The sequence below is a fragment of the Hyperolius riggenbachi genome, chromosome 1 (genome assembly GCF_040937935.1).
Source record: "Hyperolius riggenbachi isolate aHypRig1 chromosome 1, aHypRig1.pri, whole genome shotgun sequence".
Lineage (NCBI taxonomy): Eukaryota > Metazoa > Chordata > Amphibia > Anura > Hyperoliidae > Hyperolius > Hyperolius riggenbachi.
In genome coordinates, this window is record NC_090646.1 from 467849709 (window position 1) to 467993887 (window position 144179).

Here is a 144179-nt window from a genome sequence, read left to right on the forward strand (position 1 = left end):
GCTGCAGTAGTGTCTGAATCGTACACCCAAAACAAGCATACACCTAATCCAGTCAGACTTCAGTCAGAGCACCTGATCTGTGTGCTTGTTTAGGATCTATGGCTGAAGGTATTAGAGACAGAGGCTTAGCAGGCAAACCAATCTGCATTGTTTAAAAGGAAATGCATAGGACAGTCGTCATATCCCTTTCAGTTCAGGTGTGCTTTAAGAATTAGAGGTGAGAAAAATTGACCTAGAACAGCTTCTACCAGACATAGAGGTGTTGTGAATATGTGCATGAATATGTTAAGCTAGCTAGCTGTGACATCAGTTACCACACCTGGGTGTACTGTTTGTAAGGTTACCTGCAAAACATGTACTGCTGCTGGGATTTGAACTCCGGTCTGAGAAACATATCTCTAGAATATAGGAGGTATTCAATAATCAGCTAAAGTATACCTATAAGGATAGAAATATGCAGTTTTTAGCGCTGAAAACACACACACACACACACACAATTTAACAGATGCCCTTATTGAGTTGCTTACTGAAAATATCTGCACACAGGAACTTTACATTTGCTTCTTAAAGCACTGGATGCAGCCTGCAGTCACTGGCCAGAGTTATGCATTGCTGTTATAATGTAGATGTGTATTTCATTGTGCAGCATACATTAGCTGAATAGAACAAATTGCTCATAATTGTACTTGGAAATACCAATCTGCAGCACAGTAGTGCTCACAGAGTTCAGTGAACTTTACTAATAAAAGAAAGAACCATCTCAAATGCTACTGGCTTTCCCCGAAAATAAGACAGTGTCTTATATTAATTTTTGCTCTAAAAGATGTGCTAGGGCTTATTTTCAGGGGATGTCTTATATTTATATTAGGAAGTGTCTCTCAGCAGAAGATTTACTGTTCCTTTGTAATGTCATGTTCATGGATTTGCAAGTATGCTACTGTACTGATCAGGCACCTGCCCTGTCATCCCTGCACACAACTGATAACCTTGCTCTGTGCTGGGATGACAGGACCGGTGCCCGATTGGCACTGCACCATTGTGTCCCCACTTACTGGCTGCCTCTTCCTCCTCTTTAACTTCCGCTAGGGCTTATTTTTGGGGTATGGCTTATATTTCCAACATGCTCAAAATTCCAGCTAGGGCTTATTTTCAGAGTAGGTCTTATTTTCAGGGAAATAGGGTATTTAGGATGCAGGAGAAGTGTGAACACTATGAAAGTGCCTCTTTTAAAGACACCAACTTTTGCAGTTATTTTCCTCGTTTCATCTTCAGAAACACTATACAGTGTGTATGTATGTATATAATATATATATATATATATATATATATATATATATATATATATATATATATATATATATATATATATATATATATATATATATATATATATATTTATTTAATATATGAAAAATTCAAAATGAAATTGCACATGCAGCACAACAGTGATTTTACTTGTGTGTATGTACCACAGATGTGTTCAGTTTTTCCCCAGTTATGAAAAAAAGTGGATTGAAAACTGAGAAAATTGCTTGAGTGTATATATTACAAAATGTACGATCTACAAAAATCCACCAGTCCCAATCAACTAATATCGAAGAGAAACATGATGTCCAATCGGATTTCTCGCTCGGATAAAAAAAAAAAAAGAAATTTTTTTTTTTGATTTTGCGGGACAACCTATCGTCTTTATCGAATTGCCATAAAATCGGATAATTGCATTTGTTGTAGCCACCTTTAGAGACACCTGCACCTAAGATTCAAATAACTAACCACAGGGTTCCCACTATCTAGAGACAGGAATGGCATAAGGACAGACTGCTGGGAATCCAGAGAAAAACAACAATGACGCAGATGAAAAACAGACGCCCATCGCTGCCATGAGTAATGTGGTTGTAAACAAAAAAAAATGATTAAAATGTTTGTTTGTTTTTAAACGCCTTTTGGATCTACTAACCAGTTGTCAGAGTAATTGTTTTCCTATGCTGCAATGGATTGACATTCACTGCAACATCAGACCCATAAAGTAGTGAAGCAAGAGTATGGTATGGATAACCGCCTCAGGACTTCACAGGAGTAATCGTAATGTTTATCTTCAGAAAGTTCCCGGACAAATGCACATTCCAAATGTTACTTCTGCCTGCCTGTAACAACTCGCGCAAGAAATGACAAACAATTCTAACTTGTAAACTGCCAAGAGATAAATGCTTTGCACTAATTCAATAATTCAGAGTAACAATAAGAGTTCTTAAAAAAGAAATTTATTAATATGTTACAAATATAGGCATCTGTATATAGATGTGCATCTTCTTCCTTGCTGGAGAGCGCTACATGAAGGGCCTGATTTACTAAAACATCTCCAGGGATCTCCAGTGAGGATATTACAAGAAATCCAGCAGACCTGGACTGGACACTTATTTACAAACCTTCTGGTATTCAGTGGTCAAAGTATTGCAACCCTCACATGCACCATACTGAGAACTAGCCAGGGATGCTGAAAGGCTGAATATTAGCAGTTGTGTGATTGCAGTCCCATTCAAGCTCCAAAAGAAACATTTATAAAAACAAAATCAAAAAACAAACCTATAAAAATGCAGGATGGAAAGAAATCCCAAAGCCACTAATTCACGAGAGACACTCTAGGTGTGATCTGATATGACCCTGAGGAGGGTGGCAAACAGGGCTGTGAGGTTGCAGTCATGGAGTTGGAAGCAATAATTATGTCCCTGTAGTCGCAATTGGCAAAAATTTAGTGACTCCAAAGTAAACCCCGAAAGTGAACATAAATTTATAAGATAAACAATGGTTTCTATCCTTCTGCTTCTAAAAATGACTTATCAGTTATGAATATGTTTAACACGCCACGTACACGTGGTTATCTCATGTCACCCCGGGTACACTTTAAACTTCACAAATACTGTAATGGTCATAGTAAAGTATTTCTCTGATGTAAGAATAAAGCGTAGGTATAGTTTTACCAGAGTGACATGCAGCTTAGATAATATGTAACCTGACATTCTTACATAATTCTAATCTAGATCATAGCACATTATAAAAACAGTTTTCACTTTATCTAAGCTGAAATATGTTTCAGTTCATCTGCGTGAAAACACGTGTAACTATCGTTAGGTGTAAGTCCAGCTCATTATGAGTTTCAAATTTACTTGGCTCATGAAGTATTATTAAGTAAATGTAATTCTCATTACATTTTGGCTTAAAGAGACACTAAAGTGAAAAAAAAATATGATATAATGATTTGTATGTGTAATACAGCTAAGTAATAAAACATTAGGAGCATTAGGAGCAGAGACAAAAGTCTAATATTGTTTCCAGTACAGGAAGAGTTAAGAAACTCCATTTGTTATCTATGCAAAAAACCATTGAGCTCCACAACAGAGAGCTCTGTCTTCTGAAGCTTATTATCTCAAGTGTCTGGCACTGTATGGTTTGTTTTTCTGCAGAGGACTGGTCAGAAGTTCACTGGCCTGCTCTGTAAAATCATTTAGAATGCTGAGTAGTGTGTAAACTGCAAATATTAGAGAATGATGCAATGTTATATAAAAAAAACTACATACTTGAAAATAAAAATATGATATTTTCTTTGCTACTAATGTTCTAGTAATTATCCATACTACACAACCAATTCATTATATCATAATTTTTTTCATTTCAGGGTCTCTTTAAGGTACGTACACACGTTATGCTAAACTTGGCTGAGGCGGCCATTCATGGTGTTCATGGTGTGTAGAGGGGTCCCCTGTGTTCGTTTAGAAGATCTGGAATTTTGGGAAACCGCTCCATTGTACACCACATGCTGTTGTCCCTCTTCTCCTGTCCACAGAAACAGAACGCATCACTCTGCTATAGTAGAGTGAGGCATCTGCACAGCACTGAGCCGTCACCCCCCAGCCCAATATCTGTGGCCAACAATTGTGCATGCGTTTGCACCTGAAGTGTTTCTATCATTTAATCAGAATTATACAGTACTTCTACTGTATGTCTTACACATACATTCCCTGCAGATGAGCCCACCTAGTATGTTGTGGAATGCAGAACTGTTACCTACCACCCACAAACCTGGCTTATATATGGTGTGAAGAATGAGTAATAGAGGAAGATTCCCCTCATTTCCCCCGCAAGATTAACTGCACATGGCAAAAAATGAGCATGCCTAGTAGTGTTGCTCCAATTTGCCTCGGGTTCAGTTTCGATTTGTAGTTTCTTTCAAAATAAAATAAAAACCATAGTGACATAGTGTTAGACCCCATCTTTAACAATATCCACGTTCACGTTGGCAGTGACTGGCTTGGACGGCCAACAGGACAGTGCATCAAGTTTTTGGCCAGTAGTTCTTTGGTTTGTTCCCAAAAGCAGAACCCATCTTCATAAAGACTTAAAATTGCTGAGCTTTGGCAGTAATGACACGCCTGGTATGTGGTTTTCTTCCTATCAATGTAGAAAATGAATTACGATACTAGAAACTGTGAAGTCAGAGTTGGAGTTGCAGGTCACGGTGCTACCATGGAGGCAAAGGGGGCTATTGCCTGTAGGGCCCCCAAGGAGTCCCCCTCTCCCCAACTCAACTGTCACTCAGATTTATTTTTTCCCAGGGGCCCCGTTGTTACTAGAACCGGCCCTGTCAGAGGTACCATAACGTAAGCAGTCTGAGTCAAAAGATTTATGCACCGACTCCCCAGCCCTGGTGGCAAATTCTAAGCACCAATTTTTAGTAAATCCGGTCCAGGTTTGCTGGATCCCTTGTAACATCCCCACTATGGCCACTAGGAACTCTATGGAGATACCTTAGTAAATGATGCCCTGTGTTTCATTGCTAATGAGAGAGAGGTTTGGGGTAGTGACCAGCACAGAAACATGAGGGAGATCTGATTGTCATCAGTGGGAGAATGCCCTTCATTGGGGTATAGAATATATATAGTCACAGGTCATATATTCTCGTATCACAAATCCACAATGAAACTTCTCCAACAAGTCAAAACCTATCCGATCACTTTATAGAGATAGCAATACAAGTTCCCATATCTACTGTTTAAAAATATATAATTATAGCTACTATGAAAATGTGCTGATTAATTTGTCTTGGAGAGAACACCTGCTGACCCCGTTCTTTCATCAGTAGACCCATGTAGCAACATGTTACATTGCAAGAACGCCACTGAAGGCATGTACCCATCACACCTCCCTGGCTGAGCATCCTTCTCACCAGCTCTCAGAGCAGGCTTTATATATTAATACTGACATGGTTGCATAGTCGTAGGAGTACTAGGTGGCAGCAGACATGCTCAGTTAACAGTGCTGGAGCGAGGACGGAGGTTTCCCTGTGCAGGCTGCAACTCCATGAGCTTCTTTCCTTGTGCCCTGGCATGTTCCTGGTACCATTCCTGGGGAAACAGAGGTGAAGACGAAAGAGATTCATTAAGCACTATAGTAGGGAGCAGAAAATACAATGGAGCAGATGTAATGAAAACAGGAGATAAAGTGCGATGGTTACTAAGAACAACAAATCACATGGCCCCTTTTGCTTTGTTTTTCTCTGCACCTGTCTGAAAAAACTAGGCTCAATCTAAACATATTTTCTGTTTCCATGACAAAGATGCCTATTGTAACTGAAGCAGACTAATGACCAGAGAGTGTGATCTAGACTGCTAAGTTTACAAAGCCCAGAACTGCAAAGCATATGGGGTTATAAATGACTCCTTAGAGAGGTCACATATGGTCCAATAAAAACCAGATTCAACAGTACAATAAGGCTGAACTGGGCTGAACACAGGAAGTGCTCATTACAATGGACACAAACCATTCAGCACTACATAAATCCTCATCCTTCTTCTTGAGAAAACGTATGAATGTATGTTTTGTAAGCCGAATCTGAAGTTGCAACCTGCTGGGTGTCCGCTTATTGTGAATAGTAAGATGTCTTGCCATCAGTCATTATTTGAGAGATATCTCATCATTATTTGATCCTCTGGCACCTGTACGCTATTCTTGCATTTATAATGCATAAACGTTTAAGGGTACTCTAGTTCATACGCAAATGTATGTATGTACAGGACCAAACACTAGATGAAATGGCACCACACAGATCAGTTCTATGAGGAGGGGATACCTTCTTACACAGCCTTTGCTCCTGTAAATCTGTGTCAGCAGAGACTCCCTAATTTATTTCTGAAGGGTGACAGCCAACCCCCCACTGCTAAAACACTTGGAACCATATTCTAGAGGTAGAAGGCAGTGCCGGAACAAGGTCCTCCACCACCCAAGGCTGAGACACACTGATTGCTATTAGACTAAGAAGCACCCCAGGGCCCACTACACCCCCCCCCCCCCCCACCCCAAAACCTTAATCTCTAGTTATCTGGCTTTCAGTCATGGCTATCCCCTTTCCTTATTTCTCTCTGCTTCAAACACAATAGTGGAATGATAGATAGCGGAGTGAGTTGTGCACCCCCTCCTACACTGCGCTCTGAGGCTGGAGCCTCTCTCGCCTTTGCCTCGGTCCGGCCCTGGCAGAAGACACACAGCACATGAATGGCTTCTGAACCAACCTGGCACAAAGAATCGCTTAGTTGTATGCAGATCAAGTCCATTTATGTGAGATGTGCTCTACTGCAGGAGCCAAGCTCGGAATGGTCCTTTAGTAAATCAGCAGGGGCAGCCATACATGCAGGCATAATCGTCAGGCTATAAGACTTTGTTTCTGGTGTAAGGAGAGAAAGAGGGTACAGCGTGGACACTTATAGGCTTGAGATAAATGAAAGCCACTTTCCAGCAGCCAGGCACCACTACTGCCATCTGGTTATACTGCACAGCTGTCATACTAATAAATGACAGAAAGAGGTTTCTACTTTAAAAATGGTCAGTCATGTTTCACCAGCCAAAAGGACATAGCTTCCCCGTTCCCCATCTCTGGCAGGCCGGCTGTAGCATCATGGAAAATGCATGGATCAAGCTACCAATCTCTCCCCTTCTTGTTCCATTGGGACACACTATACCAAAGTTTTTCTGAGCCTGAAACAAATATGCTCTGGTTGAACTCGATGGATCTGGTTGAACTCGATGGACGTGTGTCTTTTTCAACCCAAATAACTGTGTAACTATGTACAGAAAGAAAAGCCCCACCTGAATCTCTTCTTCATACATCTTCATGCTAAGATCACTTTTGGTTTGGGATCTTCTGCCCACAAAAACAACAGATGCAGCCTAAAAGATAACAAAAAAATGTATAGTGAAAAATTCCTAAATCACAATGATGGAGGGACTGAGGGGGAGGCGGTACAGCGTAGGAGTGATGTCACACAGTGGGCTTGATTCACTAAACCGTGATAAGTCATATCACAGCTGCGCTAGCGTTTTCGTTTGCAATTTCGCGTATGTTGTGATTTTCTGTGTGGAGATAGGTTTAGTGAATTGTAACTTGGGAAAGTGATCGGTAAAATCAGCTGTTTTGAGCATTACTGAATGCGGTAATGCTTTGTGAATAGAGACCATTGTCTCGTTCATGGAGTCCCTTCCCCACATATGCTACAAATCGGGATTAGCAAACGACCAGTTCTTTGCCAATGTTTTTGTAAAAAATGCAAACATGTTTAGACGCAAGTGTTTGTATTTTTGTTATATTTTGAATATTTACTGTTTTTTCCTTATTTTGATTTTTTTGTTTTTTGTTGTTGCAAATAACACTTTACTTATTCACGTAGGGAGTGATGGGTGGCTATCGGCTTGGTGCCCAATTAATGGTCCCAGCACAGAGCATATAAACCCTATTATGGTGGTTTTCTCTTGTGGTACCAGAGTGGTGATGAGCCGAGTACATATTTGTATTGGGCACTAGTGATTTGTAGGAAAAGGATGAAAGTCCCCCACCTGTCCCCTTAAAGAGAACCAGAGAGGAAGAGTATAACAGATTTATACATACCTGGGACTTCCTCTAGCCCCATCAGCCTGGATCACTTCCATGCCGCCTTTCTCCGCTGCCTCTGTCCGCCAGTACAGGGTCCCATCCTTTCGGCCAATCGACGCAAGTGCAGTGTGCTCCCTCCATACAGCGCAAGCGCATGCGTAAAGCAGGCGCCGGCGAAATGGAGGGAGCCCCTGTGGATGAGTCCACCTGCCCGCGTCCGGCAGAAGTTACAGGACCCGGTACCGGCGATAGAGGCAGCAGAGGACAGCGGCGTGGGAGTGATCCATGCTGATGGGGCTGGAGGAAGCCCCAGGTATGTATAAAATATTTTTTTTCATTTTTCAAGTGCCTTCGTCTCTGGTTCCCTTTAAGGATCACCACCAGTGACATGGCCTTGTTGGATTAGTTAGGGAAGGTGGTGAAAGGTTTGCCTGCTTTCCTCCTACTGATGACTAGATAGCTGAGTGCTGAGCTTGTTGGCATCTCTAAGGCATATTTTTATTTGATTACAAAACATATTAAATTTAAATAACAGCTGTAATGAGAGGGATATGGAGGCAGCCATATTTATTTCCTTTCTAAGCAACACCAGTTGCCCGGCTGTCCAGCTGATCCTTTGCTTCTAGTACTTTTAGCCATAGACCCTGAACAAGAATGCAGCAGATCAGGTGTTTGTGACATTACCGTCAGATCTAACAAGATTAGCTGCATGCTTGTTTCTGGTGTGATTCAGGCACTACTGCAGTCAAATATACCAGCAGGGCTGCCAGGCAACCGTTATTGTTTAAAAGGAAATAAATATGGCAGCCTCCATATCCCTCTCACTTCAGTTGTCAAGCAGTTCTGGTCTGTATAGAGTTGGGTAATGCTGAATAGTGCCACGTTATCAGTAGTATTTTTGCAAACCAGAAATGCAACTAAACTGAATTGTAACGTTTTTACACACAAAAAAAATATCAAAAGCAATGTTTTCATACCCAAATAAACGTTGCAAAAATATAAAATTAATCTCAATTTGTTAGATCTTATAAGTACAAAAAGAAACTTTTTAAGACTGTTAGCAAGAACACAAACATTTTCATACAAAGTGAAAAGGTATCTAAATGCGGTGCTTATTTGTAACAAAACTCAATTTCCACTTTAAACTGTGCCTCTGAGCCGCAAGCAATGACGGTGTTCCATATTAAGACCACAGAGCAGAATGAATGGAGATCAATAACCCACCTCGTTGGCTTGTAGGTGTGACAGCAGTTTTCTCAGCTGGGTTTTCTCATCGTTGCTTTGTGCATGTCTAAGAATAACTGTCAGCTCCTCTCTGCCCACCTCTTCCTCCAGAGTGATACCTTTCTCATCTTAAGTAGCAAAGAGAGAACAGAAATGAGCTGGGCTGCAGTTTATTACAGACGAGCTGAGCATCAGGGCACATACTACAATCTACATAGTGATCAAAACTATTTATCTCATTTACATTAATTTGCTTAAAGCGTAACTGTCGGGCATAAAAGCAATTCTTTATTTTTATCTGGTAAACAAGTAATAGGGATGATAACCAGGCCATCCAAAAGTTAAAAATCACTCTTATTTTTCTTCTCCATAAAATATCATTCCCCAGTTTCCCTGACTCATATTTGGTACATCTGCTGCACAAAGGAAGTTGCAGGGCATTCTGGGTTTTTCTTTTTCTTCTTTACTTTCCCCTCAGAGTGTAGGAAGAGGCTGATGGAAAACAGGTTGAGTCTTGCTTTTTAAACTTTTGCAAACATTAGGGATAATAGCTCTATCACAATGCCTTTTATACACACATCTTTGTTTGTTGTACATCAATTAATTCTCTAAAGCTCCCGCGGGGCCACTGACACCATTACCATCACTAACCTTCTGCATCTTTATTCTTTCTGCAGTAGTTCATTCGGAACACAAATGCATCCAAGATACAAGCGACTATGATAGTTATTACAACCTGTGAATAGATGGAGAAATGAGTGATGCTACAGGGAAGAGGAATAGACTGCTGACCTGAAAATATATGCACTCACCATAGTGACAATATAAAACACCATGAAGTAAAGGCGTGCCCAGTGTGATGTTTGAGAGGTCACCCCTTCCTGTGCAAAAGACAATTTATATATTATAGAGCTTTAGGATATAACCAAACTAGACATTTATCAAAACCAGCTGATGTTCTATGTAAACAAAAATACAATATTACAATAATCTTACAGACAATAAAAAAAAAGAGCCATAGATATGTGAGCTGAGCTCGGGCTATGCCGTGCAGGAGGATATCTCTGCCCCTGGTGGGGCGATTTGCCCCATTTAAAGTGCTGTGCGCGCAGCTAGCAATTGCGCTAGCCGCGCGCACAGCTTGATCGCCACCGCTCTGCGGCGATCGCCCGCACGCAGCGGCTGAAGAGGGCCCCCCAGCCAGAGCCCTGCGCTGCCCGGACCAATGAGTTCCAGGCAGCGCTATGGGCTGGATCGGAGGCGTCTGACGTCAGGACGTCGGCTGACGTCCATGACGTCATTCCGATCGTCGCCATGGCGACAGGAGAAGCCAAACAGGGGAACGCGTTATATACGCGTTCCCCTGTTTGCTATTGATGCCGGCGACGATCGCACTAGAGGGACACAAGCGCCCTCTAGTGGTGTTTCATGTAGCTACCACTCTGGTATCTTTACATGAAACAAAAAAAAAATTAAAAAAAATGGATTTCTGCCTATGTGGCAGAAAAAAATTAACCGCCAGGAGGGTTAAGACAATATAGCGTGTACTTTCATTGGAAGCCTAACATCATAAAGAATAGGATGGGGAAAGTGGACACTTCCTCTGGAGTAGTGATGGTCCTGTCTAGGAGAACTCATGGAGAAGCATGGGATTTGTTTGTTCAGCTGATAGATTTGCAAATCTCTGATTTGCTGTGATCACATCCTGCTTTAGCACATAATCATGACAAGGAAATCAGAGACTTTCATATATATTAACTGACCAAAATGATCACATTCTTTTCCATGAGTTCTCCTAGGCATGACCATCACTACTCTGGAGGAGAAGGTCCAAGAACTTCCTGGTCTGCAATAGGTGAATTCTGATGTCACTGCAAGAAAACTGAAGGCCATGCCCCATATTTAACCCATGGTGACAACTACAGTTACCTGGTGGAAGGCTGAGGTAGCCTCTACCTTTGTCAGTTCTCAAACACTGACAGCAGGCAGGCCCAGAATGTGAGCATAAACAAACAATGAAGCTCCATAGACAGCCACAACGTCTTTCCTCGACTGCCAGTCACTAAGACAGGAAGTGAATATTAATGTCTTCGAAGAGACCAAGGCAAGAACAAAAATCTAATAAAGGCTCTGATCCTTCCCCACCCTGTCCAAGACTAAAATAATATGGTGGCAGTAATGTTTAGCAATACTAACTAAATCTACCTTTGAACAGAAAAAGACTTTGCAAAAATGGAGATGGATTTTGAGGAATTAAACAACACTTTACAGATTAGGTTAGTTCCATGTAAATGTTGTGTTTGATGTGAATTCCAGTTACTTTAGAACTGAAATTTTCATTTTTGTTAAACTATTTCTTGGTAGGCAGGAGATCCACTTTCAGAACAGAGAGTAGCAAGAACTGTGTCTGCCTTTGAAGGGTACCTGAACTGTTAATAAAATTGCAATACCACGTATGCAACTTTCTTTTACTATCTATAGCTGAAGATCCCATAGCAGTTCTGGCCTATTTCAGGAGTATTTACATATTGAAGCTACTATGGAATTTTCAGTTATAAAAAGGGGGCCCACCTAAGGTACCCTCTCATACTCCTAAGTTGCATTGTATTTACTAGGAATCAGAATCATATTTATTTCGCCAAGTACAACGGGGGTTGTACCCGGAATTATTTTTGGCTCATACAGGGTCGGAGATGGTACAAATACAACACATGCATGCAATTCAACACATACAATCAGGTACAGTAGTACAAGTAAGCATATGCCTATGTGTACATATCGCACATAACTGAAGTGAAGGACGCGTGGGGAAATCAGGAGTGCTATGTGAGGGGAGCTGCCTGCCAACTATCGACGGCGCTCGCTCGCTCCACAGCAGTTCCAGATGCCCGCAGTGTGTCCTGGAAAAGAGTGGATAGAGAAAGAGAGAGAGAGAAAGAGAGAAGGGATAGCTAATAGAGACAAATAGAAGAACCAAGGTAAGAAGAGAGACACAGAGGCAGAGTCCTTTTAGGGCTGCAGATTAAAAAAAACTCCCCTGGGTCCGACAAACAGTCCCACTAACAGACACACTACAAATATCAATGTCTCCACCATAACTTTATTTCCAGGACACATTCTTCCAAAAAAGCAAAACAACCATGAAAGAAGACTGACTAAAGTGGCCAAATTCACTTAAAGTGAACCTCCAGACTAAAAATCTACTCAGCAGCTCTGAAAGGCTTGGTGTTTCTTTAACAATTTCACAGCATCGGAATTTTGTTCTTACTCAAGCCTCATTTTTAGCTGCACAGAAAAAAAATCCCCGGGCATTTTTCCCCTGATGCTGTGCAAAGCATGAAGAGATTTCTGATGTTGTTGTTCTCGTTCACTTGCTTTGGTGCACTTTTTTTTTTTTAATTTGAGATTTGATGCCTAGTGGACACAGCTGGGCGGAGTTATCAGGACACAGGACAGTTGGAACTGTGTCTCATGCTCCCTGTCACCTCCTTTCAACCAAAAAGATGGCTGCCCCCATGAAATCACAAACATTTGCCATATTACCTATCTATTTCAATTAACATAACTAATGTAACTTAATGACAGTATGTTTGTTGAGGCTGAAGTTCCCCTTTAATGTGCTGCATAAAGGTTCAGGGGTAACTAAATTAAACCACCGGAACTAGCAGAGTGCACAGGAGGTGAAGGATGGCTCAGTTTATAGAAAACTTTTCATAAAAGGGCTTTTACTTCGTGAGTCTCATTAAAGGACAACTATCAAAGTTAACTAAAATTGTAAATGCCACATATATTTCCAGTAATTACTAGCAAATAGAAATACAAAGGGCTTTTTTTCATCTTTTCATGTTTTATATAAAGAAATGACATTTACAGAGAACAGTTCTCACTGTGGGCATTACTATGGAAGACCGTGTCCAGCACGTCCAGCATACAGAAACAATCTTCACTGGCTTAAATACTGTGACTGGAATATAGCTTCAAATGTGTGTAAATAACCATCATCTGAAGCCCTGTGTTCCTGCCTGTGTGTCTCTCTCTGCCACGCAGTTTAAAGCCAGTTTACAGTGCAGCTCTGCCCCCCCCCCCCCCCTCATGTGGACACAAAATTGTTACTAAACAGCTGGAAAACAAGGCTTTTTTTCACACAGGCTGTTCTGAGGGCTCTTTCACACTAGGAGCTAATCCAAGCATTTTGACGGATTGCTCTTAGTGTGCGTTTAGAAAGGTAAAATGAAAGTCTATTTGACTTTCATGTTAACTTTCACATTAGACTATTCCAGAGTGTTACGTTACAATGCATCTGGGAGCTTCGTAATCCGTCTTCCCATTGGGTAGATTAGAACTACCACCGCTAATCAGCGTCCCACCGCAACTTCCCAATGTCACGCCGCAGGCCATTAATGCGTGCAGGAAATCGGCTCCTGCATGCGTTTGGTAATTTGAAAGAACCCTAAGAGACCTCTGAAAAGCATTTTAGTGTTGCTGGCTAAAAGTTCTATAGGTATGTGGGGTTTACAGAAAAATAGTTTCTTTGATAGTTGTCACTTACCATAATTATATACCAGTTATTCACCACCGTCAGCTCAAATAATGTCACTGCAAAGAGTATGAGAACATATATTATTACTGGGAGTTGAGTCAGGATGCAAGTGTCAAAAATGTATCCGTTTTTCTTCTGCTATTTGCAATTTCTTCATATTTCTCCACAATTAACAGAGCTTTTTTTTTTCTTCCAACAAGTTTGGTAACATTTTCCAGCAGTTTTGTTCTGCTGCAAGAAGCTGCAAGAAGCTGCAAGGTAACAGGCTACCTACATTTTCCATTTGCATTTTTGCAGTGCAGGTTTGTGTCAATTCCTTGACCAATTGCTGTGTACCTTGAAAAAGGTAATTTGTTAAATAAAGCCCTGTGCAGGCAGTAATAAAATGACAGCCAGTTAGTTATTATGAACTCGCGCTTTGAGTCTGACAGGAGAACAGCGCTATATAAATGTTCGTATTATTATTTATTATTATAACTCTGCATACCTGTACAGAATTAAACAGTTATGGTGTATTCACCTGCTTGTCATGTGTGGCGATAAAGCTTAAAACAAGGGTGACATCTCAAGTACACTGTATTAACCTTTTAGCAGCCACAAGGCTGCATTTTTCCTGCTGCTGGGGAAGTGCCTGGCTACTTATACTGGGGACACCTATAGACCTGGCTACCTAAACTGGGGACACCTATACACCTGGCTATGTAAACTGGGGATACCTATAGATGTGGCTAACTAAACTGGGGACACCTACCGACCTGGCTACCTATACTGAGGACACCTATAGACCTGGCTACCTAAACTGGGGACACCTACCTGGCTACCTATACTGGGGAAACCTATATCATGGCAGCTCTGATGACGCCGTTCACATTTCACACCTATATCTAACTACCTATGCAGGGGACACTTATAGCTGGCTACCTAATACTGATATATATTGGCACATTGCTACTTAATTCTGTTTTCTGGGGAACATGGCTACTTAATTTATGTATACGGGGCCAATTTGGCTACATCATTTTATTTTGACACACCATATTTATTTTGTTCATTGTAAGGCACCTGGCTACTTAATTATTTTATGGAGGTGTGTGACTACTTAAAGGGAACCTAAACTGAGAAGGATATGGATTTTTCCTTTTAAACAATACCAGTTGACTGCCAGTCTGGCTGCATGCTTGTTTCAGGTGTGGCTAAATCACACACCTGAAACAAGCATGCAGCCAATCCAGTCTGACTTCAGTCAGAGCACCTGATCTGCATGCTTCTTTAGGGGCTGTGGCTGTAAGTATTAGAGACACAGGATCAGCAGGAGAGACAGGCAACTGGTATTATTTTAAAAGGAAATGTCCATATTCTTCTCAGTTTAGGTTCCCTTTAATATTTTTACTACTTGATTATTTTATCTTACGTTTATCTGGTCAGAGCAACTCTCTGTCAATAGCACCGCTACTTATTTTGTGTATTTTTTTGTTATTTTGTATATTTTTGGATCTGCCAATGACCCATCATGACCACTCATGTTCCAGTGCATGGTGACACCCACTCTGTCCGTCTCCTTGAACTGTCCTCAGAAGTGCTCACAATCTATTCCCTGCCATAATCTAATGTCCTACCAAATGATGTATTTATATAGTGCAACATTTCTGGTGTACATGTGTATGTGAGTTCAAAAGGTGGGGGCGATCCCGCGCTGCAGGGGGGTGCGATCCCGTGCGGTGAGGGGGATCGGCCCCAGGCTGACACTTTTCTGGTGTCCCAGTCCGACTCTGCATGTGACCGGGATTCAGGTGACGGTGTCAGCATTACAGTGTCACTTGGTGGTGGAAGAGGGGTGATGGAAGAGTCTCCTTCACCACCCCTCTTCTACCACTGAGTGGCACTGTAACACTGACACCATCTCATAGATCCTGATCACTTTATATCATGTGATTGGGAACCAAAAGACAAGTCGGAAGTTCAGCGCCGCTGCTGTGGGTGCATGAGAAGCCGATCCAGTCGTCTAGACAGGTAACTATAACAGTTCACTGCCCGCTCTGCATGGCTGTGCCAGGCAGCTGAGTTTAGACGGCCCCTGCTGCCTTGGCACAAGTTGTCTTAAAAAAGACAACATGCACAGGGCTGTTAAAAGGTGAAGTAGAGTTAATAGATTTACAGGAAAGCAACCTATGCTGTTCTCCTACGCTTACCGAAACTGATGAGGATGTTGTCAAAGTTGTTTAAGTAGTAGTAACCTTCATCGATCTGGGAATGGTTGCCCACAGTATGGTTGAGAAAACGATAAGACTCTGCCACTGTGCTTGTACTGAGAGAAGATAATCAATAACAAAAAAATGAATAACAGCTGAAGTGGAAGTCTGGCCACACGCTGTACAATCTTTATGTAGCCAAGATGTGTAGTGTGAAAGTCTACAGTTTAAAGCAAAACCTTTGTGAAAATAAACTGATGAGATAAATTGTATCTATAGCCATAATCCTAATAGGACTTTCCTGGAGTACTATAGTTTTATTTTCGTATAAAAGGTTAAAGCGAACATGCAAGGTTATATACTTACCCACGTAGAGGGACCCCTATCCCCTCAACCCCGCTGCCACTGGCCAGGAACCCCTTTTTGTTTGTGGCCATAGTGCTCTCTATGTACGAGTGCGGCCATATTGTATAAGCACAAATACACCTGTACAGTGGAGCATGGCCACGGGAACATATCAGACAAGCTCTTATAGGATTATGTTTGGAAGGACCCGGCACAGCAGTGGTGGGCTCTAAGATAGATCAGAAAGACTATGGACCATCCAGAAACTTCCCTCTGCCTTTGTAAATATATAACTTTCTCTTTTTTTTTTTTCTTTTTTACTTACTTACACGTTTGCTTTAAAAATCGGCGTTTAAAATTTGTATTGCCTCTGGGGGAATTCTAATGTTTATTCAGCTCCCACACAGACAAATCTTGAACTAATGAACTTTTTATCTGTTTTTCAGCCACAGTTTGTTATTTTGTTTAAACTGCATAAACTTTATGTACTATTTTTTTTATATGGAAGTTTCAGCCAAAGGACACTTCAAGACATTCTATCCTCCTAAAGATTCTGTAAGAGGGTGTATTGGAAGCCCACTCTTGTGCCTAGGGTATTAAATGTTTCTGGTACTCTCTGATGTCGGTTCTTGAATACCAAGCTCTCTGTTTAGAGTGGGGTAAGCAAAACAAGGGTTTAGGATCAGTCTGCAGAGAATTTCATTGTACCAAGTTTATGTTCTTTGCAAGTCATGTTAAAAGAGAGCCCTGCTGGTCATTGGATTAGGTGTATGTCCTGCCACACCCCATAATTTCATACTCACTTGCAGCAGTTGGGGTACAGCACCCCCGAAAAGAACTCCATTCCAACAATGGAAAAGGAGTAGTAGAAAATAAGCAGCGTTAAGCCTAGACTGGACAAAAAAAAAAAAATACAGGATAATCAAAGAAAAGGCTAAAACCAAGATGATGAATTGTAAAGTATAAACACAGCATCCTGCAATGTGGGGACGCTGTGACAGCTTACCTGGCCATCCTCGGCAGCAATTCAAACATGGTATCCAGTACTGTTCTATAACGCTTCTTCAATTTGAAAAGCCTAAAGTAAATATAATTAGTATATGCTGAGTCATGTGCAACAAAAAGCCGGGTGCATATTAATTAAGCGCCGCTCAGTTCGGCTCGGTGAGAGCCGAATGACAGCTCTCACCACTGCCGCTAAACTCCGAGGTTGCGTTAAATACTATTCCCCCTCCGAGTTGTCGCAACTCGGAGGGAGATGTAATTCGGGGTCTGGCAGCCGCCACAGCCCCGAATTACCGCTACGCTCCCCGTGCAGCATAGCATTTCTGCTATGGGGCGCCCAGTTTCGGCGCTCGGCTCTCAGAGCCGCACGCCGAAATCAGCTGATTTGCAAAAAGCCTAAAGGAAATATAATTAGTATATGCTGAGTCTGAGTCATGTGCACAGAAAATCCGAAAGGAAGTATAATTGGTATTCGCTGAGTCATGTGTACTAAAAGCCTAAAAGAAGTAGAATTGGTATACGCTGAGTAATGTGCACTAAAAAGCCTAAAAAAAGTATAAAGATGAAAGACGTGCTGTGCTGTCTCACGTTTGCTGCCATCTTGCTGCCTGCACATTTTGAACCTTACAGTACGTATGTGTAGAACTGTTTTTGTGAAGGGAACTCACCACAACTTTTGTATGCAAAAGTGTTCCAGATCCATTTAAGGCCTTTTGCACACTAAATGCAATTCCGATTTTTTATACAATCCGATTTTTGATTCAGATTAAAAAAACGTAGTAGCATGCAGTACTTCAAAAATCGGATTGTATAAGAAAAAAAATTAGAATCACATGTAGAGTACAAGAGGCCTTAACCACTTCCCGACCGCCGTATGTACAATTGGACCTCGCAAGGATCGCCGCATGTACAAATGGAGGCGGTCCTTGTACGGGCATGGGCGGAGCGATCAAGTCATTCGTGACGCGATCCTCCGCCGGGGACTGGCTCTGCCCCCCTCGCGCTGTAACCCGCCAGCCGTTCGGAAGCGCCGGCGGGTTACTAGCACCCGGATCGCCGCATACAAAGTGTATAATACACTTTGTAATGTATACAAAGTGTATTATACAGGCTGCCTCCTGCCCTGGTGGTCCCAGTGTCCGAGGGACCACCAGGGCAGGCTGCAGCCACCCTAGTCTGCACCCAAGCACACTGATTTCCCCCCCTGCCCCCTGATCGCCCACAGCACCCCTCAGACCCCAACCCCCTGCCCACCCCCCAGACCACTGTTTGCACTCAATCACCCACCTAATCACCCATCAATCACTCCCTGTCACTGTCTGTAAACGCTATTTTTTTTTATTCCCTAACCTGCCCACTGCTCCCTCCTGATCACCCCCCCACCCCTCAGATTCTCCCCAACCCCCTCCCCCCCCCTGTGTACTGTATGCATCTATCCCCCTGATCACCTGCCAATCACCTGTCAATCACCCATCAATCACCCCCTGTCACTGCCACCCATCAATCAGCCCCTAACCTGCCCCTTGCGAGCAATCTGATCACCCACCCACACCAATAGATCGCCCGCAGATCCGACGTCAGATCACCTCCCAAGTGCAGTGTTTACATCTGTTCTCTACCCTAAACACCCACTAATTACCCATCAAATCACCCCCTATCCCCACCTGTCACTGTTACCCATCAGATCAGACCCTAATCTGCCCCTTGCGGGCACCCAATCACCCGCCTACACGCTCAGATTGCCCTCAGACCCCCCCTTATCAATTCGCCACTGCATTATTTACATCTGTTCTTCCCTGTAATAACCCACTGGTCACCTGTCAATCACCCCTGTCACTGCCACCCATCAATCAGCCCCTAACCTGCCTCTTGCGGGTAATCTGATCACCCACCCACACCAATAGATCGCCCGCAGATCCGACGTCAGATCACCTCCCAAGTGCAGTGTTTACATCTGTTCTCTACCCTAAACACCCACTAATTACCCATCACCCCCTGTCACTGCTACCCATCAGATTCGACCCCTATCTGCCCCTAGGGCACTCAATCACCCGTCCACACCCTCAGAACACCCTCAGACCCTAGCTCTGATCACCTCACCAGTGCATAGCTTTCATCTATTCCCCCCTCTAATCACACCTTGAGACACCCATCAAACACCTCCTGTCACCCCCTAGCACACCTACCCATCAGATCAGGCCCTAATTTGCCCCGTGTGGGCTCCTGATCACTCGGCCAAACCCTCAGATCCCCTCAGACCCCCTCCCGATCACCTCCCCAGTGCATTAATTGCATCTATTTTCCCCTCTAACCACCCTGAGACACCCATCAATCACCTCCTGTCACCCCCCTAGCACTCCTATCCATCAGATCAGGCCCAATACAACCTGTCATCTAAAAGGCCACCCTGCTTATGACCGGTTCCACAAAATTCGCCCCCTCATAGACCACCTGTCATCAAAATTTGCAGATGCTTATACCCCTGAACAGACATTTTGAGACATTTGGTTTCCAGACTACTCACGGTTTTGGGCCCGTAAAATGCCGAGGCGGTATAGGAACCTCACAAGTGACCCCATTTTAGAAAAAAGACACCCCAATGTATTCTGTTAGGTGTATGACGAGTTCATAGATTTTATTTTTTGTCAAAAGTTAGTGGAAATTGATTTTTATTGTTTTTTTTCACAAAGTGTCATTTTTCACTAACTTGTGACAAAAAATAAAATCTTCTATGAACTCGCCATACACCTAACGGAATACCTTGGGGTGTCTTCTTTCTAAAATGGGGTCACTTGTGGGGTTCCTATACTGCCCTGGCATTTTAGGGGCCCTAAACCGTGAGGAGTAGTCTAGAAAACAAATGCCTCAAAATGACCTGTGAATTGGACGTTGGGCCCCTTAGCGCACCTAGGCTGCAAAAAAGTGTCACATGTGGTATCGCCGTACTCAGGAGAAGTAGTATACTGTGTTTTGGGGTGTATTTTTACACATACCCATGCTGGGTGGGAGAAATATCTCTGTAAATGACAATTGTTTGATTTTTTTTTTTACACACAATTGTCCATTTACAGAGATATTTCTCCCACTCAGCATGGGTATGTGTGAAAATACACCCCAAAACACATTATACTACTTCTCCTGAGTACGGCGATACCACATGAGTGGCACTTTTTTGCACCCTAACTGCGCTAAGGGGCCCAAAGTCCAATGAGTTCCTTTAGGATTTCACAGGTCATTTTTGTTTCAAGACTACTCCTCACGGTTTAGGGCCCCTAAAATGCCAGGGCAGTATAGGAACCCCACTAATGACCCCATTTTAGAAAGAAGAAACCCCAAGGTATTCCGTTAGGAGTATGGTGAGTTCATAGAAGATTTTATTTTTTGTCACAAGTTAGCGGAAAATGACACTTTGTGAAAAAAAACATTTAAAATCAATTTCCGCTAACTTGTGACAAAAAATAAAATCTTCTATGAACTCACCATACTTCAGTGAATAATTTGGGATGTCTTCTTTCCAAAATGGGGTCATTTGGGGGGGTATTTATACTATCCTGGAATTCTAGCCCCTCATGAAACATGACAAGGGGTCAGAAAAGTCAGAGATGCTTGAAAATGGGAAAATTCACTTTTTGCACCATAGTTTGTAAACGCTATAACTTTTACCCAAACCAATAAATATAGGCTGAATGGGTTTTTTTTTTATCAAAAACATGTTTGTCCACATTTTTCATGCTGCATGTATACTGAAATTTTACTTTATTTGAAAAATGTCAGCACAGAAAGTTAAAAAAAATCATTTTTTTGCCAAAATTCATGTCTTTTTTGATGAATATAATAAAAAGTAAAAATCGCAGCAGCAATCAAATAGCACCAAAAGAAAGCTTTATTAGTGACAAGAAAAGGAGCCAAAATTCATTTAGGTGGTAGGTTGTATGAGCGAGCAATAAACCGTGAAAGCTGCAGTGGTCTGAATGGAAAAAAAGGGTCTGGTCCTTAAGGGGGGTAAAGCCCGCGGTCCTCAAGTGTACCCAGCGCCCCTGTACAAATTGTTCCTTTACCTCCCCCCCCCCCCCCCGGTGCATAATGTTCCTGACATTGGGACTTCTTTTTAAAATAGCAACAACACTGCTACCTTGTGGAGTTTTATTCTACCCCACAAATTCAGTAAATATTCAGTGCCTTCCACCCCTCTCTATCTATCCAAACAGTAACTAGCACTCCTCCACCTCTTCCCTGTACACTGTGGTTCTCTGAGCCCCACCCACTGTAACTAGAGCTTCCCATAGTGAGTACTGTAATTAGTTCTCTATTGACACCACTCCCCCCCCCCCCCCCCCCCCCCCATAATGAATGCTTCTGTTTCCCACCCCCAGAAGCTAGAACTCCTCTGTTCCACCTTTTTCTGTAGTTAGCGCTTCTGTTTCCTCTCAATCCATAGTTTGCCGTCCTCCGTTAATTACTGCTTCTCTATCTCCCTTTGCCCCAGGTGGTGCTTATTTATTCTTTCCCCTGTAATTGATGCTTTGACATTAATTCTTAGAATTAGGGCTCCCCATCTCCCATGTAATCAGCTCTCCCTCTGCTCTTCACCTTGTAGTGATTGTTGTCCCAGTACTTCTGTATGGTGTTTTGGCACTTATGCCCATTTGATTTCTGATCAGGAGGTTAAACATAATGATCTGCCCACCCAGGTGTACCCGGCCTTACACTACTGCCACCCTGTTTCTGCAGATGCTTGGTGTCCTGAAGCAGCTGGCTCCTCACATGGCAGGGGGGCCCTCTTTACCAGTAAAGAGAGACAGGCATGTTCATAAAGCTCTCATTGAAAATCACTGTACTGGGTGAATATATTGGATTCAGCTGGGAAACTTGCCTGAGCAGCTGCAGAGGTCTCAGCACCACAATGAAGTAGAAGGGCTTCATGTCGAAGGCCAGGGCCAGAAGTCCCAGCAATGCCAACAAAGTCACAGAGAAATCAAATCTACAGAGCAAAATACAAAATGATATGGTTTGTCAAGTACCAGAAAACTATTACAACACAAACAAAATAAAAATAGAGTTTGCAATCCTTAATACAGTCCTATCTACCATCCTGTGCCGTGTCAGCCAGTTTACAGGCTGGAGTATAATTAGATAAGTGGACAGGAGTATGGCAATGGTCATGGCGGTCGTACTTCAGTACCAGGTAGTTAGGATGCAGCAGGATGTGTCAGTGCTATCTTCAACTTTTTTTTCTGTAAACTGGGAATTGCTGAGAGGGTGAGAAGTTTGTATGGTGTGCAGTCTAAGGTCTGGGCACACTGCTGCACTGCTGATCTGATTTCAGCAACACATATCAGTGTGAGATACGCAAGGACATCAGACAGTACATAAACAGCACAGTCTGATGGGCACATTAATGCGCTGCGCAGCAGTATATTCTGACAACACACTTCTACATGCTACACGGAAAGTGTAGTCTCGTGTTATGATTAAGGACCTTAGTGTCTGAAAAATGTCAGCTACCTGGCTGTAATTCACTGTTGCTTTAGACATTGCCTCAATTCACTAAGCTTTATCAAACACTTTATCAAACGTTTGATAATTTACCTCATGGGTAAAATCTAATTTTGAATTCAATAAGGTGTTATATATTTATCGAATGCTTTATTGATAAAACGTTCAATAAATCTAATACACCTTTGTGAATTCAAAATTAGATTTTACCCATGAGGTAAATTATCAAATGTTTGATAAAGTGTTTGATAAAGCTTAGTGAATTGAGGCCAAAGTGTGTGGGACTTTATTCCTTCTTTTTTGTCTTAATGGATCCTATAGTTACATGGGATCCTTCAACATCCAATTTTCAGGTAAATGTGAACCGAGCCTATTACACTCTTTCCTTGTTATTTAAAACCAAAAATACAATACATTCCTGAAGTTATGTTTTGAGGACAACGGTGTCGGTTTGTAACTGCAAAACCTGACAGGTTGACTATAAATATATAAATAGTAATGGCAGCAAAATATATGGCTATGTGACCTGAACATATCACAACTAAGCACCTCCTGTTCTTTTCTACAAACTAGAACATCAATCCTACTTACAGGTTCCACCCAGATGTAAAGTATTCCAATGGGCCCAATCCAGTAGCCTTCAGGAGCACTTCCGTCCCATAAACTAAAACAGAGGGCAAAAATACACTATAATAAGTAAAGAGAACGGTGATGATAGGTTTCACACAATGTCAATGCATGCTTCATATCTGACTGTTTTTCAAACTCTTTTTCATAGATAAATCACACTATATCCCTCAATGACTTTATCCAGTTTCTTTGACTTTTTCCAGTTATTTCTTGAAACACCCCCAACATACTCAGCATATCACAGCAAGCTTTGGCATTACAGTAACACAATGAGCAGCAAAGTGGCCACATAAGCAGGCAATTAAAGAGACAAAGTTTGTATAAACAGTTCATCAGTAGCAATAACAACCAGGATGCAGCAACTGCGGCCACAGCCTAAAGCCCCATACACATGCTCAACAAAAGTCTTTTAAATGCACAATTATCAGCTCCGTGAAGCTGCCCCCCCCCCCCCCCCCCTACAATCAGCACAAATAAAAATTCCATCATGCTTGTTTAGTGCATGTGTGCCCATTTGTGCTGCAAAAATTAAGATGTGTGCTGCTTCCATTTTGAAGATAATAGCACTTATTATTTCCAAAACAATACCATCACCCAGCCCCTATCCAACAACTACAGTCATGAAACTGGTATGGGTGGGTAGTGCTGTGCAAGTGCTCATTTGTGCAGCAAAATCATCTTTCTATCTTTTATAGTTTTTGAGATATGCACATTTTTATAAAGGTCAAAAGTTCACACAGCCCCCTACAGCATTGCAAAGGCAGAGTGAACCTGAGTGAACTTTGGATTGATTTGAGCTGAGTCTTATCAGTTGTTTGAACAATAGCAAACAACTTTTTTTTTGGTTGTTTCAACAACAAAAGTTGTTTGATAATTGAAATTAATTTAAAAGACTTTTGTTGAGCGTGTGTATGGGGCGTGTAGAGAGGTCAAGAAATTGACAGCGTAGGGGGGAAAAGTGTTCCTATGCTTTGGTGGAGATCGTTCAAAACCTCCAGGCTGATGGGAAGTGACTGAAGAAATGGTAGCCTGGGTGTGAGGGGTCATAGGCAATCTTATTGCTCTGGAGCGCAGTCTGGAAGTCTGTCGCCTGCAGTGGAGCTGGTGTACCAGACCAGGATGGTTGAACAGACAGAATCAATGGTGGCGGAGCAGAAGTTAGAAGTTCCTTAGAACTTGTCTTTAGAAGTTCCTGAGCCATGCCAAACTTCCATGAAAGGTGGCCATTAACTATACAATTGTATTGGCGATCGATTCTCTGATTCGATCGCAATTCCATTTAAACTGATCGAATTGGATAGCAGCATTGCCTCTGTTCGCGGGCCCCAACAATTGATATTACGATTGAATCTGAGAAATTATCGTCCGAAGAATTGTATCGTTAATGACCACCTTAAAGGGAAGATCCGAGAAAAAAATAAGTTCTACTTACCCGGGGCTTCCTCCAGCCCCTGGCAGCCGATATGTCCCTCACCGCAGCTCCGGTGACCCCTCTGTTGCAGATGCCGACTTCGACAGGTCGGCATCTTCTGTGCCTGCATGAGCGCCACTCGTGATTGCTCTCATTGCTTGATTCAATGCTTTAAAGGAACGGTAATGTTTGAAAGTGACATTGAAATGAAAAGGGAGATATTTAAAATGTTGAATTACACAAATAATAATAACTTTATACCTGTGTATGATTGTACCGGGTATAAGCTGAAAAAGTGCTAATGGATTTAGTGTGTGGACTTAGTCACAGTGGACAGAGTATGAAGAATATGAGCTACAATTCGTCTTTATAGAACAGGAATTCTTCACTACCTATGACATAGGAATAGGCTCCTACGCACAAAATGCATCAGACTTCTGTCAAACTGTAGCTTTTATTCAGTTGTATAATACACAAACATTAACATTTGCAAAACCTGCTCGCTCACCATGCAGTGGCAAACCAGGCAGGGATTAAGCATAGGAACATGGGCTATAGTATTCCCTGTAAACTCTATTGACAACAAATTCTGGTAATAGGGCCATCGTTTGTAGAGACCGCAGACTCAGCAATTTAACCATATCCTAGTGATGACATACTCTGATAATATGACCATAGCTTCTAGAGACAGCAGTCTGATAACAGGATCATAGCTTCTAGAGACAGTAGGCTCTGGTAATATGATCATAGCTTCTAGAGACAGCACACTCTGGTAATTTGACCATAGCTTCTAGAGTCAGCAGACTCTGGTAATAGGATTTTAGCTTCTAGAGACAGCAGACTGATAATATGATCATAGCTTCCAGAGACAGCAGACTGATAATATGACCATAGTTTCTAGAGACAGCAGACTCTAATAATATAATCATAGCTTCTAGAGACAGCAGGCTCGGATAATATGACCATAGCTTCTAGAGACAGCAGACTCTGGTAATATGATCATAACTTCTAGAGACAGCAGACTCAGGTAATATGACCATAGTTTATAGAGACAGCAGACTGACAATATGACTATACAGTAGCTTCTAGAGACAGTTGACTTAGATAATATGACCATAGTTTCTAGAGACTGCAGACTGCACAAGACTTTCTGTACTCTAAGTAAATTTCCATTTCAGTTGCCTATCCGTCCTGGAATCTGTTATTTCTTTGAGGAGTACAGGCTGCCTAGAAACCCTTCATCATAGCTGAACAGAGGCTTGTTGTTATTCATTTGAAACCAATAAGTAGGCTACTTACTGGTAGCAAACTTAGGCATGTCCTTATCACAGTCCTTATAGGAACTCGGTGGAACAACTATGCTTTACATGTAGCGGAGATGCAGTTCGCCATTAATCTCTGCAATGTACAGAGCTTAAAGAGAACCTGTACTGAGTAAAATTATTTAAAATAAACACATGAGGTAACTTCAAATGAACATTACATAGTTACCTTGCCATCAGTTCCTCTCAGAAACTCACCATTTTCTGCTGACAGTGATCCCTTCCAGTTCTGACAACGTTTTGTCAGAACTGAAATATATCAGTTGCTGTCGGTTATATATCAGTTGCTGTCAGTTACAGCTGAGAGGAGAACTGATGTGTCCATGTTTCCCTATGGCTCAACTGGGTCATGTTACAGTTTAACTGTGTGCTGACCAGGAAACTGTTATGGGGTAACGGCCATTTTCCAAATGGAGGACGGAGAAATCCATTGATCACAGTGGACAAACAGGATGCAGGAGAGGAAAAAGAGATTGAGGAGTAGATTACACAGGAGGTAAGTATGACTTGTGTATGCTTATTTAGACTTTTAATTTTCAGTTCAGGTTTTCTTTAACAAAAGGACTTGTTTTTTTCTCAGCAATAGCGCCATTTCGTTTTAATAAGGGAAGAGGACTTGGGTGTATTTTCAAGTTTGTGAGTACCGGTATCTGTTATCACTGATCCAGGGGCTAGAATGAAAAAATAATGGCTTACTTGTAAGGAAAACAATATAGCTCCATGGAACGCCTTCAGGAAATAAGCTACCACCTAAAAATAGAAAAAAGTATAAAAAAGGCACAAGTCATATGCTACATATATGATCCATCCAAATAGCGCAACAAAATTAAAAGAATTTTTATTCTGTGAAGACAGGTACCTGAAGAATATTTTAAACCTACCTTTTACCATGAAAGTTTCAATTAAAATCCACACTCCATTTATGGCAACTACAACATCTGAAGAGAGAAGATAAACAGAGAGTGATAATGTGATAATGCATGACAGGCATCTTAAAGAGGAACTCCAGTGAAAATAATGTAATAAAAAAGAGCTCAATTTTTACAATAATAATGTATAAATGATTTAGTCAGTGTTTGCTCATTGTAAAATATTCCCCCCCCCTAATTTACATTATGACATTTATCACATGGTGACATTTTTACTGCTGGCAAGGAAATGCTGCTTGCTTTTTTAGCAGTTGTAAACCGCTGTTATTTCCTACAATGCAACAAAGCTCTCACAGGTGATATCAGTAACTCAGTGCTGTGAGGCACTGACATCATTTGTGGGAGGGGTTTCACCACAGAATCAGCCATACAGAGCCCCCTGATGATCCATCTGAGAAAAGGAATAGATTTCTCATGTAAAAGGGGGTATCAGCTACTCATTGGGATGAAGTTCAATTCTTGGTTACGGTTTCTCTTTAAGATGCGTACACACCTTTCACTGATGTTGCCCGTCGGAGATCAGGACACCATCCCCTTGGGCAACATTGCTGGGCTGGCCTGTACAGAGGTGTAAAAACAACTTAATCCACTGCATGGTAATGTTCTACATTTTTAACAGTCCACTAGTTCACTTTCATACAAGTTCAATATACACCAACAGCGCTTCCACTATTTGGATAAACAGATGACAATCTCAACTACGCTGCATGCAGCCCTTATGCTGGGAATCTATATTCGGCAAATAGATGGCTCAACAGATAATTTCCGACAAGTTCGATATGATGTTAATCGTTTTTCTGATCAATTTTCTCATAGAAGTGAATGGAAATCAATCAGAAAAACGATCGGAAAATCTATTGGAGACTAAATCTGGTGTATTCCAGCATTAGTCACCATCAGTCCGTCACCAACATATAAACAGACCGAACTCACCAGATAGACAGACTCTTATTACAGGACAGGAGTCCACCAAAGCCTTGAGTGACTATGGCACCCCTCCTACCTCTCTGGCTCCTCCATCTCTCAGCTCATGCAGTATAACCCAGCACCAGGCAAACTATGGGCCATGGGCTGCATCCGTGCTGTTCATCTGGCCCGCCGATAGGTGGCCAGATTCCTCACTCGATTAGCGTGGGTTAATACTTAAGCCTCGTTCACATCATACACGCTTCCATGCAGATATGGAAGCGCGTATGTTGTGCTGAAACGCAGGAACGGCAGAAGGGCATAGACTGCCCTTCCGTTCATATCTACTGCGCTGCGCAGCAGTACGATGCGCTGGGAAGCGCTTGCGTACTGCTGCCTGCATTTTGCCCACACCGCAGAGCTGATCCCATCACTGTCAATGGATGGAATCAGCAGTGCAGATGGCGTGCGATCGGATGCGCTGCGTTCCGATCGCACAGCTATCTGCGTTGGCTAGATGTGAACGAGCCCTTAATTATCTGATTTTGAACCCGAGCTTCGGCTCGGATTCCCTTTAAGCCATGTACACAGGCCAGAGGCAGCCAATAACGAACACCTCTGCTGAGAATCTAGCGTGGGTACGAGCAATCTACCTGATGCATCAACTCAGCCAAGCACTGGCTGAGGACACTGTTCTCCCAACTCCGTGATGTTCCTTGTGCACCATTTCATTGGACCTCCTCCCCCAAGCCCAGCAACAGAACGTGTCCCTAGCAATGCATCTGTACAGTTTCGGCCTGGCACTGCCACCAGAGGGATTGAGTCCTGATCTGTCTATGCGCTGTCAGATGTCCCTGAGTATTGCACACTAATACACATCACTGAATGTGCCAAAGTGATCAGGTCCTGAGTCTTAATGAAAAGGTTGCAGCCAACACCACAGGTAATCAGCAGTGCAGGAAGTGAACAAGGCTTACCAATGAGCTTCAACACAGATATAAACAAGCTCAGCAACTGAGAGCCATCACCTACATGCCTGAACTGAAGCTTTAAGGTAAGCCATGAGCAGGCTAACTGTGTTTTGTTATACAAATAATCTATTCTAACTGAAAATTCAACTGGGAGAATTGAGAGAATGAACATTGCACTATATTGCATCATTTGTTCTTGATCAGATTAGCTGATAATCGTTCTGCTATGGCTGTCAATCGAGCTTCTATCAGTCATGATTCTTATTGATTAACATGTTGCAGAGACACCCGCAAATATAGTACTAGATTCTCTGCCAAGATGGCCCTGACCGGCCCCGCTGCCAAGTTCTGTGTAGCTAGTGTACGAGGCTTTAGCCTCCCTCCTATTCCCCAGCAGATCATAAATCCAATTATGCACTAAACTGAGAATACTGCCAGCAAAATAAATGCATAAGAATTCACTCAGCACTACTTGTCATAGTAGTACATTGATAGCCATACTAAATAACCCATATAGGGCCTGATGCAGGAAATGTGCACAGACATCGAACGACAATATTACCCTTACTAACAGCACCGTCTATCACATATCATGCTAATGGCATAATTTGCGGTACACAATTTGGGTGTTAGTGGGAGTAATATTGTTGTGCGATGTCTGTGCATGCCAATATTAATGTGGTTTCCTGCATCAAACCCATAGCCAGTCATTATGCAAAAACATAAAAATATATGGTACAAAAGCAAATGTATACTCACATACAGCATACTGGAATGCTCTTGAATTTGCCAACACATTAATACCTGTATGAGAAACAAAACAAGACACTAACTGTACTTCTGTGACATCACATGACATTGTGTAATGACATATATAATTTGATGTCCCCCTCCCCCCATCACTCTACAGAGTTTTACCTAAAAATCGCCTGTACAATCTATGTAGAAGACCAGACTGGATGTACGATAACTTGTATATATTGTTCAGGTTGTCTCTTAGGCCCAGTTTAAACTTGCGTTAAAAAACGGTCTGTTCCCAGATCAGAACGGATACTGTACAAAGGGAACGGATTTGAACGGATCCATTGTTAACCTATGGAACCGTTCACAGGCGTCCGTTTGAACAGATCCGTTCTGCACGATCCACAGAACTGACTGCAAGTTTCCACCTGCTGCTTTTCCCGGACCGCTGAGCCCAGCGGATAGGAAATGAAAGATGCAGCACTGCATTGGGGGCAATGAGAGAACGGACCGTTTCTTCACACTAGTGAAGTTAAGGGCAAAATCCACAGTGGGTGGGGGTCTGTGCAAACGCGAATCGGGCCGTACCTGAGGGGGCGGGTGGGTGAGGGAGGGTTAAAACTTACCCAGGTTTCTTCCAGGCTCCTATCTTCTTCCGCCTTAAATCCAGTAGGAGGAAGCGTGGTCACATGACACGATATGGGACGCAATACAAGGCGGAAGAAGACGGAAGCCTGGAAGAAACCCTCCCTACCACCTGACTGCAGTGAAGAAGACGGAAGCCTGGGTAAGTTTTAACCCTCCCTCATCCGCCCGGCTGCTGTGGCAATGGAGTGAAAAAGGATCTGATCAACCGGTGATCATATCGGTATCGGAACCAAGCCTTATGGATCCGGTGCAGCGGAAACCGGATCAATTTTCCTGGATCCGTTTAGCTGAAATCCCCAATGTGAACCGGGCCTTATACTATAGATAAGTATAATAAGAGTGGAAAATCTAAGGTTCTTGCCAAAGTCATACAAACACTGGTTATACTTGAAAGCTCAACTTATTTTAAGTTTGGATATTATTAAAAGAAGTTAGACACACCTTGGAGGCATCTGTTGCTGTCCCCAGCTGACCTCATTACGGTTTACTTTATGGGTACCTAGATTTCCTTTAGATGGGGGTTTATAACAATTGTGGATTTTAATTGTTATTTAGTAGACAACTTCGGCAGCACTTTACATGTTCACGTCACTAACTGTCCCTCAGAGGAGCTCACAATCTAATTCCTACCATATTCATATGTCCATTGTCGCCAATTTTTGGGAGGTAAGCCGTTTAACTTATCTGTATATTTTTGATATGTGGAAGGGAGCCGGAGTGCCGGAGGAAAAGCCACAGAGACACGGGGAGAACATACAGATAGTGCCCTGGCTGGGATTCCAACAGAGGACCCAGCGGTGCAAGGAGAGTGTGCCATCCACTGCGCTACCATGCTGCCCATAAGCTTCAACTTTCTTATGTACAGACAGGCTAACCTTAAAATTAGTAGCTAGGGGGAGAATTAGGTGTTATAAATAGACATGACGGTTAAGGGTTACCAATACAAATGCCGCACCGCCCTTTGCGCTCCCGCAGCCTGGAGCATTCTGCGCCTGTGCTGTAGTACTGAGCAGGTGCAGAAACCTCCTGGGCATGGGAGCGCGACAGAGGCATGAGTATGGCCAAGCCACACATGCGATGAAGACCTTGACTTGCAGTAACTGACCTTATTACCAGGAGAACAGAGGGAAAAGAGCGTGACGACAGCGAGGGACTCCAAGCAAGTATAAATTGGCCCACACACGCCATCTCAGGTACACTTTCACAAAGCTATTCACCTTTAAATATAATGAGCGCTGTAGGAGGAAGGTCATCAAACCAGTGTTCACGAATACGCTGTACCTGCAAAGAACAAAACTAATTCTAATACATCAATGGACAACAACCTGCGGTAGACACCTGGAACATAATGCTTTATAGGTCACATTTATGCAAAACTAAAGCAAACCTAAACTGAAGATAAACAATTGTATCCATCTTCCTACTCCTAAATAGGACCTTTCTTTTTGTGTTTAAAAGCTAAAAAAGCAGGGTTCAAGGTTTTTATTGTCTCAGCTGAATGGAACAGTCTTCTAGAATTCCAGAGCCACAATCTATAAATGATTGACTTTTTTTTTTTTAATAGATTCCCTGCTCTCAGAAATTGTTCTCTGCCAGGCCTGTAATTTGTTATCAGTAAGCGTTATGCTATAGTCCAACTAGACAGAAACGGTCATTTGCATACCTGAATTGATAATCATTACAAAAAGGAACAGAGCCTATATATACTGTATGTATGCTTAGCACTGTACATACACATGATTATACCACGTCACATATAAGTTTAGATACCCTTTAAAGCAAACCTGTAAGATTAAAAAAAAGAAGAAAACTACATACTTGCCTTAAGCCAAGTACCCACGTCGTGATTTTCCTGCTGATCAGTGATATTTTGAGCGTTGAGCGGTCGTCTCCGCCATATTGCAATGTGGGTACAGACGCACTACCACACGACGTCGCTTAGCATCGCAGTAACAACAGTTATGGCGGATCGGATTACTAAGATCCTCAACAACTCCTGCGCAAAGTACCGCGATCGTTTGAAGTCTCGTTCACTCCTGTTGTGTAGCGCCGCGTGACGTCTTGCGCACCCGCCGACAGGAAGAGGCGTCGCTGACTCATCAAGGGGACGTCGCAGGACCCTTCAGGCAGTGAGTATGCAGATTAAGAGGAGGGAAGATGCTGGTTGGTCCAGATCCCAATGATGCTGGCCAGGACCCTCTTCTTGTTTGTGGCAGAGCTCCCCTCGTGTACGAGCATGGCTGTACTCCGCATGTGTGAGTAAGCCTATGCTTGTACACGGAGCACGGCCGCACCTGCGCAGTAGCACTGTGCAGGCACAGCTGTACTAGCACATATGCAGTGTGGCTCTGCCCATACACAGAAGGAAGCATGGCCACAAGAACACATCTGGCAAGTTCTTGTTAGATATGTTCAGAAGGTCCCTGCACAGCAACGGTGGACTCGTGGATGGATCAGGAAGCTTTTGGACTATCCTAGTCTTTCCTCCATTTAGGTAAATATGTAACTTTTTGTTATTTGCTTTTTAAAGCATGGATTTACCGTAAATCAGGTAGACTATATAAATAACTCAGCAGTACAGCTGACAGAATGATATTTGATTTTCTGGGACTGAGCAGTATGGTTTAGATTTAATCCACTACCAATTACAAGAACTATAAACAGCACAATGGAATGCAACTTTTAACCTAATGTCCAAAACTGAAACGTCTAGGAATGTCTTGTATAGAGCTAACTTGTAAAAGGCAAGTTAAAACCAGATTATGTTTTTGTCAATTTAGCATAGATGTTTTTGTCAAATTAGTTACAACCTAAACTCGCCTTATAATTTTTTATATAAGACCGCATTTTAAATGTCAACTAAATGTTTTTCGGAATATTTTGAGCCTTCTATCTGCACAGTATCACCTTGTTTATCACAGGCATGCTTCTGTCCTGAATAAAAGACGTCAGGTTTGTTAAAACTCGATTTTTCAGTTGCAGAACTGCAGAGAGGAAGAGAATGAGTGGTATTCTCTGCAGTGTCATAAATCTCACAGCATACATCTTGGTAGGCAATATCTAGGCAACATGATCGTATGATCAGGAGCCCAACCATGGGAATTTTAGATTTTTTTTTTCACCACAACTGATAAGGGAATTGACTGTGGGGAAAAAGAAGCTGGGTAACCATTAGTGCGGCTGCCTGATGTGACATACATAAAGCTCCGACCTTAGGTTTGGCTACACTTGAAAACTATTATTTCAGATTTTTAACTCTGCATGGATTTCTAATTCTAAACACAAATGTTATGTTCTCAGTAGAAATGAATACACTTATGTGGTCACACACAGTCACTCACTCTGTATACGATACATAAATGAGTAGCATTTGGCAGGCAATCTTCAACCGCTAATCGCAGCATCTATGATTAAAAGACATTACACTAAAATACAAGACTAGAACGTGCACCTACCTTCCAATTTAAATCTACCACATCATAGAAAGGATAGAAGTCTTTTAACCTGCAAAACACATGCTGCATGAAACAAACCCAAGAACATACATCTAAAACAAAACTGTGACATACACAATTATAGGTTTGAGGATATATATCAGGATAGCAATATGTGACATCACAAAGCAATGAAAGTTGACGTAATTTGAATATCAACACTTTCTCACTGGCCAAACCACAGTCTGCTCATAAGGTTACCGGAGATTGTCTGCGTTGCTCTTCTTCAAGGCCCTGAAGCACAGGAATCGATCACGAGTGGACATTCGGGGCTTATAGTACCTCATCATGCCATCAAAGTGACGGAATGAGATTCCAGGGGGCCCCTACAAAAGCATGTATTATAACAAATGAAGATTGATTCCATAATTATCATACAGGAAAAAGTACATTAGTAAGTACCTAAAGGCATGAACTCATTATTTGCACCTATCGGTCTATGAAGAAGCCTAATGCCTGGTACACACCCTACAGTTTCCTGTCACATAGATAGGTCAAATAGATTATTTTCGACAGGTCCGATCTGCTTTCTGATCAATTTTGTATAGTGATTGGAAAAAAAAATCGATCAGAAAAAAAAATCGGAAATCAGATAGGACCTGTCAGAAATTATCTATTCAACCTGACGGGAAAATTGCATGGTGTGTTCCAGGCATTATAGGAACCTGTTGGAAATGCAGCAAAGGAGCAGCTAGTGCTGATTTCCGATCCCGTGTTGAACTATTTCCAACATTAGCACTTTCCAATACAGGCCCAATGTCAGACACAGTCTACACAGGAAAAATGACTCCTGGTAGGTGGGCTATAGCTGGATATAATTCACCACAGCGCCAGCCTCTTTAGATCAAAGTGTTGGAGTAAGTCCAACACTTTGATCGCCGCCAGCCCCATCCACTACTGTTGTGTCATGTATTGAGAATATTACATAGGTGCATTGAGGCTGCCCACAGCTTGTGCTGCTGTCATGTTGTTCCGTGCTTCCCCTTTGATAATGCTACCGCACATGAACAGCTAGGAGACCTATCCAGCAAGCACACAGTCCAGTTGTGCAATTTTACCATTTATCTAGAGTTCATTTCTTACATATACACAGAGGAAGCAGAATTATGTGACATTGCACCACATCTAGTCCAGCACATCATCAGGCTATGTGGATCAAAGTATCAGTATATCCTTCGGTACCATTTCGGACAGTTAGGGTCCTTTTACACTTAATCAGTTGCTCTCAGTTATAACTGAAAGAAAACTGATTTTCAAAGTAAAGCCCATGGTTTCCTATGGTACCTTTCATACTTAAAGGGAAGGTTCAGGGACAATAAAAAAAAAAAAAAAAAAAATCCAAATCCACTTACCTGGGGCTTCCTCCAGCCCGTGGCAGGCAGGAGGTGCCCTCGGGGGCAGAACTACTCAGCCTGCGCAGTACAGCCCGGAGGACGTCCGATGACGTCAGCGCGCCGGCGTGAAATGCATAATGGAGCGCAGAAGAAGCCCGACCTGGCCGCCGGCCTGGCCAGGTCGGGTCGGCCACCGGGAGCCTGCGGAGCGGCGCCGAGGGCACCTCCTGCCTGCCACAGGCTGGAGTTAGCCCCAGGTAAGTGGATTTGTATTTTTTTTTTTTTTTAATTGTCCCTGAATCTTCCCTTTAACGCGTTTTAACTGAAATCTTCTTCCCAATGCAATGCTATGGAAAAAAACGCTTACCAACGCGCACTAAAGCATACCAACTGATTAAGTGTAAACAGGGTCTTACGATTATGCATGCGCAATGGGGGACAGATATAAATGTATGTCTGGCCAGACATACACCACAAACAGCTTGCCCTTGGGTGTGTAGCAAGTGCCAACTTGACAGCATTTTCAAGCTACTCCAATACATTATTAACCCTAGGTTAATCTGGAGATGTCGGTTAGTGCCACAGACATGACATAGTGTAGAAATCTGGTTATATGACAATGGTTTTTATGCCTCACATTTAATCACACAGCAATTTTCCACTCAATGTATTGGCTGGGTAACTAAATGTGCAGGTTTTCATAGAGTAATGATTAATGAATACGGTACATTCTCATTGGCAAAGGTCATAACATAGCACTGCTACAGCTTTCATAAGTCTGTTTGTTATACCTGGGGGTTCACCAGTAGCTGGTAACTGTGCTGAGTAGCTGTGCGCTTGTGCAAAAGTAAAGACTTGAACTTCTTTTTCTCAATGTCATTGAATGTATCGAACACGACTGCCAAAAGCTGAGGATGACAAAATGAAAATGTGAGCAAACTGCTACCAATAACTTCTCACATACATGGAACAGATATGTTGTGGGCTCTCCAAAACTCACACTGGATGTCACACATACACTAAGGAAGTCCACGTGATGCTGTGAGGAAATAATGTCATCACGTAGCACAACACTGCTTAATATGGTTTAGGAATTAAAAACAGTAACTGTTGAATATAGTGTTTTTGTACCAAATACAGTCACTAGGAATAGAATCTGCAACGGCATTAATTTGCCTACAGCGGCATGCTATCCCATAATGCTCAGCATGACGTATGACTTGAAGTCAGCTGGCCAATAGAGATACAGTTTTCTGCGGTGACTGCGTTTCGTGAACCCACGTTCTCATCGAGATATACATTTAAAACAAACCTGCACAAAAGCTTCTTTCACTACTAATTGTTAAAACAGTTTGCTTCACTAAATTTCATCTCTGTCATGATCTACCTATCTAAACAGCAATGTTTCACTAATGCACACTGCAATCTACCCTAGTTGTCCCAAGCTCTAGAATGTATTGTCTGTGTGTCGTGGAGGCTGCCATCTTGCAGTCTGCAAATTAGGAAAATGACATCACTTGTATCTAAGAAAGTGACTTCAGGTTCATCAGTGAAAGTTTTCAGGGCTGTGGAGTCGGAGTTGGAGTCGAGGAGTCGGAGCAATTTTGGGCATCCGGAGTTGGAGTCGGAGTCATTGATTTCACAAACTGAGGAGTCGGAGTCGGATGATTTTTGTACAAAATCCACAGTCCTGTTAAGTATTAGACTAAGGAGTCGGAGTCGAGGAGTCGGAGTCAGGGCTATTTTGGGTACCCGGAGTTGGAGTCGTGGTTTCATAAACTGAGGAGTCGGAAGATTTTTGTACGACTCCACAGCCCTGGAAAGTTTCTCAAATACAAGTTATGATAATCAGCCACACATCTCCCTTAGTCAGGGGAAAAGGGAGAGTGTGAGTAGCACAGACAGCATTCCTCCTTCCAGTCAAGACAGCAGAAGGCAGGTCCTCTGCAATGACATAGTGGGCCGCCTCTAATAGACAAGAAAGCCCAGAGGTATCAGCATGAAGTCATTACTAGAACTTCCACCATTTAAATGAGGAAAACATAGGTGGGTCGCTGAGGAGGGAGGGTAGATGCCCAAAATAGGTTTAGTCAGGGGGTTGGGAGGGAGTGGGCCAAAGATACACACAGGCTTTACGATGTTCAGCACTGTTATCAGAACAGGCAGAAACACAATGGACTCTGGCATATCCTTTAATAGTCCTACTCTGAGGTGGGCACAAAACCAAAGGACTCACAAATGAAAAAAAATATTACTTAGCTGTAACAGAAACAAAACAAGTACTGGGTTTGAAGGAAACTATGAGATTTTTGCTCACCAAATTCATGATGAAATACAGCTCAATTGACAAGTAGACAATGAAAAAGATGCAGGACCATCGGTTGCGTGAATATGCTGGCATCATAACATCTGGAAAGCTACAACACAGAAGGTACATTGTTATCAGTGTGCGCTGCAATACTATGAGGTAACTACAGAAAGAGGAGTCTGGGATGCTTACTTAGCGGTTGTCAGGAGTACAAATAGGCTGACAAGACTGTTCTCCAGCGTGCTGAAAAACTGAAAGCAAATGGGACATTAATGGGAATGTTGCAAACATCGACACTGCTCTGGAATTTCATCAATTTTAGGTAAACACAAAAAGAAAAACAAATTAAATGTTCCTTATTCCAACCCCTGTAGAAATACAGCTTTACCCCTCTACTCCTTTATAGCCCTAGGCCAGGCTAAATCACTTTATTTGCTTTGGTAGCCTCTATCCTCCTATGTGGAGTGTACTGTTAGCCATGCATTATACAATTTTTTGCCCAATTAGACAAAATTAATTTGTAGTAGATTTTTGTGTTTGCAATCGTCAACACAATTGAAATACTGAACCGCAATGTTGGTTCTCAGTCAATGTCCATCGCAGTACAACATATAGTTGTATGGCCAGCTTAAAATGAACTGAACGCCATTTTTAGCACGCAGGGCATATCCGTGGCACATTAAAAATCCATGCTAACAATGTGGTTCTTTGCTTAAAAAAAAAAAAATTAAATCTATTCTACCTCTTCTTTTTACATTTAAAATGTTTGTTCCAGGCTTTTATTGTCCTATTTCCACTGGCCTGTCTTCTAAGACCATAAAGAACTGGCAGAAATGCTGTAATTAGCAGTAGCAATAGGCAAACAAAAGGACAATGTACTTCAAAAAGGTTTAGACAGTCACTCACACTTAATTAAATTCACACCTTCCCCTGGATAAATAAGGGCAGAGAGAAGGGGGGGGGGGGGGGACGGCAGCTCCTACAGCTATTAGAAGCCAGGACAAACTGCAGAAAAAGAAAGCTGATTGGATCCCTTTAAAGTGGACCTGAACTCTTGCCCAGGTCAGAAGGAAAACAGAGAAAGGCACCCTGTATGTATTTAGAGAGTTTAGCCTGTTTAATTCCCCCTCATTTGTGTCTAATCACAACTTGCAATTTGATCTCCTTCCTGTGTCACATGACTGCCACGGCAGATAAGCTCCTTTGAAAGCACTGGATGTTAACAATATGTCTGCTTCCATGAATCAGGAAGTAGAAACAGTGCATATTTATTTTAGGAATTGTATCAGTTGTAACAAAGAAATATTTTTCTTTAAAGGTTATTATGCTGTTGTGTATCTTTTAAAACAGAGAGAAAGTTCTGAGTTCATGTCCGCTTTAAGTCAAGCTGTGCTATGACCTCAATTCCCACCTCCCTATGATGCCTGCCTACCTGTTCATTCAGCTCTAATATATATATATAATATATATATATATATATATATATATATATATATATATATATATATATATATATCTCTACCTAGCACTCTAAATTACACAATGCAAGCAGACCACCTCGTAATGGTAGTGCTCATCACTGCTCACCACCACAGTGCTCACCAGTGCAAATAACCAAGTGATCTCAAATGGCAAGAAAGATATATGTGTGGAGAAAAGTACTTAAAGAGAAACTCCAACCAAAAATTGAACTTTATCCCAATCAGTAGCTGATACCCCCTTTTACATGAGAATTCTATTCCTTTTCACAAACAGACCATCAGGGGGCGCTTTATGGCTGATATTGTGGTGAAACCCCTCCCACAAGAAACTCTGAGAATGTACTCTTGACAGTTTCCTGTCTGTGAACCCTGTTGTATTGTGGGAAATAGCTGTTTACAGCTGTTTCCAACTGCCAAAAAAGCATGCAGCAGCTACATCACCTGCCAACAGTTCCACACAGCTTTCCTCACTGCGCTGTGTTGGCTTTTCCGTCAGCGATCAGACCGCAGAACAATAGAGAGCAATAATGAAAGAGGCATGAAGCCTTCCAGCCTGGAGGAGGGGAATTACAAGTGATTCTAGCAGCATACCAACTCTGCCTAATCACATTACAGGGAAGAGGACTTGCTGAGCACCAGCACAAGGTGATCCACCTCACACCCCCTGCTATGTACAGCGCTGTGCCCTGCAGCAATCTGCCCGCTATCATACAGCTTGTCTATAAAAGGGTCTCACCCCTAATCACAGCCCACCAGGGGAGAGCTTACCTAAGCGGGGATCAGCGGCTGCTGTCTATGGAGCGGAGATCAACTGCATTCAGTGTGCAGTACAGCCCCTCTATTCACATCTTACACAGACAAGTGCTGTGACTTCGGGACGGGCTACAATACTGCGCAGTGAGCAAAGCTGAATGGAACGGAGCAGCTGATCTGTGGTGAATCAGCTGCTCAAGAAGCACAGTGCACTAGTTTCCAGCCTGTCTAACTGCTGAGCCCGTTCTGCTAGACGGGATAATACACAAGTACCCTACAGACATTGGGCGACAGTGATCCACCTGTTGGATCACCGGAGGAGAGACCCCATAATGTTGGGGGCAGCTGTAGGCACTTCAGAGATTTTTGGGCCAAGACAAATCACAATTATTTTGGCTGAAGAAAACTGCATATCTGGGAAGGACTGATCTGCCAGCACAGCCTGCAGTTTCATCCTGGTCCTGCTTGTCCTGTCCACATTCTGTTCCCAGCTGATCCAGTAAGTAGTCAGCGTTCTAGGTCATGTCCTGCCCTCTCCACACTGCAAAGTCTGCCATCCTGTTCTTTATGTCACCGATTGAAAAAAACCCAGATGGCCGCAATCAGGTGCTCACTAGCAGCATAGTCCACTGACACTGAAGTCCTGGCTTATTTCAGCAACCTAACACTAAATAGCATTCTACATGCAATACAACAGCATGGCTTTATAACAGAAGAATCTCGGTGATAAACTTGGCCTGCATGCAAACCAGCCCTGTCACTAAATGACAACATCTGGTGCATTATGAAATGAAAAACATGACAAAGGAGAACCCAGAGCAGATGCAATTCTTTATCAGTCAAGAATGGGACAACATTTCCCTTTCAAAACTGCAACTGGTTTCCTGACTACCAAAACATTCACAGAAAGTCGTTAAAAGTGGAAATAATGCAACACAATGGTCAACATGCCCCGTCCCAAGTTTTCAGAAAAAAATTCTGCTGACGTCATATTTAAAATGAGAATTTAGTTTGGGAAAAAAACATTTGCCATGTTGTCTTTGTACTACTTTCAGTTAAATATGGGGCTTAAAGTGTACCTGAAATGGCAAAATCAAACCATTTTATAATCACCCGAGGCTTCCTCCAGCTCCATGAGCACCGACGCGTCCCTCGCCGTCCTCCCGAGTGCCTTCGTTTTCCCGCAATCAGCCCCAGTAATCTGGCTTAGTCGCGCCTGTCAGCTCTTCTGCGCATGCGCTGCCCCTTCGGCTTATAACAGAGGCACACGGGAGGAGGACGGTGGGGCTGGAGGAAGCCCCGGGTGAGTATAAAATATTTTGATTTCGCCATCTCAGGTTTTCTTTAAATAATTTCCAAATGATAACATTCTGGTTTACATTTTACATACTGACATAGATATTATGTTATATAGCTAGATTGTATAAAAAAAAAAAAAAAAAAAACATACGTCCAAGTCCAATGAGAAAAGAAAATCCCCAAAAGGTTGGAGGAAAAATGAGCAAAGAGAGTGTTAGAACACTCCTTTTCTATGTAAATTAACATACATTAAAGAATATTCTTAATCTGGTTATATCTTACCGGATCAGATGGGTTGGAAGAAAATAGGTAAAATCCTATAAAAGCCAAGAAAGGATATTAATCAGGAATTTCTGACAGGTAGTATACAGTCTCATCTTGTCCAGAGATCTCCCAGCTTGTTGGGCAACAGACAAAGAGCAAGCAGAGGTTGAACAAATTGCTACACAGCCAACTGAGCCCCTGTAGCCCTGAACTCCCTCAACACAGTAATTTTGATTTTTTAACACACAGAAAAATGCAAAAACAACTGACTGACTTGAATCATATGTGTGGCCATGCACTTTTGTGGTATTCTGCAAAAAGGTGCACGATTGTGCCAAATGTGTTCTTTGCCATAGTAATTGCTTTCTGTCAACTCACAAATTCCTCAAACAAAATAAACAGTTCCAAAGTAACACTCCTCTATGGAGGCAAAATTAATATCTTGTTATTGTATGGAAAACAAAAATAAACTAGTAAGTACTTAATGGACTTCTCTTAAAGAGAAACTCCGACCAAGAATTGAACTTTATCCCAATCAGGAGCTGATACCCCCTTTTACATGTGAAATCTATTCCTTTTCACAAACAGACCATCAGGGGCGCTGTATGCTTGATATTGTGGTGAAACCCCTCCCACAAGAAACTCGTACTGCTGGCAGTTTCCTGTCTGTGAACCTTGCTGCATTGTGGGAAATAGCTGTTGACAGCTGTTTCCAACTGCTAAAACATGCAGCAGCTACATCACCTGCCAACAGTAAAAATGTCACCATGTAATAAATGTCAGAATGTAAATCAGGGATTTAAAATAAAAAACACTTTTTTATTTCCTCTTTAAAATAGGTTGTGCGCTCCAATGATGGACAGTAATTGTGCTTTGTACAGCTCTGTGGAAAATATCATATGAATGAATGAATACAAAAACAAGAGCTCTTCTAGTCTAAATATCTTTCCTGTCATCTTTAGTAAAGTCATACAAAAAAAGATGTTATTTTGCTTTCTAGCATAAATTGATCTTTTTCACTGCTTACCAAGAATAGCAAAAATGACCATGAAAAATAAAAGCAGAAGAAGGATGTCAATAAATGGTGGAAGTGACTGGAAAATCTGTCGCAAGTTCCTGTAAGATAAAAACAAGAACTTCACTTTTCAAGCACAGGTTGCTGCTGGATACTGAATAAACAATTATACAAATCTATGAATAACACTTAAGGCTCATACACACATCAGACTATAGTCTTTGGAAAATGAAAGATCACAGACCAATCCTACCACCCTTCATGTAGTATGAGAGCCATACTCTACACAGTCTTTTCTATGGAGCTGAACTCCACATCAGAAAAAAATCTTTGCAAGATGCTGCACACACAGATGCTGTACAGACACAAAAGATCAGTATCTGCAAAAAATCTGTTCCTGCCAAAAATCCATTCCTGCAAATTGCAATGATAGTCTATAAGATCTGCAGATCATCATACACACATGATTTAACTGACATTCATCTACAGATCAAGCAATCATCTGCAGATCTGAAAATCCATCCTGGTGGATCTGATCTGCAGATGAATGTCAGTTAAATCATGTGTGTATGATGATCTGCAGATCTCATAGACTATCATTGCAATTTGCAGGAATGGATTTTTGGCAGGAACAGATTTTTTGCAGATACTGATCTTTTGAATGTTTACAGCATCTTTGTGTGCAGCATCTTGCAAAGATTTTTTTCTGATGGGGAGTTCAGCTCCATAGAAAAAACTGTGAAGGTATGGCTCTCATACTACATGGAAGGGGGTAAAATTGGTCTGTGATCTTTCATTTTCAAAAGACTATGGTCTGATGTGTGTATGTGGCCTTATACAAATCTACTATGCCATAGTAACTATGGTACCATGTAAATCAGCTTGGATTAATCCTGGGCACCATAATTTAACTTCCTTGCCGCTAATCGCGGCTTGTACTATTGCTACCTGTGGTGGCACTATTTTTATAGTCGTTCGTCCTGCGCCATTTTTATCTGCTCCCAGATTAAGGACTGCAGGCCACTAAAAAAAAAAAAAAAAAAAAAAAAAAAAAAAAAAAAAAAAATCACAAATGTCAGGATTTCTGGAGATTCTTAAATGATTTAAAAAATTAATGCTAGTGATTTGTACAGTGATTGCGACTTCCTTTTCTTTTTTGTGGTTCTGAGGAGTGAACACACTGCAAAATCACTTTGTGCAGCAACTGAAAAGCGATTGTGCAGCGATGCTACGCCTTGTATTGAAGCACAAATTGCTCTAAAAATGCTGCAGGACCTGCGCTTGTATTTGGGGAAATCACAATCTCTCGTGTGGAATACCCTCCATCAACTTTCATAAGCCCAACACTTTTGGAATGATGGGGACCCCGTGTGGTCCCAAAACGATTTTTGGCTTTAACAGCTGATGAATAAATTGACATTGCTGTGGACAGTTTGCACATATTTCAAGGGGCAACAAAGTGTACAATTTAAAATACATGTAAACAGACAAAGAAGAAGTGCATTTTTCCCATATTAAAATGAGACAAATTACTTTTCTACTATGTTGCTGTCACTTACAGTAGGTTGTAGAAATCTGACAGAACCGAGAGGTTTTATGCTGGGAATACACGGTACGTTTTTACTGTGTAATTGAGCCGCACGATAGATTACGGCGCATCCCCGCGGCCGCCCGGATCGATTCCCACTTGTCCCCGCGGGCGGCTTCTTATCTTCCGCTCGTTTATTATTTTGTTCTGCCCGCCAGTATCGAGCGTGAAATTGATCCGGCGGGGTATTTGACGCGTTGGAAATTATCAATCGAGCCATCAGCGGCTCGATTGATAAGACAAATCTAACGTGTATTCCCAGCATAAGACCAGCTTATCTTCTCATGGGGGGTTCTCAAGATTTACTTTATTTTCCAAAGCACTTAGTAAATGGCGGTTGCTCCATCCAACTGCCAAAAAACTGCAGCGAGCAGGGAGGCTGGCTAGGATATTTGTATAAATCCTTTTCAGGGAATGTCTTTATAAAGAAAAAGGCCATGCTGAGAATCCTCCATGAGAAGATGGGCTAATCCAAAACCTGTCAGTAATATCAGATTTGTACTACCTACTGTAAATGAGAGCAACATAGGAGAAAAGTAATTTATGTCTCATTTTACTCTGGATAAAATGTACTTCTTATTTGTATATGTGTACATGTACTTTAAATTTTACACTTTTGCCATAGTGCCCCTTTAACTGTTACAATAATAAAATAAACTTCAAATATCATACAACATAATATATTAAGGTGCCCACAGTTACTATGTGACATGAAGAACTCTCACCTTCTGACAGCTCCACAGTATCTGCAGTCCACCAAGAAAATAGGCCGTAGGGCTCTCGTTACACGCACATGGGAAGTCTGTCTAATCAGCACCACAATAGCTTCCACAAACTGGACTAGCAAGACGCAACTCTGAAGAGAAATACAGATGCAAAAACATGGAAGTTGGTAATCCAGTGTGAATGTTCAACGATACCATGGTTCGTATACCAGAAACTAACACTGACTACTGACCTTTAGCATTGTCCTGCGATGCCTCAGGAAAGTACGAAACCCAAGCCATCTCATCTTCAATCCAAGCTCAAACACTACAAAGGCCAAGATAAGCAATTCAAGTGTGGCATGGATCTGCAATATGGCCAAGGGAGAAACACATAAAAAAGACAAAGCAACACAGGCAATATTGATTTTACACATCTAGATTAGTCATTCTTTTAAGTTGGGGGCTAATCACATGCAACTGAGGGACAGAATATACCGTAATTGATCACAGAGCCACTAGTTATTACATGGCCTATGTTCTACAAACAGTGCAGGCCAAGGCAATGCCACTCAGTTTATGATTACACGGACTCCAACTCCTCTAATTTGTATATAATAATCTTGTTATTTTAAAGTATGTAACAAAAGGTATATCACTGCCAAAGTTTCGAATTTTAAAGCTATATTAAAAGTGAACCCGAGGTGAAAATAAATAATAGTATTTATCATCCTACTCATAAAAATGACGTAAGTATCCCAGGGTTTTCTTTTATATTTAAACATATACAAAGTAGGCTGTTTAACGGTCTCTAATCAGTGGCAGCCTATTAGGAACCCAGAGTTAGAAAAAGGTCAGTAGTTCATGTATTTTATCTCTGCCTGCTCTCAGTTGCATTCTGCCAGGAAAATATTTATGGCTGTAATTTGCTTATTAGTGATGTATACTATATTCCCGACAAAGACAAGACAGAAGCTGTCACTTCCATGCCTATAAATCAACTTTCATGCAGCAAAATGAAACAAGTAAAACAGCCTGGTTATTAATATGTTTTGTAAAACAAACAAACAAACACAGAACATTTATATCGCGCTTTTCTCCTGGCGGACTCAAAGCGCCAGAGCTGCAGCCACTAGGACGCGCTCTATAGGCAGTAGCAGTGTTAGGGAGTCTTGCCCAAGGTCTCCTATTGAATAGGTGCTGGCTTACTGAACAGGCAGAGCCGAGATTCGAATCCTGGTCTCCCGTGTCAGAGGCAGAGCCCTTAACCATTACACTATCCAGCCACCTGTACATACACATGACTATCTCATCATGTCACCTCGGTTACACTTTAAGACTGCATCTGCTTTTAGGAACAAAAAGCTCCTGGCCAGGAAGCTGACCCTGTAACTTACTGTAAGCCATCCCAGTCTGTCATTGCCAACATTAATGCCTCCAGCATCTTGTTTGTATAATAAGCTTCACTGGAGCCCTATGTCAGCCGGTTTCCAGCGTGTAGCCCTGCCACCATGCAGAAAAAGGCCTCTACCTTTTCTACATATCTGATATAGAAAAGGCCAGGGGCATTTCCTGCAGGGTGGCAGATCTGTGCATAGGAACCCAGCTGATACAGGGTTCCAGGGAATCTTCTTAAACAGAAACAAAAGAACATCGATCGGGCCATAGGCAATCTAATTGTGGGTGCATCTAAGAGTGATGTGCAGGTACATGCACAATCTAAACCAGGTTTATGGGTGACAGACAATACCACTCTGTTCGGTGTGAACAACATTCTCAGTACATTCGCAACCGGTCTGCGGGGAGTGCATACATAGAGTGCCGCCCCCTCCTCCATAGCTCCCTCTGGTGGTCAGTGCCCCCCGTAAACATCACTACAATCAGCAGCAATCGTAGTGATCATGTGATCAGTAGACAATCGCCATGGCTCCTGATCTGTGTAGGAAGATTTCAGCTGTCAAATGACAGCTGCATCTCTTCCGTCGGATGCACGTGATCGAGGCAGAATTGCGAAAATCGGGTGGCGTAGATTCTACGCCGCATCAGAGTTAGGGAGTCGCAAGAGTGTCATAGAATCTTACTTACGTGGTCCTGAGCTGGTTAGGGATCATTAAAGAGTACCTCCAGTATAAAAAAAAAAGACAGACCCTGTCAAATCAAGCTCTGTCTTAAAGGGAAGGTTCAGGGAGGGTGGAGGAAAAATAAAAATCAATTTCCACTTACCTGGGGTTTCCTCCAGCCCGTGGCAGGCAGGAGGTGCCCTCGCCGCCGCTCCGCAGGCTCCCGGTGGTCTCCGGTGGCCGACCCGACCTGGCCAGGCCGGCTGCCAGGTCAGGATCTTCTGCGCTCCAAGTCCTGGTACTTCTGCGTCCCACGCCGGCGCTCTGACGTCATCGGACGTCCGCTGTGCTGTACTGCGCATGCGCAGAACTACTGCGCATGCGCAGTACTGCCCGGCGGACGTCCGATGACGTCAGAGCGCCGGCGTGGGACGCAGAAGTACCAGGACTTGGAGCGCAGAAGAGCCCGACCTGGCAGCCGGCCTGGCCAGGTCGGGTCGGCCACCGGGAGCCTGCGGAGCGGCGGCGAGGGCACCTCCTGCCTGCCACGGGCTGGAGGAAGCCCCAGGTAAGTGGAAATTGATTTTTATTTTTCCTCCACCCTCCCTGAACCTTTCCTTTAATGATGCAACAATTTGGGGGGGGGGGGGGGGGGGGGGGGTCTCATGGGTCACTTACCTGACTGGCCATAATTCATTCAGTCAGGTGAGCACTCGGGCCTCTCGGCAATGCGGACTTGGCAGTTTTTCTTTCAAAGCTCTGCTGAGGCTCTGGCCACGCCATTTGCAACCTGCCCCCAGGTCAGCAGCTGCGGCCTAAGTGGTGGGTGCCGCTGAGGGCAAGTCATGGCAATGCAGGCAGAGGGTTCTGGAGAGCATAGAAAGACCTCAGAAACATGGCTGAGACTGTATTGCCGAGGAGGATATATCAGTAATACATGGGATGCAAATAATTCTGACTCACTTGCACATGTAATGCAGCTTGGAACTTGGCCAATCAAATGCATTTCCTGACATTTTTCATTGGCCCAATTTTAAGCTGCATACTGTTTGCGATAAACCTGCATGCAAGTCAGAATTATTTGCATATCATTGACCATCTCTAATCACCCACTACTAAGGTGGGCTAGGAAGTGTTGTCCCTAGGTGGGGTCCAAAATTTCCATCTGCAGCCCCGGCATACCCAGATGTCATGATAATAATAATAGTATGAGTAACTAGCAAGAAAATTCTTGGCTTGTGCTGATCCTGAAAGCGAATACAGCAAGCTGCCTCACCAGACAGGGGTCCCAAGTGGAACTCAAAGGTATTATGCAATTGATAACTTGAAAGCTGAATTCATAAACTCCTATTTTTAGCCAGTGTAATATAAAGACAGATCAGCATGTACCGGTACGTGAGTGTACTAATACTAGAGCATATTCAGCTGGTGTGCAGTACTGGGACACATACAAGGCACTGTTAGAACACAAAACAGGGAAGCAGGTGTAGATAAATTGTGCCTCTAGAATTTCTGACTACACAAGAATCTAGTAAGTATGTGAAAGTATGTGTGTGAATTCAGCAAAAGGGTGTGGCTGTATAGCACTAACTCCAGGCCAAACTGTTATAATGCAGTCAATCTCCTCAGAGACATGCGAGCTATGTCCAATAATACCGTGTAACATAATTACGTATTTTGTAATTCATATACATTATTTCTCAGTGCTGCTTTCTGTGTTATTTTCCTACTAGCATTTAAGTGATCCCGGGGTGACGTGATGAGATAGACATGTGAATGTACAGTGCCTAGCACACAAATAATTAGGTGTTCCTTTTCTGCCTGAAAGAGTTAAAAGATCTGAGATGAAAAACTAACTATAACAAGTAACTTGTCTATATATCTTATCTGAAGTTTAGATAGTTTACACAGCAAATCTAGCTGCAAACAGCTTTAATAGAATATGATTATTTCTTCCTGTGATACAATGAGAGCAGCCATGTTGTTTGTAAACATTACACAGAGGCAGGCTTATCTGCATCTTGAGCAACAACAAAAAAACTACCCCCCCCCCCACTTCCTCCTCCCCTCTGCCTCTGAAATCTTTGGCTAGTAATACCTCCCCTTCCTCCTGCCCAGACTGAGCTCCCATGAGCCCTTGCTACTGTCTGAAAGTGCCTTGGCTCTCTGAAAACCTGTGGGCGTGGCTTGTTTAGTTTATAGGGAATTAGACTATTAAAACAAAAACAAAAGTATTTGGCTTGAGGAATTTCCTATAAACAATATGAAAGAAACACAATTATGCAATGAGTAAAAGTTTATCTCGGATCCACTTTAAACATCAGGCATGCAAGTGACAGTTTCTGACTATAGGGACAACCTCACTGATAAGGAATTACAGTCAAAACTCTTTCCTGGAAAAGAACAGCTTCTGTGTGCAGGGTAGCAATATAAAAAAAGGTCAAGGATTTATATTTTTTAGCTGACACAGAAAATAAAACTGTGGGGTTCTTAAAAAATGTAATTTGTAGGACCAGGAGGAAAGACTGTGCTAAACACTCTGAATATTTTAATGCAAAAACAAATTAAATTCAGCAACCCTATTTCAGGCACAGTTATTTTTAAAGAGACTCTGTACTCTATGTAGTAAGAATATTACACATACATAAACATCAAGGCGGAGGAAGGGGACAGCCGGGGCCTCACAGAGTGAAAGCAGCAGCAGCAGAAGCCCGGTGCTAAATTCCAGCACGTAGAACAAGTGGTTGTGAGCAAAGAGGTAAGCCGTAAGGGCCTCCGAGTCCCGAGGATGCGTGTCAAACTTGTCATTATTCTTTCCCTCCTGAAAGGAATAACAAAGAACATTATATTGGCCAGTTCTGTGTCAGATATTACACTACAACAAAGTTCTTTAGTTGCTTTGGTGTTTGTTGAATAATAAAAGGATCACAATACAATAACAAAAATATTCAGTACATCATTACAAAATGCATTCCGTTCTTAAAGGATACCCGAAGGGACATGTGACATGATGAGATAGAAGTGTATGTACGGTGCCTAGCTCACAAATAAAAATGCTGTGTTCCTTTCTCTCTCTGCCTGAAAGAGTTAAATATCAGGTATGTAAGTGGCTGACTCAGTCCTGACTCAGAAAGGAAGTGACTACAGTGTGACCCTTACTGATAAGAAATTCCCCTTTTTATCTCTTTCCTTCTCTCAGAAGCCATTTTTTGTTTATAGTTGGAATTTCTTATCAGTGAGGGTCACACTGTAGTCACTTCCTTTCTGAGTCAGGACTGAGTCAGCCACTTACATACCTGATATTTAACGCTTTCAGACAGAGAAAGAAAAAAAAAAAGAACACAGCATAGTTATTTGTGTGCTAGGCACTGTACATACAGTGGAGGAAATAATTATTTGACCCCTCACTGATTTTGTAAGTTTGTCCAATGACAAAGAAATGAAAAGTCTCAGAACAGTATCATTTCAATGGTAGATTTATTTTAACAGTGGCAGATAGCACATCAAAAGGAAAATCGAAAAAATAACCTTAAATAAAAGATAGCAACTGATTTGCATTTCATTGAGTGATATAAGTTTTTAAACCCTCTAACAATAAAAGACTTAATACTTAGTGGAAAAACCCTTGTTTGCAAGCACAGAGGTCAAACGTTTCTTGTAATTGATGACCAAGTTTGCACACATTTTAGGAGGAATGTTGGTTGGTCCACTCCTCTTTGCAGATCATCTCTATATTCCTAAGGTTTCGAGGCTGTCTCTGTGCAACTCTGAGCTTGAGCTCCCTCCATAGGTTTTCTATTGGATTAAGGTCCGGAGACTGACTAGGCCACTCCATGACCTTAATGTGCTTCTTCTTGAGCCACTCCTTTGTTGCCTTTGCTGTATGTTTTGGGTCATTGTCGTGCTGGAACACCCATCCACGACCCATTTTCAGTTTCCTGGCAGAGGGAAGGAGGTTGTCTTTCAGGATTTCACGATACATGGCTCCGTCCATTTTCCTGTTAATGCGATTAAGTTGTCCTGTGCCCTTAGCAGAAAAACACCCCCAAAGCAAAATGTTTCCACCCCCATGCTTGACGGTGGGGACGGTGTTTAGGGGGGTCATAGGTAGCATTTTTCTTCCTCCAAACACAGCGAGTTGAGTTAATGCCAAAGAGCTCTATTTTGGTCACAGCACCTTCTCCCAGTCACTCACAGAATCATTCAGGTGTTCATTGGCAAACTTTAGACGGGCCTGCACATGTGCCTTCTTGAGCAGGGGGACCTTGCGAGCCCTGCAGGATTTTAATCCATTGCGGTGTAATGTGTTTCCAATAGTTTTCTTGGTGACTGTGGTCCCTGCTAATTTGAGGTCATTCACTAACTCCTCCCGTGTAGTTCTAGGATGCTTTTTCACCTTTCTCAGAACCATTGACACCCCACGAGGTGAGATCTTGCGTGGAGCCCCAGAGCGAGGTCGATTGATGGTCATTTTGTGCTCCTTCCATTTTCGAACAATCGCACCAACAGTTGTCACCTTCTCTCCCAGCTTCTTGCTAATGGTTTTGTAGCCCATTCCAGCCTTGTGCAGGTCTACAATTTTGTCTCTGACATCCTTGGACAGCTCTTTCCCATGTTGGAGAGTTTGGAGTCTGCTTGATTGATTGATTCTGTGGACAGGTGTCTTTTATACAGGTGACTAGTTAAGACAGGTGTCCTTAATGAGGGTGACTAATTGAGTAGAAGTGTCTAACCACTCTGTGGGAGCCAGAATTCTTAATGGTTGGTAGGGGTTCAAAAACTTATTTCACTCAATGAAATGCAAATCAGTTGCTATCTTTTATTTAAGGTTATTTTTTCGATTTTCCTTTTGATGTGCTATCTGCCACTGTTAAAATAAACCTACCATTGAAATGATACTGTTCTGAGACTTTTCATTTCTTTGTCATTGGACAAACTTACAAAATCAGTGAGGGGTCAAATAATTATTTCCTCCACTGTACATATGTCTATCTCATCATGTCACATGTCACTTCGGGTATCCTTTAAAGTGCAATGTAGAAGGGGGACATTAAAGTCTAGAAGAAGAGAACAGGTATAGTGTACAGTTAATAACCAATTCCTAAGGTGTCAATTACTACATATGGGGACTAGTCAACTATCCCAAACACAAGAGAAGTTAGGAGGGCGGGCTCTAGGTTTATAAAAAGCAGATGTTTGAAGGGCAACATGGTTCTCGCTCAGGATTTCAGATCATTAGTGGAAGGACAGTGTAGAGATAACCATTGATAAGCTATACAATTTCTTTTAAGGGGTGCAATCCCACAGCAGGTGCAGGAAGGTGGGATTGTATAAAGAACATTCAGGATGTGTTAGATGCATAAGGATAAGTATTTAACAAGTTGGGAGTAAGGTAACTCTGATGCAGGACATATTGTGCGAGGCTGTCTCTGAGGCAAAGGGAAACTGAACGGGAAGTCAATAAACACTCTTACCATTCTTCTTCGTGTAACTGCACAACTAGGTTTGTCCATTTTTTATTGCACATTGCAAGAAAACTACTAAAAGTTTAATAAGACTAGTTTTCCAGAATATAGCAAAAAAGTAAAAATCTTTAAAGCGGACCTGAGCCCAGAACGTCCTCTCTGCTCTAAAAGATACACAGCAGCATAACAACCTTTAAACAAAAAACATTTCTTTGTTACAGCTGATACAAATCCTAAACTAAATCTGCACCATTTTTACTTCCTGATTCATGGAAGCAGACATATTGTAAACCTCCTGAACTTTCAAATGGCCTTATCTGCCATTGGCATTCATGTGACACAGGGAAGAGATCAGATTACAAATTGTGATTAGATACAAATGAGGGGGAATTAAACAGGCTAAACTCTCTAAATACATACAGGGTGCATTTCTTTATGTATTTCTTCAGTCCTGTGCAAGAGTTCAGGTCCACTTTAAACAACAGGGAGGGCCTAATGTTCAATAAAAGGAGCATAAATAAGGCCCATGTGGTGCTTCTTTAGTTGCCTTTGACGTTAAGGAGACCCTATGCTATGTCTAAAACAAGTAGCAAACATTAATCTTGTCAAGAATAATACATGCATTTTTTTTAATGTATGTATTATTCCCCCTCCTTCCCCTATCACTGTCGACCTATAGTCCACAGGCATTACAGCACAATGAAGAATTGTGACACTAAGTGGCGCATTTACTAAGTGGTGCTTTTTTCTTTGTTTTTAGCACATCAGCAACCTGTAACTATGACAACAGTCAACCCTAAAATATTACAAGGACTAAAATAAGAAAACAACATTTTTGCTAGTGTTGACCACATGCCAGTTTTTGGTAACGGTTTAGATGATAAAATATCAAAGGTACTTCTACAGTGAAATGTCAGAGAAAACTTTGCTAACGTCATTAAGTTAATTATTTGCTGAAAGAGATCATTATCCTTTCACTTAACTAAGCACTTTTATTTAAGAATTAACTTGGTATTCCTGGATTCTACACAAGAGAATCCTTAGTAATTTGTCTGAGAAATGTTATCAGAGCACTCCCAACGCTCGGTACACACGTTACGTTTTTTCGTGCGATAGATGGATCAGATAGATAAAATCCGTCATGGCCAATATTGCCACTGATCATTTCCGCGCTCGATTTCTCATAGAAGTGAATGAAAAAAGATAAGAAAAACGAATGAAGAGAATTGAGTGCGGAATCATGCCGCAAAAAACGATCGGGTGAGACAATCGCACTAAAAAAAACAACTTAATGTGTGTACCCAGCATTACAGCATGTACGATTTGCTGTCTCTCCACAAAAGCTCTATTGTTCTTTCATTGCAAACTTATAACAGATGGCTGGTAAGTACTGCACTAGCAGTAAATATTTACTGAAGATACAGAAGGGCAGCATGATGACGTAGTGCATAGCACTCTCGCCTTGAAGCATTGGGTCTCTGGGTTCGATCCCCGTAACATCTGCAAGCAGTTTGTATGTTCTCCCCGTGTCTGCGTCGGTTTCCTCCACCCACTCTGGTTTTCTCCCATAATTGGCTTCGCCCTAAAATTGGTACCAGACAACAACACATACATAGACATAGGACTATGGTAAGATTAGATTGTGAGCTAGTGGGTCTCTGAGGGACAGTTAAGAAACAAGACAATATAATAATAATGGCAGTATTTGTATAGCGCCTTTCTCCTGTCGGACTCAAAGCTCTTGCGAGGCAGCCACTAGAGCGCACTCAGTAGGCAGTAGCAGTGTTAGGGAGACTTGCCCAAGAAACTCCTTACTGAAATAGGTGCTGGCTTACTGAACAGGCAGCCGAGATTTGAACCCAGGTCTCCTGTGTCAGAGGCAGAGCCCTTAACCATTACACTATCCAGCCACTGCTACTCTTGTACAGCGCTGCGGAAGATGTTGGCGCTACATAAATACCAAAAAATAGTGGTCATCATTAAGCTGGCCATACACTGGCCCGATTTGCGCCCGTTTCGACAGCAGATTCGATCACTGGGATCGAATCTGCTGCCAATCGTTCACGCTACACGCCGAATTTCGATCCATTTCGTCCGATCCCGTCGATCGCGCCGTGCGGAAAAAACAGTCGATCGCCCGCGGGTAAAGAGCGCATCGCTAGCGGCGTTCGAGTGCCCGACGACCGACGCAATAGAGCCCGCATACATTACCTGCTCCGCCGGCGCGACTCCAGTCTCCCGGTCACTGCTGCTCTGTCTGCGCTCTGGTCTCCAGGTCCGGCATGCCTCACTTCTTCTAGCCCGGCAGGAAGTTTAAACAGTAGAGCGCCCTCTACTGTTTAAACTTCCTGCCGGGCTAGAAGAAGTGAGGCATGCCGGACCTGGAGACCAGAGCGCAGACAGAGCAGCGGTGACCGGGGGACTGGAGTCGCGCCGGCGGAGCAGGTAATGTATGCGGGCGGGCGGGGGCAGCAGCAGCACCACAACAGATTGTGAACGGTTTCAGGCTGAAATCGGTTCACAATCTGTTTGCTGTAAGGGTAGCCATACGATCCCTCTCTGATCAGATTCGATCAGATAGGGATCTGTCTGTTGGTCGAATCTGATGGCAAATCGACCAGTGTATGGCCACCTTTAATGTACCTGTAGTATAATATTGATTAATCAATGAGGGTCATACTCAGCTGACCTTGCCCATTCAAACTATTATCTGTTCCTGAAACACCTGAAGGACATTTCTGACATTAAACATGCTGCTAAGAGCTGGTCTGAGGCCCAACCAAAGGCTATAGGTATACAAGAGCATAAAGTATGATTTGCAGGGCTCGCTCCCCCCCCCCTAGCTTTTCAGGCATTAAAAATACATTACAAATAAATGTAATGTATCTGCCAGGAATATAGCAGCTAGTTATGCCAGGCTAGATTCATGGACTGTTCATGTGATTGTGTGTGTGTGTGTGTGTGTAGGTCAATAGACCTACATTTGCATTGAATTCCTCTGGAAGCAGGGGGCTGGGACATTAGCATACAGTTCCTCTGGACAGCCAGAAAACAGGTAATTAGGAAACACTTAATCAGACAGTTGCTTTGAAGCCTATACAGGTGGTCTGACCCTGTTGTCTGAATACTGTCGCAGAGGTGTATGGTGCTTGGAAGCAATTGTCACCTGGACTGGCTGCAGTATGCTTTGAAGCAGATCACACCAGCCTGAGCCAGGACTTTACACATGACATCCTGCTGCAATGTGAAAGCCTTAATCAATTGTCACCTTTAACCTGGGGAAATCGGATGTTAAGGAAGTCTTTTGTTGTGTGTGTGCTATAATACACTTTTCACATGTGGATGTTAGATCTCTGGGAATCCAATTATGTCTGAGGATGTAATTAAAAACTAGTTCCCCCTCGTCCAAACAGGCTTGCAGCCTCAAGGCAAATATTCCATTATAAAAGCAGGGGACAGAGACCTAAAATCAGTCTACTCCTGACGGTAGCTGGAGCCGGACTCCTGGTCTAAGCTAAGTTGGCTCCTGATCCAATCAGAACGGTGTCCGTCCACAGAACCAAGTCCAAGATTTGTCTATCTTGATCCCTGTTATTGGTAAGCAAATAGCCTTGTGTGTATTTTTGTAACTTTAATCTTGTAACTTTTTTACTTTGTTTTTGTACATCTTTTGTATATATTAAGTTCTGCACTGTTCCACGTTTTCCTGGAATATTAAATCGTTATTTAAATAAGTTTGACTTCTGCTGTACTAAACCAACACTCATAGCCTAGAAGCGACTGAAGTGCAACTGTGTATAAATCCATGCCTAATTGTACGTTTGAGTAACCCTACCGTATGAGATTGTAATTGCATTGTGTGTGGGGGCGTTTGTCATACGTTGGCCTAAAGCGCGCAGCTGACCCAACGTACAAAAACGCCAGTGCGAGTAGCTCGACAGCAGAGTAGCTAACAGTGTCAGGAACCGGCCCGCGGCACGCCTGCGTATACGGTTCCCGACTGCGGGTTTGACCAGAACGAGAGGGGAAGCAGCCTTAGTCAAAGCTAAAACAAGGCTGGGACCCCTCAGAACACCCCTCACTGCCACCACTAGCGGTTCGCTAGACACTTCCACTCTGCTGTCGAGTCCTCAGCGCGCACCCCGCATTTTCGTATTCGGGTCAACTTTGCGCTTAGGCCGAATACGGGAACGCCACGCACCCACACACACACAGTTGCAATCTTACACTGTAGTGAAGCAGAAAACCACTAACAGTCGTTCCGAATGATACTGTTAGCCACTCTGCTGTCGCTACTCGCACTGGCATTTTTCGTACGTTGGGTCAGCTGCGCGCTTTAGGCCAACGTATGACAAACGCCCCCACACACAATGCAATTACAATTTCATATGGTAGTGTTGCTCAAGCATACAAATAGGCATGGACTTATACACACTTCAATCTCTTCTAGGCTATGATTTTTAGTTTAGTACGGCAGAAGTCAAGCTTATTAAATAATAATTTAATATTCCAGGGAAAAAGGTGGAACAATGCAGAACAGAATATATACAAAAGATTACAAGACAAAGTGAAAAGTTACAAGGATAAAAGTACAAAAATAAGAGGTTACAAAGATAGATACCAAGCAAATTGCTTACCAAAATACAGGAATCCAGATAGAAGAACCTTGGACTTTTGTGGACGGACACAATTCTGGTTAGACCAGGAGTCCACTAGCTTGGGCCAGGAGACCAGCTGCCGCTACCATCAGGAGGGGACTGATTTGAGGTAGCTGTCCCCTGTTTTTTATAATGAAATATTTGCCTCGAGGCTGTAAGCCTGTGTGGGCGGGGGGGGGGGGGGGGGGGGGGGGGGGGGGGGGGGGGACGGGACCTAGATTTAATTACATCCTCAGTCATAATTGGATTTCCAGAGATCTAACATCCATATGGGAAAAATGTACTATAGCCCACATACATGAAAAGATTTCCCTAAGCTCCAATCTCCCCAGGTTACAGGTGACAATTGATAAAGGCTTTCACATTGCAGCAGGATGTCATGTGTGAAGTCCTGGCTCAGGCTGGTGTGAGCTGCTTCAAGGCATACTGCAGCCAGTCCAGGTGACAATTGCTTCCAAGCACCATACACCTCTGCTACAGTATTCAGACAACAGGGTCGGACCACCTGTATAGGCTTCAAAGCAACTGTCTGATGTAAATTCTAGAGTCTTTTGTTAGCCTTTGAAGTTCCCTGACTCTGTCCTGATTTGTATAATGGGACAATGGGGCTTCTAATTAGCTCCCTGCTCCCAGAGGAACTGAGGGTAATTGTATTCCACACTGTCATACAGACAAGTACAGCTTCCCCAAAGCCAGATGACCACCCATACATACGCATCTGAAGTACACAGGAAAATTAAAATATTATCCTTACATCATAAGCACCCCAGTATATTCCTGACAAACAGTATCGTTCGGAACGACTGTTAGTGGTTTTGCTTCACTACAGTGTAAGATTGCAACTGTGCGTGTGTGTGCGTGGCGTTCCCGTATTCAGCCTAAAGCGCAAAGCTGACCCGAATACGAAAACGTGGATTGCGTGTTGAGCACTCGACAGCCGAGTGGACGTGTCTAGCAAACCGCTAGTGGTGGCAGTAAGGAGCTTTTGAGGGGTCACAGCCGTGTTTGTAGCTCGAATAAGGCTGCTCCCCGCTTGATCTGGTCAAACCCGCAGTCGGGAACCGTATACGCAGGCGTGCCGCGGGCCGGTTCCTGACAGTATCCTTTTCTGAAAATCTACTTGCCTGTCACATCTCTGGTTGTGTAACACAACAGGTAAAGTACCTGCCAGAAGCAAAGTGTGTGAACCTTCACAGCTGGTCCTGTATTCTGTTAAGACAGTAAAAGAAGGTAGTGGCGGATGTAACTGCCTACTTTCACTTGTGAGGATAATAAAGCTTTGTCTGATCTACAGGCCACAGTCCAGGAGAGCCAGCAGTGTTACAGCATGACACATACCATGGACGTCTGCAGCACTAGCAGGCAAATACGTGGCATTAGTTAAATGTTACTAATATAAATAAAAGCATTCAGACTCCACTAAAGATAATGGGGTACTTACGTATTATCTGTCTGCAGAGTTTGGCAGCTTCTTGAATAAATTCTGTTTGCTCCCCTACCAAGATCTAATCATTTTTGGAAAGCCGAAAGTCCTGGCTTCCCATTGCATCCTGTTCTGAGTCAGTGAAATGCTCCATTCACAAGTTAGGGGGGTTTGAAAGAGGGGTGTCCCCTGCACTTGGCTGCAGAGAGCACATTGGAATCGAGTTTCCAGTCCCGGCCTGTAACACACGGAGAGATGAGGGGATATAGCTGGGCTACTTCTTTCTCTGTAATGAGACCCCTGCGTATGGAGAAGACGACCTCCCAGGTGTGCTGCTGATCATCAGTGTTGGCTTCATTCGGTACTTCTGTAATTATGCTTTCTCCAGCCAAGTGCAGGGGACACTCCTTTCAAAACCCTTTAACTTGGGAATGGAGTATTGCACCGACTCTGGACACGGTGCAAAGGAAAGCCAGGACTTTCAGCTCTCCAAACATGGTTAGATCTTGGTATGGGAGCAAATAGAACTTAAACAAAAAAAAAGCTGCCAAACTCTGCAGACTGGATAATACGCAAATATCGATAATGGATGTAAAAAGGAGTACAAATGTGCCAGGCTGTGCAGACAGCATATACTGTAAACCCTTAAGAATGCTTACTCAGGTTGTGAAGGGTTACTGCCCTTTCCACATGATTACTGCTCAATGGGAGAACAAGTTCAAGCCAAGCTGTAACAAAACTGGCCACTTATGTAGCACAAATCCAATTGCTTCTTATTGAGCAAAGGGTATGCAATGTGCTGTGTTTCTGCGACAGCTATAGTACATATCTCACGCTGCGCCTGCTTTCTACATCCTTCAGTGCAACAGAATGGATAAATCTCCCCAAGTATTCTCACATAAACAATAAACCACCTGCAAAAAAACTATTTAGGAATAAGGGCCTTTATTAAGCAACATTTATATGTTTAACTGCCGATTTCTCTCTGCGCTGCAGATTTTTTTGCCAGAAATTCCACTGTCACTCTGCCAATCTTACATCTCTAATGCTGGGAATACACAGGCGATTTTTTTTCCACTCGATTCTCTGCTCGATAGATTTTGCTGCTCGATTCTCCATTCCATTCTCTTATCTTCTGCTTGTTTTTCTTATCTTCTTCCATTCACCTCTATCAGGATTCGAGTGGCAAAACGATCAAACAGGAGATCAGACATGTCGGAAATTATCTATCTAACCATCTATCTGCCGCAAAAACGATCCGTGTATTTTCAGCATTACACGATACAAAGCATTCCACACTGAATAATGCTTTCAATACATTTGGCCAGAATGGTTTTTGTTGTAACACTTAGACAATGTGACCTGCTATTCAGTCTTCTATTCACTAAAGCTGGATACTGAAGTCTAATACACACAAGTTCATACTCAACTCTGATCCAGTTTCCAAGATTCAGCATTATCATGGAACAGACAGTAAGGCCTGGGGCCAAAAGGAGTTATTTCAGCTGCAGAATTGCAGACAACAGACAACACACAGAACATTTATATTGTGCTTTTCTTCTGCTGAACTCAAAGCGCAAGAGCTGCAGCCACTAGGGTGCGCTCAGTAGCAATATTAGGGAAGGTTGCCCAAGGTCTCCTTACTGAATAGGTGCTGTCTTACTAAACAGGAAGAGCCCGGGATTCAAAATCGAAGGGCTCTGCCTCTGACACAGGAGGTAACCAGTACACTATCCAGCAACTGTGGCAATTTCAAAAAGTGCTACGCTAGGGAAAGTGGATAGAGGTCAACTCACAGGAACGACTGTAATGAGGCTTGCTTTGAGGACTCAAAATTGCTTTTGAATGACTGTACAAGAGCGATTTGCAGTGATTTTATAAGCAAAGATCCTATTTTCAATAAAGTTTTCACTACCTGCTGGGTCTCTAATCCCTCCCCAAGCTCTGTATAGCTTCTGGCGTGTAGCCCCGCCTCCTTGCAAAAAAGATCATAGGCTCTTCTAAGGTTTGATGAACTTTTTCTGCAAGGTGGTGGCGCTACTCACCAGAAGCTCGGGGAGGGATTCAGAGACCCAGAAGGTGGTTATAACGAAATTAGCCCACTTCCCAGGAAAAAAAATAATAAAACACAAATCGCAGGTACTCTACAATCGCCAGCAGTTGATTGTACAGCTCTTCAAAATCATCCTAAAATCTGGGTACAAAGCACTAGTGCAAGCACCACTCACAGTGGGCCCCAGGTTAGCTATGGATTTGCCCACATTTATAAAGAACCAGAATATTAGAGAGGGAAGCAGCAAGAAAAAAAAAAGTTTCTATGTTTCTGACACTCCGCAGCAACAGCATTATACTGACCTGCAGGTAGATGGCCGCTTCTTGATATCGAGTCTCCCAGCTCAGTTCTGACTCCTCGGATGTTGGTAGCTGCTCCATAGAGACTGTGTGGCACTCATACTCATCACTGGCTGCAAGTGAAGTGTGAGAGATTATTCTGCGCTCAGCAACAAAACATCAAGCTTCAGTTTACTAATGAACCCAGGCAGTCTTGTTATTCATTAACAAAAAGACACCTAAAATAGAAGCATGCCAAGGAAAATGCTCACATTTCCAGTTACCTGACTTCAATGTGATCATTCAGACTAGCTGCCCTTTAAAAAAAAAAAAAAAAAACCTCCCAAGATATGCCAGATTAATGTTGCCTGGACCATCACACAGTGTTAAGCCATAAAAAAAAACGGTTTTATACATTGTAACCTTTACTGGTGATCTACATTTTTGCTTCAATACATTATTGTAAACAATGTGAAAATATAAAGATTTAACACAAAGTGTGTAACTATTAAATGGGAATATGTAAAGTACGACAGTGGCAAGAAATAAGTCTATTAAGCAAAATAGGGTTGCAAAAATAAAATGTTTCAGTGGTTAAGCCAAGTGTCAAAGAAAAAAAAAAAAGCAAAATTGGTAGCATAATAATAGTCCAAGTACCCTTAACCACTTAAGGACCAGGGCTTAAACCCCCTAGTGACCAGGTCATTTTTTTACAAAATAGGCCACTGCAGCTTAAAGGCCTCGCTGCAGGGCCGTACAACTCAGCACACAAGTGATTCTCTCCCCCCCCCCCCTTTTCTGCCCACCAACAGACCTCTCTGTTGGTGGGCTCTGATAGCTCACCCAGTGTTTATTTAATTTTTTTACAAATATTTTTGTTTTTATTTTCACAATATATTTCCCCTATTTAGTTATATTTTTTTCCCTACCCTCCCTCCCACACTCAGCCAATGACAGCGGACATGCTGCAAATCCCCGCCCCAGCACTTTACGCCGATCGGGATTAGGCGGTCCTGGGGCTGCCGCAGCGGTCCCGCCCATCGGTGATGCGGTCACCTAAAGGTTAAAGCAAACGTGAAGCGAACATAACCTTATGATATAATGAATTGCATGCGTAGTACGGATTATGAATAGAACATTAGTAGCACAGAAAAGAGTCTCATATTTTTATTTTCAGCTATATAGCTTATTTTTTATAACATTGCATCATACGGTCATAGTTGCAATTTTATAACCACACTGTTTTTTAGGTTATAAAACAAAGCAGAAATATTGACCCTTTGAACTTTCCTGCAGTAAAACCTTAGTCCGTTTCTCACGGTTTCTTGGCTATTAGGCTTGTCTAATGCTGGGCATACACGAGGCGACCCGGCAGCTCGATTAGCTGCCGGATCGACTCCCGCCACGTCCCCGCGGCCGCCTGCATCAATTCCCGCCCGTCCCCGCGGGTGCTTCCTTATCTTCCGCTCGATTCCCCGCTATTGTACGCCCGCGGGGATTCGATCCGGCGGCCCATCGGACCTGTCGATATTATCAATCGAGCCATCAGCGGCTCGATTGATAAGGAGAAAACAAACCGTCTATGCCCAGCATAATGCTGGGAATACACAATTAGGTTTTTTTTCGGCAGATTTACTGGCTAATTGTTTTTCTGATCGATTTCCATTCAGTTCTATGAGAAAATCGATCAGAAAAACGATCAGATCGGACCTATTGGACATTATGTATTGAGCCATTTATCTGCCAAAAAAACCAAAAACTCAGGGCTCAAACCCACTAGCAGCCTTTTCTAAGCGGTGGTGATTTGAAAAAGCTCTTGCTAATGCAATGCTATGGGTTTTTTTTATAAAATCACATCGCTCAAGTGGGATCTCACCCATAGCATTACATTAGCAAGAGCTTTTCAAGTCACAAAGTGCTCAGTTAACCACTTGAGGACCTAGGGCTTTCTACCCCTTAAGGACCGGCCACTTTTTTTCCATTCAGACCACTGCAGCTTTCACGGTTTATTGCTCGCTCATACAACCTACCACCTAAATGAATTTTGGCTCCTTTTCTTGTCACTAATAAAGCTTTCTTTTGGTGCTATTTGATTGCTCCTGCGATTTTTACTTTTTATTATATTCATCAAAAAAGACATGAATTTTGGCAAAAAAATGATTTTTTTAACTTTCTGTGCTGACATTTTTCAAATAAAGTAAAATTTCTGTATACATGCAGCGCGAAAAATGTAGACAAACATGTTTTGGATAAAAAAAAAAACCATTCAGTGTATATTTATTGGTTTGGGTAAAAGTTATAGCGTTTACAAACTATGGTGCAAAAAGTGAATTTTCCCATTTTCAAGCATCTATGACTTTTCTGACCCCCTGTCATGTTTCATGAGGGGCTAGAATTCCAGGATAGTATAAATACCCCCCAAATGACCCCATTTTGGAAAGAAGACATCCCAAAGTATTCACTGAGAGGCATAGTGAGTTCATAGAAGATATTATTTTTTGTCACAAGTAAGCGGAAAATGACACTTTGTGACCAAAAAAAAAAAAAAAAAAAAAAGTTTCCATTTCTTCTAACTTGCGACAAAAAAAAAAATTAAATCTGCCACGGACTCACCATGCCCCTCTCTGAATACCTTGAAGGGTCTACTTTCCAAAATGGGGTCATTTGTGGGGTGTATTTACTGTCCTGGCATTTTGGGGGGTTCAAAATTGTAAGCACCCCTGTAAAGCCTAAAGGGGCTCATTGGACGTTGGGCCCCTTAGCGCACCTAGGCTGCAAAAAGGGGTCACACATGTAGTATTGCCGTACTCAGGAGAAGTAGTATAATGTGTTTTGGGGTGTATTTTTAAACATACCCATGCTGGGTGGGAGAAATATCTCTGTAAATGACAATTTGTTAATTTTTTTTACACACAATTGTCCATTTACAGAGATCTTTCTCCCACTCAGCATGGGTATGTGTAAAAATACACCCCAAAACACATTGTACTACTTCTCCTGAGTACGGCGATACCACATGTGTGGCACTTTTTTGCACCCTTACTGCACTAAAGGGCCCAAAGTCCAATGAGTACCTTTAGGATTTCACAGGTCATTTTGAGAAATTTCGTTTCAAGACTACTCCTCGCGGTTTAGGGCCCCTAAAATGCCAGGACAGTATAGGAACCCCACAAATGACCCCATTTTAGAAAGAAGACACCCCAAGGTATTCCGTTAGTAGTACGGTGAGTTCATAGAAGATTTTATTTTTTGTCACAAGTTAGCGGAAAATGACACTTTGTGAAAAAAACCAATAAAAATCAATTTCCGCTAACTGATTTTTATTGGTTTTTTTCACAAAGTGTCATTTTCCGCTAACTTGTGACAAAAAATAAAATCTTCTATGAACTCACCGTACTACTAACAGAATACCTTGGGGTGTCTTCTTTCTAAAATGGAGTCATTTGTGGGGTTCCTATACTGTCCTGGCATTTTAGGGGCCCTAAACCGTGAGGAGTAGTCTTGAAACAAAATTTCTCAAAATGACCTGTGAAATCCTAAAGGTACTTATTGGACTTTGGGCCCCTTAGCGCAGTTAGGGTGCAAAAAAGTGCCACACATGTGGTATCGCCGTACTCGGGAGATGTAGTACAATGTGTTTTGGGGTGTATTTTTACACATACCCATGCTGGGTGGGAGAAATAACTCTGTAAATAGACAATTGTGTGTAAAAAAATCAAAAGATTGTCATTTACAGAGGTATTTCTCCCACCCAGCATGGGTATGTGTAAAAATACACCCCAAAACACATTATACTACATCTCCCGAGTACGGCGATACCACATGATTGGCACTTTTTTGCAGCCTAACTGCGCTAAGGGGCCCAAAGTCCAATGAGTACCTTTAGGATTTCACAGGTCATTTTTGTTTCAAGACTACTCCTCACGGTTTAGGGCCCCTAAAATGCCAGGGCAGTATAGGAACCCCACTAATGACCCCATTTTAGAAAGAAGACACCCCAAGGTATTCCGTTAGGAGTATGATGAGTTCATAGAAGTTTTTTTTTTTTTTGTCACAAGTTAGCGGAAATTGATTTTTATTGTTTTTTTTCACAAAGTGTCATTTTCCGCTAACTTGTGACAAAAAATAAAATCTTCTATGAACTCACCATACTCCTAACGGAATACGTTTGGGTGTCTTCTTTCTAGAATGGGGTCATTTGTGGGGTTCCTATACTGCCCTGGCATTTTAGGGGCCCTAAACCGTGAGGAGTAGTCTTGAAACAAAAATGACCTGTGAAATCCTAAAGGTACTCATTGGACTTTGGGCCCCTTAGCGCAGTTAGGCTGCAAAAAAGTGCCAATCATGTGGTATCGCCGTACTCGGAAGATGTAGTATAATGTGTTTTGGGGTGTATTTTTACACATACCCATGCTGGGTGGGAAAAATACCTCTGTAAATGACAATCTTTTGATTTTTTTACACACAATTGTCCATTTACAGAGTTATTTCTCCCACCCAGCATGGGTATGTGTAAAAATACACCCCAAAACACATTATACTACTTCTCCTTAGTACGGCGATACCACATGTGTGACACTTTTTTGCAGCCTAGGTGCGCTAAGGGGCCCAACGTCCTAATCACAGGTCATTTTGAGGCATTTGTTTTCTAGACTACTCCTCACGGTTTAGGGCCCCTAAAATGCCAGGGCAGTATAGGAACCCCACAAGTGACCCCATTTTAGAAAGAAGACACCCCAAGGTATTCCGTTAGGTGTATGGCGAGTTCATAGAAGATTTTATTTTTTGTCACAAGTTAGTGAAAAATGACACTTTGTGAAAAAAAACCAATAAAAATTAATTTCCGCTATCTTTTGACAAAAAATAAAATCTTCTATGAACTCGTCATACACCTAACAGAATACATTGGGGTGTCTTTTTTCTAAAATGGGGTCCGTTTCTGGGGTTCCTATACCGCCCTGGCATTTTACGGGCCCAAAACCGTGAGTAGTCTGGAAACCAAATGTGTCAAAATGACTGTTCAGGGGTATAAGCATCTGCAAATTTTGATGACAGGTGGTCTATGAGGGGGCGAATTTTGTGGAACCGGTCATATGCAGGGTGGCCTTTTAGATGACAAGTTGTGTTGGGCCTGATCTAATGGATAGGAGTGCTAGGGGGGTGACAGGAGGTGATTGATGGGTGTCTCAGGGGGTGGTTAGAGGGGAAAATAGATGCAATAAATGCACTGGGGAGGTGATCGGAAGGGGGTCTGAGGGGGATCTGAGGGTTTGGCCGAGTGATCAGGAGCCCACACGGGGCAAATTAGGGCCTGATCTGATGGGTAGGTGTGCTAGGGGGTGACAGGAGGTGATTGACGGGTGTCTCAAGGTGTGATTAGAGGGGGGAATAGATGCAAGCAATGCACTGGCGAGGTGATCAGGGCTGGGGCCTGAGGGCATTCTGAGGGTGTGGGCGGGTGATTGAGTGCCCTAGGGGCAGATAGGGGTCTAATCTGATAGGTAGCAGTGACAGGGGGTTATTGATGGGTAATTAGTGGGTGTTTAGGGTAGAGAACAGATATAAACACTGCCCTTGGGAGGTGATCTGACGTCGGATCTGCGGGCGAACTATTGGTGTGGGTGGGTGATCAGATTGCCCGCAAGGAGCAGGTTAGGGGCTGATTGATGGGTGGCAGTGCCAGGGGGTGATTGATGGGTGGCAGTGCCAGGGGGTGATTGATGGGTGGCAGTGCCAGGGGGTGATTGATGGGTGATTGACAGGTGATTGACAGGTGATCAGTGGGTTATTACAGGGAAGAACAGATGTAACTAATGCACTGGCGAATTGATAAGGGGGGGTCTGAGGGCAATCTGAGCGTGCAGGCGGGTGATTGGGTGCCCGCAAGGGGCAGATTAGGGTCTGATCTGATAGGTAACAGTGACAGGTGGTGATAGGGGGTGATTGATGGGTAATTAGTGGGTGTTTAGAGGAGAGAATAGATGTAAACACTGCGCTTGGGTGGTGATCTGATGTCGGATCTGCGGGCGATCTATTGGTGTGGGTGGGTGATCAGATTGCCCGCAAGGGGCAGGTTAGGGGCTGATTGATGGGTGGCAGTGACAGGGGGTGATTGATGGGTGATTGACAGGTGATTGACAGGTGATCAGTGGGTTATTACAGGGAAGGAGAGATGTAAATATTGCCCTGGCGAATTGATAAGGGGGGGTCTGAGGGCAATCTGAGCGTGTAGGCGGGTGATTGGGTGCCCGCAAGGGGCAGATTAGGGTCTGATCTGATGGGTAACAGTGACAGGTGGTGATAGGGGGTGATTGATGGGTAATTAGTGGGTGTTTAGAGGAGAGAATAGATGTAAACACTGCGCTTGGGTGGTGATCTGATGTCGGATCTGCGGGCGATCTATTGGTGTGGGTGGGTGATCAGATTGCCCGCAAGGGGCAGGTTAGGGGCTGATTGATGGGTGGCAGTGACAGGGGGTGATTGATGGGTGGCAGTGACAGGGGGTGATTGATGGGTGATTGACAGGTGATTGACAGGTGATCAGTGGGTTATTACAGGGAAGGAGAGATGTAAATATTGCCCTGGCGAATTGATAAGGGGGGGTCTGAGGGCAATCTGAGCGTGTAGGCGGGTGATTGGGTGCCCGCAAGGGGCAGATTAGGGTCTGATCTGATGGGTAACAGTGACAGGTGGTGATAGGGGGTGATTGATGGGTAATTAGTGGGTGTTTAGAGGAGAGAATAGATGTAAACACTGCACTTGGGAGGTGATCTGATGTCGGATCTGCGGGCGATCTATTGGTGTGGGTGGGTGATCAGATTGCCAGCAAGGGGCAGGTTAGGGGCTGATTGATGGGTGGCAGTGACAGGGGGTGATTGACGGGTGATTGACAGGTGATCAGGGGGGATAGATGCATACAGTACACAGGGGGGGGGGGTGATCAGGAGGGGGCAGTGGGCATGGGGGGAGATAAAAAAAAATAGCGTTGACAGATAGTGACAGGGAGTGATTGATGGGTGATTAGGGGGGGTGATTGGGTGCAAACAGGGGTCTGGGGGGTGGGCAGGGGGGGGGTCTGATGGGTGCTGTGGGCGATCTGGGGCAGGGGGGGGAGAAATCAGTGTGCTTGGGTGCAGACTAGGGTGGCTGCAGCCTGCCCTGGTGGTCCCTCGGACACTGGGACCACCAGGGCAGGAGGCAGCCTGTATAATACACTTTGTAAACATTACAAAGTGTATTATACACTTTGAATGCGGCGATCGCGGGGTTAACATCCCGCCGGCGCTTCTGTACAGCCGGCGGGATGTTGCGGCGGGCGAGCGGTGACAGGCGCCGGCGGAGGATCGCGTCACGGATGACGCGATCGCTCCGCCCATGCCCTTAAATGGACCGCCGCCTCTGTGGGTGAGCCGGTCCTTAAGGGCTCCACTTCCTGGCCGCCTCTGTGCGTTAGGCGGTCGGGAAGTGGTTAAAAGCGCCCCTAGTGGGTTCCAGGCCTCATGGTGTATTCCCAGCATAAGTGCTTCAGAATGCAGGGTTGTATTTGACCCAGTGTGTCGAATTGCTCAGAGAAGCTCTTTTGCATAGATAACAAATCAAACAAAGTTAAAAAACAACGTTTTTTAATTCTTCCTGTACTGGAAAACAATATGAGACTCTTTTCTTTGCTATGAATGGCTTATTTCTTAGCTGTACTGCACATCTAATTCATTATTGCACAAGTTTATTTTCACTTCACGTTTGCTTGAAGTTAACCATACAAACCCATTTACCACCGATGCGGCAAAATGATCGAACCTAAGAATTGGCCTAAGATTGATTGGAATTCGATAGATCACATAGTGGTGCAATAGATTCCCGGCAGATCTGATCAGAGAGATTAAATCACCCATGAATTGAACAAGAAAATCAACATATGTATGGTCTGCTTTGGAGGTAAGTCTCAATGAGAAGCAAGGCACTTTTTCTGTTCCTCAGGGGTATATTGAAGGGAAGAAGATGAAAAAAAAAAAGAAAGGAAAGAAGAGAAAGGGCTCGTTTCACTAGTGCGGCGTGCGTCTCGTAGACGCACGCCGGCACTGAGCGGGTGGGCGGGATCGCAGGCGATTCCCATCAGCCGTGCCATGCACGGCTATGGGAATCGCAGCCTCCGCCGCGAATTCTGTGGGGGTTTCCGGCCAAATCGCTACTGCAAGCGATTCGGCCGGCGGCGCCGTTGTCCCCTATGGCAGAGTTTCCCCGCGCGATTTGCCTGCGGGGAAACTCTGCGGATTCGCGGCCGTTTCCGCGAGAGTGGAAACGGGCCCATAGAAAGGGTATTGCTGTAGATATACAAATAGTAGCCACTTTAACCACTTAAGGACCGCAGTCTTTTCACCCCTTAAGGACCAGAGCCTTTTTTCCATTCAGACCACTGCAGCTTTATTGGTTTATTGCTCAGTCATACAAGCTACCATCTAAATGAATTTTACCTCCTTTTCTTGTCACTAATACAGCTTTCTTTTGGTGCTATTTGATTGCTGCTGCGATTTTTACTTTTTATTATATTCATCAAAAAAGACATGAATTTTGGCAAAAAAATTATTTTTTTAACTTTCTGTGCTGACATTTTTCAAATAAAGTAAAATTTCTGTATACATGCAGCGCGAAAAATGTGGACAAACATGTTTTTGATAAAAAAAAACCCATTCAGTGTATATTTATTGGTTTGGGTAAAAGTTATAGCGTTTACAAACTATGGTGCAAAAATTGAATTTTCCCATTTTGAAGCATCTCTCTCATTTCTGAGCACCTGTCAGGTTTCATGAGGTGCTAGAATTCCAGGATAGTATAAATACCCCCCAAATGACCCCATTTTGGAAAGAAGACACCCCAAAGTATTCACTAAGAGGCATGGTGAGTTCATAGAAGATTTTATCTTTTGTCACAAGTTAGCGGAAAATGACACTTTGTGACAAAAAAAATAAATAAAAAAAAGTTTCCATTTCTGCTAACTGGTGACAAAAAAAAATGAAATCTGCCATGGACTCACCATGCCCCTCTCTGAATACCTTGAAGTGTCTAGTTTCCAAAATGGGGTCATTTGTGGGGTGTGTTTACTGTCCTGGCATTTTGGGGGGTGCTAAATTGTAAGCACCCCTGTAAAGCCTAAAGGTGCTCATAGGACTTTGGGCCCCTTAGCGCACCTAGGCTGCAAAAGAAATGTCACACATGTGGTATCGCCTTACTCAGGAGAAATAGTATAAAGTGTTTTGGGGTGTATTTTTACACATACCCATGATGGGTGGGAGAAATATCTCTGTAAATGAGATTTCTTTTGATTTTTTTACACACAATTGTCCATTTACAGAGATATTTCTCCCACCCAGCATGGGTATGTGTAAAAATACACCCCAAAACACATTATACTACTTCTCCTGAGTACGGCGATACCACATGTGTGACACTTTTTTGCACCCTAACTGCGCTAAGGGGCCCAAAGTCCTATGAGTACCTTTAGGATTTCACAGGTCATTTTGAAGCATTTATTTTCTAGACTACTCCTCACGGTTTAGGGCCCCTAAAATGCCAGGACAGTATAGGAACCCTACAAGTGACCACATTTTAGAAAGAAGACCCCCCAAGGTATTCCGTTAGTAGTATGGGGAGTTCATAGAAGATTTCTTTTTTTTTTCACAAGTTAGCGGAAATTGATTTTTATTGTTTTTTTCACAAAGTGTCATTTTCCACTAACTTGTGACAAAAAATAAAATCTTCTATGAATTCCCCATACACCTAATTGAATACCTTGGGGTGTCTTCTTTCTAAAATGGGGTCACTTGTGGGGTTCCTATAATGCCCTGGCATTTTAGGGGCCCTAAACCGTGAGGAGTAGTCTAGAAACCAAATGCCTCAAAATGACCTGTGAAATTCTAAAGGTACTCATAGGACGTTGGGCCTCTTAGCGCACCTAGGTTGCAAAAAAGTGTCACACATGTGGTATCGCCGTACTCAGGAGAAGTAGTATAATGTGTTTTGGGGTGTATTTTTACACATACCCATGCTGGGTGGGAGAAATATCTCTGTAAATTAAAATGTTTTGATTTTTTTACACACAGTTGTCCCTTTACAGAGATATTTCTCCCACCCAGCATGGGTATGTGTAAAAATACACCCCAAAACACATTATACTACTTCTCCTGAGTATGGCGATATCACATGTGTGACACTTTTTTGCAGCCTAGGTGCGCTAAGGGGCCCAACGTCCTATTCACAGGTCATTTTGAGGCATTTGGTTTCTAGACTACTCCTCACGGTTTAGGGCCCCTAAAATGCCAGGGCAGTATAGAAACCCCACAAGTGACCCCATTTTAGAAAGAAGACACCCCAAGGTATTCCGTTAGGTGTATGGTGAGTTCATAGAAGATTTTATTTTTTGTCACAAGTTAGTGGAAAATGACACTTTGTGAAAAAAAACAATACAAATCAATTTCCGCTAACTTTTGACAAAAAATAAAATCTTCTATGAACTCGTCATACATCTAACGGAATACCTTGGGGTGTCTTCTTTCTAAAATGGGTTCACTTGTGGGGTTCCTATACTGCCCTGGCATTTTAGGGGCCCAAAACCACGAGGAGTAGTCTGGAAACCTAATGCCTCAAAATGACTGTTCAGGGGTATAAGCATCTGCAAATTTTGATGACAGGTGGTCTATGAGGGGCCGAATTTTGTGGAACCGGTCATAAGCAGGGTGGCTTCTTAGATGACAGGTTGTATTGGCACTGAAGTGCAGGAATGTTCTCAAATCGTGACCTGGACATGGCAATTAAGTCGTACCAGCAGTAATCAGAAAAAAATTTTCTGTCACTGTGGTGGGGCGGGTGAGGGTTTGGCCGGGTAATCAGAAGCCCGCAGGGGGCATATTAGGGCCTGATCTGATGGGTAGCAGTGACAGGGGATGACGGGTGGTTGATAGGTGATCAGTAGGTGATTACAGAGGAGAATATATGCAAGCAATGCACTGGCGAGTTGATCAGAGGAGGTCTGGGGGGCTAATTGAGGGTGTGGGCGGGTGATTGGGTGCCCGCAAGGGGCAGATTAGTGTCTGATCTGATGGGTAGCAGTGACAGTTGGTGACGGGGTGATTGATGGGTGATCAGTGGATTATTAGAGGGGAGAACAGATGTAAACAATGCACTTTCGGAGGTGATCTGAGGGTGGGTCTGCACGCAATCTGAGGGTGTGGGTGGGTGATCAGGTGCCCACAAAAGGCAGGTTAGGGTCTGATCTGATGGGTGGCAGTGACAGGTGGTGACAGGGGGTGATTGATTGGTGATTGACAGGTGATCAGTGGGTGATTATAGGGAAGAATAGATGTATACAGTACACAGGGGGGAGGGTCTAGGGAGGATCTGAGGGTGTGGGGGGGGGGTGTTCAGGAGCCCCCAGGGGGCAGTTTAGGACCTAATCTAAAAAATAGCGTTTGAGATAGTGACAGGGAGTGATTAATGGGTGATTAGGGGGGTGATTGGGTGCAAACAGGTGTCTGAGGGGTGGGCAGGGGGGGTCTGATGGGTGCAGTGGGCGATCAGGGGGCAGGATCAGTGTGCTTGGGTACTTACTAGGAGGGCTGCAACCTGCCCTGGTGGTCCCTCAATCACTGGGACCACCAGGGCAGGAGGCAGCCTGTATAATACGCTTTGTATACATTACAAAGCGTATTATCCACTTTACATGCGGCAGATCGGGGGTTAACAACCCGCCGCCGCTGCTAATTGGCTGGAGGGTTGACGTCGCGGGCGGGCACATCCAGCGTGCGATCCCCGGCCAGCTAGCCCGCAATGAGCCGCCGCCGATCGGCGTATTGCGGTCGTTGCGGGCTCCACTTTGCCGCCGCGTAGGGGCGGTCAGCAAGTGGTTAAAATCACAATCCAGTAAAATATATATATATATATATATATATATATATATATATATATATATATATATATATATATATATATATATATATATATATATATATATATATATATATATATATATATATATATATATATATACATATATATATATAGGTGGTTGGGGGAGATCTGGATATAAAAAAGATTTTTTTTTTACACTAAAATCGCACCGCCTGTCACGGCTGCAGGCTGTGCGTCTCTCCCTGTCACACAAGATCCACAGTGACAGGGAGAGGGAGGCGGAGAGGGAGGCGGAACGGCAACTATGTTGCCTTTCGGAGGGTGATCGCTGTGATTGGCTCACAGCGATCACACGGCAGGGAGCCAATCAGTGACGGCTCCTGCCGATACCCGGAAGCCTTAGCTGTCATAAGACAGCTAAGTGCAGCCGGTTCGGTGCGCACGATCGCGGCGGGGAGCGGCGGCGCCGGTGATAGAGATCTACGCCCTGCCAGCCAGGAGCCCATCAAAACAGGGCGTAGATCTCTATCACCTCGGTCCTTAAGTGGTTAAAATGTGGCGATCCTGGCTGCAAACAGAAGTCAGTCTGGACCTCTTTTCTTTGGCAATGACTGCTTGACACTTTCAAGGCTACATTGAAGTGAATTGCGATCACCATTTTAGGATAATTAGTGGTCAAAATATGACCACTGCCATAAAAAATAGGCAATCTGAAACAGGAAATATGATTTTTACAAATGAAGGACAAAGCAGTGATGTGCTGAATAGGAGCAGTACAGTACTGACAGATGCAGAGCTTTGTACTGCACATACTAGTACACAGTTAGTGATAGCATCTGCAATGTGATCCTGCTAGAACCTGATCTACTATCAATGAGTGGTGAAAGGTCATACTTAAGGGAAAGCACGTGAAATGTGGTCCAGTGTTAATCAAGGATCAGAAATGCAGACAAACCAACCAACGTTGATTCCGGTGATAACTTTCACGACTAACTGTACATGGTTTATTGCATGCTTTCAGAGTAACTGAGCAGCTCAGGGTGACCCAAACCACTAGGAATGTATAGGGGGATAAGAGAGACTGAAAAGCCCTCCTACTAATAAGCAATGCTAGGTGAAATTTGCCTTCTTAAAACAGAAGGAAACTTGCAATAATCCAGCTATAAGAGAACATTTGTGGTTGCCCAAAATGCACCACTACTGAATATGCAAATTATCTGTCTACATGTGGGGTTGATGTGGCTGTGTAATATTTAAAGCTATAGGCTTGCTATACACCACCGCTTGTGGATGCTTGTCTGGCTTACGGGGGCGAAAATAGATAATTTGCATATTCAGTAGTGGTGCATTGTGGGTAACCACTAATGTTCACTTATAGCTGAATTATTGCAAGCTTTCCAAACCAAGTTTCTTCTTTAGGCAGTATACAGAACTGGGTCAGAACTGTACAACAAGGAGATATCAATTTCTCTCATCTACTAGAGAAAATCATTGAGTATGGCCAGCTACACTAATATGGTCATTAGACTCTGACTTAACTAAACACAGCCATACACAAGTTTATGATAGCCAAATAGTGACTTATTGAATAGGCAGATTTTTATTGCAGCGGACAACGCAAGTGGTTTCCTGAAGGAAATCACCAATAGCACTTCACTGTGCTGATTTCAGATATCCAATCAATTGCAGAGGAAAAATTGGAGGTTCATTGTAGATACCGTAAAAGCAAATGTAAAGTGATCTACACAATCGGACCACTACTTCTCCTTGTAGGACTTCCTCCTTAACCTCAGATTGTGTAGGAATGTGCTTCTATAAGTGCTAAAGGGAATTTACATAATACGCTATTTCAGGAGCATCACAGTTATGAATAACTGACTAAAGAGTGATGTAATATGCCAGTTTTATAGAAGTACAAGCACAATATTATAAATAGTAGTTGTTTAGAAACAAGAAGGCTTGATTCATTGTTACAGCCTTCACACAGTCACTAGATTTAAAAAAAAAAAAAAAAAAAAAAAAGCTTAATTTCCAACATGCAAAAGCAGTTTTTATACTTTTTAGAGAGGCTTTCCACTTTCAGTTTTAAAAAGGAAAATCTGTGTATTTCCTCCTCATGGACTGGAGGGAGTCCCATTGCGTAAGATCGTCACTGATCTGCTGCTTCCTGTATTACAAAAACAGATTGAGGCTGCTGCAGTGCTTAGCTTTTCTCAACACAAAGCGGGTCCCAGCTCCAACACACAGACAATGCAATGATTCTGAAGGGAGGGGGGGGGGGGGGGGGGGGGGTACGATTACATTTACTACAGAGGGCGTGCAAGACCTGCAGGATGTCCGTGAAGGTTCTCACTTATTGAGGTAGTAGAAATAGGCAACGTTTCGCCTTGTACATACCCTAGATGAAACTCGGCCAAGGTGACCGACATCGACCAGCTCTGCTGAGAATCTAGTGTGTGCAGTGAACCTTGATCCACAGCCAACTCAATCCTCCCACAGTGTGATGTGACAACTTTGTCGGCCCTTCATATAACAAAACACATTGCTAACCCGTAGGCTAGCAACTCATCTGTACAGCCTCAGCCCTACAATGTTGCTTGAGGGATCAGGCCCTGATCCCAGTCGGGCTACATGCCTCATACATGTGTACGAGGTACGAGCAGTCCAGAAAACATTCCACCATAGGTGAGCGGCTGAGGGAGTCACTTGGATTTGTGCTGGAATGTCATCTGCAATACTTAGTAAATTTACATTAGAATTGGAGTTGATTTCAGGGATCATGCAGAATTTACTGAAGCACCAATCAAATGAAGCAGGTAATTTGGGCACCGGCGGCACTTTGGTAAAGTGGGCGTCGCACAGACCTCAATGTTATTTTGTAGCCCAATTGTAGCAGGGTTTTTTTACGTTTGGATAGTGTGATAAATGTTTAGAACCACTTTTGAACTTTTACCGACAACATGTGCCTCCATCTGTGAGAATTCCCATCTCCTCCTGTCCAAACATGAGGTGGGAAAATCTCTCCAGAAATAAAACATTGCAGAGAGGGGGAGATTTGCCAACATGTTATTACTTTCCTTAATTTCCTGTCCATAGGGCTACCAGTCTTCATACTGGAGCCACACAGCTCCATGCAGGGTCAGAAAAAGCGGGAACATCGCTCCAATGGGGACACAAACAGCAAGCAGGTCCTTTAAATATTTATAACTCCTTTTCTAAAACAAAGACCCAATATTTCCTGGAAGTGGAATGTAAATGAACAGTTTTTAGGGGAAAAAATGTATGAAATACATTTAAAAAAATATGGTGAACTAAGGTTTTAATAGGAATTATAAGTTTGTATATTTTGTGACCTGAAATAAAGTCACTTAGCCTGCAGCAGGAGTTATTTTATTTCCATAGATAACAAAATTGGAGATGACTGCCAACCACCCAATTACATATCTGACCCTTTAGATACAAATATAAGGTTATGAACCACACAGGACATCTGTAACAAAAATAAAGTACTTACAGACTTTCAACAGAGAGAGGCATGTCAGCATGAAGCAACACAAAACAGCCCATGTTATATAAGTGTGCCTGTAATGTCTGTCAATGCCAAGGCTATCCGGGCTAAAAGCAGAACTAAAAGATTGTCAAATCCACCCAAACAACTTAAAGAGGAACTGTAACCAAGGACTGAACGTCATCCCAATCAGCAGCTGATACCCCCTTTCCAATTAGAAATCCTTGTTGATCAAACAACATGAACAAATTACATGGCAAATATCAATAATTTATTGATCTCTCTTCGATTTTTTAACTTCTCACTTTGCAATGTATTGATTTATTTTTTTCCCCTTTTCGCTAAAGTTCTTCTTTAACAGTTGCAAATGCCCAGGCTGCATGCTGGAAACTGGCTCCTCACACATCTTATTAAAGCTCTAGTTCAGCCACTATTATTTTATTTCAATTTTTTAAAATGAACATGGTAGCAAATTTCCAACAATTATCAAAAAAAAAAAAAAAAAAAAAAAAAAAGTGCATTGGACATTTGTATTTTTTGCAAGAACTACAGCATATTTAAAGTACCAGGGTGGCTAGATCCTGTAGCTTCACTTCCTGTAGAGATGATAATACAAGTTTATTGGACAGACATCAAAACTCCTCCCCCTAGCCCACCATCATCCACAGGAAGTTATCAGGGAGGAGATGGGAGGTTGTTGCAACTAGTCTTTCCCTATCCCTGAGAAGAGAATACAAGACCTCTAGCAACATTTAGAATAAGTCAAATATACTAGACTGGAATATCTGATTGCTCCAGAATCAGGGTGATCGGATCGTACCATAAACTCCCATCTATCTTCGTTACTGGTCCTACTTGGGCCAGGAGATGTTTGAAGAGCATGTGTGCCTACAGTAATGGGTATGGTGCTTTTCTAAGTGGAGTAAATTTTTCTCCTCCTAACAATGCAATTTCACTTATTGTTGACAAGCATAGTGATGCTGGTAACTTAAGTTGAGGGAGACCCCTATGCTTACAGGGTCTCTCTTTGCATGTTACCAGCTACTATCTCAGGACCATAATAGCTTCGGGGGGTGGTCGCCAAGATTTTTTTTCTTTAACCTTTACACAGTAAACAAACAATTCCAAGTGCACTGCCGTCTATGAGAGCTAGGACCATGCTAGGAGAAGCAATGTGGTTGCAGCTCCAAACATTTGAGTGGGCACCTAGTGGGATGGAGAACTTCCCATTACACTACTGAAAACACTGCAGGGAGCAGTAAACAATGCAGTTTTTTTTCTTTTTACTTTGGGTTTACATAGGCTTCAAATAAATATAGACAGAGCTACTTACCTAAAGCTACATCGCTGTTTGAGTCATCAACAGGAAGCTCTCCACAACCTCCATTTTCTTCCAAGATGAGTAGTGGTTCATCATCTTCCTGCTTTTCAGCCATTCCCAAATCCTTGCCGCAACCCTTGTGAAACGGGCGACTATGTGATGTTCATCTGACAACAAATGTCAGTTTTCTGATGGAGAAGATGAACATGGAGGATTTCATGTATGGAGAAACTTTGCCAGTAGAAAAGAGACCAGCCCCGTCATGCCCTCAGCGATGCAGTAATCAGAGCCCCTGTAAACAACAACATAAGTGAGGTCACATATCACTGATATTAGATCATTTATTTTAACCACTACTTCTTAAAATGGACCTGAACTCATAACTGCCTCTTTGCTCTAAACAGCATAATAACCTTTAAAGAAAAACATTTCTTTGTTACAGCCGAAACAAATTCTAAACTAAATCTTCACTATTTCAACTTCCTGATTCATGGAAGCAGGCATATTGTTAACAGCCGGTGCTTTCAAATGAGCTTACCTGCAGTGGAAGTCATGTTACACAGGGGAGAGATCAAATTACAACTTGTGCTTAGCCACAGATGAGGGGGAATTAAGACAGGCTAAACTCTCTAAATATATACAGGTTGCATTTCTCTCTGTTTTCCTCCTGTCCTGTGCAAGAGTTCAGCTCCACTTTAAACAACAGGGAAGCCTAATGTTCAATAAAAGAAGTAAATTACAGCTATTTTTATTTACAAAGTATGGTATTTATTACATGAGACTGGGAAGGGAAATGAAAAGCTCAACTATATTTCAGTATAAACAATAATGTGCAACACATGATGGTAGACAAAATGTGCGACTCTTTCATGTCTGATGATTTTGGCATATCTGGACTTGTCACACTGCTTCTCAATGCTGTTTATCCTGGCAGTCTAGCGAATTTGCCTCATTAACTTAAAACAGTGGTGAAACATATTCTATATTGACCCCATATTATAATGTTGCCCATTATAAATGTGTCCCCATCATAGTGATTCTCCCATTATGCTGGTGGTCCTGTTATGCAGCTCCCCATAATAGTGTGATGTCTGTTATACTGCTCCCCCTTTACAGTGCTCCCAATTATAGTGGTGTCACATTAGAGTAAACACCCTCCCTACACACACACACACACACACACACACCTCTAGTACGTCGCCATTACAAAGCCAACCCCCCACCCCCAACTATCCGCTATTTTGTTCCCCAATATGGTACAAAGCTTTGTACCTAAAAATCTCAACTCTCAATTCCTGGGCTGTTTTTTTTATTTAAATTTAACAGCAGATGTGGCAAAACTCTCCAGCATTGCTGCCCCAGAATGTTTGTTTTACCTTCCCCTGCATTGAAATTTCTGGAGTGTGTAACAGGAAGCAAATCATGGATGTGTGCCTTCTTTCTTCATCTGACTGAAAGTAGAATGTCAACTAAATCATTTTTTTTTACTTTAATAGATGGGGAAAGGTAAAAAATTTCAGTCAGGTACTTCTTTATTTTGTGCCATTTTCAACTTGGTCACAGAGATCCCATCATGTCTGGTTGCTGTTGAAGCAAACAGTAAGTAACTTCTTTTCTTCAACACCTCCACAAAATTCACTAACACCTACCCCCCCCCCCCCCCCTCCTCCTCCTCAAATTCAAGTCTACAGAGGGAGGTGTGGCCTGGAGATGATTCACAGTATCCTGTCTCCAGGCCTTGGAGCTAGGCCAAATAAGAGCAAAGCAGTTTACTCTAGAGGCCTGCGCGGGTCTCATTTTTCAGACCCGTACCCGCAGCCCCACTACCCGCATCCGGAAGGAGTGCATTTAAAATGAAGGCCACATAGATGAGTATGAGAAGGATTTTTAGGGGCGGGATTAACATTAAAAAAAAATAAAATCCTGTTTAAAAAAATATATTCATGTCTACTTTTGGTATGTAATTAGAGATGCTTGTTGTGTGTTGTACTGTACTGATTGAAAAACTCAATAAAACTTACCGGTATCTGTTAAAAAAAAAAAAAATCCTGGAGAGGAGCATTTACAACTTGTGTCTGTTGACCGTGGAGAGATTTAATCACTTCTTCTGAGTTAACCTAACTGTAGAGTACCCAGATAGCTCATGGTGACCTAGAACCACTAGGAGAGTATGAGGGGCTAAAAGAGACCAAAATGCCCTCCTACTAGAAAGCGATGCTAAATATAAAGAGTGCAAAATTGTATTTAGCAGAAACCTGCGACCACGCTCAGATCTGACCCCATGGGTGGTGCCTGTCTAGTGCCGCTACCGAGCACTAACCAGCGCCCGGCCGGTGCAGGAGAGCAGCTGACACACAGTGAATTCATCGGGCCTAAGAGCAAAAATGAGCTATTATGTATACAGTGCTAAAGTGCTGTACTGTATATAGTGCTGAAAACTTCCACAGCGTATACAGTCACCCCATTCCATGTTCCAGTCATAGTCAATTGTCTTTATCATAGTCTAAAGGTGTCCATAGATTACTCGATTTATGGCATGGCCAGGCTGAGGCAAAGGCTTGGGAGGCACCTGTGCCCAACCAAGTGCCTTTCCTCACCCATATGCAGAGCCCAGCACGCTCGACTCGACTGTCAGCGCTGCCAGGATGCCTCTTCAGCCTGTCGCGGTGCCTCATCTCTATGACTTTGTTGAGTATCACTACTAGAGGGAGTCATAGAGATAAGATGCTGCAACTAGGTTGAAGCAGGACTACTGGGGGCATAACAGATATCCACACTGGGGAAGGGGCTACCCTCATACTGGGGCACATCTGATTACCTATAATTTGGGGGAGGGGCACCTAATACTGGGGCATATCTGACTGGCTATAAATACTGTAGAGGGAGATACCTTTACTGTAGAGAGGGGCTACCCAATACTAGGGAACATTTGGCCTACTATGCTAGGGAGAGTGGGTACCTAATACTGGGGCAATCTGGTTAACTCTACTGGGGCAGGCACAATTAGGGGGTGGCACACTTTGGAATCTCTGGTGCTTAAAGGATACCTTAGTCCTCACATAAATTTAAAAATGGGGCGTGCAGGCATGTGTAGTGGGCTCTCCTTATGCCCACCGTTCCCCCCTGTCCCCCTCCGTTATGATTCACCCACCCTCCGAAGCTACTCCCTGGTCGGGAGGGTTGGCGAAGACTGCGCAGGCGCTGCCCAGTGGTGCACGTCTTTTGATCACATGCCCGTGGCCGAGAGCGATCTTCACAGGTGCACTATGCAGTTGTGGTGCAGAGCACTCCTGGCCGTGCGATCAAAGGACATGTGGTGGGATTTGTTGAAATAATGCGAGACATGTGGTGCATTACTGATTGACGTGCACATTCAACGTTGTGGTGAAACCTGCTTTTTGTGTACTGTATGCTTCACAGTATGTGTTGCATCACACGCATAGCATACAATGAGACTTTTCCCCTCCATTATTTTTTTTACCAGGATGTGCAGGTAGCCTAAAGCCAAATTTGGTGGGACCCAATCAACTTACCAGTATGTTTTTGGGATGTGGCAGGAAAACCCATGCAAACTGGCTCTTATCTTTTAAGGTTGCTTCTGGTACACATTAGGCCCCATTCACACTAGCCATCTCAAAGCACTAGCGATTAGCGCGGTAAAATCACTGTACACTCTCGCGATTACCGAGCGATCATGATCAGTGCTTTTTTTAAGCACTGTATTGCCAGCACTGCAGAAAAATGCTGCAAGAAATGCGTTTTGTGATTGCAGCTAATCGCAAATCACCAGCAATCTGCGGCAATCATAGCAGTGAGATCACTGCCGTATAATTAATGCTGCGCTACTGCTTTAAAAAGCGTTAGTGGTTCAGCAAATGGTCTCTCACTGAAGCTTCTGAGTTACTTGTACCAATCCGGCACATCGCAGGCAGTGTGTTATGTTCCATTGCCTGTAATGGACAGTGCTAAAGCTGCGTTAGGAGAAAGTAACATAGCAAGTGTGAAAGAGCCCCATGATTACGCCACTGCAGTAAAAACTAACCAGCAATTCTGCCCAATCAGAAAAAAAAAAGATCCTCAGCTTGTGCTTTCTTATAACAGATGATAAATTACTGATTGATTTGAGGCTATTGGGAGTCATTTTGGAATAAAATGAGAATGAGAACTGGGTGCTTGTGCTTCTTGGTACAGGACCTAAGAAAGATAGCACAGTCCGAGCAAATGAGACACATAATGTGCAGACATGATCAATGTCATGCTTGTTTTCTGAGTTTATTGCAAATAGCATTTAACTCAGCAGCAAATGAGTTTGGTTGTCACCGTTTCAATTTGCACCAAACTCAGAAAATAATCATTTTACTGATCATCTCTGGTAATGGGGAAGCATTTATACTTTGCTAAACTGAATAAAGGGGCATCACAATACTAATTTAGAGATGTTTACATTCAAATCTAAATGGGAGAAATTTCATTCTAATGTAATATCAATCTGATGCCGCTGCAATGCTAAATCCAACTCCATACAATCCCAGAAGTCCCTTTATCTCTAATAAACAAAAATCAAGAACACAAAAAGTTATATCCATTGAAAAATGCCGCTGTCCGCACTATATAGTTTATGTAAAACTCCATGCTGCAAATATATTAGCCCTGCCATACTTTGCCCCATCACCCGTGAGAAACCACAACATCAAGCTGAACGTCGTTTCTTTACCTTTATTATAGGCTACTTTCCCCTCGCCATCTGTGCTTCGCCACGTTAATATCATGTGACATGGAATCTAGCGACCATAGATCACTTGGGTTCTCTCTATCTCTATCCAGTCAAAACAGCGACACATAGCCAACAGCACCAGATCCTCACACGATCCTACCACGCATGCGCAGCAGAAACTCGGGTAATAGCGGCCAATCCGCGCATGCGTAGCATTCCTTCGCAGCCCATCCTTTCTGTTCGCTCTCCGTTGTAGGAATTGGCTGCTATTCTTCTACGCATGCGTATGAGTTCCTAAGTGTGGGCTGGGCAAGGTTTGTCACGTGATTGGTCTCCATAGTGATTGTACACTGACAGAGTGCAGCAGTAGACAGAACAGCTGAAGAAGCCGCAACAGGGGGCCAGCATCGGTAGGCGCAGAATTTCTCAATTATCATAGGAGAGGATATCACGAGCTTTTACTATAGCCAAAAACATATTGATTTTTCTGATTTATTAGATCACTTTTATTAAATCTGTCAAGAAAAACAAAAGTTTGCTTTCCTAAAACAGAAAGAATTTGCGATAATTCAGGTTGGAGTGAGCTTGAGATGTCTCCCAGGCACCACTGCTGAATATATGCAAATTAACTATTGTACCCTTAGAAGCTAAACACACCTCCAGAACCGCTGGAATGCAATGATGTGTCAGCTTGTTAATTTGTACAGAGCCATAATAATCCAACATGCATACAGACTGTTTCGGATTGTTTGATCCTCATCAGTGCATGGCGTGGATTAATTTGGCTCTATGCAGTAGGGCTTAAATCTGTCAGGGATGTTATTGCCCTAATGGTTATGTTCAAGGAGAAAAAGAATAACATCCGGGCACCTTCCATCTTCAATAGTATTACAGTGTTTATTCATCATCACAGGTAACATACCATTGATGCTTTCAGCTGTACATCAAAGTGGTGGTGGTGGTGAATTGTATTGGAGCACAGCGTGACCAAGCGTCTAGTAAGACGCGAAACGGCCGTCACAAGCCCCGACTGATACCCGGCACCCCCACCTCCAACTCACCACCACCACTTTGATGTACAGCTGAAAGCATCAATGGTATGTTACCTGTGATGATGAATAAACACTGTAATACTATTGAAGACGGAAGGTGCCCGGATGTTATTCTTTTTCTCCTTAATCATAACCGTTAGTCTCTTTTCGTTTTGTGATCCGATGAGCACACGTCTGAGCAAGTGAACTCAAGAGTACCGGAGGAAGGGTGAGAGAGACATTTGTTTGCTTATTTTCAATCACTTGCTTCTGCAGACTGTTTAGGAGGGAGTGCCACTCTATATATCTGGTTCTAACGCAGTTACATGTTATTGCCCTAAGCCTGGTACAGACACCATCCAAGTTTTACTTCAGACCCTATTCCAGTGAGTGAGCCATAGAAGAAAGCTAGCATACACATGTATGGGATTGTTTTAAATTTCAATCAGATTTCCAATCACATATTTATCGAACACGAATGGAAAGCACGTACACACGGAATGATGGCCAGTATTTTGATCAATGTTTTCTAGCATGTCCGATTTGCTTTTCAAGAAAGAGATCAATTATGGACTTGGGATCAGTCACTTGCAGTCTATAGGTTGTATATTTGTCATTTTATGACTGTGGAAGGAATAGATTGTGAGCTCCTCTGAGGACAGTCAGTGACATTAGTTTGTACTCTGTAAAGTGCTGCAGAAGATATCAGTTTTATATAAATACATAATAATAAATCTCATCAGTTTAATTTCAGTTCAGGTTTGCATTAAACTTTACATGGGGCCGTAAATGCTAATGCAATGCACTTGGACTTATTCTTTGACAAAGTTTGAGATGTAAACCCTAGTATGTACTGTAAGCTGTTACACTGTGTCCATACTGATAGTACATAATCTGCAGTCAGATTTTGGTTGAATAATGTGGTTTTGAAGCTGTTGAAAGGCTGGCTAGTAAGGGGAACTGTCTGTGGATTTGTGTTCAAATATGTTTGTCTTTTGGATATTTCAATAAATAATACTGGTGGTATCTGAGGGTTATTTCATTTTATATATGCAAACTCCTAATTATATTTTATTTTGCTTCTTCAACCATTTAGATTTTCCATGGTGAATATGATGAGATGAGTTGATATTTGACATCAAGGCTTCAGTAAATATGGCCTCAGAGGTTCTGCCTGTGTCCCAGGTGCCATTATTGGTGTCACCTCAGCAATATGAAATTGGAGGGAAAGTTCTAAGATCAGTTCAGAAGCTGCAGCCCACCGCTGAAGGCATGAAGATGCTGGAACCTGGACGGAAGAAGCTAAGCTCAGTGGAAACTCAAAGGGTAGTGGCAGTGCTTGATGACACAATCAAAAGACTTGAAATTGTAAGCCTTTTTCAACATGCAATTGAAAACCTGGATAGATATAGCATAGTGTTTGGCTCTGAGTTATCAGGGGCATTGAGGGAACATCAGAGGCTTCGAGATAACATGCAGCGACAACTCAACCATTTCAGTCAAGAAGCAGCTGAAGAGGAGGATGAAGCAGAATCAGTGTGGGAGAAATCAAGGGTCGATATGGCAGTGCTTCATCAAGGAGTTCAAAGCTCGGTAAGGAATATCTTGAGGTTGTTCTTGGCCAATCCTACTGCAAGTAAAACACTTAGAGCTGAAGGACAAGCACGGAATCAGGACTTCCAGAAACTGATCCAGGTCCTGTCAGAGTTGAGAGGATTTTTATTTGAGATGCTCCTGACTAGTCCACTAGAAAAGGACGAGAGAATGCACTACCTGCAAGAGCTCACCCTCCGGGACCACAAGAACCGAGAGGCTTTGTCTGCTTTAGAGGAGGAGCTTAATGCAGCTATTCTTGATCGCGACAATGAGGTATTCAACACACAGACAACTCTCTCAAGTATTTTATGCATGCCATAATTATGTACTTACTATTCATGAACAACATTCTATTTTCTTAAGGCAAACAGATATGACAGAGGTGAAATACATTCATGTGGATTATTTTACTTGCCTGAGTTTTTGCTATCCTGTTTATTATTTAGTATTTCCAGTTTCAGTACTACAGTTTTTGTACTGCCTTTCAGGAAGAGAATCACCAGTGACTGCATCATAAAGCTGTTTGTTTTTAAAGTGTGTGTGTGTGTGTGTACTTGGCTGTGTCCAAAATGGCAGCCAATTTCACAATCCCATAGTCCAATATTGGACAAGGGCCCTCATTAAAGGAGGAGCAAAGGCTTGTTACCCTCTTTTTACAGAAAACCCACAAATCATATATGGACCATGTAGGCTGGTATTGCTTAGGGGGTGCAGGCACAAATTCCCTTGGAATACCAGCCTGCGTGGTGTGAAAAGTAGAAAAACAAACAGTACTTGCATAGGCGCCTCCCAAGGTAGTTTGTAGATGGCAAAGGTCAGAAACTGCCTCCAGGAAACCTGACGTGAGTACCTACACAATTTTATGTACTGATATTTTACCAATTTATACTATTAAAGTCTTACATTGAAATTATAAGCACCAATCCCTTTATTTTCTTCACTTGTTCTAAGTGGTTATCCAGGGGATCCCTTGTAAAGATTCAGCTTCCAAGACCCAGTGAGGAGAGGGAATTCAATTGGGAAAGATAGCGTCTCAGGTTTCGATAGTGAGGAGTGAAAAGTGCTTGGGGGGGGGGGGGGGGGGGGGAGGGGGGAATCTCAGACTGTTTTTAAGGCTGCTACACACTAAGACGTTACAGGCGCACGTTCAGCGCCAATCAGCGCCACTCTGGGAGACCTTATACGGATAGAGCCGCCTAACGCGTCTCACTCTACCGTCCTCTCCCGCACCACCATACGTTGCGTTAGGTGCACGTTATGCGACCTTAACGTAGCACCTAACGCAACGTCTTGGTGTGCAAGTAGCCTAAATGTGTACTGTGGCTTGAATTTCTAAAGTTTGGGTCCTTCTACAAAACACTTTTAACCCTTAGTCCCCAATGCGGAGATAACAAAAATAATTTGGATCCAGCTAACATGGGCTTTTCACCCTATGAAAAATCACTTGGGTTAGAGTGATCTTCTAAAACTCCAAGTGATTTGCAGAAAGCGTTTGTATAATCAGAATTTAATCTTCTGTCCAAAGAGCCATTCATCATTTAGAGAGGAACTTAAACTAAGGATTGAACTTCATTCCAATCAGCAGTTGATACACCCTTTCCCACAAGAAAGCTTTGCCTATTCTCAAATAGATCATTGGGGGGGGGGGGAGTTTGGCTGATAGTGTGGTGAAACCCCTCCCACAATATGATGTCATGACCAAGGTCCCCATAGTTTGCTGTCGGTGAAGCTCGTTGCATTGTAAGAAATATCAGGTTTTTCCAATTGCCAAGCAAGCAGTTGAACTCTCAGTAATGAACATTTCGTACAGATCACTTGGCAGGATTAAAGATGTCACAACCAGGGATAAATATCAGAATGTAAATCAGGGAGAGGAAAGATTTTACATTGGACAAACTGTAACGATTGGTGTCAGCAAGAGGCACAAATATCTGATTAAGTGGTGATATACAGAATCACCACTAATGCAGATATGTAGAGTGAAATAGTCAGTATCTTCCTGATGGTAAATCAGCGGAAGGCTCACTAACACGGTAAGTGCCTGAAATGATCTACTCAGACCAGTGTCACACCCCGAACCTTGATTATTGGGGATCCGCAGTATCGCCAATAATACAAGGATAGACCCGATTATATAGCAATCTGCGGAATTGCTAATAATGCGGGTAGATGTAAAGCAGTGGACACACGAACAACATGGAAATAAACAAAGCAGTAAATATTCACAAAGTTGTGGAAATATCCACCACACGGCAATTCCTCAGAGGTGTGGTTACCTCTGAATGGGAACCCCGTGTGTGAGATCCCCCAAAGTGGCAGTGGAGGAATCTCGGCCTCTGGCAGTAACGGTCTGCTAGGGCCGGCATCTCAGGGAGGCAAGCCTCAGATAATAACCCAACAGTGGGAGACGTTCCACTGAAGGGAGCAAGGTCAGACAGAAAGAGGTTCGGCAACAGTACAGGCGGCAACAGTACAGAGACGTGAGACGAGAGAATAGTCAGGAACCAAGCCAATAGTCGTTAACGGTACGGGCTGGCAGAGTACAGAATCAGGAAGCAGAAGAGAAGTCAAGACAGGCACAGAATCATACACAGAGAATCAATAACAATAATAATCTCCTAGTCTAGGTGTGAAGTCCTTGGTTTCAACACCTGGGATCTAGTCTAAGGTCTGAGTGCTGACACAGGGTATCGCAAACACAGACGAAGTGTGACTGAAAAGCACTTCCTTATATACTGCCTGGGAGAGAAGTCTCCACCCCAGGCAGCAACCAATCAGAGCAGGCTAAAATGTCAGCTGACCTCCAGGTCAGCTGACACGCTTTCTAAGAGTATAAAGGCGTGTCTGGCGTGCGGCCGCACCCCCTAGAGGCAAGATGGCAGAACCCTGGTGAACAGCATGTTGGTGAGTTTGGAGCAGAGTGCTCGGACAGGTGTGCGCAGCGGATGCGGACGAATTTCCGCATCCCGCGTTGGAAGGTCCGCTTGCCGGACTGGATGCGACTATATTTCCGCAATCCATCCGGCGTTGCAGATTTTTCGTTACACAAACACTGAGAAAATAATTGATAAATGAATATTGTGAACAATAAGCAATGTTATTCATTATGTTATTTTCACCACAGTTCCTCTTTAAAGGACTTACGAGGCCAGTATAGTGAAAAAAAGTGAATTACCTCCTTAACCTTGTACGGCACGGAGGACGCCGTCCGCGCCCTCCGTGACGATCCGCGTAGCGTGGATCGGGGAGGTTGGCCCTAGAGCTGCGCAGCCGCACTCGCGGCTGTGCGGACTGCGCAGCCGCGGCCAAAGCGAGCGGCCATTTTAGGAGAGGCAGGGGAGCCCGACCCGGCCGTGGGGTCGGGAGCCATCCCGGGGGGGGGGCTGACGAGCGAGGGGACCCGGCGGATCGGCACGGAGGGCGCGGACGGCGTCCTCCGTGCCGTACAAGGTTAAGGAGGTAATTCACTTTTTTTCACTATACTGGCCTCGTAAGTCCTTTAAAGTGAACTGACCACATTCTCTTTCACTTGAATCCCTCCTGACATAGAAGCTGCCATGTTCCCCCCTCCCCTTCTCACATTCCTTATTTACAGAAGTCAGAGATGCTATCTTGACACATTGACACACACCCTGGCTTTGAAAAGACACTCCTAATTATTCACCCCCTTTGTTGATGAAAGGCTTTGTTTACCTCTTGGTAATTAGCGCAATAAAACAATTAGAGGTTCCTGAACTCTCTGCGGCTGGGGACGGTCGGCAGGCCTGCTCAAACAGGCCAATTTAACAACTTTGAATGTAAAATACAAGGTAAAATTAAAGTTTATTTTAATAATGAAACAGATAGTCGGCATACATTTTTCATGTGCTATAGAAATGTCCTGAGTGAAAAAAAGGTGCTCGGTTCACTTTAAGCTTTACAGGTGATTTACATTGCTTTTAGCTGGCAGGTGGATATTGGGCTTTACAAGGCTTCTGCAGAGTGTAATGAGTATATTCAGCCAATAGATGCTCTCATTAAAATACAGAGACATTTTCATTTTTAAAACTCTCACGTTAAAGGAAAACTAAAGTGAGAGTGATATGGAGGCAGTCCTATTTATTTCCTTTTAACCTCCTTGCCGGTCTAATTCTCCCCGGCAAGGAGGCAGAGCAGCACTTTTTTTTTATTTTTTCAAATCATGTAGACAGCCGAAGGCTCACTACATGATAGCCGCTGAGCGGACGCATCCCCCCACCCACTCCGATCGCCTTCGGCGATCAGAGTAAGTAGGAAATCCCGTTCAGAACGGGATTTCCTGCTGGGCTTCCCCGGTCGCCATGGCGACCCGGCGGGATGACGTCACAGACGTCATGGACGTCGGGACGTCACAGGGAATCCCGATCCGCGCCTCAGCGCTGCCTGGCACTGATTGGCCAGGCTGCGCAGGGGTCTGGGGCGGGGGGCGGTTCGGCGCAGCGGGTAGCGGTGGATCGGCGACGAGCGGCGGCGATCGAATGTTACAAGCAGCTAGCAAAGTGCTAGCTGCTTGTAACAAAAAAAAATTATGCAAATCGGCCCAGCGGGGCCTGAGAAATCCTCCTGCGCAGGTTACCCCGAGCTGAGCTCGGGATAACCGGCAAGGAGGTTAAAGGACATCCGAGGTGAAAATAAACTGACGAGCAAAACAATTGTATATATCCTCCTTCTCTTAAACATGACCTTTTTTAGATATCCCACAGTTTTATTTTATATTTAAATCTAGATTTTATCTAGATTTTACGTTTTATTGTTTCATTGTCTCTGCTCAGTGACACCTCCGCTGAAGTATGCTAGAGCTCAAATCTATGTATTATTTACTTTTTTTATCTCTTTCCTGCTCCCAGAATCCAATTACTGACAGGAAAGTATTTTATGGCTGTAATTACTTATCAGTGAGGGTTATGCTATAGTCTGAGCCAGTCCGACCCGGTCAGAAACTGTCACTTGCATACCTGATATTTAACTCTTTCAGGTAGATAAAGAAAAAAAGGAACACAGCCTAGTTATTTGTGTGCTTGCCACTGTACATACACATGTCTATATCATCATTTCGCATGTCACCTCGGTTGTCCTTTAAACAAAGCACATTGCCTGGCTGTCCTGCTGATACTCTTTCTCTAATACTTTTAGCCATAGATCCTGAAAAAGTATGCATATCTGTAGTTTGGCAGGATTTGCAGCATGCTTGTTTCATGCTTGATTCAGACACTACCGCATGAATGATCAGCTGGACGCCAGGCAACTGGTGTTGTTTAAAACCAAGTAAATATGGAAGCCTCCATATTCCTCTCATTTCAGGTGTCCTTTAAAAAAGGAACTGTAAACGTGCGTCTCGCCACACCGGCACTGCTTATGCATACAACCTAATTTTACAAAGAAAAAGGCAGCAGTCCTTATAGTGCAGGAATAGTTTAAGATATTTTGGCCGTCATCACTAGTTTGTGTTTCTCCTCTACAGATTGCAAAGAAAAATGAGATTATCCGACAACTGAAAATCAGTTTACACCAGCTAGAGAAGGCTTCAGAAACCCAAGTAAGGCGCACAATGCAGGAAGCAGAGAATCAGCAGAAGTCAGACCGCCGAGCATCAGAAGGGAAATGCGCAAAGTTTCAACAGGATCTGCAGCAGCTCAGAACACAACTTAATGGTGCTATTGCTGAAAATCGTGAGATTGAACTAAGCCTCAGAAAGGTGCAGTTATGTTTTAGGACTTTTGAACTCTATCATTCCAGAACGCTCGCTAGGTCTTACAGTACAGCTTCACGGCCCTTTCACACAGGGGAGGTCCGGTAATTTTACCACACCCCACCCAGGGCAATGAAAGTCTATGGGCAATTTCATACTGACGCAGTATGGCGCGATGCGATGGAAGTGACGTTTTTCCCACATCCCTGATGCTCGGACAGATCTACGTTACCGCGCAGTGCTGCGTTGATGTGTGGCGGACTGGAAGTCATATAAGTCTATACGTGTCAGTATGAAAACCCACCGCGTTGCGCATGCACAGAAGCGTATTCGCTGTGTGTCGCTCATGCACGGTAGCATATTTTTTGCAATACGCACACGAGCATGTGATCGCATCAACCACAGGAAGTGAGCATCACTTCCTGCTTGGCTAGATGCCAGACGGGGATTACCGTGTACTAACGCGGTAATCCCTGAAGGTCTGTTTTTGGCAGTGCGGCCCCTGGGCCCCACCACTGCCGCCAATCCACAGTGTGAAACCGGCCTCAGCCAATGGACCTGGATCAGTTATAATAAGAGCTAGCAATGTCATAACGCATGAAATTTTTTATGGTTCAGATAAATATGCAGTAACATGCAGAAATATCCTTGCATGCCAAAGTAGTGAAAATTAGTGATCTTTTAAGTGGTCTGTCATTCTTTTCTTCTAATTCTTAGATCACTTTCAGATGTGGTGAGTGTAGTTTATGTCAAAAATGAGTAAAACTTTTTTCAACTGCTTCTAGGTGAGACCTAAGTGAAAAAGCCACTTTTGTTAGTTAAAACTTCAGGAAGGCTTAGCCCACAAGTGCAGGGCTACACCACCTAAAAATAGCAGCCCTTATTGCTCATAACATTGGGGGGTACCTTGCAAGGGGGGTAGAAATCACCTTCCTCTTCCAGAGTACTTTTTCCCAGACTCTTTTCCAACTTTGGTTCCCAGGAGGAGGGGTTATAATCTTGGGGTGGAGGAGTCTGTAGAAAGGTATCCCCCTTAAATAATGATAAAATCAGGTAATCCGCACACTCTGTATGAACCAAGTTCAAAGTTTTAATCAGAATATCGTGACATACGCCATTCCATCGACCAACGATTCGTTTCAGGGCCACGCAGGGTCCCCTTTGTCAAGGCAGCAAAACACAGAATGGTGTTCTGTGTTTTGCTGCCTTGACAAAGGGGACCCTGCGTGGCCCCGAAACGAATCGTTGGTCGATGGAATGGCGTATGTCACGAGATTCTGATTAAAACTTTGAACTTGGTTCATACAGAGTGAGCGGATTACCTGATTTTACAATTTGATATTTCTAATCCTGCACCTTCATGGTAGGTGTGCAGTTCCCCCGTGGATCTTGTTACCCTTAAATAATGAGGTTAGTCCTCTAATAGAGGAATGAGTGCAGTGGTGCATTAGTACCCATTCCCATCAAGAGTAAAGGTGTAAAAAAAAAAAAAAAAAAAAAGATGAAAACCTACACACAGACTCCATGATAAACTCTTTGAAAGTGTCACATACCAGAAATAAAAGTTTGTGTTAATGTGTACCACCATAATCCAAGTCATAGACGTGCCTCTGCAAAGTGTTGATTGTAGAGCTCCTTGGCACCATGGTCCTACTGCCTCATTCCCACAAAACACTGACCAAGAGCCAAAGCATTTACCTCTTAGAATATCCCATTTGCCAATGTTTCCCATTGTTTGTTTTTTTTTATTTTTGCTTTTTTTTTAAAAGAACCGTAACCAAGGATTGAACTTCATCCCCATTAATAGCGGATACCCCCTTTCCTATGAGAACTATTTCCCTTTTCTCAAACGGATCATCAGGGGGCTCTGTTTGGCCGATGTCGTGATGAAACCTCTCCCACCGTGTGATGTCAGCACCTAGGTACTGACATCACACTGTGGGAGCCTTGTTGCGTTGTGGAAAATATCAGCTATTTCTAACTGCCAAAAATACATCATCTCCTTCCACAGACCTGCCAGAAGTAAAAATGTCGCCATGTGATAAATGTCAGAATGTAAATCAGATGCAAGCAGAGAAAAGGATGAGAAATGCTGGCACTGCTGTAAACAGCTTGTTTATTCATAACACATGGTGCAACATTGTGGATTCAAATGTATGCATATTGAGACGTAACATACCGTTTTACTGGTAAAGCTGTGCGGTGGGTGCTGGGGGATGAGAGCCTTACTGCCGTTTCGCGCAGATGCGCTTCTACGGAGGCTGCCTCCGTAGAAGCGCATCTGCACGAAACGGCTGTAAGGCTATCATCCCCCAGCACCCACCGCACAGCTTTACCAGTAAAACGGTATGTTACGTCTCAATATGCATACATTTGAATCCACAATGTTGCACCATGTGTTATGAATAAACAAGCAGTTTACAGCAGTGCCAGCATTTCTCATCCTTTTCTCTGCCTGCATATGATGTCTATCTGAGCCTGAGCACGCTGGTCTATCTGCATCGCACCGGATACCTGGTCTGCACCCCTGCAACCCTCCCTGAACCCTTAGCTGCAGTGCCAGCACCTTTCTATCCTACCTTAGAATGTAAATCAGCAAACACTGACTACCTAATTATTGCAAAAATTAAGCACTTTTTCCATTACATTATTTTCACTGGAGTTCCTCTTTAATCTGGGCTAGTGAGAATCCATGGCAAGGAGTCTTCATGAATAGTTCTCACTGGTCCTTACAATAAAGCAATGGGAAGCCCCAGCAGGAAATTCAAAGATGTTTGTTGTGGGTTACAGCTCAGTGCACTGATCAAAACTTTTATTATTTTTATTATTAATATGTATAATTTTTAACTGATTGTTATGTTGTTGGTGTGCTTTCTACTTGTAACTATTTGTGGTAATGGGTAAAAAGTACCCCTATACAGGTTCCCATGGTAGAGGGTGGATATCTGGGAGCTCACTTACTAGTAAAAAGGGCTTTCAGAGTTCACCATAAGATCCCCACAACCATTAGCCCGTCTCCTCTTGGGTGTTTTTGGGGAGTCACAGATGATATTCTGAATCGGAAACTCCACACATCACACCTGCAAGGTACCACCTAATATTGGCCATATAATAGGGGTACCATAATAGAGGGGATGCAATGGGAGTGACACAGGGGGCTATAACAACAAAAATACAGTTACTGTAAGAGATCAGCAGAAAAAGTGTCAGTCCTATAAAAATGCAAAATAATTATAGTAATAATGTTAAATACACTGTCCACTTAAAATCCTTTTTCTTTTTCTCAATTTTACAGAAAAAGTATAAGGTAGAAACTGAAATAGAGAACTGGATCCAGAAATACGATGCAGATATGGGAGATAAACAAGTAAGATCAACAGCAAATGAATTATGTCTGTATGTATAGGAAAGCGATATTATGAATGGTCATTTTAAAAGAAGTGTTCACTTTTATATACCTGCTAACAAAATGTCACCCTTCGGAGTCAGAGCTAATGAAATGAGTTGGCCACCTACCTAAGGATTTAGGGACACTCCTTAAAGAGAAACTCCAACCAAGAATTTAACTGTATCCCAATCAGTAGCTGATACTCCCTTTTACATGAGAAATCTATTGCTTTTCACAAACAGACCATCAGGGGGCGCTGTATGACTGATATTGTGGTGAAACCCCTCCCACAAGAAGGTCTGAGGACTCTTGGCAGTTTCCTGTCTGTGAACCTTGTTACATTGTGGGAAATAGCTGTTTTCAGCTGTCTCCAACTGCCAAAACAGCTAGCAGCAGCTACATAACCTGCCCACAGTAAAAAATGTCACCATGTAATAAATGTCAGAATGTAAATCGGGGAGAGGAAAGATTGTACAATGAGAAAACACTGACTAAATCATTTATACATAATTATTGTAAAAATGAAGCACTTTTTTTATTACATTATTTTCACTGGAGTTCCTCTTTAAATTCTGAAAGAACGTGACATTTGCTCTGTTAACAACCCTATGTACCTTCATACATCTGATTGTCTTTCTGCTGCGTTGTCTACAAACCATACAGCAGTAACTGCTTTGGAGGAGTGAAGGAGTATAGGAGTATAGTAGAAAGAGGCAAGTACAGAGTATTGAGGCAGAGAATAGCAACAGGAAAGAAGAGGTAGAACTGCAGCTCTGTTGGCTTTTATTTAAAAAAGCTTAATTTTTAAGCTTAATTTTGAATCATTCATTATAAGTAGGTAGTCCTAGATTGTACCATAAGTCCCCCAGAACCTACCATCACATGTGTAGGGTGGTTCCCCCCCACCTTCACAAGTGTAAGATGTGGATAAGCCTGTGTTGTTGACATGGACAAGGAGGCTTTGCAAGAGGGGGTATAGAGTTCTTGCCATCTCTTTCAGAGCAATCCCCCTCCTCCATGTCATGGACTATGTGAGCTGGTATTCATCAAGAGGCAGGATGCACATGTTGTTTGGCTAAAATCGGCCTACAGGTGAAACAAGGGGATAAGACATTCTTGTTTTTGTGGGGCGGACAATTTTGGGGGTTTAATAATAATAACATTGCAAATCATTATTAAAAAAAACACTGCAGGATGAATTTAGACTGTTAAACTTTCATCTGCCTTGAAATGGTTGACTTTAGCTATGCTAACCTAATATGGCAAGCATGGACCTCTGACCCACAGTGGAAGAGGAGTTTTCTTTCCAGAAATGGGTTCCAAACCCTCTGCACAGCATTGCAAATGAAAACAAAAAATACGCTATACTGAAGTGTATTGGGTTTCATTGCTAAAGCTTCTCAATTCGTATTTCTCCATATTACAGACAGAACTGGAAGAACTAGAGGCTGTGTATGAAGAGGAGAAGGCTCAGCTAGCAGAGCTGAAGGAGAAGCTGGCCGTCTTGGAGGTGGAGTATGTCCAGATTATGGAGGAAAGAAGATTGGCCCAGTTGCGGAAGGAGGCTGAAGAGGAAGAGCTCGCCCGCAAGAACCATGCAGCCACAATTATCCAAGCACACTGGAAAGGATATCAGGTCCGCAAAACAATGAAGTCCAAGAAAAAGAAAAAAAAAGGAAAGGGGAAGGGGAAAGGGAAGGGAGCAAGCAGTAAGGGGAAGGGCAAAAAGTAATAACGTATTACAATGTGAATCGGAAGTTGTCATTGCAAAATCTGTTCTGCAGTTCAAAAGTTTACATAGTCTAGTTTCTGTTTTCACTAGAATTGTGAATGAAATGATAACGTTGACAAAAATCTATCTGTAAAATAAAATATATCCTTCATGATAAATTAGCTGTAAATTATTTAATAATTAAGATACTCATACACAAGAGATTTTCAGTTGCATAAACCATGTTGTTTCCACTGATGAACTGCAGTTATCTGTCTGCACTTACACATCCTTTCACTTAAACTTACACGTTTATGCATCATGAATGGTAATCCTTATAAATAACATTATAGCATATGGAGGCTGCCATATTTAGTTCCTTTTAAACAATACCAGTTGTCTGACTGTCCTGCTGAACTGTCTGGCATCAGTAGTCAGTAGTCACACACCTGTGGCCAATCTAGTCAGACTTCAGTTAGAGCATCTGATCTGCATTCTTGTTCAGGGTCTATGGCTGAAAGTAAAGTCTCGTGCACATGGAGGCAGGGATCGGTAACTCAATCCATTGGGCGACAGTGCAGTGCCACTGCAGAATATATGCATCACTAGCATCCAGGCTAGCGATGCGTCTGTAGCTATGAAGGTATATGGTTGGACAACGAGCGTCAAGCGATGGAGCAGTTTACAATGTGATCAGATGGTGCTTGGGGATTGCTAACAATCCAGCGTGACTGATCTTTAGCAGATGTCGGGTGGCTACAGTATACACGCTGGTTTGCCTCACGCTTCTTGACCAAGGCAGTCTTAATTGTCCACCATGGACAAGTTCAAACCAGCATGTGTACATAAGCTCTATAGAGGCAGATGATCAGCAGAACAGCCAGGTAACTTGCATTGTTTAAAAGGAAATAAAAATGTCAGCCTACATATCTTTCTCACGTCAGGTGTGCTTTAGGCATCTTTCACACTAGGGCGTTGCATCCCTCTCTGTCGTCAGTTGTTGGCTGCTCCCCTATCGCAATTAGTCTCTATGAGACTGGCCACACTACCAGCGAGTGCTTTCAGCACATTCTGCAGTGCATTGCCGAGTGATACCGTACGGCAGGCATTAGCATTGCAGTCAACACAGGCGTCGCTAGGGGTTTTTATACGGGGTACCGCCACCGAACCTGTTGCCATGGTGCCCCGGATATAATGACTTCAGGTGCCCCGCCTTCCTCCGCAGTGTGCCGGCTCCTGCCATTATCAGTCCTCTCAGATCGTGGCGACTGGGGAAGGCATTTCAAATGTGGAAGTGACATAATTTCCTGTATGTGCGTCCTGCTCTTCCTTCCCCAGTCACCGCGATCTGAGGTCTGTAGCGCTGCAACCAGCCCTCCAGCAAAGCCCCCCAGCACAGCATAAAGCGCAACAGCACAAAGACCCTCCCCCCAGCACAGCATAAAGCACCCCAGCGCAGCATTATAAAGCCCCCCAGCCCAGCATAACAAAGCACCCCAGCCCAGCAGCATAAAGCCCCCCAGCCCAGCATAACAAGGCCCACAGCGCAGCATAACAAAGCCCCCCAGCCCAGCATAACAAGGCCCACAGCGCAGCATAACAAAGCCCCCCAGCCCAGCATAACAAGGCCCACAGCGCAGCATAACAAAGCACCCCAGCGCAGCATAACAAAGCCCCCCAGCCCAGCATTACAAAGCACCCCAGCCCAGCATAACAAAGCCCCCCAGCCCAGCATTACAAAGCACCCCAGCCCAGCATAACAAAGCCCCCCAACCCAGCATTACAAAGCACCCCAGTGCAGCAGCATAAAGTCCCCAGCCCAGCATAACAAAGCCCCCCAGCACAGCATAACAAAGCCCCCCAGCGCAGCAGCACAAAGCCACTCAGCGCAGCATAAAGTCCCCCAGCACAGCATAACAAAGCCCCCTAGCGCAGCATAAAGCCCCCAGCGCAGCATAACAAATCCCCCAGCCCAGCATATCAAAGCCCCCAGGCCTCAGCAAAGCCTCCAGCAAAACAAAGCCCCCAGGCCTCAGCAAAGCCCCAGGGCCCCAGCCCAGCAAAGCCCCTGTGCCCTAGCAAAGCTCCCGGGCCCCTGCCCAGCAAAGCGTACAGCCAAGCAAAGCCCCCAGCCCAGCAAAGAGCCCAAAAATGCCCCCAGACCAGCAAAGTTCTCACCCCAGCAAATTTCCCAGCCCAACAAAGCCTCCAACAAATCACCTAGCAAAGCCCCAGGCCCAGCAAAGCCAGGCCAGTACAGCATCAATGCCAGCACAGCATCACCATCAGCCAGGCTGGCAAAGAATCACCACCAGCCAGGCAGCCTAGCATCACCACCAGCAAGCCTAGAAAAACCACCAGCCGTGTACAGCACACAGGCTAGCCAACCGAAGACGACAGAAGCCAGGTAAGGGACTTTTTTATGTGAAATACTGCCTATTTAATATATTTGCTACACTAATACTATGTTCATGTAAAGTTTGACCACGCCCACTTTCAGGTATATTCCCACTTCCTCAGGCAATAACAAATAGGAGTACACACAGTACAGTCTCAAGGTCACGATAAGTGCCTCTGAGGCGTGACCTCGAGACTGTACTGTGTGTACTCCTATTTTTTATTGCCTGAGGAAGCGAAACAGACGCGCTTATCGTGACCTTGAGACTGTACTGTGTGTACTCCTATTTGTTATTGCCTGAGGAAGCGGGAATATACCTTCGAAACGCGTTGCAAAAAACCCCTGGAGTGTACCAATAAATCTGATTGTTTTCAATACACAGTTTTTGTGTCTGCTTGCGGGGGAGTAAGTCCACCACTGCCTCCTAAGCAATTTTAAACGTTTTAAGAATTGATTTTATCCTGTTGCTGCCTCTGTTCTTCATTACGTTATATCAGAATACAACAGCGTTCATTCGTTATGTAGGCCTAGTTCACACTACGCACACGCTAACACACAGCCATACGTATCAATGAGCATGTGTTCACATCTCTGGGTAAACTGAGGTGACACTTCAGGTTTAATACATACCTAAGTAGAGGAAAGGCTCCTGATACCATAGAGCCTTCCCAGTCCTTGGCCCGTCCAGTCATTCCTGTGCCGTCCCCGGTTGAAGATACTTGGCCTGCTAGGTCATTTAGCTCTCTGGGCAGCCATCAGAACTCGCATCCCCGAGAAGTTCCGCAGACAAGGGTTTCCGTACTATGCACATTTGAGTTCAAGTTTGCGAAAGCGCAGTACGGATGTGCTCCTCTTCAAAATTACTCTGGGTTACAGGTAGTTCTGAAGGCAGCCCGAGATGTTCCGAAGACCTAGCAAATAGAATAACTTCAATGGCAGATGGCGCAGGAACATTTAAAAGGTGCTATAGCACAGGTGTCAAACACAAGGCCCACGGGCTGTATGCGGCCCTCTGTGCCATTTTATGTGACCCTTAAGAGCTTTGTATGTGCACCATTGTAAGTAGTTAAAGAACAACAGTATACTGCCTTCCCATCCAGAGGACGACCATGTTTCTGGTTGAAACACTGTCAGTTTGAGCCTGGATGCAGCAACGTCCTACGGGACCCCCTTGGTTCCAAATCCTTACCACCGGTGACTGATAAAACACAGCAGCTGCATACCTCCAGCTCCCAATCACGTGACATGCATTCAGAGTCAGCGGTATGCAGCATAGAACATGTGTCTGTGAGGGCCCTTTTCCACTAGAGGTGATTGCGATGCTGAATCGCTAGGGTTTGCTACACAAAATAGGAATCGCGGTAGGCAATTTCCACTACTGCAATACGTTTTTTACTAAAGTGCGATCGCGTCGCGGAGCGATTTTTGCCGTGATTTTGCTATGCAGTGCATTGCATTGCAAAATCGCGATCGTAATCACCGGGAAAAATTAGGACTGAATCGCAATCACTAGGCTGAATCGCAATCACTAGCATTTAGCGCAAACGCTAGCAATTGCTAGTGGAAAAGGGCCCTTAGGAAAATTAGAGCAGTCCTGGAGCAGGTAAATATGAAAGTACTCTGCTGCCTTACTCTGCAGAAGGGGAGGAGCTGGGACCCAGGACCAGGTTTGATACAGTTAGGCCTCTTTATTTGAGGCTCCATAGTTACGCCATTTTGAGACTGTATAATAAATGTTGAACCTTAATAAACAATTTGGTCCGTGACTTAGGGCTTGATTCATTATGCAGTGCTAACCTACTTAGCACATCTAAAGTCTTTAGGTGTGCTAACCAGGGTGCTAAGTAGGTTAGCACCGGCTTTCTCAATCAGATCGCACGCTAAGTACCGCGTGCAATGTTTTAGCAAAGTCCTATGCGCGCGCTAAGTCCCATAGGCTTTAATGGGCACTTCGCGCGGAGCGTCCTGCGCTCTGTGCAATGCGCGCGTAAAGTTTTGCGCACGTAAAGTTTTGCGCGCGAAAAGCTCGTTTAGATGTGCTAAGGGGGTTTTCACAGGCGTGCCAACAGTTAGCACCGCTTTGTGAATCAAGCCCTTAAGGCTCATACACACGGGGTACGGCCGTCGCCGCAACCACGTGGCACGCGCGTGTTGCGGCGACGGTTCGCCCGTGTGTATGACGCGCGCGCTCCGAACCGTCGCCAGGCGATTGACATGTTCAATCACCGGCTACAGCCGTCGCCGCAACCTCGCCGGAACTGTCGCTAGTCCCGCATGTGTATGCAGGCTAGCGACAGCTACCCACACACGGCACACGGAGCTTCCGGCGGGGGGAGGAACCTCGGCGACAGCTTCCGCCGCATCGCTAATCCCTCTGCTGCAGTGTGGATGCAGAGGGACTTGGCGACGAGCTGTCGCCGAACTGTCGACGAACTGTCGCGCCCACGCTCCCGTGTGCAGCGACAGCTACAATTGTCCCCCCGTGAGTACTTAGCTTTAGACTATAGGCCTGATTCACAAAGCTTTGCTAACAGTTAGCATGCTGGTGAAAAGCCCTTTATCACGCCTAAACTCAGTTTAGGCATGATAAGTTTAGGTGTGATGAGTTTAGGTGTGATAAGTTTAGGCATGATAAGTTTAAGCACCAACTGGGTTAGCACCACAGTGCACAGCTGATCAAAAGTTTTGCGCTAGAAAAGTCTGATGCACTTCGCATAGAGTTTAATGGCGCTGCTTTGCGTGCGGGACTTTGCGCGCGATCTAAACTTATCTAAACTTATCATGCCTAAACTTATCACGCCTAAACTGGCTTTTCACCAGCATGGTGCAATGGTTATCATGCCTAAAGTATCTAACTGGGTTAGCACCGCTTTGTGAATCGAGCCCTATGTCTTACATTTCAGCCCCTTACATGGTATCCAAAGAGCCTTCCCTCTACTAAGGTATGTATCAAACCTGAAGTGAGTTTCCTCACTTCAGCTTAGCTTTAATCTCTATGGTCGGTGCTGGTGTTGCCAAAATAACGATGATATTTGCTGAAATTTCTGCTGGCTAAGGGAGGATTTTAAAGGATATGTCAGAGGAAATAAAATAAAACAAGATCTACTTACCTAGGGCTTCCTCCAGCCCCTGGCAGCCTATCTGTACCTCGCCGCAGCTCCGGTGTCCCGGGATCCCCTCCGTTGGAGATGCTGACCTTCGACAGCTCTGCGCTGCTCGTGATCGCGCTCATGTGGCCCGAAGTGTTCTGCGCAGAACACTGCAGGCCACATGAGCGCAAGTGGCGTGACCACAAACTCGCACAGGCGCAGAAGATCACAACCTGGCGAGGTTGGCATCTCCAACGGAGGGAATCCCAGACTCCGGAGCTGCGGCGAGGGACAGATTAGCTGCCAGGGGCTGGAGGAAGCCCCAGGTAAGTATACCTCATTTTCTTTATTTCCTCGGACGTATCCTTTAACAGCCTCACCATGCAGATCCTGGCTGCCAAGAGCAATAGTATGTCAATATCTGTAGCCACTTGAAGTCATAAAGCAGAACTAAACTCAAGGGAAGAAAGCACCCCAGCATGTAGCAAGTTGGCAGTAATAACAATGTTTAAAGTCTTGCCTTGTAAATTAACAAGTCTTTTGCAGTGAGTGCAAAGTGATAACAGCTCCAGGTTATTTTGTAACAATAGTCTTGCCCAGTTTCACATTGCTCCTCTGTTTACACGTACAAATGAGCTTCATGTGTTCAAATCATACTTGCAGTGATTCTCTTCTGCAGTAGAAAAATTATAAGTATTGTCAAATATAGTAATAGTATACAGTATAAGAGGAAAAAGTATGCCATCTTGATTTTCCCAGTGTAAGTGATGTAATGGATAGCACTTTTACATTGCAATATCAGAAAGGATAGCATCTGCATGGAGTTTGTATGTTGGGCCTCTTTCACATAGGAAGCTGAACCGTGTGCTTGTCAAGCAGTTCAGTCATCCGGATGCTGGCCACAAACGGCTTTCTGCTGCAATTTCATAAAGCCAAATGGCAGCTTTTGTAACTCCATGTGTGTCATTGTTTTGACACGTTGCTGCAGAAAACCATGGCATGTCACTTCTGAGCATGGCTGCACTTAGATGAGACTCAGTGGGGTGGCTGCCTCTCCATTGCCCAAGCCGAAACAATCACCCAGCCAGTGCACAGGACCAGCTGACAGGAGGTGAATTCAGTGCCTTTAGCCTCCTAGGGGAAAGATGCCTTACCTTTCATGTCTGCATGCTTTTACAGTACTTCTATATCTCATAAGCATATTCGCAAGGTGATTGGTTAGGTAAGGCTTAGATTGTAAGCTCCTCTAAGAAACAATTACTGACATGACTATGGACCCTGTAGTGTTGAAGTATAATAGTAAAATGGATAAATATAATAATGTATTTGAGGTGGCAGAATGTGCCTAGCTGAAGGCAAGTCTAATTGGACCAATTGGCATCTTTATATAGAAGGTAGTGGAGTAATCAAAGGTAAATAAACGTCAGTTTGGCCAGTATGATGTCAGGAAAGGCACTGACTGCTGACCTTCTGTCAGGCAGCTGAGAGATCCTATTTCTTGGCACATGATATGGGCAGTGTTCATGAAACACATTTCCTGCTGTTTGAGGGGGAGGAGGGTTCCCTTCTCCCACTGCCTGTGATGTATTTCTTGTTTTTACAAAAACAAAAATTAGAGAATGCATCTTTCCAAAAGCAGAAAAGTGGAAAACTTTTAGAACACTTCTCCTGACCCTCCCTCTGCACTGCTGCAGTATGGTTTTGTTTTAGGCTTGGTTCACTGTGCTCAGTTGCATTGCAGAATAATTCTGCATGTCAGCTCGCTGCTCACAGGGCCGGTTTAAGCAACAATGGGGCCCCAGGGCAAAATAAACCTGGGGGGCCCCCCCAACAGATACCCCGGAACAAAAATCAGCATTAAGGGACCTTTTTTGCAGCTGGTATAGTCAGGGTGTGAAGCCCCAATCGGCCGGAGCTCCACATTCTGGCTATCCCAGCCTGCATGGGGGACAAGGGGTTAAAAAGTTTCAGGAGGGGGGACCCCACATAATTAAAAAAAAAAAAAAGTTCCCACACTCTAAACATAAAAAAAAGATGTGGGAAAATATGAATAAATGCCAGGGATCTTCATGCAGCCATATTGCGGCTGTATAGCGATCCCTGGCCAAAGCGCTGCGGCTTCGTATGGACCCCCTGGAAACCCTGTCAGGAAATTTATTACTCTTTCTTTTGATGCATGTAAAATTACACTAACGTTAGGTTTGCTACTAAAAGTGACATTTACCGCATTTATCAGTATACTTTTTTCCTTCGAAATTTTAAAATCGATTTTCTCAAAAACTATAAGGTCTTTTTGAAAAATTGGGTTTTCCTCTTATTCCCAACGATCTCCTTAACATATCCTGCAAATTTAGGGTTTCTAGCATTTAAGGTGGATTTGCTATTAACCATTAAAGTCGGCAGGTTTTTAAATGTGTATTTTTTTCCCTTTGAAACTTAAAAATCGATTTTCTCAAAAACTATAAGGTCGATTTGAACATTTTTTTTCCTTTTGTAGCCACTGGGGGCCCCTACAAGCTCTGGGGCCCTGAGGCAATTGCCTCCTTTGCCTCTATGGTAGCGCCGGCCCTGGCTGCTCATACAATTCTATTAGAATAACAGATCATGTTATTTTAACTAGCTGCATGCAGACTTTTGTATTAAAGTCTATGTGCAGTCTCTATTGCAACTCACACTCAATAAAATGAGTGTAGATGCTCTAATCATATCCCGTCTTTACTGTAACACCCTACTCTGTGTTCTACCAAAAAGCTGTCTAGCACCTCCCTACTAAACTCTGCTGCCCATCTCATCCACCTCTGAAGCATCCCTCTGAGGCATCCCCACTCTACCAATCTCTACATTGGTTACCAATTACCTAAAGGATCCAGTTTAACTCCTCATGCTATTAAACAAAGCTCTACACAAGCTGTCACCTCCATACATTTCCTCATTAATCTCCAGATACCGCCCCACCCGGAACCTTCACTCCTCCCAGGAGACCCTTTTGTCCTCTAGCTTGGTCACCTCCTCTCATTCTCGCATCCAGGACTTCTCAAGAGCGGCCCCTCTCCTTTGGAACTCTCTTTCACAGCCTGTCCATCACGCTCCAAGTCTGGAAATCTTCAAACGTACTCTAAAAACAAAACAGACCTTTTCAGACAGGCCTATAAGTTGCTAGAGGTAGTATTGGAGGTTCATGGCCTCATACCCTAACCAGTCTCTCCTTCCCTATTGTTTCCACCCCACTACCCTGTAGAATGTAAGCTCACAAGACCAGGGACCTCCTGCTATTATTTCTTTTTTTTTCTTACTGTAATTTACCATATGAACATGTACCCATTTTAGTGATATCTCAAACCACACAAACTATGTATGTATTTGTACTTGTATTGCTGGATGTCATGATTGTACAGTGTCTTGAAGTTCTCATGTATATACTGTATGTTCCCCAATATTTGTTTTGTACTGTGTACAGCACTACAGAAGATGTTGGTGCTATATACCGGTATCTAACAAATAATAATCTCAGTAGAGTTGTAATCTAATATGCTTCTCCCTACTGCAGATGCCAGCTTTGTACTCAACTCTGTAGTACAAGCTAAGCAGCCTCCCCCAACACTGCACATTGCCCACTCATTGGCCCTTCCTAATCAATTGGTGTAATGTGTGCCCAGTAAAAGGGTTGGGCTTAGGTCTACCCATTGCACTTCCCAATTTCTAATTTAATGCAGTGGCTTCTCTGGCCAGTAAAGAAGTTTAGGGACTTTACTTTCCCTTTGATTTCAGCAGTCTCTTTTTCTGGAAAAGATAATATTTCCAGGTTGTTTTCACTGAAGTTAATCTGTACTTCTCTGTTTATTCCTAACATTATCAATATGTGGCAGGTTAGCTTATAAATTTGTGGACAGGTTTTATGCTTCACCTCCATGCAGAGCCGGTTCATCCGCAACGAAACTTAGGCAGGATCCTATAGCCCGGTGGGTTCCAGGGGCCAATGTGGCACCTTTTTTGACCACCCTTTCTCACCTTACCAAAGAAGCCAGATGGCTAGCAGGAGGAGCCAGATTTGGTATTTTGACTAGGACCCTATTTCACGTTCATCCTTCTTTGCCACCATGCACACAAATTAAATTCACCTCATTAGCATCATTTTGCAGACCCCTTTCCAAAGCTCATTCACTGGAAGCATCCATGATTACCTCTTCCAGCCTTGTCAGTAGGGATGTTCATTCCAATTCCGTGGAACGGAAATTTCTGCATCAGAATGCGGAACGTGGAAATTAGCATGCGGAATTTGTTGGAAATCGCTGAAATGTCCGCTATTCCAATAATCTGTAATTTTAAGCCAATCAGAAGACTCGGGATGAATCAGCCAATCAGAGAATGGGGATTTGTAGTGCGGTAAGCGGTAGCGGAAATTTCTGCGGAAATCCGCTGTACCAATAGTCGGTAATTTTAGGCCAATCAGAAGACTTGGCATGAATCAGCCAATCAGAGAATGAGGATTTATAGTGCAGTAAGCGGTAGCGTAAATTTCCGCGGAAAACGTAAATCTGTGGAAATTGAAATACTGCTAAATACCATCTGAATACAGTGGAAATCTGCATTGGCGGAATACGGAATTTCCACGAAATCAGAAATTCCGACCATCCTGCTCCTTTACATCAATTTTCTGGGTATTCCATGGCAGGTGAAGGAATTAGACACACTGCATTTCCTGATGCATTGTTGCCACCTAGTCCAGCATGGCTGCATACAGTCTCTCATAGAAGCAGACAGGCACAAGTAAGGATCATCCAGTTCATGGATGTCTGCAGCTTGCACACCTGTTCACAGTACTGTGCACTGCAGTAACACTCCACTCAACAATAAGCTAGAGAGGTACTAAATTGTATCCAGTAAAACAGATTGTTGGTTCCACATATCCACAGATGCGAGACTGAGCTGCAGAGCTTCAGCAACGCCAGTCTCATCCTGGGGCCTCTGCACAGACAATGGGCGCACCCATAATAGGACACATATCTACAGTATATGTACCTGAAGGCTCCAGCAATACCAGAGGTCCTCAGCCTCTGTCGCTAGCGAAGATGAGCACCAGGTGGTTGCAGCTACATGGAGAATCTGACAGTGGCCCTCCTTACCGTAAGGTTAGCTATACTGTCCCTAATGTGTGAACCCTAGAATATTTGCCTTACCACAGCTCCAGATCTTGCCCTTTTATCTGTTCATATGTAAATCCAACAATCTGTTTAAATGTTGCTTTGTAGTTATTGGCTACAAACATGTATAATTCCTTTTAAAACCCGCTATTTGCTGTCATGCTTATGTATTTAGCCTCAGTTCAGTCTGGGTAATACACCTGTAACAAGCATGCAGCAAGTGCAGTCAGACTTAAGTCACAGTATCTGATCTGCAGGCTTGTTCTGGGTCACATTAAGCAAAGATGCCAGGTAAGCTGCATGTTCAGTAAACACTACAGTATATGTTAAGAAAATGACTCACTTAGTATACTGGTAATTGCACACAATTTATCACACAAGTAATGACAGAATACAAATCACATACAGTATAAATATAAAACATTTACATTCAGAGAAAGCAATACAGAGATTGTGTAAGTTTTGAATAGAAGCAAACAGAGGGAATTGCTGACAAAATAAATATAAGTCATCACATATTCACATCATCATATCAACACATCAAGTCAACAAATCACATCCTGACACTGAGTCAGTTCTCCAGAGAGGCACACACCTGTGGTAAGGACACTATCTTGCAAGGCACTCCGTTCCATTCTTCAGTTCCAGGCACTATCATACATAAAAACCCACCATTGCAGAGCTTTTCAGACTGCAGAATGCAGGGTCCCAGGGCTTTAGGTCCCCAGGGAGAAAAGGGCTATAAAAATACTATTAGTATAATTAAAGGAAACCTGTCACAAATCTGTTCAATAGAAACTGAATGCATCATGAAACAACACATGGTCAGTAGTTGCCTTCAGTGAAAATTGACTGTCAAAACAATAGCACTAGCGTCCTTAAAGGGAATGTCCGAGGTAGTTTAAAAAACAAAAATATACTTACCTGGGGCTTCCTCCAGCCCCTGGCAGCCGTCCTGCGTGTGCCCTCACTGCAGCTCCGCCCCCAGCCGGTCGCCAGGTCGGCATCTAGTGCACTTGCGCAAGAGCTGCTCGAGGTCACGCTGACGTCATCTTGAGTGTACTGCGCAGGCGCCGTACACTAAATTGAAAAAAAAAACCAGATATTTACCTTCGGGGCGGGAGGATGGATCCTAATAAGGCTTCCTCTGTCCTCCTCAGCCTGCTGGATACGTCCTTAATAGTCTTCACATTAGTGGACAAGTTGCGGACCATTTTTGTCTTCCTACTGATTCTGATATCTGTTGTGGCCTGCGGTCTGGTTCACAAGCATGTCCTGGAGTAAGAAATGTTTGCAGACCCAAAACAATTACAACTATCAGAGAAATGAGCTTCTGAAACTGGCCTTAAAAGAACATGAATGTAAAGTGAGCTGCCTGGCTTCCCCATTTGTCAACTGGTAAAACAGACACCACATGGCATAACGATAGCAAGCCTTGGGATGTGGAAGGGGGTGGGCTCAAGATTTATTTGTTAAAGGCAAGTCAAAATTTGCACATTATCTTAGAGACCTCTATCTCTGAAACCGTCATGTGCAGTTTTCACTGAAAGGAAGCTCTGGTTCGCTGTGTGCTGTGTGTTTCAAATACTTGAGTATATTTAACACTTATTCTTCAACTCTCCGTATACAGATTTTCAGTATTTAAATGCAAAATGTAATAATTCCAGACAGTCAGCGCTCTCAAGATGCCCCTGAGTAACGGTTTTTACAGATCATTTCTAGGAATGTGCTTTTTGCAAAAATATACAGATGCAGTTTTCTTACAAGCTTTAGAAGCATTACGTTACTTCATCAGGCATAATACAGAAACAACGAAGCATAAAACTTTTTAGAGCTACCAAAAACACCCCAAAAAACCACAAACAACACCCAAGACATTTTGTCCTCTTGAATAGCTGTAGTATGTTTTGTCATCGCTCACCAGCAACCTGTCACACTGCTGCACATATTACTGTGGTCTGGCTGTGTGTCAACATGGAAAATATTGGCCATTAATTGGAAGAATATAGTTCCCATCCCAGTGTTCACCTCTTTCTTTCAAACATAGGGTAAGTTGCAGGTTTGATGTTATAAAACAGACCACATCCTCAATTTCCTGCCTATTTACTGCTATAAGTAACAAAGCTGACTCAAAGCTTCATTAACATTTTGCAAATACATTTTTAATGTTATCAAATGTATCTTTCCACAGTATTTTTCAGCATGCTGGGCCTAGATCAGGCATGGGCAAACTCGGCCCTCCAGCTGTTATGGAACTACAAGTCCCACAATGCATTTGCCTTTATGAGTCATGACTGTGGCTGTCAGACTCTTGCAATGCATTGTGGGACTTGTAGTTCCGTAACAGCTGGAGGGCCGAGTTTGCCTATGCCTGGCCTAGATGCTAAAATAGCAATTTTTGGTATAATATATACAGCCCAGTGGCTCTGAAACTCTCTTTCTGCAAGTGTTATTAGCTGCAGGGAGCAGGAAGTATTGCAACCCTGGAGGAATATTACTTGCACTAATCAAAAAACTGACACACTAAATACTCACTGTTCTGATAGGTCAGCTGAGCTATGCATGTGACTGCCTTGGTAGATAAAACCAAGGTAATAGGTTTGAAATACTGTTTCCAAAATGTTGTGTCATGTATAGATCTGGACTGAGGAGAAAAACTCCTTGTGATGTGTGGGCCTGAAATGAGGGGGAAAGTGGAATATCTAAAGCCGGGACCCGTCTAACCTTATTCAACAAAAAGCTTATTGAATATGATTCTTGTGGATGCACTCCTGCTGGGGAAAAGACCATCTGGGTTGAGTATGTATGAATAAGGTCCTTCCATGCCCAGTAGAATAAAGCGCTTGTGCATGGAGGAAAAATGCTGTGCGTGAGCAGATTCGTTCTACTGGGCATGCGTGGACCTTACTCTCTAGCATGCCCAATTCAAATGCATTCATCTATGACTGAAAGCACAGTCAGAAGATGAAAAGGGACACTGCGCTGGAACAGTGGGCTTCACGAGGATCCAGGAAACCTCTGGACTACCCAGAGGCTTCCAACTACTGAGGTAAATATTTGCCTCCCCACTGCAAATTTGCTTTAAAGAGGGAAGGCTCTGTATACCATAGAGCCTTCCCGGTCCTCAGTCCGACCAGTCATTCCTGCACCATCCCCCCTTGGGGTTAGGCAACCAGCTCAGTCTTCACCACTCCTCAGGGAGCCATATGAACTACTTGTGTTCCCAAGTACTTCCAACAATGAGCACATCTGTACTGCGCATGCCCAAGCCTGGACCCCCGTGTTCGTAGTACGGATGCCCTCATCTTTGGAAGTTCTCAGCAACGTGAGTACTTCTGAAGGCTGCCCGAGGAGTGCCGAAGACTCCAACAGGAACAGCATAGTAACAACAAGACGGATGAGGACTGAGAAGGCTCTATGGTATCCTGAGCGTTTCCTCTACTTAGGTATATGTCTAATAGTTAACATTTCAAATTGCAGCTAGCTAGACGTTAACAAAACTGACAGTAAGCTTCTGGTCAACCATGGCACCAGGACTATATTTACAGACTTTATCACTGGATGATTTATTGAAGAATGGTAAGGTGAATCCAATTTTCACTGCAATATGCTATCTGTACACCTTCTTTACAATCACTCCTCCCATATTCTTTCTGAAAGATGTTTTGTACACATATTTTGCCAAGTATTTGCTTCCAGCTCATCTGCCTAATACAAAATAAACATCATTTCCATGGTGGTCGTTCTGTTAATGAGCCTCTCCTATTACTAAGTCTTCCTGAGCAGCTTGAAGTGATTCTCGCAGGAGAGTTCTGGTGACCTCTTGCACTGGCAGATGGACCAACCACAGACGGGCATCCTCCAGAATCACAGTCACTGTCTGGTGGTTTCCAGAAGTCTCCATTCACCTTTTGTGTTCCTACAGAAGGACTTCTGGCATCCTGAGGGTGTACAGCTTTAAGAGGAATTTGTTTAGTGCTTGGTTTGGAGCTCTCTGGACGTATTACTGGTGGTGGGCTCCAAAGAAGTGGACGAATCCTGACAGTATCTTCTTTCTTTACCCACGGAGCTTCCCAGCCACAGTCCTGAATCTTTGGACCAAACAGGGACTCATCACAATATGAAGGGGACCGTTTTTTTACTCTGTAGTGAATGTAGCAGAAGACACAAGGCAAAGACGCATTAATGCTCATTCGTGACTCAACAAAAAAAACCCGATATTATGCAGGTGCTGGCAGATATTTTCACAAGATAAACCAATTTCCTCTACCCTTAAAGAGACACTGTACGGACATAGTAGAATGCAGTTAATCATTAAGGTATCCCACTTTTACAGTAATTTTCCTGGAGGAGAATGAGAATGAGGATAGGGATGGAAAACGCACAGAGTTATGTGAATCCAGCATGAACATACCTCTGTGCTTACCTTAAAGGACACCTGAACTGAGCGGGATATGGAGGCTGCCAGGCAACTGGTATTGTTTAAAAGGAAATATATATGGCAGCCTTCATATCCCTCTCAGTTTAAGTGTCCTTTAAAGGGGCACTACGGTGAAAAATTGTAAAAACTTAAAATATGTGCACACATAGACAAATAAGAAGTATGTTTTTTCCAGAGTAAAATGAGCTATCAATTACTTTTCTCCTATGTTGCTGTCACTTACAGTAGGTAGTATAAATCTGACAGAAGCGACAGGTTTTGGACTAGTCCATCTCTTTATAGGGGACACTCAGCAAGGCTTTTATTCTTTATAAAGACATTCCCTAAAAAGCATTTAAACAATAATGCTGGCCAGCTTCCCTGATCGCTACACAGTTTTTTAGCAGTTGGATAGGAAGATTCACTAAGTGCTTTTGAAAATAATTTAATCCCGGAGAATCCCCCATGAAGAGATGGACTAGTCCAAAACCTGTCACTTCTGTCAGATTTCTAATACTTACTGTAAGTGACAGCAACATAGGAGAAAAGTAATTTATGGCTTATTTTACTCTGGAAAAAAACATACTTCTTATTTGTATATGTTTGCACATATTTTAAATTACAATTGTTCACCATAGTGCCCCTTTAAGTAGATTTGCCTTGGCCCAGGCATCCTTTATGTCTCCTCTAATCGAGGACAGGAGAGTGGGTGAGGCTGGTCTACTAAAATAATGCAGCGGCTCACCACCAGAAAATCCCAAGGTCCAAACTGGAAGAGGCCACATGATATTATCACTGGACTTTTACGGGATATTTTTGTGAGTATTTGAAGGGGTTATTGATGGAGGTGTGTTTTATTTGACAGGTCGGGGGACTTTAAGGAGATCAGCTATGAACATTTTAAATATTACATGAAACATGAACCACAAAATGTAATATTTTAAAAATATTGGAGTAGGATTGAGGGTACAATAACCAACCGGAATCTTTTAGTGAACACTGGTACTGTACACATGAATATCTTATAGGATAGCTTCAGCCACAACTTCTGTCATTTACACTTGGGTACAGCAGCGTGGGAAAGGATTAGAACGCCAGGTTTTTATCCCTGGAAACACTGCTGGGGCGATCTCTTTAGAACTTTAAGCAAAGTACAGGGTGGGCCATTTATATGGATACACATTAATAAAATGGGAATGGTTGGTGATATTAACTTCCTGTTTGTGGCACACTAGTATATGTGAGGGAGGAAACTTTTCAAGATGGGTGGTGACCATGGCGGCCATTTTGAAGTCGGCCATTTTGAATCCAACTTTTGTTTTTTTCAATAGGAAGAGAATCATGTGACACATCAAACTTATTGGGAATTTCACAAGAAAAACAATGGTGTGCTTGGTTTTAACGTAACTTTATTCTTTCATGAGTTATTTACAAGTTTCTCTTTGTTTGCAGCCATTGACATGTCGCCGAGGTTAAAGGACTTACAAGGCCAAATGCTATTTTAAGGCACGGAGGACGCCGTCAGCGCCCTCCGTGCTGTTCCGCCGGGTCCCCGCCTCTCAATAGCCCCCCGGGCCAGCTCACGACCTCACGGCCCGGGCTCTCCTGCCTGCAGTAAGATGGCCGCATGAGCTGGCCGTGGCTGCGCAGTCCGCATAGCCGCGAGTGCGGCTTCGCAGCTCTAGGGCCAACCCCCCGATCCACGCTACAGGAAACACCCATCTCCCATGCTACAGTTAGGAAGCAGCTTGCTAAGTTTCATGAAACTGGTCCAGTGTTGAATTTGCTAAAGTGTGGATGCATGAAAGCTGTCACTAATGAAGAAACATCAGCGGCTGTCCTAGCTTCATTCAGCAAGAGCCCACAGCGTAGCACTCACCGCATGTCACTGGAGAGTGGCATTAGTCGAACATCCCTTCAGCAGGTATCAGCTACCCACAAATGGCACCCTTACAAACTCCTGCAACTGCAGCATCTCAACGAGGATGACCCAGATCGGCGCACTGAATTTGCAGAATGAGCAAAACAAAAATTGGAACAGGACCGTCAGTTTAAGATTTTGTTCAGTGATGAGGAAAACTTTCATGTGAATGGTGAAGTTAACAAACAAAACCACCGCTATTGGTCTGACACTAACCCACATTGGATAGGTCCCTCCAAGACTGTTGGAATAAAAAAAATTGATGGTATGGTGTGGTATATGGGGTACAAAGATAGTGGGGCCATTCTTCTTCAATGGAAATCTCAAGGCCACTGGAAATGCGAAATTGCTACATGATGAAGCCTCTTTATGCACTGAAGCTGGCACATTCGCTGAGTTTTTCCAGCAAGATGGCGCACCACCACATTACGAGTGTCAGGTCCAAGCATTCCTAGATGAACAGTTTCCTAAAAAGTGGATTGGTCGTCGTGGGCCAGTTGAATGGCCCCCAAGGTCTCCCGATCTTTGGGGTCACCTGAAGGCAATTGTCTATGCTGTGAAGATACGAGATGTGCAGCACCTGAAACTATGGATACTGGAAGCCTGTGCTAGCATTTCTCCTGCAGGGTTGCCATCAGTGTGTGAATAGCGGGAGAATAGTGTTGCATTGTCAATCCAACACAATGGGCAGCACACTGAGCACATTTTATAAGTGGTCAGAAACTTGTAAATAACTCATGAAAGAATAAAGTTATGTTAAAACCAAGCACACTATTGTTTTTTTCTTGTTAAATTCCCAATAAGTTTGATGTGTCACATGACCCTCTTCCTATTGAAAAAACAAAAGTTGGATTCAAAATGGCTGACTTCAAAATGGCCACCATGGTCACCACCCATCTTGAAAAGTTCCCCCCCCCCCCTCACATATACTAATGTACCACAAACAGGAAGTTAATATCACCAACCATTCCCATTTTATTAAGGTGTATCCATATAAATGGCTCACCCTGTATATTTTCCCTTTTTCCACACTGTTGAGATTTCACCGCAGTTCCTGTTGCTGGTGACCATATGAGTGAGACAGGTACTGAGGTACTGAGGTGAGGGTTGCACATTTTTTGACAATTGTTTTTTTTTAAGACTCCAAAACATGTTTTCTGAAGCACAAAGGTTTTCCACTGTTGTCCAGCATTAGTACATCATTGCCTTAAAGGGGAACTGAAGAGAGAGGTATATGGAGGCTGTCATGTTTATTTCCTTTTAGACAATACCAGTTGCCTGGCAGCCCTGCTGATCCTCTGCCTCTAATACTATTAGCCATAGCCCCTGAACAAGCATGCAGCAGATCAGGTGTTTCAGTGGTTCAGACTTATAAGTCTGATCTGACAAGACTAGCTGCATGCTTGTTTCTGGTTTTAATCAGATACTACTGCAGAGAAATAGACCAGCAGGGCTGCCAGGCAACTGGTATTGATTACAAGGAAATAAACATGACAGCCTCCATATACCTCTCTCTTCAGTTCCCCTTTAATTCCCATTTACCTTCTACATAGGTGGCCTAATAAGGGAGCCTGAATAGCAATGGTAATTAGAAAACAAAACATTAATGTATTAATCATATTCATACTGTGGTTTGCCATTTGCTTTATTAAATAAGTACTTATTTTTAGTATTCCAGATAAACTTCCTACCTATAGTGTGTTTTCTTCCGAGGAGACCCTGGCGGTGTACAGCTAGTCCTGCTAATGGTGCGATTCTTTGATGCCTTTTCGTCTTCTGGAGACCACAAATGTGATACTTGTCCTGGAGTTCCTGAGGTCCATTGAAGGGCTGGATCTACTTTGTCTCCAAAACTGCCAAAAAGGGTCTCATCAACAAAAGAATTGGCAGCTTTAAACCTGTATGCACTTCTAGTTTTTCTTGGAGGCAGTGAGGTGCGATGCCCCGTTATGGAGAGGTCCAGAGACATGTCTAAAGCAAAGAAAACATTAAATTAGAGGACCTTACAAATGGACCAGTGATGGTCAATAATATCATGAACTAAATGTATGTCTTCGCAAAATATAAAACTTCTTCCCCACCCTCTTTTTCAATGCAGAGGATAGGGATTGATCATGCGGTGGAAGTTTGTGTGTGTGTGTGTGTGTGTGTGTGTGTGTGTGTGGGGGGGGGGGGGGGGTGGTAGAAGTGTGTGTGGGGGGCTGTGGTGGTGTGGAGCAGTGGGGAGTTCAAGGAGCTGTACATGTATTGCTTTGGTATGGTGGGCCAGAGTAACATGCAGTTGTCAGAAACGTCTCCACTCCAAGAAAAAAAAGGGGGCACCCGTAAAAGTAAAAAAAGATTTCTTGAAGTATGCATATTTTATTATTAGCAAACACTGTCCATAACCCCAGTGCTAAGTGTCCCGAAAGGTATCCAAACGCACTTGCACTGTAAACAATGTGGGTTCAATAACACATTAAAGCACACCTGAAGTAAGGGACATATGGAGGCTGACATATTTACTTTCTTTAAAACAATAGCAGTTGATAGCCCTGTTGATCCTCTGTGTTTATACCTTTAGCCATAGACCTTACACTGGCTTGGAGATCATGTGCTCTGACTAAAGTCTAAAGCCCCATCTACACGATACGATTTTATTACGATTCTATTTACGATCCAATTAAATCTGACATGTCCAATCAGGGTTCTATTCAATTAGATTTGCCATTGCACAACAATGGCAAATCGAATTGAATCGAATCCTGATCGGACATATCGGATTTAATCGGATAGTAAATAGAATCGTAATCGAATCGTACAAAGAATCGTATCATGTAGATGGGGCTTAAAAGATTAGCTGCATGCTTGTTTCAGGTGTGTTATTCAAACACTACAGCAGAATAGCAGTTCCCTCTACAGCACAGTGTTTTGACTGGCCAAATATTGCGGGCATAGTTCACTACAAACTACTCAAAATCTAGACGTCCGAGAGGATGCCGCCCACCCAATCACATTAGTGGAATTTCCCTATGAGGCTTCCTTCTGGGTCTGCTAAAGTGGAGCAGCCAACATATGCCTCTCACTTCAGGTTCCCTTTAAGCTCTCAATCGACTTCACAATTCACCATGTTTACTTTCTATTCAATCACTATGTAGACATTATTATTATTCTTATTGAGTATTTATATAGCGCCAACATCTTCCACAGCGCTGTACAGAGTACATTGTCTTGTCTCTTAACAGTCCCTCAGAGGGGCCCACAATCTAATCCCTACCATAGTCATATGTCTATGTATGCATCGTGTATTGTATGTATCACAGTCTAGGGCCAATTTTAGGGGAAGCCAATACATGAGCCTTTGATCTAATTTAACATTACTGTATGAACTTTATATCCTTTGCTTTGGAGACCACTAGATTTGGCAATTCTGAATTGATGATTTAGAGGGTCAGCTTAAAGGAGTTATCAGGCTAACTAACGAAAACGAGGTTTACTCACCTGGGGCTTTCTCCAACCCCTTGCAGCCGACTGTCCCACGCCGACTGCTTTGCTCCCTGCCGCTGTCCCGGTCTCGCTGCACGGTGCAGAGGCCGGCCACGGGGTCAGCCTTAATGCGCCTTACATCGCCACGTGGTCCGCGGCGAACTGCGCAGGCACAGAACTACTGCGCCTGTGCAGTTCGCCGTGGACCACGCAGCGATGATTGACAGCACCGGCTCGCGCAGGCGCAGTAAGGCCGACCCCGCGGTCAACCTCTGCACCGTGCAGCGAGACCGGGACAGCGGCTGCGGAAGGGAGTAAAGTGGTCGGCGTGGGACAGTCGGCTGCAAGGGGCTGGAGAAAGCCCCAGGCGAGTAAACCTCGTTTTCGTTAGTTAGCCTGATAATTCCTTTAAGTTTACTTGTATTAGGTTATCAACACATGCATTGTCTTATATCCAGTGTCCACCTTTGATCAATAGCTGCTACTGCAACTCCCTCCTGTCAGGCCAAAACCGCATTGCCCCCCCCTACAATCCATCATGAACGCAACAGCCACACTAATCTACTCCTCCCACCGCTCTGTCTCCACGACTCCTCTCTGCAAATCCCTTCACTGGTTTCCAATTCGCTTCAGAATCAGTTTCAAGATCCAATGTTTGGGATACAAATCTATACACAAGTCCTGCCCAACCTACATCTCTGACCTGGTCAGCAGATATAAACCTGGCCGTCCACTTCGCTCCTCCAACACCCTCCTCCTAACCCCCCCCCCCCCCCCCACGCACCGAACACTCACATGCATGACTACAGGATTTCACTAGAGCTGCCCCCATCCAGTGGAACTCTCGCCCACTGCCCATCAGGCTTGCCCCCACCTTCAAAAAAGCACTCAAAACTCACTTCTTCAAGGAGGCTTACATCAACTCATCACTGCCCTAACCCTCTCTGCCAAGAACTTCTTGATGCACCCCCTCCTTTTGTGTCACCAACCCCTCCCTCTAGATTGTAAGCCTTTGGCAGGGCCCTCTCCCCTTGTGTATCATACTTGACTGTGCGCAATTTACCCAGAATTATGGAACTTGTATTTTTACCACTACCACTCCAGTGTATGATCTGGCATTGTATTACTATCTGCATTGTGTTGTGTATCTTATTGCTTATTACCTGTATTGTTGTATCTATTGTCTATTACCTGTATTGTGCTGTCACTGCTGTTATCATTGTCTGTATTGTACAGCGCTGCGTAATATGTTGGCACTATATAAATCCAATGAATAATAATAATAACAACACTGTCAGAAACTGTAATTTGCTTGCTGATTGTGTTGGTGAGACTCATAGATCATTGGCATATTTTGCACTATCAGAAAACAAATCCCTTGTATGACCACCTCAGAGAATAGAAAAAGATCAATCACAGTCTAAATGAGCAGGTCTAATGTTTCTGTCCCAGTGTTGTGTAGTGTGTGTTATCTACTCTTCGTACTTTAATAAAAATGTGCTGGTCAACTTTGAGCTGCAACTCCCCTAAGACTATGCATTCTGTAATGTACATAGTCTATAGCAGGCTTTCTCAACCAAGGTTCCCTGGAACCCCAGGGTTCCTTGAGGACTCTGCAGGGGTTCCTTGGCATTTTCCCCCATCGTGGGGGAAGTATAATAGAGCACACTATAATATGTGGTACTGTAACAAGAAGCACTAAATTAGGGCATCAGGAGATGGTATAATGAGTGGCAATGTAACGGGGGTAGTGAAATAAACAGCCACACATGCTTTTAAAGACCAAGCCTCCTGCAAAATAAATGCAGGGGTTCCTCGAGATCAAAAAATTGTTAGCAGGGGTTCCTTGCGATCCAAAAGTTATTTGCAGGGTTCCTCCATGGTAGAAAGGTTGAGAAAGGCTAGTCTATAGTAAGATTACTGTCCTTCATAGAACCTCACAATGTAGCCCCACTGCATTCATGAACTAATGTCCCTATCATAGGCTATGGCAAATTTTGTGTTTGGAGGGGAGATATGCCAACCAACATAAAACTAATATTTTGGGTTGTGGGAGAAAACAAAAGTGTCTAGGGAAATCCACACAAACACAACAAGAAAAATATTATGAAAACAAAGGGTTACATAAAATGACAAGTAAACAAAATTACCCAGAAAAAAAACAGATATACACTACAAGCTACATATAGTAGAAGTGAGGACTTTGACGTCCCCATGTTAGACAATAAAAACTACTGTATATGGCTTGACTTCTATCTTTAGGGGAGTGTAGTAGTCGAGCTGTGTGCAGTTCAGGGGGAACAGGCATCCCAATGCAGTGGTAGACCAGGGGAAGCATTGGATAAGAAGAAATCCCCTGGTGATGGGTAGCTCAGGTAACAGGGAGAGGTACACAGAGGAGGAGGACAGTGCTCACCCTACAGCTCAGCTCCGGGATCCCATGGCAATCATACAAACAAGTGAAGCTTGGGACGTTCTCACAGCCCGGGAGGGGGAACCCGCCTCCACCTGTGGTGCTCCGGGAGGGCAGCCTTTGGTATCGGTCTTTCGGCTATTCAGTGTAGTCAGGTAAGGCCAACAGACGGACTACATTAGACAAGCAGGTACAATATTGTCAATCATTAGTGAATGGAAGATAGAGCTACCCCTCTCTGGCTCTAGTGGTGAAGTCCAGGAAGCTGCGCATACTGCTTCCGGGAGCACAGGAGACACGTGTGTGGTGGAAGCTGCCTGGGGTGGGAAGTTGAACGGGAGCTATTAGTTTTTGGATCTGCTAGTGGTGACTCGCTCAAAACAACGAGCATGGCACAGAAGAAGCGTAAGGGAGGCCGTGCACGGAGGCTGCACCAGAGCCCGGCGGGGGAAGACAGCGACACCGGGGAGTTTGATGTCACCACCGGAGTCCCTGAGCAGGATGAAGTGGTGAGAACCAATGAAGCAGGGCGGTGGGGGAGGAAACCACGGGGCTATAGTACTCCTATCCCTTCAGCCCATATGTATGTTATGATGACATTTCTTATGACCATCAGCACAGCAGAATAGAGCAAAGGGACCTGTCACAATATGGCTCTGAAACTTTGGAAAAGGGATGGACAAATGGAGTAAAGATGAGCTGCAAATTCAACTTTGCAGCAGTTTTTAAATCGGTAGGAACCAGAATTAGCTGAAAAGAAATGTTGTATGGGGCTAGTCAGTGATTGCTTGTTGCTTGAAATGTGCTTTCCTGATCACTTCAGGCGACATTTTCTCCAGTCAGTGTACCGATGAGCTGTTTGGATGTCTCTCTTTTTAACATAATTGTATTAGCTGTTTGGATGTCTGCTGAAGAGTACCTTCTATTCCACGGATAGTGAGCAAATGTCTCACTGCAACTTGCAGCAGTAGTCCACCGGGTAGAACCTATCTTCCAGGACAGCTGTTCCACCCAAAACAATTTACAGTATTTTAAGCATGAAACATCTAGGGTGTGCTTGTAGGTTTCAAAGGTTTGTACTATCATGGATGTTGTGTGGAAGATAATTCCGGAGAATAGGAGGAGCTTGTGAGGAGTCTTGAGTATCAGTGTATTGCTAGGTGTACACAATTCAATTTTCTGACATATTTACTGTCAGTAAATAACACAAGAAAATCCCTCTATACTGAATCTCTATAATAAAACTTAACGTTTATTGGATTTTATTTAAAATGATCTGGCTGAAAATATCCTACAAAACTTGCAAATATTGCTGGACCTACTCTGTCCGTGTGTATGGATAGCTATACTGCCATCCCAGGTCCTACCACAATATAGATAATGGTTAAATTACACAACCCACACCAAACAACCCGACATGTTTCACTTCTAAATGAAGCTTTTTCAAGGGAAAGTGCTTAGAAAGTGCTCATAGTGATAAGGTGCAAAGATAACATTTTTAAAAACAAGTATCAAGATATAGCCTGTCGGCTCATAACATAGTAGCAGCCAAATGAAGTGGCAAAATGCTTCTCCTTTTATACTTCCCTATGGGGTGGAGTCCTATACCACTCCCCTAGTTACCTGTCACCGGTCACTCCCACCACGGGGGCCAATTGTCCATTGGTGCCCTGTCATGTCCATCACTCGGGCCACCAATGGTATCCAAGATGAATATGGTCCCATAGATAGAAATTATCCCCTTTTGGTTGAGGCTAGGATCCCCGAAACACATATGCAGAGCTTTGGATGCATACTGAAGGCATCAGCGGAATTGAGGCACTTCCCTCCTCCTATCCTACGCTGTTGCAGGGGATGCGATCGAGCGCCGTGTTTGCCGCATGTTGATTGGTCGTCCGGCGTTCTAACGCTGGGAGTATCTCACCCAATCAGCGGCGTGTAGAGGCGGGACTTAGTATCTCCGCTCTTCCGCGCGGCGTGCAATGGAGCGCATACGTCATTGCTCCTTCTTCACTTCCGTGTTTATCCTCCGACACGTGGGTAGCGTGAATGTAACCTCGTTGCGATGGCAACGTATAAGCCCATACTCTGCCTCAGCACTAGAGGACAGCCGTTTCTATTGTCAGGATGGCAGAAAATTGCAGATGTAGCTGGGGCAAAAAACCACTGTAAGTAGACATAGCCCCATGAAATTAAGCTACATCACATACTATCAGTGGGGATGCAAAAAAACATCACCCCTCTGGTATAATAGGGACACACGGAAGAGGATCGAGAAGATACAGTGGAAGGGGGGGGGGGGGGGAGAGGAGTGACATATGAGACAGGTTATAAAGGAGCTTCTAGGCATACCCTCAGGTGAGTATCCACATCAAAGGTACCTTTTGTAAAGGTCTATAACCACATATACGTGGATATAAATCTAAATGGATGAGATATCCATAATGAGTGTAAAATATAGATCGCATTGACAAATAGGTACCACAAGATACCGGTGGTCCAAGCCTGGATATCGAAGAAGAAGTACAGAAATATATACAAGAAGCATCAAAGCTCAAAAACACAAGCAAGTAAACCTTCACAGAAAAGGAGAGAAAGTGAAACCTTCGGGGGCGTGGCTACACAGCAGAGTGAATGGAAGTTTAATCCTGCAGCTCTCTGTGCAAAGCATCTAAAAAGCAACAAAAAGCAGCCTTGGAAGTTCTGATTTTCAGCCTGAAAGCTGTTGGAACATCCCCTGACCAAGATGGAGTGGAGTAAAGCGAACCAGAAGCAGAGGAAAAGTTCCCAAGTTCCAAGAAAGCTGACTGACTTTTATGAAGAGACCAGCCAAGATGGCCACCGTCATCTTCCCTTACAACAGCATGGGCAGGATGGCCACAGCCAGCAGCAGCATGGATCTCCTTTCAGCAGCCCCTTCCTCACTCCTATACAACAAAGGAATAGATATGCATCGCTGGCTACCTCATTCCACAGGAGCAAATCTAAAGGATTCCAGCATGAAAGTGAGGAGGAAGGAGAGGATGACACAGCAGAAAACAAGAGAGATAGAAGCCCCAGGAAGCCTGCTAAAACTCAGCAGCAGCACCAGGAATACAGTGACACTCAGGTAGGACAGACTGTTATCCCCTGTCCCCCTCCAGCCATGCCACCATTACAGACCCTGCCAGACCCCTTTGCAGACCTCCAAGCCACTGATGAACCCATATCCCAGAACTTCTTTAAAAAGTTTATGATATCTTTCAGTGGGATGATGCAAAATAATGTAATGGAGATGAGAAGCGGGGTAATGGAGATGAGAAGCGGGGTAATGGAGATGAGAGAGGACATGAGGCAATTAGCTGGGCAGATGTCACAGTATATGAATCACACAGACAATAGAGTGTCTGTGCTGGAGAAAAAAGTGGCAGACATTACTACTGCTTATAATGAGATGGTAGATGCTCATCAGAAGGTGCTGGGAGAACTGTCATGGCAGAAGGAAAAGATTATAGACTCTGAGGATCGCAATAGAAGGAACAATGTTAAAATAAGGGGCATTCCAGAGTCTGTGAAAACTGAAGCATTGATGGAGTATGTGAGAGATGTTATAAAGACTGCCTTGCCTGACATTTCAGACACTGATCTTATTGTGGACAGGGCACACAGATTACCAAAGCCCTCTTTCATTGCAGACCACCTGCCAAGAGATGTGATCCTGAGGATTCATTATTACCATATCAAAGAGAGGTTTATGGGAATAACAAGGAAAGGACAAAAGCTTCCTGATCCATATAAACACCTGATCTTGTACAGTGATTTGTCACAAGCAACTCTGAAAGCAAGGAAGGCCTTCTCAGACATCTCATATACACTAAGGAATAAAGGCATACCATATGCATGGGGATTTCCCACTAAAATGAGAATAATGAACTATGGAACCACCTTTGTAATTAAAGATTCAGAAGAAGGCTATGAACTGCTGAAGAAATGGGGAATTCAAATTGTGAAAGCAAAAGACAATAGATCCGACCGCTTTAAAGGGCAGCCCAGACAATTCCCTATGGACACTTCTCAACCACCATCAGAAGAAAATAAAGCATCAGAGGCTTCCAGAGGTGATGAAGACTAAGTGAAGGATGCTTATCCACAAACTGTTTCCCCCAATTGGACCTTTCCCCTCGCAGAAGGATTTCTGCTAAGGAGGTGAAATGTCTCTAGTCCACTGGATGGACTTGAACAATTTGTGTTCAATGTTATTTTTCAGTTTCTTTTATTCTTTTTTCATTTTTTTGTACTATAGAGGTATGCTGACAGTTTGTCAGTACAACACTCATCCTTTTTTTTTTATTATTATTTTTGAACTTTCAGTTCAAAGGATCATTACTTGGTTCTTTAGTGACTTTAATAGTAATACCGCCTACTTTGAAGCGATTTTGATGTATGTACTGTATATAACATTCTCAAATTTGTTTTCTAGGAAAAATGATAAAAAATGGTCCAAGTATATTTCTCTCAACAGAGTTTCAGTGGAAGAGTCCAGGTCAGGTGACTATATAAATATTGATGTATTGATGATGTTTTTAGACATATTGAGGATGTTTAGCATATATGAAAAAAACAATGTCTCAGGAATTTAATATTTTATCCCTAAATGTGAGGGGTTTAAACTCCAATAGAAAAAGGTTTTTGTTAAATAAACTAATTAAAGAAGAAGGGACAGATGTAATATGCATCCAAGAATCTCACTTGGATGAAAAAGGGGCATCTAAATTAAAAATATTACAATTCTCTAAAATATACCACTCCGTGCTACAGACCAAGAAAAAGCGTGGAGTGTTAATTGCATTTAAAGATTCCCTGGGTTTTGAACTTACAGAGGTTTATAATAGTCCTGATGGAAGACTGGTAGTAGTGAGAGGGAAAATTAATCTAGAGGAATTTACCTTTGCATGTGTATATTCACCTAATAAACATCAAGCCAATTTTCTCAATAAAAAATTAAAAAAAATAAAAAATTTAACAAAAGGTTCCCTGATTATATCAGGTGACCTAAACGCAGTTACAGACCCAATCATCGATTGTACTGCTGGAAAGAGGAAATCTTCTGCGGTTATTCAGTCCACTTTAGTCAACAATGAGCTGTATGACACATGGAGATGCTTGCACCCTGGGGACAGACAATATTCCTTTCACTCAGCCATATACCATTCTTTTACTAGAATAGACCACATATTAACAGATAATTTTTCACTCCCATTAGTATCAAAAATAGAGATAGGAACTAGAATATGGTCAGACCATGCTCCTATTACAGCTAAAATTAAACTAAAAAGCACCCCCAATAGCTCTAATTTTAATTGGAAAATGAACAAAATAGTCTTAAATTCAGAAACAACCTCCCCAATCATTAAAAATAATCTAGAAGAGTTCTTTTCCCTTAATGATACAGAAGGTATATCTAAAGTTACGTTATGGAATGCACATAAGGCCTATATTAGAGGCGTTTTTATGAAGCAAAGTGCAATTTTAAAAAGGAAGTTCAGAGAAAAAACAGATAAATTACTTAAGGAAATACAAAATTTAGAAAAATCTATTTTTATTCAGAACAAAAAAGAATTAGTGCCCAAACTAGAAGCTATCAGACAAGAATTAGCAGAGAACTTATACTCACAGTATGATAAATGGCAAACTATTTTAAAAGAAAATTGGTACTCAGACAAAAATAAAGCAGGGAAGGCCATGGCACAGAAAATTAAAGGTAGAAGAGTTAGACAAAGAATAATAAAAATTACCCACCCCGATACAAAAATCAATGTCCACCACCCCCAAGATATTGTTAATGCCTTAGCAGTATACTATGAAAAATTATATAATTTAAATTCAGATCCCCAGACCTACTCTCCATCCCAATTAGAGATAGATCAGTATTTAAATAAAATTAACCTACCCATTTTATCAGAATTCGAGCAAAAACAATTAAATATCCCTTTCCACTTAAAAGAAGTGGAATTAGCTATCAGAATGCTGAAACAGGATAAGGCACCAGGAGTTGATGGATTTATTAATGCCTATTATAAAAAACACTCAAGTATTCTATCAAAACATTTGGTAAATATGTTCAATGAGGCAGCAACTCTTGGTGTCTTTCCTAAAGAAAACTTGACAGCAATAATAACCACTATCCCCAAAGAAGGAAAGGACCCATCTGACCCAGGGAGCTACAGGCCCATCTCCTTGTTGAATACAGATCTCAAACTCTATGCAAGAGTATTAGCAAACAGACTTGCTCCCCTTATACCGCAATTAGTTTCTCCAGATCAAGTAGGTTTTGTGCAGGGAAGAGGAACATGTGATGGAGCAAGGAAAGTTATGGCACTTCTGCATCAGGTTGGTCTCTGTCGGACGCCTACTCTCTTCATCTCTTTGGATGCGGAGAAGGCGTTCGACAGAGTCAGCTGGACATACATGTCTTCTGTACTACAGAGATTTGGGTGTGTGGGACACATCCACAGAGCTATTATGTCTCTTTACACACAGCCTTCTGCAAAGGTAATATCATCTAATACCTTTTCATCATCCTTTGATATTCACAATGGCACACGACAGGGATGTCCTCTCTCCCCTTTGATATATGTGTTAACACTTGAGCCCTTGGCACAGAGCATCAGAGACAATAAGAATATCCATGGAATTAAATTACCCTCAGCAGAGGCCAAACTTGGCTTATTTGCTGATGACATTTTATTGTACCTTCAGAGACCTGTAGAAACTTTACCCAACCTTAAAATTGAATTAGATCACTTCTCAAAAATATCCCATTATAAACTGAATGAAAATAAGACAAATATATTGCCATGTAATGTACCAGCTAAGTTATTAGAACAACTTAAACAATCTTGTTCATATACTTGGGAGCCTAAATTTATAAAATACCTAGGCATACATTTAACCCCCACCATCAACCAGTTATACAGAGAAAATTTTGAACCATGGTTAGGTAAACTCAAGATTCAACTAGACAATCTTTCTAAATTTGAATTTTCTTGGTTAGGAAGATCAGCCGCTTTTAAAATGTTAATTTTGCCCCAATTATTATATTTATTTAGAAATATCCCTATAAAGATCCCACAAAAATTCTTTACATCAGCACAAAGAATGATAAATAAGTTTGTTCTTATGAATAAAAAACCAAGGTTCTCAAATAAAATCTTAATTACCCCTTCTTTGAATATGGGACTAGGAGTACCAGATTTGGAAATTTATTACAAATCAGCAATCCTAGAACAATCAAGAGCTATCTGGTGTAATGATAGGAGTAAACAATGGGTAATAATAGAATTGGAACAAATCCCGGATAATGAACCCCTCCCCTATTTGGAAGCCAGACTAAATTGGAAAATTCCCTTAAAAATTCCTAATCCTATCACAGCTAACTTTATTAGAGTATGGAAGGAGATGATCCACTACAGTGAAAAACATCCTTTATCACTACATATAGAAGTCCCATTACTTAATTTAGCAAAGGCCTTGAAAAATTTAGATTTAGAAAATTGGTCACAAAATGGTATAATTAAAGTAGCTGATCTCATGGAAAATGATAAGCTTAAATCCTTTGAAGAACTTACCTCAACATATGACATCCCACAATCTGACAAACCCAAATACTCTAGAATTAAAAAATTCTTAGATAAACACTCCCCTCAAAATATATCCTATTTACCTCAAATAAAAAAACTTTTAGACCCACAAAATAATAAGAAAAAGGGAATTGCCATATTTAATAAAACACTTTTACAACTTAAAGATGAAGGCCAAAGATGGCAACTGAATAAATGGCAGGATCTATTAAACATAGATCTTGATCAGGAAGAGTGGGAGAGGGCCTACAGGTCTCTTAAAAAATCAACTAAATGTGTCCTGCATTATGAAAACTTTTTGAAGCTTCTGTGGCAGTGGTATTATACTCCAGAAAAAATTTCTAAGTTTGATGGCAATACTTCCCCCCTTTGCTGGAGAAATTGCAATGAAACTGGATCTTTAATTCACATTTTCTGGTCATGTCCAAAGATCACTAATCTCTGGGGAGAGATAGAGACATTTCTTAAACAATTGCCTATGTTTCTGAGCACAATTTCACCTGAAATGGTATTACTCCATGTTAGAACATGGGACCTTCCCCCGAGTGAAAGGTTTATTTTCAACCACATTTGTGTAGTAACTAGAATATTGATTGCCGACAACTGGAAGTCACACTATGTACCAACATTAGAAGAAGTATTAAGGAAAGTGGAATCCAACATGAGAGCTGAAAGATCTTGGGCTATAAAAAACAGTACTATAGGTGCATTTTGGAAAAAAGCTTATCTATGGCCTACTATATATGTTGATTCTAAGATTCAAGAAGTCTAATCTCTTATCTAACCCTCACATGGATAAATGAATAGTGACTATTAATGTTGTTGTACTAGGGCATTGTCTAGAAACTTAGTGTTGTTGTTGCCTGGCTTGGACTCTCCACTGTTACATTACATCACTTGGACCTACAAAGTAATAAGATAAGTATATTACTGTTATTGTACAAGAATACCTCAGTAAGAACTGTGAAAAGTAATTTTCAGCTGTTTAGTATAGTTTAGTTTAGTTTAGTTTAGTTTAGTTTAGAATTAGTTTAATTATATTAGTTAAGTCATAACATTAATATCTGAATAATTAATTGGAATTGGGAAAGCAAGACGTATACCAAAATATCTACATATACTCTATGTAGCCCAACTCGATGTAGTTTAACAGCTAAGTGAGATAGCAGTGATCCTGTGGGGACGGCAAGTATATAGGAATAATACTTAAAGAGGATGCGTCCTCTGGAGTCTCTGTAGGGAGGATTTAAGACCCCCATTCTCCAGAGGTACTGCTCCTACTAAACCTTAATTAACAATACATTTTAGGAATTCGTTAGAATGTAACTAACAGGATCACTGTTTAAAATAACAAAAATGACATTTAGGTTATTTTGGAAAGATAGGTGCTATTAGGCCTACAAAGATAAATAAACAATCCTTTCTTTAAAAATTTATGGTTTAAAATTGATTTAAACATTTTTTTTCTTGAAATTTGCACTATTTGCATATTTACGCGCTATTTACGTGGTTTTTATGCGTTTACTAGGCGTTTTCTGTGCGTTTAGCGATTTTTGCGCGTTATCGCGCGTTTAAGTGGCGTTTGACGCGTTTTTTACGTGCTTACGCGTTATTATGCGTAAAACCTCATTGGGTTGCACTCATGTGTATTTTTGTGCGTATTCTTGCGTGTAGAGATGCACATATTTAACCTTTTAAGAACTAAATAGCAACAAGTATACTAAACTCAGCAATCATCTTAAGAGATACTAGCCATTGATTTATAAGGGAAAGTTATTATACACTGTTTATGTATAACTGAAACTGAATGTATATTTGAAAAATCAACAGTATATTTCTCATTGGACTGCTGTAATGTAAAAAGTAAGTTTATTTTTATATTGTTTTAATATGTCTTGGCATATTGTTAAAATTTTTTGGAAATTCCAATAAAAAATATTGAAAAAGAAAGTGAAACCTTCATTAAGCCCCTATGGGCTAAGGGTGCCCAGTCTGTATATCCACCTGGATTCAAGTTGTCTTAACTTTTGGTCCAGGTTGCCCCCACGGGGTCCCAGATGCCAATCTTGAATAACCCAGTATTTGAAGAGATTAGTGTCACCCCCATGTTGTTCATTAAAGTGGCGGGCAACAGATGTATTTCTCTTGTGCTTGATGTCCCCTAAATGTTCTAAAATCCTTATTTTCACTGCTCTAGTGGTTTCTCCAATATACATCAGGGGACATGAACATTGTATGGCATAAATGACCCCCTCAGTATCACAATTAAAGAAATCAAGTAGGTCAAATTTACGACCATTTTTGGGGGCAAAGAATTCTTTGCACTTCATCACATGGGGGCAGGTCTTACATTTGCCACATTTATGCATGCCATTTAGTTTATGATCTAGCCAAGTCTTCTTCTTAGATTTTTCTGCTGGGTTCCTAGTTTTTGCAGGTAGAAAAGAGTGTACTAATGAGTCACCCAGATTTTTTCCTCTCCTGTAAGTGATTTGTGGATTGGGGGGAATGAATTTTCTAAGGTCTCGGTCGAGTTGGAGGATAGGCCAGTGGGCACCAATTATTTTCTTAATGGCTGGTGATTGCTTGGTATATGTACTGATAATCCTGGTCATACCCGAATTAGAGTCTGGTTTCCCCTTTGGACACAGAAGTTCCGTCCTTTCAATTGACCTAGCTTTTAATTCCGCGTCTTCCAGCACTTTCTGGGGATAACCCCTATCTCTAAATCTTTTATGTAAATTCTTACACTCCTTCTCAAATTCCATCAAGTCCGAGCAATTTCTCCGTGCTCTGAGGAACTGACCCTTTGGTATACCCCGTTTTAGGGGGTCTGGGTGATGGCTCCCCCATGACAGTAATGAATTTGTCGCTGTAGGCTTACGGAAGATACTTGTATCGAGGCCATCAAGATCATTCTTTACAATATGCACATCCAGAAAGTCAATGGAGGTGGAACTTATCTCATGGGTAAAGAACATACCTATGTTGTTGTTATTAAGTTCAGCCACAAAATCAAGAAACATACTCCTGGGGCCGTCCCACAAGATGAACACGTCATCTATGAAACGGCCCCAGAATAAAATATGGGAAGCATACACTGCCATGTCCTCCCCAAATACGGTCACATCCTCCCACCAGCCAAGGAAGAGGTTGGCATATGAGGGGGCACACGCCGTCCCCATAGCACAACCCCGTTCCTGTAGGAAGTATTGGTTCTGGAAAAGAAAGTAATTATGAGTAAGTATGTACCTCAGAAGGTCCAGAATAAACAGCGAATGTTCCCTTACATAGATGCTCCGTGACTTTCTGGATGTGCATATTGTAAAGAATGATCTTGATGGCCTCGATACAAGTATCTTCCGTAAGCCTACAGCGACAAATTCATTACTGTCATGGGAGAGCCATCACCCAGACCCCCTAAAACGGGGTATACCAAAGGGTCAGTTCCTCAGAGCACGGAGAAATTGCTCGGACTTGATGGAATTTGAGAAGGAGTGTAAGAATTTACATAAAAGATTTAGAGATAGGGGTTATCCCCAGAAAGTGCTGGAAGACGCGGAATTAAAAGCTAGGTCAATTGAAAGGACGGAACTTCTGTGTCCAAAGGGGAAACCAGACTCTAATTCGGGTATGACCAGGATTATCAGTACATATACCAAGCAATCACCAGCCATTAAGAAAATAATTGGTGCCCACTGGCCTATCCTCCAACTCGACCGAGACCTTAGAAAATTCATTCCCCCCCAATCCACAAATCACTTACAGGAGAGGAAAAAATCTGGGTGACTCATTAGTACACTCTTTTCTACCTGCAAAAACTAGGAACCCAGCAGAAAAATCTAAGAAGAAGACTTGGCTAGATCATAAACTAAATGGCATGCATAAATGTGGCAAATGTAAGACCTGCCCCCATGTGATGAAGTGCAAAGAATTCTTTGCCCCCAAAAATGGTCGTAAATTTGACCTACTTGATTTCTTTAATTGTGATACTGAGGGGGTCATTTATGCCATACAATGTTCATGTCCCCTGATGTATATTGGAGAAACCACTAGAGCAGTGAAAATAAGGATTTTAGAACATTTAGGGGACATCAAGCACAAGAGAAATACATCTGTTGCCCGCCACTTTAATGAACAACATGGGGGTGACACTAATCTCTTCAAATACTGGGTTATTCAAGATTGGCATCTGGGACCCCGTGGGGGCAACCTGGACCAAAAGTTAAGACAACTTGAATCCAGGTGGATATACAGACTGGGCACCCTTAGCCCAGAGGGGCTTAATGAAGGCTTCACTTTCTCTCCTTTTCTGTGAAGGTTTACTTGCTTGTGTTTTTGAGCTTTGATGCTTCTTGTATATATTTCTGTACTTCTTCTTCGATATCCAGGCTTGGACCACCGGTATCTTGTGGTACCTATTTGTCAATGCGATCTATATTTTACACTCATTATGGATATCTCATCCATTTAGATTTATATCCACGTATATGTGGTTATAGACCTTTACAAAAGGTACCTTTGATGTGGATACTCACCTGAGGGTATGCCTAGAAGCTCCTTTATAACCTGTCTCATATGTCACTCCTCTCCCACCCCCCCCCCCCCCCCCTTCCACTGTATCTTCTCGATCCTCTTCCGTGTGTCCCTATTATACCAGAGGGGTGATGTTTTTTTGCATCCCCACTGATAGTATGTGATGTAGCTTAATTTCATGGGGCTATGTCTACTTACAGTGGTTTTTTGCCCCAGCTACATCTGCAATTTTCTGCCGTCCTGACAATAGAAACGGCTGTCCTCTAGTGCTGAGGCAGAGTATGGGCTTATACGTTGCCATCGCAACGAGGTTACATTCACGCTACCCACGTGTCGGAGGATAAACACGGAAGTGAAGAAGGAGCAATGACGTATGCGCTCCATTGCACGCCGCGCGGAAGAGCGGAGATACTAAGTCCCGCCTCTACACGCCGCTGATTGGGTGAGATACTCCCAGCGTTAGAACGCCGGACGACCAATCAACATGCGGCAAACACGGCGCTCGATCGCATCCCCTGCAACAGCGTAGGATAGGAGGAGGGAAGTGCCTCAATTCCGCTGATGCCTTCAGTATGCATCCAAAGCTCTGCATATGTGTTTCGGGGATCCTAGCCTCAACCAAAAGGGGATAATTTCTATCTATGGGACCATATTCATCTTGGATACCATTGGTGGCCCGAGTGATGGACATGACAGGGCACCAATGGACAATTGGCCCCCGTGGTGGGAGTGACCGGTGACAGGTAACTAGGGGAGTGGTATAGGACTCCACCCCATAGGGAAGTATAAAAGGAGAAGCATTTTGCCACTTCATTTGGCTGCTACTATGTTATGAGCCGACAGGCTATATCTTGATACTTGTTTTTAAAAATGTTATCTTTGCACCTTATCACTATGAGCACTTTCTAAGCACTTTCCCTTGAAAAAGCTTCATTTAGAAGTGAAACATGTCGGGTTGTTTGGTGTGGGTTGTGTAATTTAACCATTATCTATATTGTGGTAGGACCTGGGATGGCAGTATAGCTATCCATACACACGGACAGAGTAGGTCCAGCAATATTTGCAAGTTTTGTAGGATATTTTCAGCCAGATCATTTTAAATAAAATCCAATAAACGTTAAGTTTTATTATAGAGATTCAGTATAGAGGGATTTTCTTGTGTTATTTACTTTAATTCAGGGTTTGTTCTATTATATTTACTGTCAGATCGACTTTTTCCAACAGGTCCAATCTGATTCCCGATCAATTTTCCATAGAAGTGAATGGAAAATCGATTGGAAATCAGATTAGACCTGTTGGAAATAGTCTGCCAGTAAATCTGTCAGAAAATTGTATTGTGTGTACCTATCATAAGAGGTGTTCAAGTTGGAGGATAAATAAAAGTGCACATGCAAAGCGAAAGTTGCAATTAGGATGGTATTTCGAAATTAAGAAAAAGTGTTTAGAGCTTTTTAACCACTACCTGAAAAATAAACCTTTTATTAATGTCCTGTTTTTGCACCTTTAGTGCAAATAGGTTGCTTTTAAAAGTTATGCTATTACGTTAATATGCATTTACGCATTTGAACTTTTCAGTACATGGTTAATAGCTTGAGCTGTATTCACTTGGTATTTGGCAGAGGCTAAGGTGGTATTCTCTAAACTACGCTAAGTAGAATAATGTGTATAAAGTCTCATGCACGATGAATAGACCATAAAGCATTGGATGTAATGTATCGCATTCTGCTATACTCATTGTGCAGTAAGACTTTACGAATGTTATGCTGTTATTGCAGATTTCATGACTATACCCCCTAAGTTGAGGCCTGCGCAGGTCTACTTTTCAAGACCTGCAGCTTTGCTACCCACACCTGACATGCTTTCTGGGCATTACAATCAGGGCTGAGGAGTCGGAGCAATTTTGGGTACCTGGAGTCAGAATGGTTTCATAAACTGAGGAGTCGGATGATTTTTGTACCTAATCCTTAGCACTGGTAATTATTTGACTAAGGAGTGGGAACCATTTTGGGTACCAGGAGTCGTGGTTTTATAAACTGAGACGTTGGAGTCGGATGATTTTTGTACCGACTCCACAGCCCTGATTCCAATACCTGACCTGCAAGCGCCTGGACCCGCAACCCGCGTATATGGCTGCCTAATGCAGCTATGCAGAGTGGGCGGCAGGTTGCTGTTCTAGTTGGCTGGATCGGCTTCTCTTCTCTGGCGCTGCACTCCTGACTGGGTTACGATCAAATGCCATATCATGTGATCGGGAAGCCAGAAGAGGATGTCGGAGTGCAGTGCCACCGCAGTGGAGGCGAGAAGAAACCAATCTGCATTTCAGGTTACCCGTGGATACCCAACCCGATGCAGGCCTCTACCTCAAGTGAGCAGCTGAATTGAGCAGGGAAGAGGTATGGTGCCAGTATGTTAGCTGTTGCAGTAGTCCCAGTGTGATATAAGAACATGCACAATCATTTTAATAGAATCATGTGTGGGATAAGAATCAGAATCAATTTTTATTTCGCCAAGTAAGTTTGCACCTACAAGGAATTTGTCTTGGCAGTTGCTTAACAAACACAAACAAAAACAATACAAGGGCAGACAGTGTGTATATTACAAGTCAAGGACATTATAAGAGGGTTGGTTAAAGACTTTTTTCCAGCTGTTAAAAAAAGTAAGCTGACATTTTTGTGATACTGCAGCTCCTATAATTTTTCTGTCATCCCTATTTAATGTTTTTGTGTTTTCTGCTTCTTCAAGCATCTCCCATCGTTCCCTAGTGCAGATGCTGGCTCAGATACAGAACTGGACACTAGACAATTGGTCCGAGCCCAAAACAAAAAGAAAAAGAAGTCTGGAGGGTTCCAGTCAATGGGTATGTTTCGACAATAGTGGACCACATTTTCTGTTATTACAGTGTACTGGAGAAAAAAGTTAGTAGGCACATGCTTGTATTATACTATAAAGAAAACTTGTAATCAGAGAAATATGGAAGGGGGAAGCGCTATTTTCTAAATGAAAATGCTACTTGATTCACTGTAGTGATAACTTGCTGCTTTCAGTATTTTCTGAATCACAGCACAATAACCAGTTTTCATATGGATCAAGTGCTGTTACTGTAATTAACTGCAGGGCTATTTCTGGCCTACTTGTCACCCCAGGCAATTCACCTGAGTAACCCTCCCCTGTCCCCAACAACTAGAAGGTCATACGAATCACAGCAAGGAATACCAGTGACAAGCAGGTAGTAATAGATTCTAGTGGTGGGTAGGGACCAGTAATTTCTGGTGGCGGTCTGCTAGTGATCAATAGATTATAGCAGTGAATAGGTAGTTATCAGTAGGTTCTAGTGGTAGGCCTGTAGTGATTGGAATATTCTGGTGGCAGGCAGGTAGTATTTAGAAGAGTCTTCCTTTTTTTTCTTTTTTTTTTTTTTTTTTTACTTAAGCCCAATCTACACGATACGATTCTTTGTGAGATTCAATTACGATTCTATCTACGATCCGATTAAATCCGACATGTCCGATCGGGATTCGATTCAATTCGATTAGCCATTGCAAAACAATGGCAAATCGAAGTGAATTGAATCGAATCCCGATCGGACATGTCGGGTTTAATCGGATTGTAACTAGAATTGTAAACGAATCGCACAAAGAATCGTATCGTGTAGATGGGGCTTTAGGGGAAAAAAAATAAACTCACAATTTTGTTATGATTGGTGGATTCTGCTGACAGGCTGGTAATGATCGTCAGAATCTAGACGTAGGTAGTTGATCTATACATTCTAGTGATGTGTACATTTTAGTGGCGGGCTGGTAATAATAGTTAGATTTTAGCGGTGGGTAGGTAGTGATAAGTAGAGTGTAGGGGCAGGCTGGTAGTGACTGTTAGATTCTAGCAGTGGGTAGGTAGATTCTAGTGGCAGGCTGGTAACCATCAGTATAAACTTGTGATAGACCATTATTAGGGGGTAGTGGGTGCTAGGTGCAAGCTAGTGGGTGTTGGTGCAGGCCATAAAGGGTAGTGGATGCTGGGTGCAGGCTATTAGTAGGTAGTGCGTGCAGGCTATAGGGGGTAGTGGGTGCTGTGTGGGGGCTATAGGGGGTAGTGGGTGCTGTGTGCAGACTATAGGGGGTAGTGGGTGCTGTGTGCAGGCTAGAGGAGGTAGTGGGTGCTGTGTGCAGGCTATAGGGGGTAGTTGGTGCTGGGTGCAGGCAATTAAGGGGTAGTGGGTGATGTGTGCAGGCAATTAAGGGGTAGTGGGTGATGTGTGCAGGCTATAGGGGGTAGTGGGTGCTGGGTGCAGGCTATAAAGGGTAGTGGATGCTGGGTGCAGGCTATTAGTAGGTAGTGCGTGCAGGCTGTAGTGGGTGCTGTGTGCAGGCTATAGGGGGTAGTGGGTGCTGTGTGCAGGCCATAGGGGGTAGTTGGTGCTGGGTACAGGCAATTAAGGGGTAGTGGGTGATGTGTGCAGGCAATTAAGGGGTAGTGGGTGATGTGTGCAGGCAATTAAGGGGTAGTGGGTGATGTGTGCAGGCTATAGGGGGTAGTGGGTGATGTGTGCAGGCTATAGGGGGTAGTGGGTGATGTGTGCAGGCTATAGGGGGTAGTGGGTGATGTGTGCAGGCTATAGGGGGTAGTGGGTGCTGTGTGCAGGCTATAGGGGGTAGTGGGTGCTGTGTGCAGGCTATAGGGGATAGTGGGTGCTGTGTGCAGGCTATAGGGGGTAGTGGGTGCTGTGTGCAGGCTATAGGGGGTAGTGGGTGCTGTGTGCAGGCTATAGGGGGTAGTGGGTGCTGGGTGCAGGCTATAGGGGGTGCTGGGTGCAGGCTATAGGGGGGTAGTGGGTGCTGTGTGCAGGCTATAGGGGGTAGTGGGTGCTGTGTGCAGGCTATAGGGGGTATTGGGTGCTGGGTGCAGGCTATAGGGGGTAGTGGGTGCTGGGTGCAGGCTATAGGGGGTAGTGGGTGCTGTGTGCAGGCTATAGGGGGGTAGTGGGTGCTGTGTGCAGGCTATAGGGGGTAGTGGGTGATGTGTGCAGGCTATAGGGGGTAGTGGGTGATGTGTGCAGGCTATAGGGGGTAGTGGGTGCTGTGTGCAGGCTATAGGGGGTAGTGGGTGCTGTGTGCAGGCTATAGGGGGTAGTGGGTGCTGTGTGCAGGCTATAGGGGGTAGTGGGTGCTGGGTGCAGGCTATAGGGGGTAGTGGGTGCTGGGTGCAGGCTATAGGGGGTAGTGGGTGCTGGGTGCAGGCTATAGGGGGGTAGTGGGTGCTGTGTGCAGGCTATAGGGGGTAGTGGGTGCTGTGTGCAGGCTATAGGGGGTAGTGGGTGATGTGTGCAGGCTATAGGGGGTAGTGGGTGATGTGTGCAGGCTATAGGGGGTAGTGGGTGCTGTGTGCAGGCTATAGGGGGTAGTGGGTGCTGTGTGCAGGCTATAGGGGGTAGTGGGTGCTGTGTGCAGGCTATAGGGGGTAGTGGGTGCTGTGTGCAGGCTATAGGGGGTAGTGGGTGCTGGGTGCAGGCAATTAAGGGGTAGTGGGTGATGTGTGCAGGCTATAGGGGGTAGTGGGTGCTGTGTGCAGGCAATTAAGGGGTAGTGGGTGCTGGGTGCAGGCAATTAAGGGGTAGTGGGTGCTGGGTGCAGGCAATTAAGGGGTAGTGGGTGATGTGTGCAGGCTATAGGGGGTAGTGGGTGCTGTGTGCAGGCTATAGGGGGTAGTGGGTGCTGTGTGCAGGCTATAGGGGGTAGTGGGTGCTGTGTGCAGGCTATAGGGGGTAGTGGGTGCTGTGTGCAGGCTATAGGGGGTAGTGGGTGCTGTGTGCAGGCTATAGGGGGTAGTGGGTGCTGGGTGCAGGCTATAGGGGGTAGTGGGTGCAGGCTATAGGGGGTAGTGGGTGCTGGGTGCAGGCTATAGGGGGTAGTGGGTGCTGTATGCAGGCTATAGGGGGGTAGTGGGTGCTGTGTGCAGGCTATAGGGGGTAGTGGGTGATGTGTACAGGCTATAGGGGGTAGTGGGTGATGTGTGCAGGCTATAGGGGGTAGTGGGTGCTGTGTGCAGGCTATAGGGGGTAGTGGGTGCTGTGTGCAGGCAATAGGGGTAGTGGGTGCTGGGTGCAGGCTATAGGGGGCAGTGGGTGCTGGGTGCAGGCAATTAAGGGGTAGTGGGTGATGTGTGCAGGCTATAGGGGGTAGTGGGTGCTGTGTGCAGGCTATAGGGGGTAGTGGGTGCTGGGTGCAGGCAATTAAGGGGTAGTGGGTGCTGGGTGCAGGCAATTAAGGGGTAGTGGGTGATGTGTGCAGGCAATTAAGGGGTAGTGGGTGATGTGTGCAGGCTATAGGGGGTAGTGGGTGCTGTGTGCAGGCTATAGGGGGTAGTGGGTGATGTGTGCAGGCTATAGGGGGTAGTGGGTGCTGTGTGCAGGCTATAGGGGGTAGTGGGTGATGTGTGCAGGCTATAGGGGGTAGTGGGTGATGTGTGCAGGCTATAGGGGGTAGTGGGTGATGTGTGCAGGCTATAGGGGGTAGTGGGTGATGTGTGCAGGCTATAGGGGGTAGTGGGTGATGTGTGCAGGCTATAGGGGGTAGTGGGTGATGTGTGCAGGCTATAGGGGGTAGTGGGTGATGTGTGCAGGCTATAGGGGGTAGTGGGTGATGTGTGCAGGCTATAGGGGGTAGTGGGGGATGTGTGCAGGCTATAGGGGGTAGTGGGGGATGTGTGCAGGCTATAGGGGGTAGTGGGTGCTGTGTGCAGGCTATAGGGGGTAGTGGGTGCTGTGTGCAGGCTATAGGGGGTAGTGGGTGCTGTGTGCAGGCTATAGGGGGTAGTGGGTGCTGTGTGCAGGCTATAGGGGGTAGTGGGTGCTGTGTGCAGGCTATAGGGGGTAGTGGGTGCTGTGTGCAGGCTATAGGGGGTAGTGGGTGCTGTGTGCAGGCTATAGGGGGTAGTGGGTGCTGTGTGCAGGCTATAGGGGGTAGTGGGTGCTGGGTGCAGGCAATTAAGGGGTAGTGGGTGATGTGTGCAGGCTATAGGTGGTAGTGGGTGCTGTGTGCAGGCTATAGGGGGTAGTGGGTGCTGTGTGCAGGCTATAGGGGGTAGTGGGTGCTGTGTGCAGGCTATAGGGGGTAGTGGGTGCTGTGTGCAGGCTATAGGGGGTAGTGGGTGCTGTGTGCAGGCTATAGGGGGTAGTGGGTGCTGTGTGCAGGCTATAGGGGGTAGTGGGTGCTGTGTGCAGGCTATAGGGGGTAGTGGGTGCTGGATGCAGGCTATAGGGGGTAATGGGTGCTGGGTGCAGGCTATAGGGGGTAATGGGTGCTGTGTGCAGGCTATAGGGGGTAATGGGTGCTGTGTGCAGGCTATAGGGGGTAGTGGGTGCTGTGTGCAGGCTATAGGGGGTAGTGGGTGCTGTGTGCAGGCTATAGGGGGTAGTGGGTGATGTGTGCAGGCTATAGGGGGTAGTGGGTGCTGTGTGCAGGCTATAGGGGGTAGTGGGTGCTGTGTGCAGGCTATAGGGGGTAGTGGGTGCTGTGTGCAGGCTATAGGGGGTAGTGGGTGCTGAGTGCAGGCTATAGGGGGTAGTGGGTGCTGCGTGCATGCTATAGGGGGATATTGAATGCTGGTTGCAGGCAAATAAGGAAGGGGTAGTGGGTGCCGTGCAGGCTATTAGGAGATAGTGTTTGTGGGTGATTTTTATTTACCATGTCCCTGATGCTAGTTGGCAGTAGATAAGTGCTGGAGGTTGCAGAGGAGAGCAGCTACTCACAGGATCTCTTCCACTACTCGCCTTACTGCCGACCTGCTCTCCTCCAATGTCGACTAGCTTGGGGACGAAGCTACCTACTCCGGCTTCCTTCCAATGGGCACAATGTGGAAATGTTGGTCGAGGAGGAGATTCAAACTTCCAGCTACTGTGATAGCTGATCACATGGCAGAATAGGGCTTTCAGCAGCTGGAACAGCTGATTGAAATGCTGGAGGGAACTTTCGGCAGCCAGTGTCTCCATGGTTTGGTTACCTTTGCTTAGCATGTTACATGATTACTGTAGTATTGGTGGTTTAGTTCTCTAGTGGCTCAGATCCTTCTTGGCTGGCAGAACAAAGGCTTTCCTTGAGATCTTTCTTGTCTAATCCTGTGCCATTAAAATATGGTGTGCCCCAGGACTTCATTAAGTGCAGTATAATTGCGTCCTTGGAAACTTCACTTGAAGTCCCAGGGCTGTAAATTGTCATCTTTAGCTGCGGGCGGCCGCCGCTCGCTGCTGTGCGGGCACTTGTCGCCGCCCGTTAGCGGGGAGATGAATGAATGGCAGCACAGTTCCCTTTCATTAATCTAAGTCCCAGCATCAATGAGATGCCTGCGTCATTGTATCTTCCGGAGTAACAGGTCCACACATTACTTCCTGTTTAGCGTACTAATTGTACACGAATAGTAAATACGCATGGACATCTTGAGGCCTAATAGTAAAATTACACCTGAATACATTTATTTTAATAAAAAAGTATTTAATAAAAATACTTACATTTAAAATTAACTCCTTCACTCTCTCGCTCTCCCATAGTTCCCCCCCCAAAAAATGTTTGCATAAAAAAAGATAATTTAAAAAAAAAACATAAATAGCTACCTTAGGGACTGAACTCTTTTAATATGTATGTCAATAGGGTATATTACTGTTTAACTTTTAAATTATTGGGTTATTAGTGATGGACACAAAACTGTATGGCGCCATACATTTGTACCAGGGAAATATTTTAAACTTTGCAATAACCGGGACAAATGGGCAAAACTGAGAAATAATTTTGTTTCCATTATTTTTATTATTCCCATTAAATACATTTAGAATAAAGTAATTCTTAGCATAATGTGCCACCCAAAGAAATCCTAATTGGTGACAAAAAAAAGATATAGATTATATTGTTGTGATAAGTAGTGATTAAGTTATTTGCGAATGAAAGGAAGAAGCACTGAAATGTGAAAATTGCTCTGGTCCTAAAGGGACAAACCCCTCAGTGGTGAAGTGGATATACATGCTGCCACTTGGAAAATACATCCTAAACTTGGCCTGATTAATCACGTCTGTGCTGATGGCACCCAGTTAGATTGATCCTTCAAACTTTGTTTGACAGACCCTATTACAACAAGCGCTTGTTTTTCCAAGATACAGGATTGGGCGAATGACCACTATCTGAAACTAATTATTGAAATTCCTGTCATCAATGCCTGGCTGTAAAACAGCCCCACTCTGTTGGCACCATTGAGGATAAGGAGCTCAGATCTAATAACTGCACAGGTTGGGTATATTAACCTGCCTGGCGTTCTGATTCCCGTGGCCGCAAGCCGCGGGGACGTTTTTTGCATATATATTTTTTTTCTTTTTCATGTAGCTAGCCTAGCGCTAGCTACATGATTTCCCCCCCCTCCCTGCGGCATCCCTCCCACCCCTCCGATCGCCGCTGGCGCAATGGCCCGTCCGGAAATCCCGTTCTGAACGGTATTTCCTGGAGGGCTTCCCCCGTCGCCATGGCAACCCACGTCGTGACCTCACAGGGAGACCCGATCCACCCCTCAGCGCTGCCTGGCACTGATTGGCCAGGCAGCGCACAGGGTCTCGCCTGGGGGGGCCCTGCATCGCGGCAGATTGACGGCGGGCGGCGGCGATCGGGTAAGGCAAGCAGCAAGCAAAGTGCTTGCTGCGTGTTTTAAAAAAAAAATTATTCAGATCGGCCCAGTGGGGCCTGAGCGGTGACCTCCGGCGTCTCTGGACGAGCCTAGCTCGTCCAGAACGCTAGGGAGGTTAATTGATAGGGAATTAAACGTTAAACATTACCGTAAATCTCTGCTGTTAAATCTCCCTATTTTACTTTTTCAAAGATAAACAAAACCAGCAACCACCCCTCCAGAAGATCTGCTAAACTTAGAGTACCTAAATTATAAATTACAGTTTGCTTTAAACATAAGTTGCTAAGATATATACAGTACAATGATAGATGTGATTTTCTCACCCCTAGGGTCCATATTCCGCATATGGTCTTGAAGTCCCTGCCCCCAGTGTGAAATTGGGCCCTGGCCTTTTTTTTTTTTCTCTTCTTTCCAAACCATAGGTGGAAAGCATGCTGGGGGGATTGATGTCATAACTCCACCCCTCATGTCCATGTGATCTAATGCAGACAGACAGACATCTGAAATGAGAATAATGGCAAACAGACATAAGCCAGGCTGCTGCAGTTTTTCTGTCTCTTCTCTCTCCTACACACTGTGAAAAGAGAAGTAATTTGATCCAGGCAGGCAGAGAGCAGGGGCGTTAACCAGGCTGAAGAGGAGGGCACAATGCTTTAGCAAGGCTTCAGAAGAATTAAGGAAGTGCTTCTTACAGATATAAATGTGTGTTCTATCCACTATAATGTACCAGATGTAAACTTTATATGTTCATCTAACTGTACACAGCGCATAGACTACGGATATGTATTGCCATTCAGAACTTTTTTTGGCTGGAGGTGGTCTTTAATTCATGCTTTGATCACATCATTGCCAGATGTGTCGGTGTATCCTGTACATCCTGTCCTGTCTTCCAATGAGGATCTGCACCGCCTGCAGTTGTTGCACAATACTGCTGCGAGGCTTTTTAAAGGACAACTGTAATGAGAGGTATATGGAGTAGGGCTGCACGATTTTGAGTAAAAATCGAAATTGCGATTTTTTTCCTCTCAGAATTGTGATTTCGATTTATTCACAATTTTTTTTTCCAAACAAGCTTTAGCGGGGGGCGGGGTCAGTGCCAGGCAGGGGGGGGCGGATCCACTGGCAGAATTAGTGCATATTTGCTAGTGAGGCGGGCGGGGAGACTTTCAGACGTTTATAGCAAAACGGTGCCCATAGAAAAAAGAGAGGGGAAAAAAATGTCTATCTAAATAGCAGCTGTCTGGTTATTGTGGACATCATCTTCTTCCTCCGCTGTTTTCAATGGCCAAAGACTTTCATGCTTTTTAGTAACCGTTCTATTTTTTACTTGTAATTATCTCCTGGTTTGAAATGGCTGTGCGTGGCTTCACTTTTAATAGCTGGGGTGACTGTGAATGAGGCTCTCCAACCCCTCATGCTTTGCAAGCCTGGCGCCACATCTCTCTTCCCGGCTGTGTAAGGATATGCTAGGTTGACAGCGGGGAGCTAGCCGGGCAGCGGGCAGGGGGGAGGCGAGTCCAGTCCAGAGCAGCACACAGCTTCTCCAATCGCTGGACAGCAATGGTATGACGGCAGCGGTAGGCGGAGCTGTACAGAGCGTACAGCTCCGCCTACCGCCTCCGTCATTCCATTGCTATCCAGCGATTGGAGAAGCTGTGTGCTGCTCTGCACTGGACTCGCCTCCCCTCCCGCCCGCTGCCCGGCTCATTAACGTCTGAAATATGCACTGCTTCTGTGGCTCGGCGCAGCGGTAGGCGGACCATGGTCATGCGGCCAAGCGCGGGCACTAGAAATCGAAAACCGCCGGATACTGACGATCCCCAGATCGTCTTTACAGTAACCGCTGTTTCGGTTTAAAACCGAGAAATCGTGCAGCCCTAATATGGAGGCTGTCATATTTATTTCCTTTTCAACAATACCAGTTGCCTGGCTATCCTGCTGATCCTCTGCCTTTAGGCTGGTTTCACAGTGGGACGTTACAGGCACACGTTAGAGCAGCCTGTAACGCAGCCCACCGCACAGTAATGAAAAATCAATGGGGCTGTTCACAGTGCGGACGTTGCGTTACATTGTAACGCTGCGTCACAAGGCAACGTACTGCATGCAGTACTTTGGACGCGGCTGAGCCGCGTTAGACTGCTTGCACATGCTCAGTAATGTTGGGGAGGAGCGGAGAGCGGCCAGGCACATGGCTAATTAATATGCACTGCACGTTATGACGTGCAGTGTTTACTTCCTGGAGCAGCCGCTCTGTGCGGCGATTGGCCGGCGGGACCACGTGATGCCGCATGCGCACAAGAGTGCGCATCACGGCATCACTGACGCCAGAGTGAGCTGCACAACGCGGCTCACTCTGACGTCCAGATCCAGCACCACCAGGCGTTGAGTTAGGGGGACGTTATGCGACCTTAACGCCCCCTCTAACGCAACGTCCTGGTGTGAAATTGGCCTTAATCCTTTTACCCATAGACCCTGAATAAGCATGCAGCAGATCAGGGGTGTCTGACAATATTGTCAGATCTAACAAAATTAGTTGCATGCTTGTTTCTGGTGGTATTCAAACACTACTTCAACCAAACTGAACGTCAGTGCTGCCAGGAAACTGGTATTGTTTAGAAGGGAAATAAATATGGCAGCTTCTACACTCACCTACAGGATTATTAGGAACACCATACTAATACGGTGTTTGACCCCCTTTCGCCTTCAGAACTGCCTTAATTCAACGTGGCATTGAATCAACAAGGTGCTGAAAGCATTCTTTAGAAATGTTGGCCCATATTTATAGGTTAGCATCTTGTAGTTGATGGAGATTTGTGAGATGCACATCCAGGGCACGAAGCTCCCGTTCCATTGAGATCTGGTGACTGTGGGGGCTATTTTAGTACAGTGCACTCATTGTCATGTTCAAGAATCCAATTTGAAATGATACGAGCTTTGTGACATGGAGCATTATCCTACTGGAAGTAGCCATCAGAGGATGGGTACATGGTGGTCATGAAGGGATGAACATGGTCAGAAACAATGCTCAGGTAGCCTGTGGCATTTAAACGATGCCCAATTGGCACTAAGGTGCCTAAAGTGTTCCAAGAAAACATCCCCCACACCATTACACCACCAGCCTGCACAGTGGTAACAAGGCATTGATTTATCCACGTTCTCATTCTGTTTACGCCAAATTCTGACTCTATCGAGACTCGTCAGACCAGGCAACATTTTTTTCCAGTCTTCAACTGTCCAATTTTGGTAAACTTGTGCAAATTGTAGCCTCTTTTTCCTATTTGTAGTGGAGATGAGTGGTACTCGGTGGGGTCTTCTGCTGCTGTTGTAGCCCATCCGCCTCAAGGTTGTGCACTTCACAAATGTTTTGCTGCATACCTCTGTTGTAACAGGTGGTTATTTCAGTCAACATTGCTCTTCTATCAGCTTGAATCAGTCGGCCCATTCTCCTCTGACCTCTAGCATCAACAAGGCATTTTCACCCAAAGGACTGCCGCATACTGGAAGTTTTTCCCTTTTCACATCATTCTTTGTAAACCCTAGAAATGGTTGTGCGTGAAAATCCCAGTAACTGAGCAGATTATGAAATGATTAAAAACACACGATTGGTTCACATGATGGCTCAGCTCTAGGACATGGCGGACAGGTGAGCGGTTAGGGAGGGACCCCTGTGGGAGGAATGCCTGCACGGGGCGGTCCTGCTAGCGACGCAATCTTGCGATGGCGTCCAACTGAAGCCTCCCACCTGAATGCTAATGGCTGCTAGATGTGGTATGGCAGGTAAAGGGTGTATGACAGTGCATCCTGATTGGCTGACGAGCACCTGCTGACCAATTTCAAATGTAGCTGGATGCATGTACTGCTGTGTTCTGTTGCTTGTGTGTGTTGGATTTAGCATTCAGTATGGAGGCAGTGTTGGTGGGTTTTCTGGATGTGAGAGGTCCAGAGCCTGGGTGTGAGAGGTCCAGGCCCACCTGCACTCCCCTCCAGGTATCGCGTGTTGGCCTTGGGGCCCCGGCCAGTGAGAGAGGCCTGGGGCCCCTGGCCATCATGTGAACCAATCGTGTGTTTTTAAACGTTTTCTTTCAGCTCTAGGACATGGCGGACAGGTAAGCGGTTAGGGAGGGACCCCTGTGGGAGGAATGCCTGCACGGGGCGGTCCTGCTAGCGACGCAATCTTGCGATGGCGTCCAA

The 144179-nt window shown here is 43.6% G+C and overlaps 4 protein-coding genes across 6 annotated transcripts in view; 2 read left to right on the forward strand and 2 right to left on the reverse strand.

The window, feature by feature from the left end:
- Positions 1 to 2245: 2245 nt before the first annotated feature.
- On the reverse strand, positions 2246 to 82125 carry TPCN1 (two pore segment channel 1). The gene is made up of 28 exons (XM_068239879.1): positions 81897 to 82125; positions 77195 to 77474; positions 60477 to 60586; positions 49220 to 49396; positions 44770 to 44883; positions 44537 to 44667; positions 42236 to 42324; positions 41227 to 41261; positions 37604 to 37662; positions 37421 to 37520; positions 35895 to 36011; positions 33971 to 34095; positions 33731 to 33779; positions 31493 to 31556; positions 29646 to 29690; positions 26962 to 27018; positions 26777 to 26830; positions 23309 to 23381; positions 22095 to 22202; positions 17223 to 17294; positions 17020 to 17109; positions 15872 to 15987; positions 13692 to 13738; positions 9955 to 10023; positions 9794 to 9878; positions 9143 to 9270; positions 7138 to 7218; positions 2246 to 5399 (listed from the first exon to the last, which is right to left on the reverse strand). The coding sequence occupies exons 2-28, from the start codon at positions 77295 to 77297 to the stop codon at positions 5301 to 5303; spliced, it is 2397 nt and encodes a 798-aa protein (XP_068095980.1). The 5' UTR covers positions 77298 to 77474; positions 81897 to 82125; the 3' UTR covers positions 2246 to 5300.
- Positions 82126 to 82224: 99 nt separating this feature from the next.
- On the forward strand, positions 82225 to 95508 carry IQCD (IQ motif containing D). Its single transcript, XM_068271492.1, has 5 exons — positions 82225 to 82306; positions 84024 to 84796; positions 90003 to 90236; positions 93526 to 93597; positions 95045 to 95508. Exons 2-5 carry the CDS (start codon positions 84083 to 84085, stop codon positions 95348 to 95350), a joined length of 1326 nt encoding a protein of 441 aa, XP_068127593.1. The 5' UTR covers positions 82225 to 82306; positions 84024 to 84082; the 3' UTR covers positions 95351 to 95508.
- A 10798-nt stretch (positions 95509 to 106306) lies between these two features.
- On the reverse strand, positions 106307 to 140372 carry RITA1 (RBPJ interacting and tubulin associated 1). 3 transcript variants are annotated; one of them, XM_068239901.1, is made up of 3 exons: positions 140312 to 140372; positions 113990 to 114269; positions 106307 to 110100 (listed from the first exon to the last, which is right to left on the reverse strand). In XM_068239901.1, exons 1-3 carry the CDS (start codon positions 140331 to 140333, stop codon positions 109683 to 109685), a joined length of 720 nt encoding a protein of 239 aa, XP_068096002.1. In that variant the 5' UTR covers positions 140334 to 140372; the 3' UTR covers positions 106307 to 109682. The 3 variants fall into 3 exon arrangements, with proteins under 3 accessions (XP_068096002.1, XP_068096012.1, XP_068096021.1); XM_068239911.1 differs by lacking the exon at positions 140312 to 140372 and adding an exon at positions 118180 to 118454; XM_068239920.1 differs by lacking the exon at positions 140312 to 140372 and adding an exon at positions 117914 to 118129.
- DDX54 (DEAD-box helicase 54) overlaps positions 118463 to 144179 on the forward strand; it is a 68904-nt gene continuing 43187 nt past the window's right edge. Inside the window, exons 1-2 of the mRNA XM_068239889.1 lie at positions 118463 to 118685; positions 133074 to 133188. Of these exons, the coding sequence (XP_068095990.1) occupies positions 118566 to 118685; positions 133074 to 133188 (235 nt within the window). The 5' untranslated portion in view covers positions 118463 to 118565. The remainder of the gene's footprint in view (positions 118686 to 133073; positions 133189 to 144179) is intronic.

What these genes read in the sequence shown, in the direction of transcription:
- RITA1 (XM_068239901.1), bottom strand. Translation starts at nt 140,333, where the DNA reads ATGCGGAATATGGACCCTAGGG. An exon ending in GCGGAATATGGACCCTAGGG is followed by an intron (nt 114,270 to 140,311) that starts GTGAGAAAATCA and finishes TCTTTGCTTTAG; the next exon opens with ACATGTCTCTGGACCTCTCC. An exon ending in CGGAAGAAAACACACTATAG is followed by an intron (nt 110,101 to 113,989) that starts GTAGGAAGTTTA and finishes CATTCACTACAG; the next exon opens with AGTAAAAAAACGGTCCCCTT.
- TPCN1 (XM_068239879.1), bottom strand. Translation starts at nt 77,297, where the DNA reads ATGGCTGAAAAGCAGGAAGATGATGAACCACTACTCATCTTGGAAGAA. An exon ending in CTATATTGTTTTCCTTACAA is followed by an intron (nt 23,382 to 26,776) that starts GTAAGCCATTAT and finishes CCTCTGTTTTAG; the next exon opens with TTTATGGGACGGAAGTGCTC. An exon ending in CACACCTACAAGCCAACGAG is followed by an intron (nt 7,219 to 9,142) that starts GTGGGTTATTGA and finishes GTTATCTTTTAG; the next exon opens with GCTGCATCTGTTGTTTTTGT.
- IQCD (XM_068271492.1), top strand. Translation starts at nt 84,083, where the DNA reads ATGGCCTCAGAGGTTCTGCCTGTGTCCCAGGTGCCATTATTGGTGTCA. An exon ending in TTCTTGATCGCGACAATGAG is followed by an intron (nt 84,797 to 90,002) that starts GTATTCAACACA and finishes TCTCCTCTACAG; the next exon opens with ATTGCAAAGAAAAATGAGAT. An exon ending in CAGATATGGGAGATAAACAA is followed by an intron (nt 93,598 to 95,044) that starts GTAAGATCAACA and finishes TCCATATTACAG; the next exon opens with ACAGAACTGGAAGAACTAGA.